Source organism: Pongo abelii, chromosome 16 (genome assembly GCF_028885655.2).
Source record: "Pongo abelii isolate AG06213 chromosome 16, NHGRI_mPonAbe1-v2.0_pri, whole genome shotgun sequence".
NCBI classification, from domain to species: domain Eukaryota; kingdom Metazoa; phylum Chordata; class Mammalia; order Primates; family Hominidae; genus Pongo; species Pongo abelii.
In genome coordinates this window covers 82,769,690-82,913,868 of record NC_072001.2, presented here as the reverse complement: position 1 = coordinate 82,913,868, position 144,179 = coordinate 82,769,690, and the positions used below count along the sequence as shown (strand labels likewise).

The 144,179-nt window shown below is 43.2% G+C and overlaps 1 protein-coding gene and 1 long non-coding RNA gene across 6 annotated transcripts; both read right to left on the bottom strand.

Annotated features, from left to right (window-relative positions):
- Positions 1–17,573: 17,573 nt before the first annotated feature.
- On the bottom strand, positions 17,574–44,763 carry LOC129050172 (uncharacterized). Its single transcript, XR_008513707.1, has 5 exons — positions 44,667–44,763; positions 36,685–36,734; positions 36,442–36,602; positions 21,286–21,359; positions 17,574–17,835 (listed from the first exon to the last, which is right to left on the bottom strand). It is a non-coding gene; the product is annotated as an uncharacterized LOC129050172 (long non-coding RNA).
- A 17,632-nt stretch (positions 44,764–62,395) lies between these two features.
- MINAR1 (membrane integral NOTCH2 associated receptor 1) lies at positions 62,396–124,971 on the bottom strand. 5 transcript variants are annotated; one of them, XR_656767.4, is made up of 5 exons: positions 122,866–124,971; positions 76,320–78,667; positions 71,401–71,655; positions 66,114–66,462; positions 62,396–65,698 (listed from the first exon to the last, which is right to left on the bottom strand). XR_656767.4 is itself a non-coding variant. In XM_054531706.2 (4 exons), exons 2-4 carry the CDS (start codon positions 78,615–78,617, stop codon positions 66,265–66,267), a joined length of 2,751 nt encoding a protein of 916 aa, XP_054387681.1. In that variant the 5' UTR covers positions 78,618–78,667; positions 122,866–124,971; the 3' UTR covers positions 62,396–66,264. The 5 variants fall into 5 exon arrangements, 3 of the variants coding, with proteins under 3 accessions (XP_054387681.1, XP_063572333.1, XP_054387682.1); XR_008513704.2 differs by lacking the exon at positions 62,396–65,698 and adding an exon at positions 70,963–71,028 and having other exon boundaries at positions 66,384–66,462; XM_054531706.2 differs by having other exon boundaries at positions 62,396–66,462.
- Between the last annotated feature and the right edge of the window lie 19,208 nt (positions 124,972–144,179).

Here is a 144,179-nt window from a genome sequence, read left to right as displayed (position 1 = left end):
TTGGCTTTGGGCAGTCTTGCCCCACTTCCTCTATTGTTTCAGGATCTAATCATCCCCATTGCAGTCAGCAAGCCAAGTTCTGTAGCAGCCTCTTCTGCCATCACCTCCAGCCTGCAGATGGACTTAGTGAAGTGGGGCATAATCCTTATGGATTTGGTAAATGCTGTGTTCACTTGGTCTTCCTATGGAATCTAATCCTCTGCTGGGTGTTCCAGTCAAATGGGGGCAGAAGGAGAGATAAAATTGTAATGCAGCCCCCAAAAAATTTTGCCAATCTTATGGGGTGCTCTGGAGCAAGTAGTGGCTATTAGAGTTGCATCCTTTTGGACCAGAAAGGCCAGGCCTTTGTACCCCCACTCACTTAGTCACCAGGTGAGAGCTTCACAGGAAAGCATGTCTTGGGTCAGGGGGTACTCTGCAGCAGAGGCAGACCCTGAAGGAGCTGATCATGCAGGCTGTGTGCTGACCACTCTCCTTGAAGGTGGGTGGATCCTTCCTGGAATGGGGAGCTGAGCAGTGCATCTCTGTGTCTCCTAGTCTTTGTCCTCGATGATGTTTCGCAAGCCCCCTGGGATATGCTAATAATGCCTATGTTAGCCATTCCCCTAGAATTGTCATTGTGCTAGAAATGTACAGAATGCCCAGGGCCTCAAAGGTTTCAGAGTCATGGTTGGGGAAATTACAGACATTTCAGGACTTTGTGTTCTTGGAGATAAACCTGGAAAACTCTCCCTTTCGCTGGTCTGGCATGAAAACTTGAGCCTTGGGATTGGAGCAGAAACCAAAGAGTAAGGACATAGTAAGGGTCAGGAGTTTGGGCAGTGATCTGTGGGCACGATGGAGCCACTGAAGGGTTTGGAAATCTGGAGTGACATGTCTGGAAGTGTGTTATGAGAAGGGTTTTTCAGCAGCTCGTGTGGAAGATGGAATAGAGGAGGTAGGTATCAGGGGACCAATTAGGACACCATTGCCATGGTTCATGTGAGAGATGAGCACCTGGACTAAGACAGTGATGGGGTGGGTGGAGAAGAGGGAATGATTTGAAAAACATCCAGGTGGTAGAATGCCAGGACATGCCTACATGGAATGTCACATGACAGGGAGGGATGAGTCATGAATTCTCCAGTTTCTGCATCTGGGCACATTATTTTAACAGGCTCATTTCCCAAAGCATAACAGTGCAGTCAAATTAGAGAAAGGATTTGAAATGTTTCTATTTCAAAGTAATAGGAATCAAAGCAAGGAGGATTGGCAAACTGTTGGAATTTTCCTAGGCTGTTTTCATGTTAACTGTGACTAACAATTCTTCATCCCATCTGCTCTTCTCATCCTGGGATTTCCTGTCCACCAGGCCCCTGCTGTCTTATGTGCCCTTTCTCTGAAGCTTGGGTTTCTCCTACATTCTGGGGTCCACACAGCTGACAGAGGGGGCAGGGGTCAAATACACACTCCAGGTCTTCTGATGGTCATGTTCAGTCCTAACTCCAGTTGTCTTATTCTTACCCATCCCACACCACCCTACTCTAGCAATATGACATGACGTAGACTCATGGTTCTTACCTGCTTAGATGTTTCTCCAGGATTTAGGATTCTGACCAAAAGCCCCTTGGTTTGGGCCCCAAGCTTTAGAGGACCCCACTCTGGCTCTCATCTGGCTATACCTCTTTGCAAAGGGCAATGAAACTGAGTCCCCTTCCTAGATCATGGTCTAAATATTCAGGGCCTCGGAGTCTGTATCTAGGGACTGTGCAGTTCTTCCCTGGTTCTGTCCTCCTGATCTGTGCACCCCTAAGTTTTTGGGGGGCATGAACAGGTTACATGTGCAGACAGGGTGTGCACACATGTGTGTGCAAGGCTTATTTCAGTGTGGAAAGAAGCCAAGGGTAGAGGTAGAGGAGGGTGAGCATGAGCCCAGGACCTCCATTAGTGTGCTTGTTCTGGACCTTGCAAATGTTAAGGATAGGCATGCCCTAGAGCAGGGCTTCTCCTCTTTGGCAATATTGACATTTGGGGCTGAATAATCCCTTATTGTAAGAGGCTCTCCTGTGCATTGTAGAATGATTAGCATCATCCCTGGCGTCTACCCACCAGATGCCAGTAACGCTGCCCACCCCAATCACAACAATTTAAAATGTTTCCAGACATTTTCAAATGTCCTCTGGACTGGGGAGTCAGAGGAGGCAAAATAACTACCAGTTGAGAACCACTGCCCTAGAGTGATTAGTTGGGTATAGCTGGTTCGACCTAAAATTTCTAATTCAAAAGACCTTTAGGACTTGAAAAAAAAAGTGGATTACAAAAAAAAAAAAAATTTAAATGTGTACACAACTTATTAATTTCCTTTGGAATATGTAAGCAAGATATAGTAGTGGCAATCATGTGCATTGGTTAGGAATTGCTGTCAGTGCTGTGGGTACCAGGAGAGGTGGCCAATTATTCCGTCCTGGCCTTGGTTCAGGACATCGTCTGTCTGATTGAACTCCTGTGAACCACTGTGTTGCGTTGTCCCTGGTTGCACCTTCTCAGGTTCCACTCTCATCCTGTTGTACCCGCCACAACATATGGGACCCTTTAGTCTCCTGCTGCATTTCTATCCTAACTTGACTTGGACCCCAATGATTTTTCTCTTCTCAATCATAGACCAGAGTGACTTTGCTTCTCTTTCTCTAAGAATTGCACAAAACCATGGGGTGCCAAAGCCCCTCCCAGATCAGATTGCTGAGCCAAGGATTGCCTGAACTGAGCTATTTACCAGACTTTTTTTTTTTTTATCTTAGGAGCTTTTGGGCTCCTGGTGAAAGGCCTAACAGAAAAGCTCTTTCCCTGCACCACAAACCTTTTTATTTAAGATGTTTTATGGTCTTTCCTGTGAGCATTCTTATAGCAATGATGGAGCTGGATCAAAGGGTTTATACTTCCCCAGACGGGGACTGCCCCTTTATTGCTTTTTTATCCTTAGGAAATACTTGTAAGTGGTGCTTTTCTGGGAGGACCAGAAAGTGGTCCTTCTTCCTTCTGGTCCTCCCAGAAATAAGCCACTTACAAGAATCTCCTCGTCATGGCTTGTTGCCCCCACCCTGGGATTACTATTGTCCTGACTGGAATCATGAACATCTCCCTGGTGGAGCTTCCTCTTGCTAATGACCCCTTGGGCCTGCTCTTCTGAGCTTTGGGTGGCATCACCTCAGGGAGACAATGTCTGTCTTCCTCAGTGGTAACAGTCTCTGCCCCCACCCGCCCCCAGCCACCCAGGACCTATCTATGCTACTTGAAAAGTGGACACCTACTCATTCTTTATAAGCTCCAGGAAAGCAGAGACTGTGTATGTCCTGCTGTAGACACGACTTTGGTGCCTGGCACACAGCAGGCTCATGGTAGACTCTGATGAGTAAATTTACTAATATGGTGAATCCTTGGAAGTCTTATCTAGAATAATGCCTTAACAAATAATACTGGATAGAATCACTTTGGGTTTTAGGCCCTGCTTCTAGGCTCTTATAATAGACTCTGCAAGATTCAAACCAATTTGGCTGAATTTTAAGACAGTAATGATGTAGTAGGGAAAATATCATTTATTGAACACTTAACTGTATATAGGCTGTATTCTAGGTGCTTTACATACTCTGCTGGGTTCAATCCTCATAGCAATCCTACAAGCAAGTATTCTCATCTGCATCTTAGAGATGAGACAAAGAAGACTCAACAAAAGTTAGAAACACAGTCATTGTCACAGTATAAGAGGAAGAGTTGAGATTTGAACCCAGGACCATCTGAGCAGCCTGTGTGCTTTTCCATCTATACTGCTGTTTCCATGACTAAGCAGAGGGAGCCACTGGGGGCAGACATGGGGCCCATGATCGGAATGTTCCCCTGTCATATTCAGTGAGGAAGAGGTGTCTGCTGCCTATGGTCCACCGTATCCAAGTAAACTGTAGCTGTTCCCTCTATGTAGATAATGAAGAAAAAGAGAATGCTATAAAATAAACAAAACTGAAATTGAAGCCACACTGGTGGGCAAGGCCTACGCCAGGAAGATGCGGAGGAAGGTGAACCCTATGAGTGAGTTGGAGGAAAGCAGGTACAACCAAGCTGCATAGATCCACTCTCCTCGGCTACTTGTAATAAAAGATAGAAAGCTGGAATTCGTCGTCATTTAAAGTGGCTTAGATGGTCCTTGGTTTAAATATACATAAAAACAATGCCAGGAAAAGAATGCAAGTAAACAAGTGTACGGCTCCAACCTAGATCAGCTTGTCATCCCGTGATCATCTTGTGCATTTAAAAACCTTACTTCCAGCCAGATGCGGTGGCTCACACCTGTAATGACAGCACTTTGGGAGGCCGAGGCAGGTGGATCATGAGGTCAGGAGTTCAAGACCAGCCTGGCCAAGACGGTGAAACCCTGTCTCTACTAAAAGTACAAAAATTACAGCGTGCCTGTAATCCCAGCTACTTGGGAGGCTGAGGCAGGAGAATCGCTTGAACCTGGGGGGCGGAGGTTGCAGTGAGCCGAGATCGTGCCACTGCACTCCAGCCTGGGTGACAGAGTGAGACTCCATCTCAAAAAAAAAAAAAAAAAAAAAAAAAAAAAAAAAAAAATTCTTACTTCCAAGTCTTTTTAATCTCATGTTATTAAAGGAGATATCTTGTAATTAGCAGCCCCTCAAAAGCACATCAGCTTTCTCATCCTTGAAGAAAGGTTATTTAATTAATTTGAACATACTGAGAATCAAGTTGTTAGAAGTACAAGAAAGCAATGCCACAAATGGGAGATCTACATGGTAGGAACTCCTTCAGTGTAACAGCAAACTTACTCTTTGATAAAACTTACTCTTTGATATTCTAAATGAGGAGCCCCAATTTGTGAAGACCGTTTCTGGATGGCCCACTGAGTGCTAGCTCTTTCCACATCCTTTAAATTAGCTGTCTCATTTCATCCTCACGACAGCCCTTGCGTGGAGGCATTATTTTCCCCATTTCACACAAGAGAAAACTGTGACTCAGGAATTTGCTTAAAGCTGTGGAATTGGTATATAAAGAAAAAATCTAGGATACTACTACAGTCTATCTAGTTCCAAAGCCTAGATGATCCCAATCCTTGCTGTATTCAACAGCTTGCCTCAAATTCGAAGTCTAGAGACCTTAAGTGGATATGTGATTTGCATAAATTGCTTAACTCCTTGGGGCCAGCTTCCCCAAAATGTAAATTGGAATCCTGGTCTCTCCCTTCCATGGAAGTTCTGAAAATTAAAAAGTGGGAGATAGATATAGATGCATTTTGAAAAATTATAAGCCTACATTATAAGCATAAAGAGGTACTTTCATTTAACAATCGAAGGGAATTACATTTCTCTCCATTCCATCTAAATTTTTAAGTATTACCAAGGCTTTTCAATGTATCTATATTCTTCCTATTTCATTGACCTGGAAAAATTTCCCCCAAATCTACCTTTCTATCTGGCAAATCTCAGTTTTTAAAGTCTCCATTCTCAGGCACTGCCTCCTTCAGGAAGCCTTCTCTGACTTCCCCACCCCTGGCCACAGTCATAGCGCTTGCTACACTGTTGTGTCTGCCTTTTCACACATTAACTAGACCTAGAGATCTCCCAGGGCAGGGTGCATGGCCTAGTCTCTTCTGTCCTGACAAAGAATAAGACATATATTGCAATGCTTCAAGGACATCTATGGAACTGAACTACATTGTATGAAACCTTCAAGTCTGAGTTCCTGAGGCAAACTTTAAACCTAAACCCAAGAAACAATTATGCTGCATCAGGGAAAACCACGTTGAACTGAAATAAGGCCAGTGAAAGCAGCAGCTCAGCTCTGCTCCATTCAGCGAGGTGCTCCCACTTAGATCACTTCAGGTGGGGTGGTCCCCCATCCCGGGGGCATTCCTGTGAAGCAGGACTTTCCATTTAAAAACTTGTCCGTTTCAAGCTTACCATCCCTGAACATTCAGTACCAAAACTTTCAGTGTCACCTGGGACAAGTTGTGCACCCAAACCCCGGGTCCAAAGACAACTCGGCTGGGAGTCCAACTGCTCTGGCAGTCAGTTTGTCTGTCTGCCAAACCAGGACACAGGAAGCCTCAGTCTCACTACTACAGGATGACATGGGTATCAGAAACAGGGGCTGCAGCTGTCAGAGCTGGGGACAGAGAGCCTGCAGCCTGGAATTCCATTGCTCATACTTGGAGTGCAGCTCAAGGCAGCTCTCTGGAACATCAGCTTTATGGGGACGATCAGCTCCAGAGCTGTTGGTTCAAGGCTGGGAAGGTTTCTGAGATGCCACTTTGCTCTGGGATTTGGCAACAAGGAAAGACCTGTTCTGGGGTTGATGAGCTCACAGCAGAGGCTTGGAAAGCTCAAAGAGTGGGGAAATTCTGGGTGCAAAAGGAAGAAAGGTGGGCAGAAGTTGGAAAAAGAATTTTGAAATTTAACTTGGATTTGGGGAAGGGATGTTGAGAGGTAAATTCTGAGAACAGAGCAATCAAAGGAACTGGGGAGTGGAGAAGAGAATTCTGACAGTAACAGGGTTGAAGAGTGGAAAGAGGTATTGTCTAGAGCTTAATTAGCAAGACTGGTAGTCTGCGAAGAGCAGAGTCAGGGTTGAAAAAGCGAAGTCAGAATTCCAGGGGAGGCTGTCTGAGGGTCTAGCTCATTCTATTGCCAGCAGAAATGTCTCTTTAGACCAGGATCGCTCAACCTCAGCACTATTGGCATTCGGGGTCAGATAATTCTCTGTTTGGGGGAGCTGTCCTGTGCATTAGCAGCGTCCATGGCCTCTACCCACTAGATGCCAGTGGAACACCCTCATACCAGTTGTGATGATCGAAAACTTCTCCAGACATGGCAACTATCTCCCTGGGAGCAAAATCACCCCCAGCTGAGGATCAGTCTTAGATTGATCGTAGCCACCTTTACCTTCTCAAACTCTGTGTGAGCTTTGAGTATATCACTTTCCAGCTCTGAGGAGTAGGGCAGGACATGGGCAGCCTCTTGGAAAATGTCTTTAATAAAAGCTAATCATTGGGGCTTTCTGGCTCCTGTGCTGCACTGAGGTAATTAGGGAATGGCCTGGTGAGCAAAGCTGCAGCGTTTCCCTGTTGGGAAGATGGTGCCATGCAGATCTGCTTAGATGCTTGCTATTCTGAGAAGGGCTTGGTTCAGCCAAGGCTCTATTTACATCTTCAGGTCCCTGGTGAGGCTTTGCTAGAGAGCAGATGGGGGCTGTTCTCCTGGAGGTAGCGAGTGTCTCAGAATAAGAGTGGAGACCACATGGGTGGAATAGAGCAGCTGGCTGGCTCGCAGTTGCATTCTACCACAGGGCTAATGAATGCAAGCCTCTTATTCCTTATGGCTCAGGATGGAGAACACTTTGACCATTGTGGGCCTTTGTCCTGATTGTTTTGTCGCATCTTCTTCAGACCATCTTGGTGGGCAAATGCTAGATAATGCAGAACAGAGGACAGGAGGCAGAAACAAGGGGAGCAAAAGACCCCCGTAGTGAGGATTTCTTACCCCGCATCAAAATCTGTGCTAAAGTCAGCAAGATACACTAGAGCATAAAGGATCAAGCATGTGCCCTGTTGGGAAGATAGGGAATGAGATGGGAACAGCGGCTGTCAGAGCCCCACCCGTGTCTCCTCAGCTTTTGCCACTGTGGTTCACTGCAGCTGGCTTCCCACTGGCAACATCTGCATTGCTCTGCCTGAGGGTGGCAGGGCCCATGGCAAGGCACAAGTCCTGGGGAATTAGCATCTGCCTCCAGGAGCCCTTACCTACTGACTCAAGTCAGTTGGGGTATAAATACCTCAGCTCTCTTGCCCCTTTGGTGGCATAACTCTAACAGTAGTCTATACTGGCTTCTGTGGTTCTTCATTAGCATTATGCTCCAATTATCCACAGTAGTGTTTTGCTTGAGAACACACTCTTTATTGGCTGCCTTTTCTTCCCCTTGTTTCAGTTCCCACTCTCTTAGTGGCATTTCCTGGAATCACTTCTTAAATTAACTGTCTGTAGTCAAACCCTCAATTTAAGGTCTGATTTTGAGGAAACCCAAACAAACACATGGAGAGAATGCTAGCTATTACATGACACCCTGGTGCTTACTTGTTCCGTGGATGTGTCATGCACATAGACGGGTGCACAATACAATGTCAAGTACATCACTGGCACACAACACATGTTGAACTATCACAGTCATTGCATGGCCATCTTACCAGTCTCATGGAAAATTTAATTTCCTTGAGTTTGATTTTGAGATTGGTTGGCCTGATTTCTCATAGCTAATGTAAATATAGGCTCTAGATTATAAGGAATTTCTGTAGATCTGTGCATCCTCATTTGGATTGGCCTTATATTTTAAAACAAATTTTAAATGTGTTCATTTCAATTTATACTGGCATAAAATTCTTGCTGCTGCAGTGAAGATTGACATAATGGAGCTAATACAATCTCTTGTTTTAGGGTTGACACAAACAGAAGGGCTGACTTTGGGCTAAATCTTTATCTAGATCCCTGCTTTTTTGAGAAGTGCTTGGATTTATCAGCAGCAGAACCCTAATATTTGTATCTTAGAAAATTGAGATTATTAAAGCTTTGAGTAACATTTATTAACTCTATTTCTCTTTATTAGCCAAAAAACCCGTATAATGCCTCCTCTGCAATACACAAGGGTTAAGGTTTTTTAATGATTCAACTTTTTAAAAAAATTTTATTTTATTTGTTATATATATTTAAGCTGTATAACATGTTTTAATATACATAATGAAATAATTACTGTAGTCAATAAAATTAACATATTCATGCCTTTACCTAGTTACTTTGTGTATGTGTGTGGTTAAAAACACCTGAAATCTACTCTTTTGGCAATTTTCCAGTACACAGTACCATGTTATTAGCTCTAGTCACCACACTGTACACTAGTACTCTAGTTATTCATAGTACATAACTGTAGCTTTGTACCTTTTGACCAACATCTCCCCAATTCCTTACTTCTCCTCACCCCTGGTAACCACCTTTCTGTTCTTTGTTTCCATGTATTTGACTTTTTTAGATTCCACATATAAGTGAGATATGATATACAGTATTTTTCTTTCTGTATCTGGCTTATTTCACTTAGCATAACATCCTTCACCTTCATCCATGTTGTCATAAATGGCAGAATCACCTTTTTTAAGGCTCTACAATATTCCATTATGTATTCCACAATTCCTTTATTCATTTAACCCTCGATGGACACAGATTATTTGCTTTTCTTGGCTATTGTGAATAATCCTGCAATGGATATAGAAGTGCAGAGATCTCCATGTGGTATTTCTAATTTCCTTTCCTTTGGGTATATACCAAGATAGAGAGATTGCTGAATCATATGATTGTTCTATTTTTAATTTTTTGAGGAACCTCCATACTGCTTTCCATAATGGCTGTACCAATTTACATTGGCACCAGCAGTGTACAATGGTTTTTCTCCACACCTTTCCCAACACGTTATCTCTTGTCTCTGATAATAGTCATCCTAACAAGTGTGAGATGATAATATCTCATTTGATTTTTTTTTTTTTTTTGAGATGGAGTCTCACTCTGTCACCCAGGCTGGAGTGCAATGGCATGATCTTGGCTCACTGTGACCTCCGACTCCAGGGTTCAAGCGATTCTCCTCCCTCAGCCTCCTGAGTAGCTGGGGTTACAGGCACGTGCCACTACACCTGGCTAATTTTTGTATTTTTAGTAGAGACGGGGTTTCACCATGTTGATAAGGCCGGTCTCAGACTCGTGACCTTGTGATCCATCCACCTTGGCCTCCCAAAGTGCTGGGATTACAGGCATGAGCCACCGTGCCTGGCCGATAGATATCTCATTTGATTTTAATTTGCATTTCCCTGACATTTAATGATGTTGACCACCTTTTCATATACCTATTATCCATTTTCATGTCTCCTTTGGAGAAATATTTTCAGTTCCTTTGCCCATTTTTAATCGGGTTATTTGTTTTCTCATTATTGAATTGTGTGCATTCCTTATATAATATATTTAAATATTAATCCCTATCAGGTATATGATCCACAAATATTTTCTCCCAATCTATTGGTTGCCTTTTCATTTTGTTGCCTGTTTCTTTTGTTGTGCAGAAGCTTTTTAGTTTGATACAGTCCCACTTGTTTATTTTTGCTTTTGTTACCTGATTTTGGTGTGATATCCAAAAAATCTTTAATGATTCCCTTGCGTAACTTCAGGCCAAACCCAAGAAGAAATCATCAGAATACTCTACCTCTACTTATCGACCTTACTTCAGCTACCTCATTATTGGCAGATATGGCTGGAATTTTTTAAGCAACCATAATATTTGCTAATTAGTTTCCAATTTTAAAAAATGCATGCTTGTTGTAGATGTAACCTAGATCTTAGTTGAGAATGCTGAGATTTAGGGAAAATTAGCTCAACCCTCTTATCCTGTATTTGTGGGAATTCCAATGAGCTTCTTCAGATTTCTGAACATTCCCAGGGACATAAATTCTCATCACTTCTGGCTGTATATTAGTAATGTACTTTAGCTGAACTTTTGTTCTCATGAGCTTCTTAACCTCCCATGGCTGGCATCTTCCCTGCTCTGCATAGATCCGGATAGGAAATCTATCTCCTGTCCCTTATTTCCAACAAAAACTCACACAAGGCCATTTTTGTGTGTGGTGGACTTTATCAGATGTTTGGGAAACAGAAGGGGTTCATGTTACAGCAAAGTAAACAAGTTTAAAATGAGGATAAGTCACTAGAGTGTTTGCAGGAGAAAAAAAAAATGAGGATGCCTTTTCTTCTGGTGACTCCACACTGGGGAGTTTTCATTGGCCGCTTTTCTCCCACAATCCTAGTTTCCCATCTCCTGCCATGATGCTCTGCTCCTTCTTAGTTCACTAGATGTTTGTCTCCTTACTCTTGGAATAGGTTAGATTATTGTTTGTCAAATAATCTGTTTCCCTTTCTGTAGGGAGGTGCCTCTTCCTACAGGAGGTTGGAATATCCCCATTCTGATGAACTCAGGAGTAGCTATGTGACATGTTTTGGCCCATGACACATGGCTGCAGGTGATGTGGGTAACATCTGGGCAAAAGCTTGCAGAGCCAGGGCACGGGTCATCGGCTCTTCCTCCTCACCCTGGTGACTGTCAGGGTTCCAGAGAGAAGCAGCTCTGGGAATCTAGGTCCGGAGTGTAGATAGCGGGGAGCTTATGTGCTACGTTCACTGATTAATTCTAGTAAGATATCTGGTGTTCTTTTGGATTTTCTTATGTGATCATGTCATCTGTGACTAAAGACAAGTTTTTTCATTCCATTCTAATTCCTTTATCTTCTTGCTTTAGTGACTATTTAGAAGTGATTTAGAAGCTCCAGGGCAGTGTCGAATAACAATACTGGTAGCAGGCAACTCTAATGCATTCCCAATCTCAGGGGAGAGAACCATTAAGCCTTCTGTAAGCTTTTTGTAGATTCCTTTTATCAGATTAAGAAAGTTCTCTTCTATTCTTAGTTTTCTAAATACTTTTAAACATAAATATAATAAATTTCATCAAATGGCTTTTCTGCATATATTGAAATATTATCTTTATTCTTTATTAAATTGGTAAATTATAATAATTGATTTTTGAATGTAAAATTAACCATGCATTGCTGAAAAAAAGTATTATTCTTATACATCACTGGATTCTTATACATCCACTGGATTTGGACTACCATATTTTACTAAGATTTTTGCATTTATATTCATAAAGATATTGGCTGATATTTGGTCTATCTTGCAATGCCCTTCTTGGTTTCTTATCACATTTTTCTTGGCCTTATAAAAGAAGTTGGAATTCTTTACACCTGGTCTTGGAATTTTCTTTCTGCAAGTCTTTTATTTTCTTTGGGTCAGGTTTAGTCAATTGTGTTTTTCTAGAAATTTGTCCATTCCTAATTTTTAAATCTATTGCCATAAATTCTTCAACTAACTTTTATAATTTTGTTAACGTTTGTGGGATCTTCCGTGATGGCTCCCTTTTAATTCCTGATTCTGGTCTTGTGCCTTCTCTCTTTTTTCCTTAATCAGCTTTTCTTTGGGGGTGGAGAGTATATTAGTAATCTCTTGCAGCATAAAAATTACCCTAAAACTCAGTGGCTTAAAACAATAATCTTGCAAAGCTTCCATGTGAGGGAATAGATTCTAGAAATGGATTAGCTAGGTGGTTCTGGCTCAAGGTCTCTCATGAGGTTGCAGTCAAGATGTCATCTGAGGCTACGTTCAAGTGAAGTCTTAACTCAGGCTGAAGGATCTACTTCCAAAGTAGCTCACTCACATACCTGGCAAGTTACTGAAATTTGCTGGCATATTGCTAGAGGCCTCTTTACCGTGTGAAACTCTCTATAGGATTGCTTGAGTATCTTCACAACAGGGCAGCTGGCTTCCCCCTACAAGGGATACTGGGAGGTTGGGCAAATAGCCGTTTGTTTTTCTGGTAGATTCTTACGAACTGGGTTCTTTATGAGGGTTCAAATCTCTGCATTAATACGCATTTCCTCTCCCTCTGCTTATCTGGTCCCAATTCTAGGGCTGCCACATCCACAGTTGCCTCTGAAAGGCAAATGCCCACAGGGATGTGCAAGGACAGCCCCTCCAGAGGGTTTGAAGCCAGATGTGAATGTCATTGGCCAGAAGAAGTGGTCCCTGGCAATGCTGGTCTCAGAATACCACCTGCTGTGTGGCTTCTCAGAGAGGGAGAACTGGTTTTTCCAAGTCAGGCTCTGACTAAGAGAGGCCTCAGTGACAAAGGCCACCACTTATTATGTACCAACACTGTACCAGACACAGGCTCACCTCCTGCATTCTCACCACAACATGTGAAAAGAAGTGAGCATCCTAGCCCCCATTTATAGATGAGAAAAGTAAGGCTGGAAGAGGTCAAGGAGCATGTCTAAAGTCGCATGGCTGGTAAATGACAAAGTCTAGACTTCAATGCAGGTCTGGGTGAGGCACCACCTGTTACAGGTACAGATGAAGAAGATGGACAGAGATCAGCACATGCTCTGCCTCACCCTGGTGCCTGAGCCCTAGCAGAGCAAGACAGCATCCATGGCCTTAAACTTCCCCCATATGATCCAGGGCGAGGGTCTTAGGAGAGAAAAGGGCACTGCCTTCCCAAGCCCACTGTCTACTACCCCACAGCAGGTCCCTGGGGGCCTAGGAGAAAGCCAGGTCTATGGCAGGGAACCATTAGGCCAATGAATGACTCTTGCCCATTGGCAGACCCTTGTTTAGGGACATAATTGTTCTTCGAGGGAACACCAGTCATCCCAGGTGTTACAGACTGAATTGTGTCCCTCTCGCAAAAGATATTGAGACCCTAAACTCCACTACCTGTGAAGGTCACCTTATTTGGAAGTAGTGTCTTTGCAAATGATCAAGTTAAGATGAGGTCATTAGAGTGGGCCCTAATCCAATATGGCTGTGTCCTTTTATAAAAAGGAGAAATTTAGACACAGGGGTAGATACAAATAGGGAGACACCCACACACAGGGAGAGCGCCACGGGAAGATGGAGGCTGAGATCATGCTGATGCAGCCATAAGCCAAGGAACGCTGAAGATTGCCGGCAAGCTACTAGAAGTTAGGAGCAAGGGCTGGAACAGAGCCTTGCTCTCAGTCTCAGAAGGAACTAACCTGTCAACAACTTGGTTTCAGATTTCCAGCTTCTCGAATGGTAAGGCAATAAATATCTGTGGTTTAGACCACCCAGATTGGGGCACTTTGTTATGGTAGCCCCAGGAAACTAACAGAGTCCTGGGATGTGTGTCTTCCTCTCAGCCCTTCAGCTGGATCTGACTGAGAGACCCCAGTAGCCCTGGTGCCACTGCCTGACTTGAAGGGACCCAGCATTGCTGTGTGGTGCCAAGGGAGGCCAGAAAGACATGACCCTGCCCCAGGACAGGGTCCTTGCTGTGTTAAGAAGGCATAGTGACTCATCTTCCAAACAGAGGGGTCCTGTCCTGAAGTGCCCCCACTGGTGACAAAGAGCCAGATGAAAATCCAATTGCGTTCTCAAGTCTGCTGCAGGAGAGAATGGTGTTTGTGTCCTGTGCTGCTCCAGTGGCAATTAGCATCAGAAGATTAGGTTTATAATGGCCCATTCATTTTCTCCACTCATCACTGGTATCTGGTGGAGAATTGGAATTTTTAATCCCCCATGCTCTAAGTGAATGCATATTGAACTGTTTTGACAGCTTGGAAATTTTGTTGCAGATTCTTGATGACTTCCCATGTCAGGATCAATTTGCAGCCTTGTTTGTTCAGTTGATTAGGTCCCATCCAATTTTCTTGAGCTAAAATTTCAAAGGATCTGACATCATACATCTGTACCATGGAGGAGTGGAAGATAGGAATGGTCCCTGAAGACTAGGGTTGAGGTCTGACATCCAGAACCACTGAACCTACTGTGAGTCCTCTTATTTTTGCTCAAGGAACAAACAATAAGCTCTCTACTAAAAAAAAAAAAAAAAAAAAAATGCCAATATTAACCATAATAAGAAATCTCTAAAAATGCAGCCTTTGCCCAGAGATTGCTTGAAAAGTCAGTGAGAACATATATAGAGCTTCTAGCTTGGGCTGCATGTAGGTAAAGGATAAAGGATAAAGGAACTTAGGATGGTCTCACTGGTTCCATATAGTTCCCAGCCCTACAGTTCCCTATCTATAAGATCTTGGGCCAGTTACTTATACTTCCTAAGTTTCCACATCACTAACATGGAAATAATAGTAATAGAAACCTGATAGAGCTGCTGTGAAGATGAAATAAAATATTACATAGAAAAGTTATTTGATCGGCTGGGTGCGGTGGCTTACGCCTGTAATCCCAGCACTTTGGGAGGCCAAGGCAGACAGATCACGAGGTCAGGAGTTTGAGGCCAGCCTGACCAACATGGCAAAACCCCATCTCTACTAAAAATACAAAAATTACCTGGGTGTGGTGGTGGGCACCTGCAATCCCAGCTACTCAGGAGGCTGAGGCAGGAGAATCGCTTAAACCCAGGAGGCAGAGGTTGCAGTGAGCCAAGATCATGCCATTGTACTCCAGCCTGGGTGACAGAGTGAGACTCCATCTCAAAAAAAAAAAAAAAAAAAAAAAAAAAGGAAAGTTATTTGATCAGCGTCTGGAGCATAGTAAGCATGAAATGAATGTGAGCTTCGTGGCAAAGTTCCTCATGCAAAAAAAAAAAAATCCTTTTCCTCTTTCACCTTCTTTCTTCATCTCCTTCCTTCATCTTCTATGTTCTCTGTCCTCTGTCAGAGAAAGTCTATGGTTACTGTCTAATATAAATATAATATGAGTCACATATGGAATTTTAATTTTGTACCAGCTATATTTTAAAAAGTGAAAAGAAGCAGGTAAAGTTAATTTTGGTAATGTGCTTTATGTAAAGCAATATATAGAACCATATGATTGTTTCAACATGTCACTGACATAAACGTTAATGGAATAGTTACCTTCTATTTTTCCTACTCACTCTTCCAACTCTGGTGTGTATGTTACACTTACAGCACATCTCATTTCAGCCTGGCCACATCTCAAGTGCCCAATTAGCCACATGAGGCCGGTGGCTAGGATGCTGGTTAGCATCACTCTAGATCTCCTGGAGCTTGTAATTTCCCTAGAAATTTCCTACTTGCCGCACCTTGTTCCCTAGCCTCCTACCCAGTCCCTCATATCTGTAGCCCAGGAGGTCCCCACCTGCAGGCTCAGGAACATCCAAGCTGGCCTGAGGTCAGAAGGACATTAGCAATCTCACTAGGGGAAGGGAGGAGAGAGTGGGCACTTGGAATGAAGCCAAACTCTCTAGATCCAGAATCGACTGACAAGGCAGGCTGTGACCACTGGGCTCCGGCAATGCCTGCCACCTTCCCCACTGCACCATCTTCCAAATTCCTAAGTGGCTAACCAAGCCCAGGCCTGGTGGCCTCCCTGTGAGTACAGTTCTCAGATGGCCCCTGAGTCTATGATTCACCTTTCGCCCCACAGACAGACTTGATCAGAGCACCTATGTGCCCCAGAAATCTTGCTCAGAGGCCCCTCCACCATCCCTCTGGGGAGAAACTTGCCTTGCCTTCCTGCCTTGACCCAGACCCAGAAGGAGATATCTGGGGGAACGCAAGGTCAAAGGCCCCTGAAGTTATTTTGCATAGCTTTGAAGGTTGCTCACAGACAGACTGTGTTGACTTCCATGGATTATGCTCTGTGTCCCACAGAGGCTCTTGGCCTTTCCGCGTGCGCATTGGAGATTATGCTGGCCTGCCCATGCCACGGCCCGGCTTCTGCTCAGGTTCCAAACTTAGTTAGGGCTTCTAGAAGGCAGGCCATTTGCATCTCTCTTTGAGATGATCAGGCAGGTCAGTAGGTTAATTCATGGCTACCATTTAGTGGCTATCATCAGTGGCTGGCCTTCTGCCCCACAGGAGAACCCCTTCAAGTGCCAGCCACTTTTCTTCTTGACCAGGACCACCCTCGGATCTGAGAGCCAGGAGTGGGAAGGGAGGAGTGATGGGTGGGCCCACTCTCCTTGTCATATCCATGTTTCTGGGCAGAACTCCGAGAAATCCAGCAACTCCAAATCTGAGCCTGGCTTCCAGGTATATTGGAAGGTGTACTTGTCAAGGTGGAGGCTAAAACATGCTCTGCTTAGCACTTTGTCATCTGAGTTTATAACTTTTAAACATTTAGGCATACAGAGTATGGCCTCCATTTGTGTTCTTGCTCTGGGATTCATCCAAGTTAGGGGGCTGGGCTGCTCCTGGCTCTTGAGGACAAACTGCCTCGTGTCATGACCCCTGCTCCTCATACACCCACATCCATATGATGGGAACCCGCTGTCGTCTGCCATGATCGGGCAGAGCCACGGTGCTCCATGACAGTGCTTGGCCTGGCCAAGTGGACACTGGAGTTTGTGCCGGCCTGCCCACTCCATGGCCCAGCTTCTGCTCAGGTTCCAAACTTAGTTAGGGCTCCTAGAAGGCAGGGCATTTGTATCCCTCTTTGAGATGATCGGGCAGGTCAGTAGGTTAATTCGTGGCTATCACTTAGCTAAACAGCACCAACATGCTCCCTCTCACCACATCTCAATCTCCTGGACTTCTTGTGCAGAGGTGACAAGGAAACATCATGACTCCCTGGTGTGAATAGAGCAGGGGAATCAGGATCTTCACTATGAAGCAGTTGCCAAGGCAGGAAGTGTCGTTGCTGCAGCAGGCTCTGCCTCCCACATCTGCTTTTATGTGCTTGGTTAGGCAGCTCACTCTGCAATCAGATATGGGGATCGAGATGAGTAAGACACCATCCTGGCTCTTAATGAATTCATAGTCTAGTGGGTGGCATATATGTAAAATAATTACCGTCCACTGTAATAAGTGCTGTGATAAAGGTTTGTTCAAAATGCAGAGAAAACTTGGGGAAGGGGTGACATACTCAGGATAAAGTTTAAAAATGTAAGTTTTACATGTAATAATAAATATTATTTACTAATCTCTTGGTTGCTAGAAATAGAAACCTTGAGCCAGCTTAAGGCAAAGGGTGACCTTATTACACTAAGAATTGAGTGGAATCATGCAAATTGAGGGAATCATACATCTCAGGCGAGGATGCAGTCAGCCTTAATGGGCAGACCGGAGTGGCAGGAAGATCCTGGCTGCTCTTTCTTACGCCTCCTTCTCAGCAGAGCTGCTTCATGCTTTTCTCTTGCTGTAATCCAGCTTTCTTTGTCTTCCAATTCACATGAAGGGAACTGACCACTGGTGATAGTTCCAGAAAGCATCACCTAGACACAGAGAGCAGCCAAGCTAATATTTAAATGTCTTAATTCAAACTTGAAATTCATTAGAAAGGACTTTGACTCAGTGTGAATCAGATACAGCCTGAGATATGTAGCCGTATTGCATAATCATGGGTCCTATTGTATACACATGACTCCTCTTTTGGAAACATTAAAGATGGAGGGCTAGGTGCAGTGGCTCACTCCTGTAGAACCAGTGCTTTGGGAAGCTGAGGCAGGAGGATGGCTTGAAATCAGGAATTTGAGACTAGCCTGGGCAACAAAGTGAGAGCTGTCTCTCCAAAACATTTTTTTTTTAACTAGCTGGGTGTGGTGATATGAACCTGTAGTCCTAGCTGCTCTGGAGGCTAAGTCAGGAGGATCGCTTGAGCCCAGGAGTTCAAGGTTGCAGTGAGCTGTGATCATGCCCCTGTACTCTAGCCCTCTAGCCTGGGTGACAGCGAGACCCTGTCTCTAAAAACAACTAAAAAGTTAAAAAATTAAAAGATGGAGGAGAATAAAATCATGCCATCCTCAATTGGAGGCCTGCTTCTGGAAAAACAATAGAAGGTGGGTGAATCAAGTAATAGATGTTCACTACCTTCCACCCCTTGACCGACCAATGCATATGCATACACATGCATGTTCACATGTGTGCAAATACACACAGATCCTTTCCTCCCACACACCCAAAGAGGCCTCTGCTCAATTCTATTCACCAAGATCCTTTTCCCCAGTGGGAGAAAACCTAAGGTCACATCTGGCAATGAATTCCAATGTGACATAAAGGAGTCTCTCTTTTCTAAGTTCACAGTCTTTGGAGATTACCCATTCCTCCACTCTCTTCCTTTTAAAGGTGCTTTGGAAGAATAAAGAGATCAGGGGGAGATCCCCAGAGTTCTCAGACTTCTTTGACTTGTGATCACCAGAAACTTCCAGTTTTCTGATCAGGACATGACATTTAGCTTTAACTTTCACTTCAGCTTTATAAAGAGGATTCAGTGGCAAATTTGACTCTTGCAGCTTGGCAAGGAATACAATTATTTAAGCCTCAGCTGACTCAGATTTCTGTTGACATCCATAAAAGGCCTTGTTCAACATAACTACATGCATCCTAGGCCTTGCTCAACACAACTACATGCACGCTATGCTATTCTCTCTCAATTTTTATGATAGCTGTCTTGGACTGGAGCTTCTCTCTCTCATCATGTACCATAAGGGCTGTAAGAAGTAACTGAAACATGCTGAAATCATGGATTATTACTAGTGAGTCAAATCCCAAGAGAAGATAAGCAACAGTTTTACTAATTATGTCACTGTGGCATGGCAAGGATTGCCAACTCTTTAGACAAGGACGGAAAGATGAGCAAATCCTTAGTTCTCTCCTCTCCTCATCACAACTCATTTTCTCTGACATTCTTGAAATTGAAAATCTCCACTCCTAGCAGCAACTTCTTTATTTGGTAAGTTTCATTTGGTCAGCAATAACAGAAATGGGCCATGGATAACTTAAAAATGACATTTACTAATATAAGCAATTGGATAATGACAGGGAGTCCAAGGAAGAACTCAGCAGCCATGCCCTGAGAAAGGCAGGGACCTGGAAGACCCAGGGCTCTTGGCTGAAGGCATTCATGAGTTTTCACCCTGATGGGCTCTAATATGGCTCAGGCAATGGCATTCTGGTATCGTGTCTATCAATTCAGGATTCAAATGCTTGGCAGAGATGATCCAGTGAAACAAGCATTAGGCTTCCCTTCCGGAAACTTACATAAGTACCAAAAAGACACTATCAAAAACTAAAACTCCAAAAATAAAACAGCTTTCCAAAATACTGCATGCCAAGGAGTCTAGTCTGAAGACTTCGCCTTTCCCAGTGGCCGTGTGTATAAATGTATGCATGCATGTCAGAAGAAAGAGAATGGGTGGAAAATTAGCATGGAGGGGTAGCTAGGAGGTGTCAGGAGGGTTTATTGAGGAAAAATGGAAATGAAAGCTGACTTTGGAAATTAGAAAGTATCTCTTGGCAATGCTGAAAGGCTTTGTTGAGTTTGGAGGCCACACATCTGTAATGGTACTAATCTGCATGGTTATGCAATTTTCTCTAGCATTGCTCAGAAGCCAAGGTATTGGATTGGAGGAGGCAGGAAGTTGGGTGGATACAAGTTTGTGTTTTTCTCAGCAGGTATGACAGGGAGGAAAGAGGATGAAAATTGAATGCATTGTCAGGGAAACAGATCTCATGGCACACCATAGTGTCTAGAAGTCAGGGTGGGAAATGGGAAGAGGAGGCTGAAAGTTGAGACAGTCAAGGGTCAAATGCCAGAGGTCCTGGTTAGACTAAAGGTGAGGTTTAGTGGGAGTAAGGGAATCTTGCGTAAGGGGTAAAATATTTCAATAGCCCTAGACATGGACAAAAATAAGTAGACTTGTATTTATTTCTAAAACAGCCCTGATTTCTGTCTCTAACCCTCTAGCCACCCTCTGGCAGACATCTTCAGGCAGACATTCTCAGAATATTCAGCCCACTCTTGAGATTGATCAGTGGGTTCAGGATAATTAACTCACTGGAGTCCAGTTCAAAATTCCATCTCAGGCTCTCCTCTCCTTTCCTCTGGTAGATCCCAGCACCTGGGAGGCTTGTTTGGTCAGAGCTGGTTGCGGTGGTGGAAGCTGTGATGACTGCCTTCTGTATCAGTTTGGGCTGACATCTGTGACCTTCGCAGCTATGGTGACCTCGCCCTTTGTGGTTTTCAGCTCCAGCCCAGCTCCTGGTTGGAGTGGACTGGTAGGAGATAGCACAGCATCTTCCCTTGGCCTTGCCAGCTGTATGCATCTCCTTCAACACCTCCCAAATAGTGAGACTGTATCCTGATTCTTTTATTCTAAAGGTGGGGGGGACAATTTTAAGACACCAAAGACAGAGTTTTCAAGTGCCGTTTCTATCCCTTTACGCCCCACTCAAGGCAATGGCAAAGCAGCATTCAGCAGCCACTGGCTCCATTTTCAGCCCTCTATTAAAGGTGGGATCTTTCCATGCATCTGAGCAGTCCTGGACCCCAGGACTTAGCATCAGTCTCATGTACAGAGGGATAGAAACAATTGTGTAGATCCCCAGTTTGCAGCCCGATACTGCATTGTGACACAGCTGAAGGACTGCTTAAAGCTGCAGCACAGGGCTGTGTTCTGGCCTCTTGTACTGTTCCCCTGGGGCAGAAACAGTAGATCTTGCTGGTATTCAATCTCAATTTATTTATGTCACTAGAGGCAGGTTTAAGGATTAGGTACAATCCCAACTTTATTATGTCACTCAAAACATGAAGGATAGATTAATCTCCATCATTAACAAAAACATTAACAGCAAGAAAGCATAATGTGAAGACAAAGAGAGACTTCTCATATTATTTTGACAAACATTTTATATACTCATCTCTTCTTGCAATATCTATAATTTACCTTTTGAGAAGGCACATGGAGCCCTTGGTGTAGCTCATACCGTAGTCTCAGCTCATTTATTCCATCCATTTCCCCTGGAGAGAAAATAAATGCATGCAAAAGACTTAAGTTATCTTCATTTTCAGCAAGTTCCAAAGCAAGCAAGCATGTACTGTCAGGGTGATGAGGTACAGTTGTCTTTATGAACATCAGTGAGAATTTAGCCCACAAAGGAGATCACGACCTCTCAAAGTAGCACTGCAGCCCTTTCCTGGGGAGCTCCGGTTACTTAGCCAAGAGGCTCCAGGGCAGCACATGCATTCTTTTTCATTTTCTACCTCCATGGCTCTTCACTCAGGACCCTGGGAACTTTGGCATCATTTTGCAATGTCTTCAACATCATGGGGAAATGAGAGGGGGTGATGCTGGGTCACCCTTTCTACTTAGGCACACTGTACTCTTGTTTCTTAATGCCCTAACCATGTGGGACACTCCTGCAATCTTCTGTCTTCAGAAGAAATGAGAGAAGGGATACAAGTATGCTGTCTTCCTAAAGACCCACAGACTTTGAAGGAAATTCTCTCGGGTGCCCCCCACCCTTCCTCTAGGAAACACCTGGAAAAGTAGCATGTTTCCCCTGGCGCTCCCTATGCCAATCTTCAACCTTCCTTTCTCCCACCCCAACTTGATTGGGTGGGGAGTGAGAAAGGGAGGAAAAAAGTTCTGTCCTCTCATTTGTGTGTGTGAATCTTTCAATTCCATACCCTTTAAAGTTAGTATTCCAGTGGACAACCTCAGTGCACAATCTACCCCTTTGCAAATACCCTGCAACAATTGTTCAGGGGATTGTTCTCAGGCTGTGGAACTGCTCCCTGCTTCTGAGCATCCTCAACCCTAAGACTCTAGCTGATGTGTAATGGGTATGGGAGTTTGGAAGCTCAGCTCTCTTACTTTAGTTAGGAACAAACTCTGAGCCACAATTTACTCTCCAGAATTTACCTTTGGGATCAGGTTGAGGCTACCCTTCTGATACATGCAATTGCGATTCTGCTTGGCTAGGAAGCACATTCCCTGTTCTGCTTTCTCTATCCCCTTATCAGTTTCTTCTGGGAGTAGGGCAACCAACTCATCCCAGTTTGAGTATGATGGTCCCAGTTTCAAAACTGAAAGTTCTAAATCACTGTAACTACTTTCCTCTATCCTCTGTCCCAGGTATACTGGAATTGTTAGTTAACCTGCCTGGGAGCACGTTCTTAATAAACTACTTGTGCACAAATCTTTGTCTCAGTGTATGCTTCTAAAGGAGCCAACCTATGGTAGTAATGTAGAGTCGGAGTCTTTGCTCCCAATGGCAAGTGTGTTCTCAGCAATCAAAGTACTTTCAGTCCAGCTCTCAGATAGGAGAAGGGCCACCATGAGGCCTGAAGAGAGAGAGAGAAACAACCCACTCAGTGCTTTCTCTGAAGAAACTCATACATGAAAATACCTCGACACATGAATACTCAGAGATCGAGTGCCCCCAGGGATGGCAGAATCAAGGGCATTTCCATTGGAGTGGGTAGGTAAAGTGAAGGTGAAAGTCACTGGAGTTGAAGACAGTAAGGATGATAAGAACTGAGACCCCCCCCCAAAAAAAAAATTCCCATCAGGATGCCAAATTTTGCCACTTTTTTCAATAAAGGTGGACATTTCAATAGAAGACTGGTAGTTGACAAGAAGAGGGTCTAAGGTAACATCCAACCCAGAGAAAGCATTCAATCAATATTCGTTGAATGAATGAATGGCATTGTAAAGGGAGATTGTGAGGTCAAGAAAGTCCTAATGAATAAAAAGCTGCATGGAAAGATAGCAGATTTGTCCATTACTTGAATCTACATATTGTCGTGACATATTGCCTTATTTACCTGTCATCCTGAGAATAGGTGTAGTTGAGGAGTGATCTATTGTTTAAATAAATAAATTTGTTAGCAATTTCTTAGATACAATAAAAGTGTTTGCAACTTTATCTTCTTGGATAAGAAATTTCTGAAATGATAAAGTCATGTTAATGTAAATAATGTCAGTTCTGGGTCCTATTAATTTTGTGGTTGCAGTCAGGTTGTTCTCAAACTTTGCTCCCACTCCCATTCAATATACGGGCACTTGTAAGACCAGATGCTTTGGCTAGCCATGCAGCCTCACTGCATTGATGGCCTTGAAACATTCTACCTGAGTTAGATAGTTCTGTCAAATGAACTTGTCCCCAAGAGAACAACAGGTGGAGGGAATAAGCAAGAACTGTATTTACTTATCTAAATAGAAATTTTGGAATTTGAAGGCTTGACCTGGGCAACCAGACCATTAGAAATAGGCCAGATTCTTCAGTGAACTGATGAGTGAATCTTGATCATAAAGAGCTCACTAAGGGAATATGAAGACCTCAGGGGACTAGAAACAGAGATTACAAACTCTCATAATAAAGATTTTCTATCTCTCCAATCTGGATGTGGATGGTCATTGCATTACATGGGCAAGAAATAGGATAGATTTGAGGGAACCAGAAGGTGAGGTCTGGCGTGGGATGTCACCTGCTCCAATGGCTTGAAGGATTCTGTGTGGCAATAAAATGTCTGAAGATTTTGCTGGATGGTGGGCTCTCTCTTAAGTTACCTCACTCCAGGACCTTATTACAGGGAGGAGTGGATTCTGATTAGTACAGCCTAACCTTCCCTTTCTGCCCTGTAGGGTGGGGAACAAGGAAGTGGGGGAGGTACCATGTACTTGAGAAGATTCCCCTTGGAAAGAGTCAGGTTTCTCAGATAGGAGAAGGGGGCTCACCCTGGAATCATTTAAAAAGGGCATAGAATTCTAAAGGGCACAAGGAAAGCAGTGGGAAACCAGATGAGGGAGAGGCAGCCCAGAGCAGTAAGAGGATGGATGAGACTATGGGGGGACAGACCAGTGGGGAAAATACATTAAGGAAGTGATTAAAGATGAGAGACATAGTGAGGAGGCTGGAAAGATAAACTGGGCTACAGAATTTCCAAAGAGTCAGTCTCAGTAATTCCCTGGTGTGTGGGATGGAGGAGGAGTGGCCACAAACGTGGTAGAAGGTGGGGCACTCACAGCTCTTCAGGAGATGGAAACCATGGCTGAAATTAAGCCTGTTTCTAGAGAAATCAAATGCCTAAAATAGCTGCAGCTCCAGGTGGGCATGGCCCCAGGCCTCGCTGGAAGGAGTCAGCTGCAGCCACGACTGCCTTGCTTACTACAGCCCTGTTGATGGTGCAGCCATGATCACTCCCCTGGATTCTGGCATATGGTTGGTTATTATCCATAATGTCCCTGCTGTTGTGAATTTTCTCTTTTTCATCTTTTTTTATGAGTATTTTAATGGGAAGTTGTTGGGGGGTACATCAGGCTGAATTTGAATATGTGTAATTTTAAGGAATATTCCCTTGAGGTGGGAGTTGTGTTGGAAAAAGCAAGAGCTTTCAATATCTCACAGCAGCCCAGTGAATCAGGAGGCATTGCTCCTGGTTTATAGAATTGGAAACTGAGTCGGAGGGAGGAAAACACTGACAGTGGGAATCAAAAGTCTGACCAGATGGTGGCACAGAAAGGGCAAATGATTTATTTTTTCAAGGTTGCACCACTAGCAAGAGAGAGAATTGATACTAGAACTGAAGTTTACTATTAATAATTTACTCACATCCTGTGTCTATATAACCAGGCCAGCTTCACGGGCATTGACCTGTGCAGCAACACAGTTTCCTGTGCCCAAAAGGGCCCCACATTTGGTTTAATGATCATCTGCTGCCGTCTTGAAATTCATAATAACTTTTTGGCCAGGGGTCCCAAATTTTCATTTTGCCTGAGGCCCTGCAAATTACATAGCCAGTCCTATATATACTAGCTGTGTACAAGAAAATGTTTAACTTTAATATTTTATTGATCACTTCTACATGTCTGTATGTACACTCTTATGTAGACACATTCACAATAGTGTAGATGTGATTACTTTGGGAGATTTTGTTTCTAAGGTCTCCCAAGACCCAGAATGAGCAGAGAAATTCCTTCTGGCAGCTCACAAAGGCTCTGTTGCCATCCAGATGAGTCCTATGGGTTAGTCCAACAAAATATTTATATTGAACAAGCAAATAGACTAATTTAAAACGTGTTTTTGCATAAATATTGAGGAACTGTACAATAAAGAATTCACCTCAATTAATCATTGCTTGCTTTCTTCTGTTTGCTTTCCACTCCATGTCCAGATACATAAGCAAATTTTTCATACTTTTAATCAGAACATAGGAACAATGTTATATACTCTTCTAGATTTATTTAGTTTTTTCTTCCCCTGGATCCCTCAGACAGGCCTTCTCCCACACTGCAATATTGCTTTCTTAGTTTTTAATTTTAATAACACCATCGTCTCCCACTGAGATGATCTTACATAATTAATTTTAAAATTATCCTCCTGTGAACATATATTTTCATTTATTACTTTCACAAACTGTAGAGCACTGACTCTATGCCATGCCTTATGGAGACTGTGTTAGGGACACAAAGATAAAATGTGACCCTGACTCTCACAATTCTTTAGGAGAAATTAGAGCTCAGTGAGCATCTTGATTTCTATGTTCAGTTTAACTCCTAAGGAGAAATTCCTTGAAGAGAGATTGCTGGATAAAGAAAAAAAAAAAAAAAAAAGAAGAAGAAGGAGAAGAAAAAAGAAAAGAAAAGAAAAAAGCCAAGCACTTTTAAGGCATACTGTCAAATTGCTTTCCAATTCATAGTCCCTCTAGCAATGCACAAATGTACCTGCTTCACTGAAACCTTGCCAACATTTATCATTTTAAAACCTCCCACTAATTTAATAGGCATAAAATGATACAGAATTGTTTTAATTAGCATGCAGTTCTTTTGAAGCCTCACCCCCAAATCTCAATAATTGCTTATTTTACCCCGGACACTTCACTTTATCTACATAGAGCTCTGACAACCCCAACCCCCTTTTTTTTCTTCCCATAATGGAATCAGGAGACATATATTTGTTTTATTTCACAGAAAATATAGTGTGGCCTAGTAAACTTCTTACAACACGTAAAACTATTATCTTAAAGGGGAATTCTTTTGCTTCCCTAAAAATTCTATCTGTCTAAGGCATTAGTTTCTTCTTATCCTATCCTGAAGTAAGCAGGATCATTTTGAACAGAATCTGCTTTAACAAGCATCTTCAAACATTTAAGTTACTGCAATGCGCACTTTGTGACAGGTCCCCACTGCATATTTATAATTGAAGTCAAATGCAAGCAACACTCTGTTCAATTTCTTTCTGTTGAATCACAAATTCCCCCAACGGACACACGGTGCTACTCCACTTTCCGTAGAACGGAGCCCCGCCCACTACTCAGGCACGTGACACAGCTGAACTAATCATATCCTCACTCCTTGAACAGATGGGCCAATGGGTGGCATGGGGTTCAAGGTGGACCAACTGCAGTCTTTCCCTGAGATTGTTCACACTTTACCCGGCAGAATAGAAGCTGCTTTTCTTCTATAGCCCGTTAAGATGTGAATATGGAACTTCCAGCTGGCAGGCTCTTGCCCCTTTCCCTGCTCCCCAGCCCACCAGTGGGCAGGAGAGAACGCCAGGCTTGGAGTGGTGCACAAAGGGTGGGGCGAATGGGTCCCAGCAGCGCTCCACTGCCAGGTGCAGTGATTTCCATGGGCGGCTCCCACACACCCTTCCCACACCCTTCCTACATTACAACCACATGAATTTTTTTAAAAATAAAAGAATTCTGTGTTTGTTTCCTTTGCTTATTCTAGTTAGTTTTCTTCACCTGCAAGTAAGAGTTGATATTTATTCCGAGTCGCGCAGACTTCCCCTACATCGTGTGGTGTTAGTTGCTCTCAGACAGTGTGAATAAATTTCCATAATTATAAAAATTCAAATTGAACGGTTTGGTATGTAAAGTTATTCATTCAACACATATTATGTGCCTGCTATAAACAATTCTAAGCACAAGTGCTGGAGATGGAAACCCCCATCCAGGCCATCGACCAGCCAAATGATTTTTTAGATTCATAAAATGTCGAAGTGGACGTGAATAATTTCATTTCATCCCCTTAGCCTTTCATTTTACCAATAAAGTGAATCAAGCATAATCAGTTAGCGAGGATCTGGGACTAGAATAGCGAGCCCCTTCTCTAGCATTACGCTGAAATCAGGCCCTGGAAAATGGAGATGCTGTTAGATGTAAACACCTGGGCCAGCAGCCTGGGAGAAAGATAGACGGGAAATAACTTTATTATCTGTGTAGTTCTTGTATCAGGAACAAGCATTTGGTGCTGGGGATATATTTTTAGCAGAGGCATTGGGTTTCACATAAATAGTACATGTCTTTGTCAAAGGCCTCGTTTTCCTATTCTCTGGAGTCATCTGCTACTGTTTCTACACTCCCGCCTTCACACATTATTCAGAAGTGTAAATAACAGCTGCCAGGTTGGAATAGCTTCTTTCTTCCTCCAAGGCAGTGTGAGGTGGGGGCTTTGCCCACTCACTCTCCAGCCCCCCTTCAGAGTTACAGCCAGAGCATGGGGCTGCATCCCCCTGGACAAGCTGGTCCTTTTTATGCTGGAGAGGCAGCATGTATGAGGTGTATGAGCCACCGCACCAGGGCTAAGGTTTGCATATAGCAAAGGAGGAAGGCAGGAAAAGTATTCTTGGAAAGCAAAGCCCCTTAAACCCAGTAATCATTCCCTTCTCTAGGACTGGGCTCTTTCTCTGTTTTGTGAGAAGTCAGGCTCTTCCAGAAGGGCCTTGGGACACTGGGGCAGAGGGTGGCTGACAAGGGGATGCTCAGACATTATGCCAATTGGATCATTTGTCTCAGTCCTGATTTATTTCCAGGCCTATTCACTGGAGGAAGGTGTTGGCATCAGAATAAAAGAGAGAGTGTGTGGGCTTCAGGCTCAGGAACCCAGATAATTCAGGCCAACTGAGAGGACTTTGTGAAAATGCTAGGACCTTTGTTTTTCTCCACAAGGTGCTCTTTGACTGTGCCTTGTTGTTCCTCAATGAAATGTTTGAAATGAGCGGGGCCTAGGGACTGTTTTGGAGGATGGCGGAGAAGAAAGTTTCAGGGAGACCACAACCAACCCAAGGGAGGATCCAACAATAGGGGAATGGTTAAGTAACCAACACCTTATCAACCTATAGCAATAAGGAAAATGCTGGACAGTGCTAAGAAGAAAGGCATGCTGTAATTTGATTGGGATATTATAGAAAGGAATGATAATAAATGGTTAACTTTGAGTAAGGAGATTCTGGTTTATTCATTTCTGTTTGTTTTGTTCTATTTTCCGAACCATCCCTCTTTCTGTTTGCCAGCCTCGACGAGGGGCTTTGCGCTAGTTCTTGCTTTCCCAAATGTTCTGTCCCCAGTGGTGGCTGGCTTCTCTCATCGTCAAAAGATACCTTCTCAGAGAGCCTTCCGTGAGCACCAATTGACAATATGTCCCCTGCAGTAACTACAGACACTTCCAGTTTAAAACCAAACAAATAAAAAACAAAAAAAGTCAAAAAAATTGGACTAAAATTAATTTTAAAATAGATGTTTAGGAGGAGATATCCTCACTTTCAGCTGGGATAGCCAGCATATACAAGCATACATCAGCATAAGAATGCAGCTTAAGTAGCAGCATGTCTACTCTTGTTTTTTTTTTTTTACAAGCAGTGGTAATTGTTAGACCAGGGTGATACAGAGAGAGTGGATGTTATTCTTAGGGATGATTGAAATAAAGTATTGTGATTCTATAACTTAATGTGATGTATTGTTACCCAGATGATTTATTTGTTCTCATAATTTCACAACCTGCCACTGGTCTGGACTAATTTATTTACCTATACAGTAATGTGAAATAGGAAACGGATCTTGCCTTCCAGATGGATAAAGCCAAGGTGGTTAGAAATGATGAGTTGTTAATGGTCTGAGGTCCATTCACTCAGTAAATAATTATTGAATGTTTATTCTTGAGTAAACACTATTGACCAGAATGAGAAAATGTTGTACTGGAGAAAAGGAAAGAATCAAGGTTAGTCAATAGAACTGACATTGGTTAAGGTATTAGCGTAACGAAATAATGTAGAAATGTATGGGATCCTGGAGAGGACACCAACAGAACTGAAGGAAGGTTTCACTCTCTGGACAATAAAAGTAGGAGTCAACACTGGATGTTTGATCAAGTCAAGTTTAGACTTTGGTAAAGGCTGAAATAGGCATATGTTACTCCTAGTAATTACCTGGCAATGGCGTTCTCTCCTCATGCTTATAGGAAGAACACATGGAAATTAAGTAAAGTGTAATAAATGGTGAGATAGTAGGTGGCCTATTTAATTTCACCTCAGGGGGGATATACAGATCGGGAATTTAGGTTACCTGAATAAATCAAGAGCTTCACCTCCACATTGCCTTTCCTGTTCTAGTTGTTGCCATCACTGTGTGGAGAGAAAGTTGAATGGAGGGACGGTGGAGTCATTCTAGTGGATAAACATAGTAACCTGCTGTTTGGATTGCTTTCTCCTTCACTTGCCATTCCCCAGAAGGTTTGATTCTTCCCAGAGAACGAGAAAGGGAGTTCAACAGGAAGTAAACAATTACCATAGTTCCTAGGGACAGCGATGGGTGCTGGGGAGTTGTTGGTGAATGCAGTCCCTACCTCCAGGGAGCTTACGGTCAAGCAGGAGAGACAGATGAGAAAACAGTCCATTTCAGCAGTGTGAGAAGTGGTTCACGAGAGTGGAAGGGGGGTAATGAGGGATCTCACATGAGTGGCCCATATTGAGCTTTCAGGTGGTGAGGAGAGCTTCTTAATTTTAGCTAGGGGTCATTTTAGCTAGGTCCGGAAGGACAGGTGTGATCTGGTGGGTAGAGGAAAAGAGGATAGTCCAGGGAAAATGATCCACATATGCCAAGGTCCCAAGTGAAGAGAAGAGATGTGTGTTTAGGGAACTGGATAGGGGTCAAGTGGTTGGAGCATGATGGGCAAGGAGAGGGGTGAGATGACCCAGGATAAGTAGGCAAGGGCCAGACATTGAAGGGATCCCAACTACATAATTGATGGCAAGGAGTCCGTAGAGAGGGAGAGGCTAGGGTTATGAAAGACAGTGGTATTCAGGAGGGACAGATCCAGAGGATAGGACCTGGAGCAGATGTGCAGGGTTGGACCCACTCAGGGGAGAGAAAGTTCTTCATTGTGACAAGGATGGGCATGGAGGCAGTTAACCTGGAAAGTGGTAGTGCCACGAAGGCTGATGGCACACCTGGCTAATGACTCCTTCCTCTCTGAAGTCGGGGGTGATGCGTCCTGCTGAAAGTGAAGTTGGAGGAAGACAGGAGGGTCTGAGAGAAACTCAGCGGTGGGTATGGAATTGGAATCAGAGCTCTTAAGGGAGATAAATGAGGATTCCTGGGCAATTTTGAGTCTCAGTTGTGGCTTATGACTACATACTTGCAGGGGCACAAGTCCATGTGATTATGCAATGTTCTCAAGGAGTAAAGGACAGCAGGGATCCGGGGAACAGATTCAGGGTTGGTGTTTTGATGGGCACACGTGACAGAAAGCCAGGGAACGAAGACATCTTAAACACACACATTTACTGTTGCTCATTTGTGTGTGTGTGTCAGGGTGGGGGGAGTTTAAAAGGACTTTTTAAAAAGCCCAAACCCACAAGCACAAAAGTCATCAGTGACAAAATCCTAAGAGCTGAAAAGCCAATGTAAAGGGGCTAACTGACTTAGCCTTTGATTGCTCCAGCAGAAGACTGGAGGTTCATTTTTTGAAGAGAGTAAAAGGAAGACATTTGGACTGTGGTGAGACTAGCAGAGCTGAGAGTGAGAGGACCAGACTGGAAGTAGCAAGATCAAGTAAGGCAGAAACTCTCAGACTTCAATTCCTGGGCTCACAAATGCTAGCAGCCTGGCCTTTAGCCTCTAGCCGGGAGTTAGAAGATCAGCTAGGAGGAATGGCATAAAGGTGCTGGCAATGAGGCTGTCCAGTGGAGTAAACCAGCTGGACTGTTATAAGGTGAAACTCATCCCAGCAAAGTGCTTAGAGAGTCGGTCAGCTTATTGCCCCCACTTTTAAATATGAACAGGCAACCATGAGATACCAGATATCCGAGGAAACATGCCAGCATAAAATATAGGGACTAAAAGAAACACAGCAGAGGAAGAATGCAAGGAAACTGAAGGAGACAAGATCTGCAAGAGAAAAAAAAATCTAACATTATCTAGCATTAAGATCTTCAGAGAAGAAGGGAAGATATTGCAGCCGTGAAGTGAGAATAGGAAAGAGGAGAATGCCAAGAGGTAGGAAGGCCTGGTATTCAGGGGCTTGTACTATGGGAGAGAAATGAAGGGATTCCTAGGATGCTGGTGAGGTGTGATCCCAGGGCAATAGCTATGCCCCAGGTGAGGAGGACAATCAGCCCAGAGTCCAGATTATCACAGAGATTTTTTTTTTTTCCAACGAGTTTCAATGGATAGACCTGAAGTACCTAAATGTATTGAAATTTTGAAACATTTAGAATTACTTTAGTGAGGAATACAGAAAAACAAAGTTAGGGAGAAAAGTTAAGGATGAATTTCAAGCATATTTTGCAGGAAAGACTCAGTCTGAATAGCACTTACATTCTCATAATTATGTAAACACTAAATGTTGAACTAAGCTAAATTACCATAAAACTAAATTAGAGAGTGGAGAGCCAGAAGGAACACTTGCATGGGGCGGGAGATTAGGAGAGAGAATGAAAATGAAAGAGAGTTAAATTCTCATTTTCCATAGTGGGATGTCCATAGACAAGCCTAAGATGAAAAAATTGAGAGCAAATAAGTGTATTCTATAAAGACACAGGGATAAGTACCAAAAGAATGAGCTAACAGAATTAAAACTGGTTTCTTATCTAAGGAGTGGGGGATTTTGTGGTAAGTGGACAGAAGACTGCTATTTTCATTACTAGTCAAATAACAATCTCGTTCTTTCAATCTATGTGCATCTTACTAAAGGGAAAAACACAAAAAGACAAGGAAGTGTGGGTATCGGGAAGAGGGATGTCAGAGTGACAGATCATGGAGCCTAGGCAGAATAAGAAAATGAAGAAAGAAGACTGAGGGTAAGGAGAAGGGAAGTAGTTCAGAATGAAGAAAAACGGGATTAGGAGGGAGGGCTTGTGAGTGGTTGTCAGACGCAGCTTGGAGAAAAGTCTCAAAGACTTCCTATTTTGCCTAAGTCTATGTTCTTTTTATATTACCATTCTAGATGATTCCATTACTTTAGGAAGTTTTCCAAACAGTGAAATTTAGGGTTACGATGTTAGTAACCAACCTTAGTAGACCAATCACATGAAGGCTGTCAGAGAGTTGGTCTTCTTGATGGGAAAGTCCAAAAAGACCTCTTCTGATGATGTAAAGACTCTTGGAAGTTTGGTCCTCTATGGTGACTTTGTAAGCTATCAACTTGGCGAGGCTATACTACATTTCCTAGAATTGGCTTTCTTACATATTACTAGCTATGGCGGTCACAAGGGAGATTCTTGAGAGACTTGGGCACAAAAGAAGCAGCAAGCACTTTGTCGTCTGCACTCTTGTTGATGAGCTGCAGATTCATGCACAGGTGTGATACGGCAGCTAGGTGTGCAATTGCTCTGCCTTCCCTTGGACCCTTTTTCAGCTTCTCCAGCTCCTGGGCCAGGTGTGGGCCCCAGCTTCTGCAGGAACCCATACCCTCAAGGTAAGAGACCATTCTGGTTTGTCCTGGTGGGTTCCAGCTAATGTTCGTGGACTCCGGCCTCCTCATACCTTCCCTTTCTGACTACTTACCCTGTGAGCTTCTCACTTGGGCATCAGATGTGGAAAAAACAACCTTAGAGACACTACTTAACTAGCTCCCTGTTATGGACTTCACATATTGAAGCCCTAACCCCCAATGTGGCTATATTTGGAGAAAAGGCCTTTAAGAAAGTAAGTAAGGTTAAAAAAAGTTGTAAGTGTGGAGCCCTAGTCTGATAGATTTCCAGTACTTATAAGAAGAGACACCAGAGATTGATTTTCTCTCTCTCTGTCTTTCTCTCTCTCTCTCTCCCTTTCTCTCTCTCTCTCTCCATACACACACACAGGAAAGGCCATGTGAGGACACAGCAATAAGGCAGCCATTTACAAGCCACACGAAGGCCCTCACCAAAACCCAAATTTGCCAGCACCTTGATCGAGGATTTCCAGCCTCCAGAACTGTGAGAAATAAATGTCTGTTATTTAAGCCATTCAGTCTGTGGTATTTTGTGATGGCAGCCCAAGCTAATTAATACACTCCCCAATCATGTAAGTCAATACCCTTTAGCAAATCTATCTATCTATCTATCTATCTATTTATCTATCTATCTATCTATCCTATCTATCTATTATATACTTTTTTTTTTTTTTTTTGAGATGGAGTCTCACTCAGTTGCCAGGCTGGAATGCAGTGGTGTGATCTCCATTCACTGCAATCTCTGCCTCCCTAATTCAAGTGATTCTCCTGCCTCAGCCTTCAGAGTAGCTGGGACTACAGGTGTGCGCCACCATGCCCAGCTAATTTTTGTATTTTTAGTAGAGATGGGGTTTCACCATGTTGGCCAGGATGGTCTCAGTCTCTTGACTTCGTGATCCACCCACCTTAGCCTCCCAATGTGCTGGGATTACAGGCTTGAGCCACTGTGCCAGGCCTGAATGATATACTTATATCCTAGTGATTCTGTTACTCTGGTGGAACTCTTACTGATACCACCTTCCTGGTGGAAGAATGTCCTCCAGAGATATCCAGTTCCTAATCTCTGAGCCTGTGAATGTTAAGGGATTCATAAGATGTGATTAAATTAAGGATTGTGAGCTGTGGAGATTATCCTGGATTAGCTGGTGGGCCCTAAATGTAATCACAGGTGTTCTTACAAGAATGAGGCCGAGGGAGATTTGGTGACCTAGAAGAAGGTGATGTGACCGCTGAAGCCAGAGCCTGTGCTGCTGGCTTTGCAGATGCAGGAAGTGGACAGTAGCGAAGGCATACAAGGAATGCGGCCCTAGAACCTGGAAGAGAGAAGGGAGCTGGTTCTCCCCTAGAGCCTCCAGAAGGAGGGCATCTTGATTTCAGCTTAGTGTAACTGGTTTTGGACTTCTAATCTCCAGAACTGTAAGAGAATAAATGTGTTTTGTTTTAAGCCATCAAATTTGTGATAATTTGTTACAGCAAACTAATAGACAGTAATATATTACAACTCATAATAAGTTATAAAAAAATCAGAAATCCATGAGTTCATTCCAATAGTAGATAAGTAGATAGACAGATGATAGATGCATAATAACGGAATGAAAGAATACATGAATGTCAGGTAGGGGAGAGGGAGGGCTCTTCCTTACAGTAAAAGTTGACTAATTAATGTGGAAGGAATGGTGGAAAATCACCATTTTGTAACCAATCCTTAGGCAAGAATCATCAATGAATGCTAAATTTAGGGGGAAATTGTGAGGATCAAGAGAAATCGTAACTGTGCTGTTCAGTTACATCTTTATCAAGTGGTCAAAATTAGTATCACCAACAAGAGCAGATGGACACTGTGGACCTCCAGATGTGATATCCTGAGTAAAACAAATGGTCACTTTTGTAGTCCCATCTGGGGGTACAAGACCTGTATGTAATTATGAGAAAACATCAGACAAAACCAGCTAAAGGAATATATTACAAAATAACTGACTTCAGCTTTTCAAAAATGTCAATGGCATGGAAGACAACAGAAGGTTATGGAACTGAGATTACAGGAGACTAAAGATAAATGATAAGTAAATGCAATATATAATTCTGTCCTGGATCCTGCACTGGAGAAGAAGAGTGCTATTATTAGGGATATAAAATATTAAGAATATTATTGGGACAAAGAAATAATTGGAATATGGATGATAGATTAGGTGAAATTATAACATCAATGTTAAATATCCTGAATTGAATATCAGTGTTGTGGTTACATAAAAGAATAACCTTATTCTTAGGAAATTCTAAAATTGTAAGGGGAAAGGAGGTATGCCTTCAACCTGTGAGAAAACATTTTCAACAAATACTGGGGGAAAGGTTACTATTCTCAAAAATCAATTAAAAAAAACAACCTTATAGAAAAATGATTATGTAATATGTATGACAAATAACAGAAAAATATACGTGATATATACTCAACTCTCTTGTAAGTAAAGAAATACAAATAGAAACAATGAGATGCCATCTGTTACCCAGAGGGTGGCAAAACTGAAAGAGCTTGGAAATATAAAGTGTTAGCACTGAAATGGAAAATGGTGGGACTGCAAGATCATGTAGCTACTTTTAGAGAACAACTCACTGTGGCCCACATGCACAAAGAGGCAAGTACAGAAATGTTCATTGCAGTCATGTTTACAGTTAGAAACTAGAAGCAACATGAACATATGTAGGAATATGGCTAGAAACTCAAGTCTTTCCATTCATTTAAAAAAAAAACTTGTAAAATGATATTACATATGCAATTAAAAAGCTAATAACAGGCCAGGTGCAGTGGCTCATGCCTGTAATCCCAGCACTTTGGGAGGCCAAGGCAGGTGGATCAGGAGGTCAGGAGTTCAAGACCAGCCTGGCCAACATAGTGAAACCCCGCCTCTACTAAAAATACAAAAATTAGCCAAGCGTGGTGGTGGGCACCTGTAGTCCCAGCTACTTGAGAGGCTGAGGGAGGAGAATCGCTTGAACCTGGGAGGTGGAGGTTGCAGTGAGCCGAGATCGTGCCACTGCACTCCAGCTTGGGCAACAAAGTGAGACTTAGTCTCAAAAAAAAAAAAAAAACAGTCAATAACAATAAATATACTACCAAACAACACAGTATGATTTTATGGCTCTATATATCTATATCTAATATTATACAAGAGCAAGGAAGATGATCTTAAACGATATGCATCAAATAAGAACTCAGGGTGGGGATTGCTCAGAGGTGACTTCAGCTTTATCTCTAGTGTTTTTTTTTTTTTTTTGGTAAAGGGAAATTTATTCGTATATTGCTTGTATAATTAAGGATTACATGTGTAATTAAGGATTTCATATATAATTAAACATTAATTTAAAAATGTGGGCAGGGGTCTTTACCTTCCCAAGACCATTTATAAATCAATTTTCTTTTCTGTCTTCTAATAAATCAGCTACTGTAAGCATCGTGAATGAGGGCCACACACTGCATAATGGTTCCCTCTGCCACTCTGGCTTCTATTTTTACTCTTCCTTGGAACTTCTGGGCATTTGATTTCAATCTGTAATGTCAAGATTTGGAAATTAAATTTAGGTGAGTTCAAAAGAAGAGTGTCCCTAAATGTAAGCAGCTTGGGTATTTACCTTTTCCCTGTTCAAACGCGTGCACAAGAACCTCTCTTCTGTCTTCAGGTCTGTGAGAAAATTAGTGAGAAACAACATCAGGGAATCACTGGTGGAGTATGCATAATTATATATGTTGGCAGCTCTGTTCTTGGGGGATATTGTGAAATTAGGATATTTCTCTTCCCAAGCCTGATGACTGGAAAATTTGAATCTCACATACAACTACCAAGTCTCCTTAAGAATGTATGTGATGCCCTGTATAATTCTTAATGGACTTAGAATATCCCTAAAAATTCTATTATAGCACTATGGAGTATGAAAATTTAAAGAGAACATACTCATTCTCAAGTTCAGTCATTTTGAAGAGTTTGTTGTTGATGTTGTTTTTAATGGAGAAACTGAGGCCCAGAGAATGGAAGTGAATTCTCAACATCACAGAACCACTGGGCATGGTTGTGGGCAGATTCCAAGCCTTGATCACCCCCAACAACACAAGCATTGTATTCATGTGATATTACATTTGTGCAAATGTAAATTAGATGCTGGAGTGAATGGAGAAAAGGAAACTTCCCATCTTCTGTTACAACTGCCTGCACAAGTCCTAACACAATGATACAGCCCAGTACAATGTGCATTTCTCCCATGGATATTGCCTGCTTAGGAGCATATGGTCTAGGAGAGAGTTGAGGTAACCAATATTGGTGATCTGTATGAGGATGAAGTGATGGTGAGAGACCCTAAAGAGAATGGGCCACATAAGGCATTACCTTCATTGTCAAGAATAAAAATAAAAGTGTTTTTCTGGTCCTCAATGATAGATACAATTTTGCTCAGTCATCAAGAAATTTGTTCCTTCCCCTCACCAAGGGGCAGAGGAAACACAGAGGGATGGAACTAACACTTCTCGGCTCTCACATGCTAGTGTTTTGCTGCTGTCCTCCTAATTCTGAATGGCAAGTGTGTTAATGCCAAAATTGTAGAAGCTGGTCCAGGTCTGATGTGTTCAATCTCATGATTAAAAAAAAAACAAAACTGAAGTCCTACTGCCAGATTTGAAAACATTGCTGAACAGGTGTAGGTGAGGAGAATGCAGCTGAGAGGTAGTGCTGTTCACACATTTAACGAGTGGACATTGTGACTGGGCTTCTGAAGACATTCATGTGGTGGAACATGCAGTGTAGTGTGTGTGTGGTTTACGAACAGATAGCCCAGTGTTCTGATATTTACTGATGCAGTCTGACATTTACCCACTGTTCACCCTTGATTCTGTGTTCTATAGGATGGTGATAATATAAGGGTCATTGCCAATCCTTGATGGGTTGAAGGAATGTGACTGGAATAGGAACAGAACCAAAACCTATCTTGCAAGATTCCTTTAGGAATCAAGTAGGATGACTTATTTAAAGTACCTAGTATTTTAAAGTGCTCATTATGCAGTTAGCACAAATTACAGTATAAAACCCAGTAGAAGAGCACAGCCTTAAAATCATGACAATTAGATTTCCACTTATGTCATTTCCTAGTTGTGTCACCTGGAGCAAATTCCTGCCCCTCTCTGAGTTTCCACATTGGAAAATGAGGATTAAAGACAAATCCTGAAGTGTTGTTTGAGGTCTTACTGTGGCTGCATTTAATAAGACATAGTTCAAAACAAGAAAGGAGGTCATCTACCATCCCTGAAAGGATCAGAGAACTTGGAGAAACATCTTCCATTTTTGATACCACACTCTACAAGGGTCACTGCCAAATCTGGGAGGGTTGAAGGAAAATGGCCAGGAGGGAAGGAAAAGAACTGTATTGGCCAGGGTTCTCCAGAGAAACAGAATGAATAGGAGAGCTATATATATATTATAAAGAATTCATTGATGTAGTTATGGAGGCTGAGAAGTCCCAAGATCTGTAGTGTAGTAAGTAAGATGGCGACTCAAGAGCTTCGATGGTGCAGTTCCAGTCTGAGTCCAAGGCCTGAGAACCAGGACATCTGGTGGTGCAAGTTCTGGTTCAAAAGGTGACAGGCGGCCGGGTGTGGTGGTTCATGCCTGTAATCCCAGCACTTTGGGAGGCTGAGGCAGGAGGATCATTTGACCCTGGGAATTTGAGACCAGCTGGGACAACATGGCAAAACCCCATCTCTACAAAAATACAAAAAAATTAGCTGAGTGTGGTCTCAGCTACTCAGGATGCTAAGATGGGAGGATCACTCAAGCCCAGGGGGTCAAGGTTGCAGTGAGCTGCGATTATGCCACTGCACTTCAGCTTGGAAGACCGAGGGAGACCCTGTCTCAAAAAAAAAAAAAAAAAAAAAAAAAAAAAAAAAAAAGTGGCAGACTCCAAACCCGAGATGAGAATGTGTTTCAGTCTGAGTCTGAAGGCAGGAGAAGGCCAATGTCTCAGTTCGAGGCAGCTGGGCAGGAGGATTCCCTCCTCCTCATGGGAGGATCAGCCTTTTTGTTCCATTCAGGCCCTCAACTGATTGGATGAGGGCCACCCACATTAGAGGGAGGCATCTGCTTTGCTCAGTCTGCAGATTCCAATGTTAATCTCATCCAGAAACACCCTCACAGACACACCCAGAATAATGTGTGACCAAATGTCAGGGCACCCCATGATCCTGTCAAGCTGACACATAAAATTAACCATCGCAAGACTCCACATCCATTTCCCTGAGGGATAGCTATCTGTCTCATTTGTCAGCTAGGGGACTTGTTCTGGAGAAAATTATGTCCATATTATGGAACACAGATTCTGATTCAATATAAGAAAGAACTTTCTAGCATTCAGGGTGGTTGAGAATGAAATGAGCTTCTTGGGGAATGCATTCTCTCTTATTGGTAATGCACAAACAGAAGCTAAACAAACCCTTGCATAGGAGTCTGTCAAGGAGAATAAAGCATCAGCTGCAGGCCTTAAACAGCATACTGGACCAGAGGTTTCTTCCAAGCACATGAGTCTATGGTTCTGTGATTTTGTGGAAGTGCTCCATAAATGTAGGTGGTGTTATAATTTGACATCACACAGGACCAGGCACTTAATATATTTTCTCCAGGCAATAGCATCCTAGTCATTCTCTCCCACTACAGTGCTCATGCGATGACACTCTCACTCAACAATCTTCAAGTGCTCCCCATCACCTAGTGCTGACACTCCAACTCATTGGCCTGACATACAAGCCCTTCTTCTAATAACCCCAAACCTGTCTTCACAGCCTGATTCTCTACTACTTTCCCATACAGACACCATGCTGCCACCAAGCACATGCCTTGGATTTTCAAGGCCCCTATGTTCTGTCCCTCAGGAAAGGACATCACTCTGAATCCCTCAATACTGGGTGTATTATTCCATTCTCACCCTGCTATAAAGAAATACCTGAAACTGGATAATTTATAAAGAAAAGAGGTTTAATCAGCTCATGGTCCTGCAGGCTGTACAGGCATCTGTTTCTGGGGAGGCCTCAGGAAACTTACAGTCATGATGGAAAGGGAAGCAGGCACATATATTCACATGGCCAGAGAAGGAGAGAGAGAGAAAGGGCAGGTGCTACACACTTTTGAACAACCGGATCTCATGAAAACTCTATCATAAGAACAAGGGTTAAGTCCGTCCCCATGATTCAATCACCTCCCACCAGTCCCCTCCTCCAACACTGGGAATTATAATTCGACATGAGATTTGGGTGGGAACACAGAGCCAAACCATTATCACTGGGCTAAGTAACCCTCCTGTGAGTTTCCTAGGCGTAATGCTCTGACTCACATGCCAGCATATGCTATGCTGCTTTGCAATTGTCTGGTCACTTGTGTCTATCACTCAAGTGAACCAAAAGCCCCTCAAGAGGAGAAGCTATGGCACGCTTGCTGTTGTGTCTAAATACCTCAGTGCCTGGCATGTAGTAACTGTCTCACATAACACTTACTGACTTGAAGTGTGTCTTCCATGAACTCCTTTCCATTTGTAATCTTTTCCTCTAAATTCCTGCAGTATTCTAATCATATCTCCACAATGTCATTTGTCCAATAATGTATTCATCCAATTGACATTGTTTAAATGTATTTTAGGTGCCAAGCTCTATGTTGAGTTTTGGGGATATACTGGGGACTAAAATATAATCTTTTCTTTCAGGAGGCTTATATTCTAGCAGGCAATACAGAGAGGAAAATAGGCAATAATAAGACATTCTTCTGCAGGTATCACAATAATCTCTTAAACTGGATAGAGAGCTCCAGGAGGCATGGATCAGCCAAGTTATTTCATCTCTGTTTCTTCAGTGCCTAACCCAGTAAATAGTATGTAATTGCTGAACGGATAAATCATTATAGGTAATCCTGTACTTATGTCAGTAACTTGGTCATGTCTTCCTATCCAGGCAAACCATTGAGATCTTAGGCCATTCCAGAATTTTAGAGCTGCAAGGAATCTCAAAGATTGAGGAGTCCAGTTCTTTCTCTATGATTTTAATTTCTTCTACAATATGCTGACAATCAATTTTATGGAAACAAGCATGAGCTCCTAGGCATGGATGTGTCATACAAAAATAAGATGATGTTGTTTTTGCTGATTTTTAGACGTAGTAGAGATGGAAATTTTAAAAACACAGGTTCCAAGTTAGCCCATGTTCTGTCTATAGCTGGCACCTAATGGTGTTGCTCTGGTTCTTCATAAGTACAGATAATGTGACACCCAGGTCCCATCCTGTAACAGCAAGCACTGTGATAACCAGAACTTTTGCCTGATAAACAATTGCTAAGCTCCAGCCCACATCCAACTAATTCCACACACCAGTCATCCTAGCACAATCAAATAAAAGAATTTGGACAGTTTGTTGAAATTCACTGTGATCCTATTTGTCTTGGAATTAAAACAACATTAATTGGGTATGTGCAACAATTCATTTTGGTTCCTTTGGATTGGATTGCTGTGCAAATGAGTAGTGAATACAAGGGAAATATTTAACCTAATTGAACATGAATATGCTCAATTCCTGAGTCCTCTTCAAATCACTTTGGCAACTGTGTTATTGAGGATGAGTAATGAAAGTGCTGAACATAAATTTTCATCAATTTTTTTAAAGCACTTGCTAGTTTCTGTAGCACTGATCAATATCATAAGCCAATAGCAGCAGCATCTTGATAAATTAATTTATGTGATATGGTTGAATTTTTTAAAGTATTTAACATTTTCTTGCCACCTCCTGTTCAGGAGAATGTGTGAGGCTTTGCAGCATGAGGACTCAGGTGAGCTTGAGGACCTCTGTGAGCTTATGAAGTCTGTGTTTTAAATGACTTGCAAGATAAGATGAGTTGTTATGCTCCCATCCTAAGGACAAAGCCAAATGATAGGAATTAATGTTAGGGGATTTAGAGAACATCAAAGCATTTTTATGCCCTTGAGAACGAGCTTGTAAACATCTGGTAAGGACATGAATTGAATTGATAGGAACCAGGTTTATCATATTAACTAAGATGCAGATGATTCATGTTGAAGCTTTGGAAATATAAACTTAGGTTCACATTGCAGCTCTGCTTCTGACAAGCTGTGTCACCTCAGCCTACAAACCTCACTTTCTGCAGCCCTGTAAGATCACCCATGAAGGATGATTGGGAGAAGATGAGATAATGCATCAAAAGGAATCAGCATAGTGCCCAAAACATACACTTAGAAATATAATTTCTCTTCCCCTTATGGAGCACTTGAGTCCACATATATGCGTGTGCACAGTCTGTGGAAACAGCAAATTCAAGGATCCAGTTTGGGGGCCCATTAAAAAGGAAGCCTCCACAGAAAAGTTAAGGGAGTGATTGATTAACCACTGCAATTCATTATGAAGGCCAGGAGGGAAGATATTACTGTGACAAATTGCTTGGTTTTCTTTTCTGTTTTCACATTAATGCATTTGTCAGCACAAGAGGAGGGGAGAAAAATTAAACAAAAGAAGTTCTAGTGTCAGAGAACCTCTTATTGATTGGGTTCTGCATGACATTCTCATTAAGAATGAGAAGAGATGGTTTCTGTCTAAGCGTGAGGGCAGCCCCACCCCGGGACAGGAGAATGGCCAGGGTGGCCTCAGGTCATTGCCCCTCCAGCCCTCAGATTCTGTACTCTTAGTATTCCCCTCCCACCTTTTCTAAAGCAGGGATGGTAGGAAGAAAAAAGAGAGGAGAGAAGGGTAAATGAAAGCAACATTTTATTATTTGACAATGGCTTGACTATGTGATAGTGAAGAGCCTCAAGTCTCAGTTTCTATTTCTATAAAATGGGTATAAAACCACCTACTTTTTAAAGACAGAGTATGTATTAAATGAGACAAATGTCACTTATCACTATCTGATACTATGTTATATATTCATTGTCTCCTTTTTGTATCATGGGCCTCCCCACTAAATTAGGGTAAAAATGTTGTGTGCTTTGTTCACTACCGTATTCTCAGCATCTAGAACCCTGCCTAGCACATAGTCGGTGCTTTATAAAAATCAGTTGAATTAATGAATGAATAATGTATATAAGAGGTTTAACACAGTGTCATTACATACTAAGATCTCAAGATTTGTGGCTTTTGGATGAGATTGGGTGTGTTCAGGGTGGTGTGGCCGTAGACTCAATATTGGTGGCTTTCAAAACCTTAGTGAATAGGTGATGAAAAGCGCATCTTGGGATCTGTGAAAGCAAGTTGGACTTAGCTTTGAATCCAGCCACAGAGTGGGTGGATCAGTGCAAGGGGGTGGCATAACACAATTGGAATCCTCAAATCCCAGGGGCATGAATGAGTCAAAGGTCACTGCCTGTGGGCTGGAGTTACAAGAGGTGAGACTGGGGTCCTGGGTTGGTGTTGGTCTGTTGCCTCCTCCTGAGATGGAGGCTCATTGCAGCTCTGCTCCTGGGAGGTAAGGGGGCAGGGGCATCAGGGCTTTTTCCCTGTGGGCATGGCCTCCCAAAAGCAGGGTGTCTTACACGGGCAGGGTCACCTTGAAGAGCACAAAGGTGGTTCTCACTTCCCAAAAGTGCTTCTTCTTTGAAAGCCCTTGTCACCTACATCACTGCTCCCCCACCAAACCCCAGGGCTAAGTTAGAGCCTTTTGTTATGAGGTCCAAGCGCACCTCTCCTCTCCTACACACGAATGTGGGTAATAACCTGCTCAGTGTGTGCCTTTCCTGAGCCTCATATCATGAAGCAGGGATGGCTTCTGAATGTTCCCTGCTTTATTCCCAGCATCTAGCATAGTCCCTGGCCCATTATATGGGTTCGATAAAGTCTGTAGAGTGAATGAATGAATAGATGGATGAGTAAAGTACATCCATTATATAGGTAAACAAGAAAACTCTTGTTTACACCCCCTGCCTCTCTCTCTCTCTAATTCAACCCCTGTCAGTTGTACTTCATTAACCAAAAAAAAAAAAAAAAAAAAAAATGAGGTTATAACTCTTTGAGCATCAGGATTTCCTACGCAGACTCAAACATGCAGAAAACAGGCACACTTTGGGCCAGGAGACCCCACTGAAGAGTCCCAACTGTGATTGGCAGGCATCTATGTATTCTATGAGAGTTAGCTCCCGCCTAAAGGCGCCCCTTCAGTCCTGCACAGGGATGTCTTTGTGCCCAGTAGGCTGGGGCCATGCTAAGGGGTGACCCTGAGCACCAGGCCATGGGGAGCAGAGCCTGAGAGCCTCTGGAAGCCTGTCAAATAGCTCAAGGCCAGCCTGACACTGCGGCCCATGGTGCAAACCATTGATTTATTTCAGAGGGATGCATTTGCATTCCATCTGCTGGCCCAGGGAAGCTTCTCTTTTCCCATTTGCCAAGTGCATGCACTCACACACCCCCTTACATATACTCACACTGTCACACCCACACACACACAACCACCCAGGCACACTCACAGACACATCACATGTACACTCTCACACATATTCACACACATCTTACTTGTGGAAGTAAAAGCCTATTTCCCCAGAGAAAGCCAAGTAATATCTGATTCATAAGCAAAGAACAATTTCCTAGAACTTACCTTTTGTTATCTGTGGAAAATTGCACTAAACCTTGAAATCTTACTAGAGTATGAAATACGGAGCTGCCTTTTGGTTTGAAGAGTTCTTGTAACAGGCCTAAAAGTAATGCAGTCAAAAAGTCGACTTTTCGCCTCAAGTTTTGGTGTTAAAAGGCAACTCTACATAGACTTGCACTCTGAGATTGGACTCCATCAGCCCTTCTAGCAAGGGCACCTTCTAGCAAGTGTAAGTCACACATACACTCACACAGATACACACAAAATCACACACACTTACATGTACTCCCAATCACACACACATACACACCAATTACATATACTCACACACAACACATAATACATACTTTCTCTCTCACACATAAAGTAACGCACACTCATATATACACTCACACATATTCACACTTTACATATACTCACACAGTCACACACTTAAACTCACAAACACACACACAAACACCCTGGCCAAAATAGGAGAAGGGACAAGCGAGACTCTGTAATTCCTAATGGAGGCAATGTCCCGGCTCCTCCCCTGTACCTCTGAGTCTGAGTCCCCCAGTTCCTGGCTGGGGCTCTGAGCCGTTTTGTTAGGCAGAAACTGGGCGCCACAAGCCCCCTGGTCAGCTGTGCCTTGGGCACCCCTCTCCAGGCCTGCCCCACCCTGCTCCCTGCTGAGTTCCCCACCCCAGCTATTGAGGACCCTCTCTTCCCACCTTCCCTGCCTCTCTCAGCAAATGATAAAATTCCTAGCTTCCCTGTCCCTTCCACCTCCCACATCCTTGGGTCATTCCCCCTCCCTCTGCTTCCCACTTCCCCAGCAGTAAATGGCAGCACGTCATGGAAGAAATCACACAGGCTTTGGAGTCAACAGGCATGGGTCTGCCTCCTGCCTGGTCACTTTCTGGCTGTGTGGATTTGGGAGGCCAGGCACCTTTTCTGGTTCCAAATTTCCTTATCTGTCAAATGAGATCATTCATATTTCAGATAAATAAATGAGATAAGGAATGGAGGAGTGCCAAGACTGGTACTGGGGGCACCAGTCTGCACTCAGTATGCGTTCACTTCTCTCTCTTTCTCCTGCCAAGGTTAATTCCTCCATCTGGGCAGCCCCTCATCCGGGCTGAAGTCCCTCGCCCTTTACCGTATCAGTCAACTTCTCCTTCAAACACTGACCTTCTCTCCATGTGGCTTTGCCCCTTGACCTGCACCCTGACACAATCTTCACTTCCTAAAGAAAGCCTTGCTTGACAACGCAGTAAATTATTGCAGAATTTACCATATCGATTTTCATTTCCTTCTCCTACTTCCTCCACCCCTGCCTACTGCAATCAGGCTTCTATTCACCCCACCCCCGGTCCCTTTAAATTATACTCCTTGCCTCCTTGCTTCCTTGTGTTCCTCAGCGCCCAATTCAGTCACATCCCCTCAACACCTCCACAGTGCAGATGACATCACTCAATCCCTTCAGCAAGCGGTAGGAGGGTGAGTTGGCCAGAAGCACACAGCCTTACTTCAAATCCTGGCTCAGCCACTCCCCAGCTGTGCAAACTCAGGCCAGCCACATGCTCTCTGTAAGCCTCAGTTTCATCACCTATAAAATGGGACTACAAGAAGCACCAGCCTTATTGGTTGTTGTGAGGACTACATGAGATAATGCATGTTGTTGAGTGTTGCCCATGTGACAAGTGCTCAATATCATTATTGCTGATTATAACCCTTAGAATCTTCTCCTCAGAAACCTGAGCCTCCAACATCCTCTTGACATCCTTCCCAGCCTTCACACATGGGAGCTCTCCAGGGCTCTGTCTTCAGGCTTCAGGGTCTATCCTATAAAATATTATGCTCTTCCACCACTGCCCCTGTCTTCTTCCATGGCTCTACCTCCATGCCTCTGGTCTCAATGTCTCTCCTGTGTCCCACATCTGGACTGTCATGGGACTTTTGCACATCTCTTTCTGGAAGAGACTCTCTCTGCCTGGGTTTAGACTGCCATCCTTGGTCTCACAGCAGGGGAGCAGAATGATCAGGTTATTCTTTAGTGAGAGTACTCCAGCAGAAGAAATAGGGCCTGAAAATAGCAACCCTGATGAGGAGGTAGCTGCCAGCAGGGCAAAGGAAAAGGACACTAACTTTGAGCGCTTGTCTCATTAGATCTCATGTCAGTCCTGCAAGGTAAGCATCAATGATCCCATTTCAAAGATGAAGGGATGGAAGTGAATCTAATTCCAAACGCCATGCTCCACTCACTCTGTCACACTATATCTGAAACAGTATCTATTTTAAACACACTCTTCCCTAGACACTGTGCCAGTTACTATACCATTTTAATGCTTCCAGTGACCCTAGAAAGGAGTTATTCCCATTTTACAAATGAGTAAACTGAAGTTCAGTGGCTTTCTCAAGCTGAGGCCAATTTTGAGGTTAGTTCAACTAGTGATAAAACTTACTCTATTTGATACCTAATCTCTGTCCTTGACTCTCTACCTGCCACATTTAATATGTATGCACATACATAACTAAGTTCTGAAGAGAGAATCTTCCAGAGGTGCGTGCCCTTGCTAGAAAGGCTGATGGAGTCCAATCTCAGAGTGTAAGTCTATGTAGAGTTGCCTTTTAACACCAAAACTTGAGGCGAAAAGTCGACTTTTTGACTGCATTACTTTTAGGCCTGTTACAAGAACTCTTCAAACCAAAAGGCAGCTCCGTATTTCATACTCTAGTAAGATTTCAAGGTTTAGTGCAATTTTCCACAGATAACAAAAGGTAAGTTCTAGGAAATTGTTCTTTGCTTATGAATCAGATATTACTTGGCTTTCTCTGGGGAAATAGGCTTTTACTTCCATAAAAACAAGTATAAAGAATGCAATAGCTGATTGAATGAGCCTAAGTTTAGTTATGAGACATGTGAGTGGCTTTCACTATATGATGCTACACTCAGAAATTTCAGATTTGGGTAAATTCGAAGGAAATGTCTGGGTTTTTTTTAAACAACAACAACAACAACAACAACAAAACACTGTCCCAGAATTGAGAAGCCCAAGGTTAAAGTCTCATCTCTTGAATAGTTAATATATTCACATAGCACAAACATCAAAAAGTGTAAAAAGATATATACTGAGAACTTTGCTACCCACTCTATTTCCCATCCTCCAATTTCTGTCCCTCTGCAAAAGTAATCACTGTTATAATTAGGCTGGTGCAAAAGTAATTGCTCTCCACACACAGCTGTGTGGAGTCTCAACAGAGCAGCTGCTCAGGCACACACAGAGACCCAGGAGCTTTACAAAATCTTTGGATTGATTATTTAATTGCTTCAAAACAATAGTTTAAAGTCACAAAGATATTATCTCTCACTGTTTCTGAGGAAAGGAAACTTAAGAGTATCTTTGCTGGAAGATTCTGGCTTAGGGTCTGTGATGATGTTGAATTCAACTTGTTGGCCATGGCTGCAGTTATCTGAAGAACTGATAGATGCTAGAGGATCTGCATCAAAACTCTCATATGGCTATTCACAGGAGGCCTCAGTTCCTCTGAAGATGCTCACAACATGGCAACCAGCTTTACCCAGATCAAGGGATCCAAGAGAGAAAGAAAGGAACCAAGATGGATGCTACTATGTTTTTCATAACCTAATCATAGAAGTGACATACCACGACTTATGCCAAATTGTAGTAGTCATCCATACCAAAACTGGTACAGTGTAGAGGGAACTACACAAAGCATGAACATCAAAAGGTGGGGATCACTGGGGATCATCTTAGGTGTTCGTTACCACAACATTGTTAAGGGTCATCATAGGAAAACTGCTGAAACCCAAAGACAAATAGACTATCTCAAAAGCAGCCAGAGAAGAAGGAATAATACATTTGAAAGTGCAACAATAGGACAGAATCAATGGAAGCCAGAAGGCAATGGAATGATATCAAAATGCTTACAAATTAAAAATGATTAAATTAAAATGATGACAACCTAGAATTCTTAACCTGATAAAAATGTCTTTCATAATGAAATTGAAACAAAGAAATTTTAGACAGGCAAAATTTAAGAGAATTCATTAGCAACAGATTTATCTTAAAATAAATACTAAAAGGCATTCTTGAGGCAGAAGGAAATTAATCCCAAATGGAAGTCTGGAGGTACAAGAAAGAATGAAGAGCTATGAGAATGATAAATCTGTAGGCAAACTAAATTACTTACTCTATAAAACAATAATATAATATTTTTCAGTTAAAAATATAAAACAACAATAGTGTAAAAAGGTAGATTAATGGAGTTCAAGCGTTTTAAGATCTTTGCATTGTCAGAGAAGTGGTAAATGTGATAATCTATGTTAGACAGTAAGAAAATAGTGCATGTTTCAGGCCAATTACACATAAATGTTATCACTAAAATAATTTTTTTTTTAAAGAGATAACTATCAACCTAACTGGGATGTTCACATAGCACAATAAAAAAAAAAACTTATTCCAAAAAAAGAAAAGAATAGAAAAAGGATAGCATTTAAGTAGAAAAAAATAGATAGCAATGATAGATATAAACCAAAATCTATAAGTAATCATATTAAAAGTAAATAGAATATACCAAATAAAATAGAATTTCATACTGGATTAAAAATAGTCCTTTGGGAGGCCAAGGTGGGCGGATCACTTGAGGTCAGGAGTTAGAGACCAGCCTGGCCAACATAGTGAAACCCCATCTCTACTTAAAATACAAAAATTAGCCGGGCATGGTGGTGTGCTCCTGTAATCCTAGCTACTCGGGAGGCTGAGGCAGCAGAAACCCTTGAACCCAGGAGGCGGAGGTTGCAGTGAGCCGAGATGGTGCCACTGCACCCTGGGCGACAGAACGAGATTCCATCTCAAAACAAAAGAAAAAAAAAAGAAAAGGTGAAAAGGGTGGGAAAAAATATATATTATGCAAACATTAAATAAAAGAAAACGGATGTAAGTAGACCAAAATTAGATCAAGTGGATTTTAAGGAAAGAAGAATGAGTAGAAATTAAGGCAAATATTTCTTAATGAAAAAGGGTCAAACCACCAAAAAGTTATAACAAATATAAATGTTTATGCACTTAATGACATAGGTGCAGAGAATATTAAAAAAATGGACAGAAATAAAATTTTAGAAAAGAAATGAAAAAACACAAACACATAATCATAGTAGATTTTAGCATATCTTTTTTTATTAATTATTAAAATAAACATACAAGGACAAAATTCAGTAAGGAAGCAAAAGATTTGAATAGCCTAATTGTTTTAGTTCTGTCAGTTTTTGCTCCAAGAGTTTTCAAGATCTATAGTTAGATGGACACACATTTAGGATTCCTATGAATTTTTGAAGCATTTACTCTTTTATTATTATGAACTACCCTTTGTATTTCTAGTAATATTCTTTGCTCAGAAGTCTTTGATATTAACATAGACATTTCAGCTCCCTTATGACTAGCATTTACAGGGATATCTTTTTCATCTTTTTGCTTGTTATTAACCTGTATCTTTAGATTTAAAATGTGTTTCTTGTAGACATGACAGAGATGAGTCTTACTCTTAGTCTTACTTTTTCATTCATTAGACAATCTCTACCTTTTTTTTTCTCTCTTTTTTTCTGAAATGGAGTTTCACTCTTGTTGCCCAGGCTGGAGTGCGATGGTGCAATCTCAGCTCACTGCAACCTCCGCCTTCCGGGTTCAAGTGATTCTCCTGCCTCAGCCTCCTGAGTAGCTGGGACTATAGGCATGCGCCACCATGCCCGGCTAATTTTGTATTTTTAGTAGAGACGGGGTTTCTCGGTATTGGTCAGGCTGGTCTCGAACTCCCGACCTCAGGTGATCCACCTGCCTCGACCTCCCAAAGTGCTGGGATTACAGGCATCAGCCACTGCGCCCTGCCATCTCTATCTTTTAATTGGAGTGTTTACACTATTTACTATGTCATTATTAATATGTTGGGCTTAAGTCTATCCTTTTTGTTATTTTTTCTTTGTTCCATCTTTTTTGTGTTTTTTCCCCACTTTTCTTACCTTCTTTGGATTAATTGAGCATTTTCATATTCCATATTATCTCCTTTACTAGATTATTAGCTATACTTCTTTGTTTTACTTTATATTGATTTTTCTATTACAGTAAACACATTATCATACATATTCCAATAGTCTAATCCCACTTCATATATAATGTAAAAACTTTGCAGATATATACTTATATTTCTCTCCACCAGAACTTTGTGCTACTTTTGTCAAACAATTTACTTGTACATTTTATAAATCCCAAATATATTGTTGTTAATTTTTTGCTTAAAAAGTGAATAGTATAAGGACTCCTGCTTCTGACCAAAATGGAGTAATAACAAACAGATTGTCCTCCCACATGAAACAACTCAAAAACAAGCAGACAGAATAGATAAAACTGTAGTTTTCAACACACAGGAATCAGGCAAAAAAGGACAGTAATCCTTGAGAGACAGGAAACAAACAAGGAGAGTCATGTGATTGCACCAGTGGAGTAATGAAGAGAAGAGAGTTGCACAGAGAAAGAACTCAGATGTATTCAGAATCTCCCTTGAGCAGCAACACTAGGAAAGAACCATCCAAAATAATTAGAGGGAGCAGTAGTCAGTTCTCAACAGGGCCGGGAATAGTGCTAGTTCCCTAAAAGAATGTTGGAATTTATTTGGAAACAAAAGCCTCTTCTAAATAACTTGTGGGTCAAAAAAAAAAAAAAAATCAAAAGGTAAATTTAAAAGTACTAGGAACTGAACAAAAGTGAAAACAGTGTATCAAAATTTGCAGGGTGCTACGAAAGCAGTACCTAGAGGGAAATTCATAGCACTAAACACCTATATTAGAAAAAAAGAAGACAAATCTCAAATAAATGACCTTAGCTTCCACCTTAAGAAGCAAGAAAAATGAAGAGTAAATAAACTTAAAGTAAGTAGAAGAAAGAAAACAATGAAAATCAGAATGGAAAAAAAATAAAAAGCTGAAAAACAATAGAGAAAATTTTTTTAAAAAACACAAAAACAAAAAGCCAGTTTGTTAAAGAAGATAAATAAAATAGGAAAATCTCTAGCCAGACTGATCAGGAAAAAGAGAGAACACATTACTAATATTAGCAATGAGAGTGGCAATGTCACTACAGAATACAGATATTAAAAGCATAATGAAAAAATATTATGAACAACTTTAAATCCTCTTTAAATCATTGAGCATATTTATAATACCTGATTAAAAGTATTTGCACCTGCTGTTTCCATAATCTCAGTCATTTCAGGTTTATATATATTGGATTTTTAAAATTACGGGTTCAATTTTCTTGCTCACATTTTCCTGCTTCTTTACACATCTATCAAGTTTTTATATATGTTTGACATTGTAAATGTTATATTATTCAGTATCTAGACTGTGTTGATGTACTTTAAAGAGTGCTGGCTGGGCGTCCTGGTGGCTCATGACTGTAATCCCAGCATGTTGGGAGGCTGAGGCAGGTGAGTCACCTGAGGTCAGGAGTTTGAGGTCAACCTGGCAAAAGTGGTGAAACCTCATCTTTACTAATACTACAGAAAATTAGCTGGGCATGATGGCAGGCACCTGTAATCCCAGGTACTCGGGAGGCTGAGAGAGAAGAATCACTTGAACCCGGTTGGAGGTTGCAGTGAGCTGAGATTATGCCACTGCACTCCAGCCTGGGCAACAGAGCAAGACTCCATCTCAAAAAAAAAAAAAAAAAAAAATGTGCTGAAGTCTGCCTTGTCAGGGTAGCTAAGGTACTGTGGAGCAGCTTGGCTTTCTGGAGACTTGTTTAGGACAATTCTAGAGCAGTTTCTCTCTAGGTTTACCTTAGCCCTGTTGCTAAAGCATGACCTTTACGTTGTATCTTCTGAATGTACTGGGAGTTCAGTTATTTCATCCAGTTATGGCTGCTCAGAATTCAAATGTCTCCCATGTCACTGTGAGCTCTGAGAATTGTTCAGTTTACAGTTACCCAGTAGTAGTTCTCTGTCCAGCCTCGTAGAGTATCACTGAAGCATGAGCTATTTAGTATTCGACTGAAGACTCAAGAGGGTGCATATGTAGATTTATGGAGCTTCTTTTATTGAATAGCTCCCTCCCCTCCAGTACCTGGGTCTGATGTCCAGCTGTATAGGTCTCCACAAACTACGATCTCTGTTTCTCAACTCGGCAAGATCACTGTGCTCTGCTGGTCCCCTCCCTGCATCATGGTCCAGAAAGTGCCCTAAACAGATAGCCAGGGGACCTGAGTGATGGCCTTGTTTGTTATTCAGATATCACAGTCCTGTGCTGCCTATTGTATAATGCCTGAAAACAATTATTTCATTTATTTTATATATTTTGTTCAGTTTTCTAAATTTTTACTGTGGGAGAACAAGTCCAGTCATGGCCAGAAGCAGAAGTTGACTCATTTATGTATGCAGGTGTATTTGTCAAAGCTTTCTGTACAATTTCCTTGGTGTCATGCATAGAAAAAGCCTTTATATTCACTTATATTTTCTGCCAGTACCTTAATGGCTTTATATTTATTAATATTAAATTCTTTAGGCCATGTAGAATTTATTTTGGTAAGAGATGTAAGGCATTAGTCTAGCTTTTCACATATGGTTAGCCAATTGTGCTAACCCAATTTTCTAAATAATCTATCCTTTCCTTAGAGGTATAAAATGCCTCCTTTATATACTAAATTTACCTGTAATTGCATCTATAGCTTGACTCTTTATTTTTTTTTTCAGATAAATTTTCCATTGCTGAAGCAGTATAGGAAAATTACTCTGAGCTCCGAAATACTGACTTACAGACTAATTGTTAAAGCACACTCCACAGAAAGAAAATGTGCTGAAATGGAAATAATATGGGATGTAGAGGCAAAGAATATTGACTCAACTCTCTGTTCTACTACATATTCTCTGTGTAACGTTGGTCAAGTCACTCAACCCATGAGCATCAGTTTCTTCAGTAGTAAGATGGGAACAATGACATTCCATTATTTCCACTTCACTTTCAAAGCTCTGTATTCCAGCAGGACAGAACTTCTCTGTATTCCTAAGATACCTTCCTTTTATACTTCTCCATGTCCTGGCCCATATTGTTATCTCTATTTGAAATAGCTTTCTTATTTTCTTTTCTTGGTGGTGAACTCTTATTCACCTTGCAATAAATAGATATGCCATCTCTTCTCTGGTGCTAGATTCTCCAGCTACTTAACCCTCTTACTCCCAACAGCCTGCACCCACATCTCATTGTGCTATAATTATTTATTTACACATCTGTCTCTTGTGGCTGACTTCAAACTCCCTGGCAATAGAAGCTGTGTTTTTCTTAACATTCTCTGATCATCAGAATTAACAAGAGGTGCTCAGTGGGCAATGGTTGAATGAACTGGTGAATGAATGGATACACAGCTGCAGGGCCGAGTGAGTGGTTCAGCAGATTGGCTGTTCCATTCTGCCCTTGGTAAGCACACTCCGGACAAAGTGTTTGCCTTTGTGGCTCAGTTCTCTACAGTCTTTTCTGCTTCCAGATGACAGAACCTGATGTCAGAGCCCTTCTCCCTCTTGTGGGACTCCTGAACCCTTGTGCCAAATCCCTGGAAGCCTGTTTAGAGTTCCTCCAGCCAATGTTCACCTCTTTCCCAGCAGTCCCTTTGCTCCCTGCTTTCTCTGGGGGCTCTGGGCTCCTAATTCAGGGTTTTTGTAACCTCAGGACATTCACATTAAACCCTCAGGTGAGCCACTGAGCAGTCCCAACTGGCCTGCCAGCCTTTGGAACTGCGGCTACCTGGTGGTTCTGACCACTGGCTTCCAACCTGGCCCTTACTTCCTCTCTGTCCTCCTGGGCTGACCAACTGCCTGTCACAGCCCCTTGAATTAGAGGAAGGCAACTAACATTTGCTGAGTGATTATTAAGAGCTGGGTGCTTTGTATATGGATTTACATTTAATCCTCTCAAAAACGTGTGAGTTTAAGGTTATTGTTTCCATTTACAGAAACCCAGAGAGGCTGAAGCTTGCTCAAGCTTAGAAAGTGGCTGATTCAGTAATGAAGCCCGTGTCTGTCTGATTCTAAAGAAAGCGTCCCTTCCACATCTTCCTGTGAACTGTCTGATTTCAGTTTCCTGGGTATTCGTTGTCACATGGCCATCTCTGAGCTGGGATGTGCTGGATTGGGCCAATTTATTTAGACTTCTGGTGTAAACCCATGGGAGTGGTTCTGTCTAGGCTCATGGTGCAGTAGGTCCTCCTCCAGTGCAAACTCCAAGCCAAACACCACTTGGGATTTTGAGGTATAGCACCTGGCCTCACTCAAATCTGAGTCCAAGTCCCAGCTGTGTTGCTTACAGGTTAGAAGATCTGGTGCAAGACTCATGTCTTTGGTTTCTTTGGCCTGAAATAATAATCCCCACTTACTAGGCTAAAGTGGGGAGCTAATGAATAACCCACAGGGAAATGTCTAACAGAAACAAGCACAGATGAATGTGGTCCACGCATCGCACCCCCTCCCAGACACCCGCATACCCACCCCCAGGGCAAAAATGGTTGCAAAGGGCAGATCAACTCTGGAATCGATTGCCTGGCTTTGTATTAACCATGTCTTTTATTTTCTGTATTCTGATGCTTTGATATCTGGGGCCTTCTGACCCTGGATGGACTGCCTCTTCCAGAGTTAGCTAGTTCCTAGTGATAGTGAACAACTCACCTGTGAGTGCACTTTTTAAATGCAAACCAACCAATCCAGAGGCCACACTCCAATCACCCTTTGTATCAGGCTCTTACACTCTAGGCCACTGTTGGCCTGGCCACAACTAGTGACAGCCCATATGAAATTGTTTGAACTGGTCAGTCTTAAGTCTGCTTACCCTACCTTGCCCCTTTCACCCTCAAAAACCACAACAACGGCTCCTGCCACAACTCCCTGTCTCTCTCTGCCTCCTGATCCACTCCAGTACTTCCTATGTGGCCCCCGTGGCATGGTCTGCCCCCTTCTCTTGGAAACTGTATTTTTAATGGCAATCACCTTCCTAGCTATTGGCCTTATATCTTACATTTTCTATTAATATACTATACTTTAAAACAGGCTTTGAATCCAAGATTCAAGACACCAGCTGTGTAATCTCAGGAATACCTCTCTGAGCCTCCATTTTCTCAACTCTAAAATAGGGACAGTCACTGTTTCTCCTCCTCCTCCTTTTTTTTTTTTCTTTTTCTTTTTTTTTTTTTTTTTTTTTGAGACAGAGTCTCACTCCATCGCCCATGCTGGAGTGCAGTGGCACGATCTCAGCTCACTGCAGCCTCCGCCTCCCGGGTTCAAGTGATTCTCCTGCCTCAGCCTCCCAAGTAGCTGGGATACAGGCATGCACCACCAGGCCCGGCCAATTTTGGTAATTTTTTTTTCAGTAGAGATAGGGTTTCACCATGTTGGCCAAGCTGGTCTCAAACTCCTGACCTCAGGTGACCTGCCCACCTTGGCCTTCCAAAGTGCTGGGATTACAGGAGTGAGGCACCGCACCTGGCCCACCATTTCTATTTCTTAAGATGGTTGTGAGGATTAACTAATGGATCACCTGACACACGCTAAGTGCTCAACCAGGGTTAATGACATTAGTGTGATGATCACTGTTGTGCATTCTGTACTCACCAAGCACCCACCATGGTGCAATGCACAGTCTGGGGTGGACACAGTGCAGCCCTGATTTGGATGAGGACAAGCAGTTAAGACCCCTTCTCTGTGTATTTCCTGACCATCCAAATACAGATTGGGGCCCCTAGTATTCTGAAGAATTATACATCTGTTCAGGAGAGGCTGGGAGTGGGACCTGGCCAGTCTTAGGACCTGAAGGAACAGTTATTCTGACTGGTGAGCAGCAGACCTGCATTGGCCACAGAGTGTTGCTTGCCACGTGGATGGCAGGAGGCTGGATGGACAAGCAGATGGCACTGCTAACTTGGTGTCAGAGCAGAGGTCAAGTGAGAACACGGTGAGCCAGGTTGATGGCTAGGAGTCAGGAGAAGGTGATTGGTCAAAGCTAAATTATAGGAGCATCAACCTGTATGCAGAGACCATGTTACCAGGACCATTCTTTTTTTTATTTTTTTATTTTTTTTGAGATGGAGTCTCGCTCTCTTGCCCAGGCTGGAGTGCAGTGGCATGATCTCAGCTCACTGCAAGCTCTGCCTCCCAGGTTCATGCCATTCTCCCGCCTCAGCCTCCCGAGTAGCTGGGACTACAGGCGCCCGCCACCAAGCCTGGCTAAATTTTTTTGTTTGTTTCTGTATTTTTAGTAGAGATGGGGTTTCACAAGACCATTCTTTACCTGGGTGTGCTGCAGCAACTGGACCAGTCTAGCAGGTGGAGCAATGGCTGGGGCGAGGATATATAGACAGAATGATGACTTCTAGGAACCCAGATACCACTTGATCCTCCCCAAAAGAGAGGTCCCAAGCACATATGGACTGCACCCCTAGAGCTGAGCTAGGTTGGCAAATGTAACCTGCAAGGCTCTACATAATTGTTCCTGTGCGTCAAACTATAGCATAATGTGGTAACAACAGTGATAGGATGTGAATGTGTTAGGGAAATGCTGTTGACCTAGTTGGTGGAGGAAGAGGGTCACAGCCGGTATGTGAGATCAGTGATTCTCAAATTTGAGAATGCCTTAGAATCACCTACAGGGCTGTATAAATCACAAATTACTGGGCCTCCAGCCCCAATCTCCTGCAAGTTTCTGATTCAGGTCTAGGGTGGGGCCTGAGAATTTGCATGCCTAACATGCTCCTACACTAGCCAGCACTATGCTAGTTAATATTTTTCAAAAATAACTGCTTCCCTTCCATACCAGGCACCACGTTCTTAGGACCTTCCTTGAGCAAGGAGTCTATTTCCGTATCTGAAGACATCAGGCTTGGTTTTATGACATGGCTTGGCAATGAAATGCGAACGTAGGGATTGTGTGCCAAGAACTATTGTGGACTTCTGCCATGTCTATTTTCAGCTCTGTCAGGATACCCGCATGTCCCAGATGTAGGGCTGCTCATTCAGCCTGGGTCTTGTAATGAAGAAGACATGAAATCCAGCTGTACCTGACCCATGATGAACATGTGACATGGGAAATAAACCATTTGTCATAAGTAACTGAGATTTGGGGAACTGCTTGTTAGGGAAGCATACCATGGCTTAAAGTGACTGATATAGAAGACTTCCTAGAGAAAATGATGCCAAACAGAGTCTTAAAGGTGAATTATCTAGACAGAGAAGAGGCAAGGCTATGTCAAACTTCATCCTGTAGGGACCTGATAAAAGAAACCTCAAATGTGACATGTCTAAAACAAAGCCTTAGATGCCATTTCCCATCCCCAAATTGTTCCTTCCAAAGTCTTCTCCAAGACATTAAATAGCGCCATCACCTACCCTGTTTCTAAAGGCAAAAAATCAGGAAGCCCTCCTTAATCAACTTGTCTAATTCCCCCACTGCCCTCATCAGCAAGTCCAGCTGGCTGCACCTACAAATACAAGGGCAACTCCAGGGTCTCATCCTAGTTTAAGCCGCCACCATCTCTCCCCTGTGTTATTTGCAACTACCCGCTTACTGGTCTCCCTGTTTCAACCCTTGCTTCTTTACTCCATTCTCCACACTGCAGCCAGAGCAATATGAATAACATATAAATCAGATTATGGATTAGGTAATTTCACTGCTTGCACTCTCCAAAGGCTTCCAATTATATTTAAAATAAAACCTCACCTCCTTATTGTGGCCTGCAAAGCCCTACATAATCTAGTCCCTGTCTACTTCACTAATCTCTCCTCACACCATGTTCTCTAGTCCAGTTCAGTAAGTTCAAGACACATTGGGCTTCTTCCCAATCTTCATTCCCACCTCAGGACCTTTGCACTGCAAGTTGCCTCTTCCTCAGTTGCTCACATGCCACCTCCTCCTGAAAGCCTGCCTTGGCTACCCTAACTCAAGAAGTTCCTCTGTTGCTCTCCAAGTTGATCTCTCCCAATGTTTCCTTTCCTTTCCTTCATTGCCCTCATTGCTGATTACAGTTATTTATTTGCCTATTTGATTGTTATCTGCACACTCATTAGAATGGAAGTTCCAAGATAGAAGATCAAAGATTTTCATTCATTCATGCATTCACTCCTTCATTCAACAAATATTTATTAAGCATCTAGTATGTACAAGACATTGTCAGTTCTGGGGACATAGCAGGCAATGCTATTTCAGCAATAAACCACTGCCTCACACATTACAGTTGCTCAATAAATATTAGTTGACTAAATAAATAAATGAGTAAACCAAAAGGTAGGAAAAAGGTTGAATCAGAAAGGATATTGATCACATATACATTGCTAACAGTAAAACTCAACTTTAATAACAAAGCAACAAAATTGCTAAATTAGACTGGCTGGGACATCCAGATCAAACAACATTGGTCCAGAGAAAATTAGCTAGGAAAGGCTGCCTCATTAGGATTTCTGAAATTATGCAAGAATCATTAAAATGTAGAACATGACTATGAGTAACCAGCATGAAAATACCAAGTGCATTTCTTCTATTCACAGAATGACTACCCAGTAACTTATTAGGTATAATTTATTGAGGGCTTTCCTTGACAAATGAAAGGAAACCGTATTTGCAAACTTGTACTGCCAATTTCTATCAATAATTTTGTGTCCAGGATTTACTGAATCTTTCAGGAATTTTTATAAACTGCTACAAGTCAAAGTCAAGAGACAGTGTTTGCAAGAAGCAGTGTTTCAAAGGTTTAAATGCTATACCTGGTTCTGGCCAGAAACTCTGAAGTTCTCTTCTTCTTTTCAGATATTGGAATATTCTTCATGTAATGCAGTATCACTTCCGTGTGAAGTCATGTGTAACTTGTCCCGCTCCTTTCCATCACGAGAACTACTGAAGATATAAACCAAATCCAGGTACAGAAAAATCTCAATAATTCAGGCTATGGAGAAAGCCAGTGGGAGCCATTGCAAGGCCTGAATTCTAGAGCACTAGGGTATGGTGTATGTGTTTTTTTAAAAAAGTACATTCAATAATATAAAGTAAGTCAACCAAGTATTGACTCTTGCTAGTAGTTGGTGGGGAAGAAGCTAAATTAATGATATATTAAAATGCCTTATAATCACATATTGCATATTGATTTGTCCTCATAAGGAAGATAAACATTTTTTCTATAAGATTACTTATACATTATTTTCTTAATTCACTTTTTCAGAGCACTTTCAATTGAATTTCAGGCAAAATGCAATCTAGGCCTAGTCCAGCTAAATGCAAACTTTGGATATCTGGGTCTAAATTTTTTTATTGTAAAACTTAAAAGCATTCTTATATCCACCATTGTAGAGTTACTCTAACATTCTTCAAAATGTTATCAGAGACTTCTTGCTGTTTTTAGGTGTCAAGATATTAATTGCTTTTTACAATGTGCTGTGACTCATGCTTAAAGTAATCAATCACTTTTCTTTAATGACTCAAGCAGGGAAACCAGTGACATCTGTGAATAGTAGATGGGATAAAAGGAGCTGGACACACTCTTTCTTCAACATCTGCCATGATATGATTTCACAAGCAAGAAATGTGCCAAGGCTTCTGCCCAAGTAAGCTATTATTCATTGATTTCATTGTTGAGGAATGCCTTAATATGACTAGGATAGAAAAATTATGTTGATATGCTTATACAAGAAAAAAAAAGAACAGACCAAAGGAGAAGAATAAAAAGCCCAGGAAACCACAAAGACTTTCAAGCAGCTTTATGCCAAAGGGGAAAAAAATGATCTTTGTAATGAATGGTGCTGATCAGTGGATATCCAAACAGGCAAATAAACATACCTTCACCCCTTACTTCACACAAGCTACAACTATCAATTCTAGAAGTACAGGTTTAACTATGAAAAATAATAAAGTTTCTAGAAGAAACACAAAGCATCTTCATGACCTTGTAGTAAAGATTTCTTAAATAGATCCCAAACTCCCAATCATATTGGGAAAAATAATAATAAATTTCTATATTAAATTAAGAACTTGTATTTATTAGCCAGATGCAGTGGCTCACAGTAGCCTCCCAACGTGCTGTAATCCCAGCACGTTGAGAGGCCAAGGTGGGTGGATCCCTTGAGCTCAGGAATTCAAGACCAGCCTGGGCAACATAGTGAGACCTTGTCTCTACAAAAAATACAAAACAAACAAACAAACAAACAAATTAGCTGCACAAGGTAGCACACACCTGTAGTCCCAGCTACTTAGGAGGCTGAGGTGGGAGTATGGCTTGAGCCTGGGAGGCAGAAGTTGCAGTGGGCCAAGATCACACCACTGCACTCCAGCCTGAGTGACAAAGTGAGACCCTGTCTCAAAAAAACAAACTAACTAACTAACTAACTTTCATTTATCAAAAAGACACCAACATCAAGAAAGCAAAAACTACAGTTCACAGAATGGAAAGTAATATTTCCAATGTTTATCTAACAGAGAACATATTTCCATAATAAATAAATAAAGAATGTCCACAAATCAGTAAGAAAAAGACACAAATCCAATAGGAAACTGGGAAAAAAACATAAACAAGTACTTCACAAAATAGAATATCCAAATGGCCAATAAACATACTAAAAGATAGCAAATCTCATTAGTCATCCGGGAAATACAAATCAAAAACACAATGAGATAATACCATACAGAGTGAGTGGAATGGCTATAATGAAAGACAGATGATGCCAATTGTTGAGTAGGATGTAAAGAAGCTGGAACCCCCATAAATGCTGCTGTTGAGCATGTATATTGATAGCACCATATTTAAAAAGTTGCTGGCAGTATCTACTAAAGCAGTGTGTAGGCATATCTCATGACCTGGCAGTTTTACTCCTAGGGATATGCATTACAGAAATGCATGCATATGTTCACTAAAAGATATATACAAGAGGCCGGGTGTGGTGGCTCCTGCCTGTAATCCCAGCACTTTGGGAGGCGGAGGCAGGCCGATCACGAGGTCAAGAGATCGAGACCATCTTGGCTAACATGGTGAAACCCTGTCTCTACCAAAAATACAAAAATTACCTGGGCGTAGTGGCATGCACCTGTAGTCCCAGCTGCTCAGGAGGCTGAGGCAGGAGAATCACTTGAACCCAGGAGGTGGAGGTTGCAGTGAGCCAAGATCACGCCACTGCACTCCAGCCGGGGGACAGAGCGAGACTCCTCTGTCTCAAAGGAAAAAAAAAAGATATATACAAGAATATTCATAGCCCAAAGTGGAAGCTACCTGTCCATTCAATGGTAGAATGGAAAAATAAACTGTGGTACCTTCACAATGAGTTAGTGAAATAAGAATGAGAAAACTGCAACCACACATAACAACATGAACATCTCTCACAAACATCCCGCTGAAAGAGTGCAGACAGACACAAAAGAAAGAGTAGATACTGCACAATTACTCTTACATAAAGCTCAAAAACAGGCACAACTAATCTGGGGCCTCAGAAGTCATGATGGTGGTTTGTCATTTCAGCATTTTAACTGGAAGGGGCATGAGGGAGGCTTCTGGGATGTTTAAAGTTCTGAGACATTTTGCTCTAACTGCTGATTACATGTTCAATTTGTGAAATTGTTCAATTTGTGAGAAGTCATCAAGCTGGACACATGATCCTTGCATAAAACTGAACACTTATAATTTATGCATAAAATAAAATCTCACTGCAAGACGTTTTATATTTTTTTCGGTTTATTTTTGATTATATTTGGAGAGGCCAATTTTACATGATAGCTTCAAACCAACCATTGTACATTAACCAAATTTTACACAAGCCATTTGAAAAAAGATCTAAAAATGTGCTCAGTTGTTGGTATTATATAACATTTATCAAGCACCAAGAGTGTGCTGAGAGCTGTACAGAACAAACATAGAAAAGACACAGTCCCTGCCTTCAAGAATACCCATTCCTTCAGGATCTTGCACATAAACTTTCACCTTACATTCCACACTCTTTTATTCATAAGGCATAAATAAGGAAGTTTGTTGCATTTCTCATTGTTACTTAATAAATATTGAATACCCTTTTCCCCAATTATACCAACAATTACTCGTATCTTTGCCTTTAAATACAAATTTTCATAGTACAATATACAGTATATACTGATGTGGTATTCACACAATTGACCACAATATTCTTGCAGGTTGGTTATAATATGAAGCATGTTGAATTTCAACATTCACAAATTTTTATACCTCTTAACAAAATCTTTTACTGTTGGCAGAGCTTCTTCTGTTTTTTCTATTTCCAAAAAAAAGAAAACAACAAATGTGATGCCACTGCTCTTATCTTGATAACTTGTAAACAAAAACAGTACTGCCTTGATTCCAATAAGGGTATCAGAACTATGGCACAGATATTCAGAACAGTGATATTTAGCACATCTATTAAACTAGCCTTGCAGATATCAATCACATAGTTGCATGCCTTAAAATACTAACAATTTATGATCAGCTAGTAATGGATGATGTAAGTATGATTTACTTTACTGTATTTGCAGTTTAATGAAGGGGATACTGATATAAAATGTCTGAAAAATATGAGCGGGGAAATATTTTTTGCTTTTCTGCAAGGCTGTGTTCAAAACAAATTCAGATTAGAAGATGAAATGATTATGAATTTAATAATTGGCTAAGGATATTTACTTTCAAAATAATCTCTTAAATAATAACATTACTTTTAAAATGCAGGAAAAACGAAGTGAATTTTGATAATGTTGTAATTTTAGACTCAGGTACAAGAAATTATCCTTTATATAAAAATGCCAGAGTATGGTGGGAGATGGCACCCAGTACAGTAGAGAGGCCAGTCCATATGTTACCTGTGGGAACTCATTGCAACAGGAGGTGATGGGCAAAGATTAGAGAGATGGATAGATGTTTCCCTCCTAGCCAGACTCTGTCTTGCTCATTCTGCAAACTGAGGGAATAGAGGAGATAGGGTGAGTCTCAGGGTCAGGGAAGGAAGGCTGGGGTGAGCTTGGGGTCAATGGCAAGAAAGGCTCCAACTGTGAACCTCACCTTATATCTATCCCAAGACCCCAAGCATCCAATAGCTCCAAGCCATGGTAATGATTCATAACCTCAACATCAGACTTAGTATTATCAGGCTGAGGATGACCCCTTTCCAGAGAAACCCACCTTACTTTTGGCCTCCATTTTGCAATTTCCTGGATTATTACTAGGTCTAGATGTTTCCATCACGTGACAACAATGTTGAGTTGAATTTTAAAGCTACTTAAAGCTACTCTGGACTCAGAGCAAGACTGAATTTCTCTGACTACCTCTCCAGCTATGGAAAGTATAGAAGAATATTCTATAGAATCCTTTCATTTCCAAGCCTGAGGTGTGACTTACTTATAGTCATGCCCTCCCAAGGTAGCTAGGCACATGCCCAAATGGGGTCCACTAGGAATAGATTCACCAAGGGCAGTGAAAAAAGTGGTTTGGTCCAGCCTCGATGGTCCTACCTCTTAAATGGAAGATTTGGGGTGGATTTGACTAGATTTTTCTTATCCTGGGTAAGTACATCTCCACTCTTCTGCAAATCCAGAGCAAGAGGTTGGGAGCTACCTATCTCTGATGCCCTGGCACTTCATCTGTGATAAAGAGGAGAATTGTGGGGCTAGAATGTGGTGTAGTGTCTGCTGGTTGAGTGGTTAGGTGGAAAGGCAATGCCCAGAGTGGTAACCTAGTAGTCTCTTTGGGGTGAAAGAAACAACCTTATGTAATATGCCCCATTGAAAACAGAGCACCAAAGACTATAATTCTGATGACAGAGAGTAACATATATATTTTTTTCATTTTCAATTATAAATCCTCAGTTTTTCATACTAAGGCTTAATTTTTCGGTTACTGAAATTGAAAATCCATACATAAACATGATAATACAAATAGATAACATGAAGACTTCTAAAAATAAAGGTTCACCACAGATGAAAACATTCATCCCTCACTTGTTAACATAATAAAATTAACTGTCTACCCCTTAATGGTGAACAACAGAATTAGACACAGCAAGCTAAGCATTATTTGGGATTTTTCAGAATGGATGCTAGACTTCTATTGCTTTAAAAATTGAGATGCTCTCAAATCTCTCTTTTAGAAATTTATTATATCATACAGAGTGATTATACTTGCTACCAAAATCTATTTATATCCCACATTATCAAAAAATATATATAAGGTAGCTAGTTTCTGTCAATCCTTTTTTCTTTAACCTGTAACAAGACATTGGAATCAGATGCTGATAAGGATTCTTTCTGTTCCATTATTGTCAGAGCACCATTCGGCAGGTGGAAACAGATCAAATTTGGATGAAATTACAACAGCTTCTTTTACACTAAAGAAACCTTGCTCTCAAGTTATTTAACAGAGAAGACAATAAATGAAAATCAAGTATTTAGATAGACATATAGATAAGTGGTTAAATAGATAATATTTTTTGCACTGCTGACAAGTATTCAAAACTCTGAAGTAGGTGTTGGGGTAACTGAGAAGACCTCAGTGCCTTTATTATTATTATATTATTGAACAAGCTTTCAAAATCTTTTTAAAGCCATTGAAAATGGCAGATATTAGTGGTGCATGAAAACCATGGTTTACAGATAGAATGTCAACGTTTAGCCATTGTCTCTACTCTTCAAGGCACAAGGACAAGTTCCAAACTCTTCAACTCATGTATGAGAGGCAGAGCATCTGGTACCACCAGGAGATAGAAAATCAAGGAATAGACCCACACACCAAAGCAAGAACAGGAGATCCTTTGGAGTGGCCATGATTTTCAAATACTGACCTTACATCGTTAGCAAGCAGCTCCCCTACACTTTGGATTGAGGACGGGAAGGTCTCCTGGCCTGAATACCTTGGCCCATCATGCAGTCTGAGCATACTTCATTCCGCGCCTGACTTGGTAGTCCAGCTCCTTCTTACTCCAAGTGCAAGGAAGAAGGTCCAGAATGTTTCCATGAAGATCTGCAGTGATGCAGATACTCTCTGTCATGTTGATGACAAAAGGGCAAGAATGAAACGTCAGTAGCCCTTGATAAAAGTCGACAGAGAAGTAATACCCTTTAGGGACACACACACTGTTACTTCACCAGCAATGGTCTAAGAACATTATGGAAAAGAGAACCCACCTCTTTTCTTCTTATGTTGCTATTTCCCTTAGTTTCTTCTAAAGAGGCGTGTATTAAATATCTTCTGTATAACTTATTCCCCACCATGAAACATCATCAAAATGGAAAGAACCCAATTAATCTTCCTTTTTTGGCTTGGAATATTCAATTTGTATTTATTGATAGTCCATGATGTTCTTTTGGTAGGAAAAGATATTGCACTTCTAAAAATGCATCAGAGTGTAATTGAGTCAAAGCTAATAGGTAGGTAGATTTCTCACTAGAATGTATACCTTCTGAAAACCACCTTCATTCAGCATTTGTAGAAATGCCTCCATGATTTCATCTCTATTTCAACAAATTGTTGCCTCACTGCTGCAAGATTCTAAAATACAGACGATGACATCGGTAGTCATAAGTTCTACGTAAGGTTGCATTCTTAGCTCATGATTTCATTGTGCAGATGGGCACAACAATAACGAGGATGACGGTGCATGCCGCAGCAGCGATCAGAGCAGCTATCTTGCAGACCTTGGCTCGTCTGAATTCGGCTTCTTTACGTTTTAGTAATGAATCGTATCCTGGAGTATAAATGTCTTCCATCCAGTACTCTAAATTGTTTGGGTTTAAAGATTCTTGCGTCTAAAAGTGAAGAGAAGATGTTAGAAATACGGTGAATACTTGAAATCAGGTCAAAGACGTCCTGACAGTCATCACTCCTGAAGCACTTAAGTTGTCTGCAGCTGGGAGTTAGAGACTGTGTTGCATAACACTGCCCCACCAGCCCCATGCCTGAGGCAGGCTACTACAGGCTCATCCCACATATCACAGATTGCATGGACCCCTCCCTCACTAAAAATATCATGTTGGTTTTGACACAGAGAAACCTACAGGCTCAACCCACATATCACAGATTGCATGGACCCCTCCCTCACTAAAAATATCATGTTGGTTTTGACACAGAGAAACCCAAGGGTCTTTTATCTGTAAGCAAGCAAAATGGGGCTGAGACGAGCAAGACTCTAAACTTCAAGGGCATGCAACCAAGAGGCTGGCCCCACTGCAAGGGAAACAAGGAAAGTCACTGAAAAATGCTTTCTTCCAACAGGCTCTAAGAACCGATCTGCTTGAAACAAGGCACTCTTGAGTCTTGAAACATAGCACTCTGAGTCAATTCTTCTTTCTCAGAAAAGCTACTGAAAAATCAAAGGAACCTCCAAGATGAGCAGTTTAAACAAAACATAGACTATTTCAGCTTCAACCATTTATCTGCGCAGGTCATGCCACTGCTCAAAGTCAAGGTCTACCAACCCCATGGCAGACTGTTCCCATGCTAGACCTGCCTTGGCAATGGTTCCAGAGTCGGTGCAGCTTCCCCAAAGAGAGAGCCCCCACTGACATTTGTCTGCTGATCTCCCCAAGATTAATCAACTGTCATCAGGAGAAATACCATATTTAACCTGTATTTTCCATGAATCCTATTCCACGTTGACAGTTATAATCTATTTCCATGAAGAAAGGCAGTGTTCTCATTTTATGGCAAGCACTTAATAATATGAGTGTCACATAAAAGCAACAACACATTGCAATTCGAAGTGAGGTCATTTAAGTCTTTGAAATGCAAACAAAATATCCATTTTTAAGATTTTCTTAGATTGTTTAATGCTCATAAACATGGGGCATATTAAAAATTATTCATACACATATACAAACACAGGCTCAAAAAACAAACCTTTCAAAGTTTTAAAAAACTCAGTTGTACCATTTATTGATGGAACAGTGATGATTCTAATGCATGCTAGTAATTCTCTGCCTGACCTTCTAGATTCATTCTCTGTTTGTTTTTTTTTCATCTTGCTCTGTGCCCCTAGGAATATAACCTACATGGACACATCACGGGGGCTCCCCTGCCCTCAAGCTCCCATGGGGGTTCAGCCAATGAAGATAAGAAGAAAGAGAGATTGAAGTATTTATTCCCCCAGCTCCCTCCTGGCTGGGCTGCAGTTTGGCAGTTGCCCAGCTCCTATTGGACACCTGCTCTCAAAGCTGTGGGTCTCAGTGGGTTTCAGAAACAGCCCCTTTCCCTTGGCCCTTCAGATCCAAGGGTGGCAACAGCTTCCTACTGGTGCTGGTCTCTGTGTGCTTCACCAGCTATTGTAAAGAGTCCCCTCCTTAGCTACCCCTTTGAGCATGCCACCTGTCTGCTGCCAGGACACTGACAACCCGCAGGCCCTGCACCCCTCAGGCTTAACTATCTACCTGTTGCTCATAGTCGTCTAGCACAGGGGTAGACACACTATGGCCTGCAGACCGTATCTGACCTGCCACCTGTCTTTGTACAACCCTTGAACTAAGAGTGATTTTTTTCCATTTTTAAATAGTTGAAAAAAAATCAAAAGAATATTTTATGACATGAAAATTCTATGAAATGCAAATCTCAGTGTCCAAAAATAAAGATTTATGGGAACACAGCCACTCCTATTTGTTTCCAAATTGTCTATACCTGCTTTCATGCTACAATGGCAGAGTTGAGCAGTTGTGGGAGATTATAAGGCCCACAATGCCTAAAGGATTTACTATCTGGTCGTTTACAGAGAAAGTTTGCCAGCCCCTGTTCTAGAACATGCTATGCGACACTGTACAATGGAAAGAGAAGGGGATCTAGGCATCACAGAAAATCTTCCCGGTCCCTTCCCTTGCCGAGGCATAATGTTTAGAGACTGCTGTTGAATTTCTCAAGTTACATGGAAGGGTGGGAGGTGGTCCTGGATACTCAGGGCACCCAAAATAGAAACCAAGACACTCTCAATGTGGGAAAAGTCCTTATTGTGCAGGGTGCTCTGTCCAACCCTTCAGCCTTTGCAAGAAACTCCTGCATCCTCTGCTAGAGCCCCAGGAGCCTCTTCCCTTAGCTTCCCAGAGCAGTTCCACTGCTGCCGAACCCTGACTGTTGGACCGCCTCTTCCTCCTGCTTGAGCCACCAAAGCTCTGCTTGCCGCAGGCCCTTGGAGCCAGTCTGCTCTCCTTGGCATGAAAACATGAACACCCTTCAGCAGTTTAATAGGCACTAAAGAAAGGACAGATGGACCCAAGATGGGCATATTTTGCTGGAAGACTGGTCTGCAGAAGTGGCTGATGTGCCCCTAAAGGCTGGGTGCTGGTGGGGGGTCAGACCAGCAGCCCTCCCTACCATGGCACCTGGAAGTCAGGCTCAGCACACTATGGATAAAACAACCTGCTCTTCTCAGTCATCCTAGGGCTGGCCCAGAAGCCAAACAGTGTCTAAATGACACATCAGATTTTGTACTTTATTCCCTCCAGCTCAGACAGAAGGAAATTGGCTTTCTTTCATAGCTATATACACTATTATGGGCTGGGATTCAGTGTGTGAAATAAACTATTTTTAATTAGTTTTTTCAATAACTGTAAGCTGTAATCACACCAAGTAGAAGAGAGGTAATACTGAGGTTTCAAGGGACACAGGTGAGTGTATGCAGTTATTAATTAGCCCTGGCAAACACTGGAAAAAAGAACAGGGTCTGCACCTTTGCCTACGCCCTCAAGTGGGCACCACTGATGGTGAATGTATATCTCAACACAAAGGAACTCCGGGAAGATTGTCCAGACACCAACACTGCCCTAAGACTCTACTCGAGTCTCTGCAAAGAGATGAAAAGAAAAAAGGTTGTGCTTACTGCCTTCACCAAGCTCTCAAGGTTGGCTCTTTTTTGCTGTAAACACCCTCATATGGCTGTTGAACTCTCTACTTCCTCATATTTTAAGCAACTGGATACCTTCTCCTTTGGATTTTTAAGTAATGTCACCTAAAGCTCTGTAACCCCAATATCTATTTTTAATTTTATCTTTATGCTTATAAACATTGGTGCAGTTAAAGCTCACATATCTTTAGGGGGAAAATCTTCCAGCTCCCTCCCTGCAAACTTTGCAAAGATGTTTCTCAGTCTATGGCTCACTTAATTAATCTAACTCTTTCAAGGTCATCCAGTGATACTGGTGAAATATTCCACCGGGGGGAGAATCAAATCCCTGTCTAGCCTCCTTGCCTGCAGGAAGTTGACAGAAGAGGGATTGACCTGAAGGATCAAGGGGTATGCAGTACAAGTGGGAATGTAACATGCATGAGGTAAGTGGGTGAGGAAGGGCTCAGGGTTGCTCCTGATGCCCCACAACCCTCACTGTCAGGGTCTGGCCAGAGCTGCCCCTTCCCATACTTGCTGTCATTTAAAGCCCAAGATAAACAAATGTCATTGCAATCATTTTCTTTTGTAACATAAAACTCCACTAAACCCTTAACAATAGAAAAATGAAATGGCAAGGAAATTGCAGAAGAGAAAGAACATGAGACTTATTGCCAGATGGTCCAGTATGAATTTAGACTTGTCTGACCTGGGGCAAATTATTGAGCTTCCTGGGGCCTCAATTTCCTCATTTGTAAACTGAAGATGGTCATAGCCATTCCTGCCTCACAGGCCACTGTGCCTGGAACTGAGAGACTGTAAAAAGCACCATGCAAAGTTGATTGATTTCAGCATCACTGACCAGCCCCCAAGGGCCTTCTTTTTCAGTGCCTACTTGATGCCAGGTACTTTAAATATATTAATTCTTACAATGACTCACAAGCTGGATATTATTATGTCCATTTAACAGGTGGAAGGCCTGAACCTCAATCAGATGGAGTGAATGCTTCAGGTCACACAGCGAAGGAGTCCTGGATGAAAACCCAGTGCTACCAGAATGCAGTCTTTTCTCTCCACCACACTGCACCTCCCACAGCCCTCTGTTTTAGAGCAAGGCCATTTCAGGGAAGCCTTGCCATACTGATCACAGGCAGCTCTCACCAACTGTGCTTCAATTGCATGGTCATTCTAGAGCCTGGACGGAACGGGCACTCCTGGGGCTATGGCCTCGCTGCCTACGAAGCTAAGTGCACAGGTAGGGACAGGGTGCTTCCTTTGCTCCTGTGGTGATCTGGAGACACAGATCAACCCAGTGTGAATGGAACCAGGCAGAGCTGCCCACCAAAATAAAAGTATGGCCAAAACCCAGCCCTGCCTGTGTGTGAACAAAAGCATGCCCTCCAGCCACAACTGCATTCACAGAGCTTCCGGGGATGGCTCTTACCTGGGGCTGCTCCGTATGGAAACATAATCCATAGCTTGGCTCCCACAAATATGCTTATCCCACGTGCTACATATGGAAGGAGAAATCAGCTTGTATTTCATTAAACAGTTTGGCTCAGGTCTTGTGAGCAAATATTAGAATCTGCACTTGGTACAGAGTCGTAAATGCATTGTTAGCAAATCAGATGGCCGATAAAAAATACATAAATAAATCAAGCACTCCTACTGCTAAATGTTTACAAATACGCAAAACAACGATCCCCTTGTTAAAAGTCTCTTCTGCTCTATGATTTATTAAAGTTCTGAATTCCATGTTGGGGGCCCAGGGAATTGAAGGGTGTGGAAGTGGGCTGGCCGGTCTAAGCCGTCCGTGATCCATTCCTGCATTTGCCAGGGCACAGCTGGGCTTCCCCCCACCCAGGGACAGTGAGAGGCTCACCTGCAGGTCCAGGGCTGTCAGCTTGCCCTTGTCGCCCGCATTCCGTGCATACTCCTCAATGGTCCAAGAAGGTTGGCCCCGCTTCACCTCGGCCAACTCGGTCAGCCGCATGTCTGTGTACAGGGGGTTGCTCTTCATGTGGGCCTTGAGGGAGGCAGGATAGGGGTGAGGGCTGAACACCTGCTCCACCAGGAAGCCATCTTTGGGCTGCTTGGGCAGTCGGTGCTGTGGGGGAATGTCGTACTGCCTGTCTGCCTGCAGAGGGGCACAAAGAAGTCCAGACAAGTGGCACAGATGCCCTTGGATTTCACAGTGCAATTGAGCAGCCAGCAGCTTTCCTGTAGACATTCAGGTAGCAAAGTGCAGTTACTTCCAGGCAAATCGAAAATATGAAAGCATAGCCATATTGGGGGAAATTCTCTAGGAAAAGCTTATGATCATAATGTTACTAATATAAACTAACATTTCTGTGCCAGAAAAAAGTTATTTAATGTAATCTTTACGCCATCACTACCATTGTGAATCCCCATTGTACAGGTAGGAAAATGGAGCCCAGACTCAGTAACTTGCCGCGAGGCACACAGCTAGTAAGGGGTGGAGCTAGGATTTAAACCTGATCATCTGGCTTTAGAGAGTCGTTGTTTAACTACTGATATTAATGCCCCCTCTTTCTTTTACCATTTTGCACGGGGTACAGATGAGTAAAAGATATGGGTCCTTTCCTCAAGGAACTCACTGAAAACCCTGATGCTACACTGCTTCTTTGGAAGGAAGCAGCGGAGTCAGAAAGCACTTGTTGGGAGCCTCTAGTTATTTTCCCAGGCAGCAGATGGGCCCCTGTCAGAGGGGATACGGCCTTCAGGATAAGAGAGAAGTCTGGGCAGCAGTGTGGAGGTAGGAAGGTGCCTAAAACTGGTGGCAATAATTAACATTCTCAGTCCTTGAAATGCCACCAAGGGTGTCTGCTCTCAGTATACCTGTTATAAGACTGGGTCAGTGCTCATTATGTGACCTCTTAGAACTGTGTTCAGACCCTTCAGCCAGCATTTGTGCCTTTGAACTATAGCCGCCTGTTTGCCTGTCTGGCTCCTCCGCTAAACTATGAGTTCCTTAAAGGCCAGGGATCATTTTGTTTACCTTTTAATCCCCTTCTCCAGCAAAATAATACCACCAAGTAGAAGACACTCCATGAATATTCATCAGAGGGTTAGAGGCCAATTATATGAAGTCATGTGTATGGAACAGAGAGCAAAGAAGTTGTGTTATCTCAGTAATAGCAAGAGAAAAAGGAAAAAAGAAGAATATGAGTCAAGGTTTATGTACAGAAGGAAGAGAAGGAGAATGTTTAGGTGTGATGTGAGTTGATGTGCAAGAACGTGGTTGGGCACATGTGGTGTATGTGTGTGACTGTGTGGCTTATACACTTGCATAGGGACTGGAAGCACACCTGGTGTATGTGTGTGAGTGTGTGGATCATATGCTTGCATAGGGGCTGGAAGCACACTTGTATGTGTGTACGTGTGTGAGTGTGTGGGTCATACACTTGCATAGGGGCTGGAAGCACACGTGGTGTATGTGTGTACGTGTGTGAGTGTGTGGATCCTGCACCTGCATGGGGACTGGAAACACATCTCCACCTACCAGCAAACCCAACCCATTGGCTGTTACCCAAATAGAGCATAACATTTGGCTATTCCAGACCATCAAGACTGCTGACACTGACACAGAGAACACAGGATAAACCCACACAAGAAAATGAGGTTCCCTCTTATTTTCTAACTTATCAAAGCCAAGTATCTTCTAAGACACTTCACCAGTTTTTGCTCATCACTACCACCGAACACTCAGAGAGCTCCTATTGCATGCAGAGTCTGCACCAAGCTGGGAGGAAGGGGAGATGGTGATAATAATAACTACAATGGTAGCCACTGCAGGCATAATTGCAATTAACCAAGGGCTATGTGTCCACCACTCTGCTCAGTGCTAAACAGGCATTGTCTTCATTTCATCTTCTCATTAAAATTCTGAGGTTGTAACTATTATTATCCCTAGTATGGATGTGGAAACTCAGGTCAGAGAGGTTAAGAGACTGACCCAATGTCAGACAGCTGGTAAGTGGCAGAGCCAGGATTTGAAACTGTTTTCACTTCTAAGATGGAAAGTTTCATTGCTGCCCATGCCTGTTCGTATCACTGAGTTTGTGTTCTCACTGGACAGTCAATATATATACATAATACGTATTTTCAATAAAAGTTTGCATCCACTATGTCTGAACAAACAGGATTAAGGGCTGGAGACCAGCAATAAGCCCTAGGAAAGCTTACAGAGACTTATGAAGTAAGGGGCCTTGAGGGGAACATAGGACTTAGATCAGTACAGGGGAGGTGGACCAGAGAGTCTTGGTGGAGGATTCACATAAAGAAGAGTTTGACAGTGAAATAGGGCCTGGCCGTCATAGGTGCTCAATTAGTGTTTACTGAATGGGTGAACAAATGAATGAGCATGGCTATTTTGAGGCAAAACAGGAAGACTCATCAAGGTAGAGCAGGGTCCAGTCAAGGTATGACAGAGCCTTCTAGTTGAGTTGTGAAGGCCTGGCTAAGAAGTTTGCAACTCTTTGCAGAGGCAAAGGAGAGTCAAAGAAGAGTGGGGAATAGGGGGCCTTCGCAACCACAGAGAGTGGCATTTTAGGAAAGCGAATGCAGCAGTGGCCCATGAGATGAGATGGAAGGTGGAGAATGTGCCCAAGCATCCTCGGTAGGGAAAGAGCCTTGACTCAAGGTAGAGGTGTAAATGGAAAAGAAGGCAGAGTTGCAAAAGACATGACAGAAGGCAAATCCATAGGGTCTGGTAGCTACGCTGGACAAAGTGAGCCCAAGAGGAGGGACCAGAGGGGCTTCTTCAGTTTGGAGGATTGCTAGAATGCTGACCCCATCCTCACCCCTCCCAGAATGGAAATAGTGAGAGGGAACACTGGTTTTAAAGGAACAGAAAAGCCTGCTTTGGGAACTGTAGATTTTGACTTGTAGGCAAGACATTTAGGGGAAACTGGCCTTCAGCAGTTTGACATACGCAACCAAAGCTCCAAAGGCGGGCCGGGTCTGGTCACTACCATGGGAATCACCATCCCCAAGGTGGTGAGAGCCACAAGCCAGGAAGGAGAAATGAGGTTGCAGAAGGGGACAAAATAAAGAGAATGCATCCCCAGTGTTAGCAACTTTGTGTTAGGCCTGTCGAGCGGATCTGACTCAAGCTTGCGTCTGCTCATTCCTGCTGGCTTTGTGAAGCTTTGACATTTGATAGGTGGGAGGCATGGCTGGTTCAGTTTAACCTGATATTTCTACAGAAGCACCTAACAATTTGAGTTCTCTAAATGGCCACTGTTCAATGACATCTGAAACCCAAAGCACCAGAAACCTGGCCAGACCCTGGCAGCTAAGAGACAGTGACAATAGAACCCAAGGGGAGGACTGGATCTGGGCATCTTGTGCCCAGCACATATCAAACTCTGGATCCTCTCCAACACCACATGCGGTAAGCCGCTCCAGAAGTGCAGAGCAGTAACCAGCAGACACCAGAGATTTATTTAAAATCAGGAAAAAAAAAAAAAAAAGCCTTCTTCTACTCCCTCCCCTCTTTGGACCCTGAAAATTTCCTTAAAACCCAGTTTTACAAGCTTTTCCTTCTCAGCACCATTTGAGGAGCTTGGCCTCCTCCCCGGCTTTGAATGTCTGTAGCTCACACCACTGTCACTCTCTGACAACGCAGACCTTGGAGACCTCAGGAGCAGGGCCTTGTCTGACCACTGACCTTTTAGAAGCAGGACATGAAATGGAGACAAGCAACAAACTGAAGTTGCATCACCTTGGCCAGAAAGGGGTCACTGTAACCCAGTTAGAATGAACAGGATCGGCCACAGGTCCCATGGAAACAAACCATCCTTACTGCAGGGGGTGAGAGAAAGAAAGGATTCAAGTGTATGTGTGCACAATGATTCTAGGACTGAGGAAGTGAAGTCGGCTATAAACATGCAAAAGCACTGAGCTTACGTGAAAGAGCCTCCAACAAACAACAGTGTAGAGAAAAAAACTAAAAAGGAAAGGAAGACACCAGATTAAGAGTTGCTGTCTTTGCGTGGTGGAACTATGAATGACTTTCTTATCTTTTTTTTTTTTTTTTTTTTGAGACAGAGTCTTGCTCTGTTACCCAGGCTGGAGTGCAGTGCGTGATCTCAGCTCACTGCAACCTCTGCCTCCTGGGTTCAAGCAATTCTCCTGCCTCAGCCTCCCAAGTAGCTGGGACTACAGGCTCGTGTCACCACACCCGGCTAATTTTTTTACATTTTTAGTAGAGATGGGGTTTCAACATATTGGCCAGGCTGGTCTCAAACTCTTGACCTCATGATCCTATTTATCTTCTTTACTTCCTAACCATCAATTTATTTTATAATGAAAAAAACCTCATACTTAAAAAGGAACATCACACATACAATGAAGTCCATGAAAGGGATGTATCAGCTAGCACCCTTTTCAGTATTTTCCCTTGTGTACCTGGCCTGCATCCTGCTATTTCAGAAAGGACAGGAAGATATCCTTGGTGATGCTTGCCTGCTCTGACATGTTCCCCATTCTATGAAAATCTGTTCTCACACCACCTGTCCAATGAATCCCAACCCTATGTTCTGCTGTCGGCAACATCACAGCATGTGCTCCTCCTAGCTGATGGATAACCTGGCGGAACACACGACCTGCCTATGTTGTCCTCTCTATTCCAAAGCGAAAACCCTTCCAAACCTGGAAGGATGACTGGCACACAGAGGCCAGGCCTCTTGCCTGTTTGACGCCATGTTCAAGGCTTTGAAATACACCAGGGCTATGATGAATCTGGTGCCCAATTACGTGAACTTAAATTTAAATTACCTCTTTAGATTTCCGATGCCAGTCTTTATTATCTCCTGGGCCTGTGTCTTTTATCTCCTCCTCATTGAGGCCCACACGGTTGGTGTAAGTGATGGTGCGCCAGTCTCTGGGCGAGTTGGAAATGCTGGCAATTTTGGACTCTGTGGCACTGTTCTCCTCTGTTAGGGACCTAGAGGATGGCCTGGTGAAGAGGCTTTTTTTTAAGGCCTTGACCCGCAGGCTTTCGCTGTTGCTCCCGCTAGCATCGGAGCAGCACCAGTCAGGATTGTTCTCTAGTTTGTGTCCGTGGGAGCCACTGTGTGCATGGAACATCCGGGGAGAGGCACTGTCATCAGACGGAGCCTCGCTCGTCAAGGAGTTCAGATCTATCTGCATGCTCACCTTCTCAGGCTGTTGCATTTTCTGGTCCAATTTATTTAGTTTGCCCAAGACCTGGGAGATTTCCTCACGGACACCCGACAGGGATTCCAGCTTCCGTTCGATTTCACCGATCCTGAGCACCAGTTTGCACACACTGGTCTTCAGCTCTTCTTCCGAATGGTGGGTGTTTTCAGGCCGGTTGCCCTTGTCTCCCTTGCTGTTGGGGACCCCATTGGCAATTTTGGTTAAGTTGTGCTCAGGGGAACTGTCGCAGTCTGACTTATGGAGCTGAGACAAGGACCCTGTGCTGTTGTAGCAAGACGACTGTATCACTCCCGTGGAGCCACTGATGCTCATGTCATCAAGAAATCGGAAAATGTCACTGATGTCATCGCTGACAATTTCTGAGTCATCGTCTGAGTGCTTCATGGTGTGCCTGTCACTGTACTTGCCCTGACCGGAGGTGCACAGGTCTCTGCATTTCTTGGGCTCCAGCACATGCTCAGTCTGGGTGCCCACGCTACTGGTGTCTGAGCTGAGCTGCCCACTGGTGCAGTTAATGCTCTTGTCTTTAAACTTTTTGACTGGTTCGTGCTTCTCCAGGTCAACAGGGGATGAGATCTCTTTAGATTTGAGCCCGTTTGGTTTTGCCACATAAGCAATGGGGAGAATTGGCTGTTGATCCTTTGGTGCAAGGTAAGTCGGGCGCCTGTCTGGGGCTGGGAAATTGGGAGTCTGGCTACCGGCATTTGGATAGCGTAGCTTCTCCTCGGAGGGATTTCTATTGAAAAAGGACCGTTCAAAGTCAGGAACTTCCTCCGTGTTTAGGCTCCAGCTTTTGGCTGGCCAGGGAGTCTGCTTGTTGGGCCTCCCTGGACAGCGCCTAGCTTCTTGGGTTCCCATCACAGGAGTGGGCCCAAAATATGTAGAGGTTTGAAGGTCGTCTAAGCTTTCGTGCTTTGCTCGCCTTTTGTCAGGAACCGGGGAATACACCGGATTCAGGTACTGGCTGTTATAGGGCATTTCAAAGCTGTGGTTGAAGAAGGGTGGCTTGTGGGGTTCCTTTCGACTCTGGAGTTCCCTGTGCTCATTCTCTGCTTTGCTGACGGGGCCAACCAAACTGGGGGACACTGCCATCAAATTGTGAAAATCCTCTTTGAAGATATTCCTTTTCTGGACACAGGACTGGACCACAAATGGCTCCTCATTGGAAATGAAGGTCTCCTTGATGCTCTGGTTGATGGGCAGGGAGTCCTGGTCTGAAATGGACTCGTTTTCGATGTTCATGGGGAAGTAGGTCCTCTGCATCTCACAGGGCTGAGGGCTGGTCACAGAGTACGGAGCCAGGGCCTGCAACCTGTCCAGGGAAGCAGCGCGGTTTTTCACCTCTTTGCTAACTCCCAACAGGAAGTTAGGCTCAGAGGCAGGGACAAACTGCGGGCAGTCCTTGCAGTCCATCTTCCGGCACTTGGACGACTGCCTGGTGGGGTAGCCCCGGCTGAAAGACCTCTCACTCAGCTCACAGTTCAGGGGCTCACACTCAGCTGCATTGCAGATCTCTGTGTCCGACCTGCATGATTCAAAGGATGCCTCCTTCTTGCACACCTTCTGGCGGCTCGTAGGCAGCTTCTCCTTGGCAGCCCCGCCATTCATTTGGATCAGGTTGAATATCGTCACAATATCTGCTGCCACCATGATTTTCTTTGATTGCTGGTTATTCACAGTGCATTTCATCTTGTCTTTGAATAGCGTGGCTGGAAAATTGGGATCAAGACAAGCTGTGTAGAAGAGCACACTTCTCAGTTTGGCAAGCTGCGACAGGTCGAACCGGGCACAGAGAGATTTGCACAGGTCCTGATAAGAAACGGTATTTTGCTTGCTGTCCAGTTCCTCCAAGATCTTCACCAAGAAGAGGGAAGTTTCCTGACTGGTCTCCATGATCTATTACTTGAAGAGCTCTCTGACTACACTGAAACTTCAGGTCAGTTCTGTGGTTGCAATATCGAGAAAGGGAGGAGGAAAAGAGGATTATAAACACCAGTGGAGTTTGAAGTCAAGCTTCTTATAAACCATATAAAGAAATACAAAGAAAAACATTTTAATGATTAAAAATGTAGCAAGGACAGTAAAAATATTCATAACATTCGATTTAGTAATTCCCTTCCCGGGAATCTACCTTAATGATCAATAAAAATTATGCTTAAAGGTGTTCACTATGATGGCACTTATAATAATGAAAAAGCAAAACATCTTAAATATCCAAATAGGAGAATACATAAACATGTTATGATATACCATAAAGTTTTACAAACATTAAAACTACATTAATGTACATTCTTACAATGGAATACTACTCATCAGCAAAAAAGAACAAACCACTAGTACATGCAAGGACGTGGATGAATCTCAAATGTATTGCGTGTGGGTGGAAGAAGCCAGAGTCAGAAGGTACATCCTCCACTGCATGATTCCATCTTAATGACATTCTGGAAGACAGATCAGTGGTTGCCAAGAGCTGGATGTGAGGAGGAGGGCTGACCTCAAAGGGGCACAGAAAAGTTTTCCTAAATGATATAATTGTCCTACATCCTGGTTGTGGTGGTGGTTACATGACTGTGGGCATTTGTCAAAACTCACAGGATTCTAAACTAGAAAGTGTAAGTTTTACTGTACATAAATAATACCTCAATTTAGAAATTACATAATGAAGACTTTTCATAACAAAACTATGATATAATATTGAGCGAAAAAATATGAAAATAAATCTGTATAAGATCATAATGGTATAAAATTATGCATTCTTGAAAACAAAAATGAAAGAAAATAATGTGCACTAAGATGCTAATAGTGGTTAAGTTCGAATTGTAAATATGGATTTTTTTCTGAATTAGTAATCTCTCTTCCCTAATACTTTATTATGTAAGTTTTCAAATATACAGCAAAGTTGAAAGAATTTTATAATGAACACTAATATACCCAAGATCTGGATTCTCCATTAATATTTTACTTTATTTGCTTTATTACGTATCTATCCATATATTCATCATCAAGCTTTCTTATTTTTTTGATTCACTTCAGAGTAAATTGCAGACATCTGTACACTTCTTCCAAATACTTCATCATACATATCATTAACCCAATTCAAAAATTGTTCACAGATTTTAATATAAAATGTATGTACAATGAAGTTCACAAATCTTAAGGGTGCATTGGCTGATGTTTCAACAATTATGTATGCCTGTGTAGAAACCGAAGCCCCTATAAAGAACTAGAATGTTCCCATTGCCCCAGAAAGTTTCCTCGTGCCCTTTTCTGTTCAACCACTGTTATTTTTATAGGTTTTTTTTTTTATCATTTCCCATCTTTTCTAAAATCCTTACAATGAGCATTTGTTATTTTGTAAGCACCAAACAATAATAAACTTTACTTTGAAATTGAACAAAAACACTACATTAACAGATCTTGGATGGTAAAATTAAAAATACCAAACCAAACATTTAACAAAATTTCATTAGAGAAGGTGAAGCCCTTGGTTGATAAACATAGATGCAGGTTCTAAGACTTACAGAGACACATCAGATTACACAATGTGTTCATTTCCCTGGTCGCATACTGCTTAGAAAATTTGTATTTTGATAACTGATTTGTTGATTTTAAAGTTAACACAGTTCACATGTATCCGACCCATTTTCTAAGGGAATAGTATATTTTCTTTGGATTAAATTTTAGCAGCTCGAGGTAATGAGCTTTCTCTCCGTCCTGAAGGCAGCCACTCCCAATAGGCTTCTATAAACATTAGCCTGGTTTCTCCCATGAATGTCTGGAGGGATATGCAGAGACCAGTGGTTTGCATTTTCTTGCAAGGAAAAGGAAACAAACCCTTGACAGGTTCTGTTCCTGCCCAGAACAAGTCACCGGGAAACCCATTTCTTCCCACCCCGCCCCAGCCTTCCAATCCATCTGATGGATCTGTGTCCAAATGTTCTGGCTTGTTAAAGGTGGGGACAACCTGCCACAAGGGGTCTCAAGTAAACGAATGGGTATAGATATCAGAGCACAGGACCAGTGAATGTAATTTTGGGAACAGCAACTACAACTCATGCATATATTTTATAGTTTGGGTGACACGAAGCCCTTTCAGGACTTCCAAGCTAATCTCATGTGTGTCCTACCATGCACCTCCCAGGAAAACCCAACACTTTGCTTCTCTGGGAAGATTTCTCAACTTTCTATCCTACTTTGCATGGCAAAGGAAATCCCAGGTCAAAAACCCTACTTGGAAAACCAAGGCCCAGTGTCTCCTGAAGTGAATAAAAGAAGTACAAACAAATATGGTAAGCCTGAGTTATATTTTATCAAAACTGAAATTACGAGGTCTGTGGATGGAAACAGGTACATGTGATGATCAGTTATCATAGAGAAACCGCACCCAGATTTCCTACAATGCACCAACAAGAACCAGAGAGGAAGAGCAAGAGCAAGAGCAGAGATTGAAAAATCGGTTTCCAGGCTCTGCAGCAGTGGAACAGGATCCAGCCTCCAGCATGAAGCCCTCAGCAGTCTACCTTATTTGACCACACAAACAACTGTGTAGGGCAGGAAGAGTACCCCCATGTCACAGATAAGGAAACTGAGGAACTCAGAGAGGAAGTAACTGTATAATCCAGAGAAGTGACATTAGTTGCTGGGGATGCAGTATGGGGTTAGGGGCCCAAGTGGACTCCAACCCAAGTCTTCTAACGCTATTGAAGGGGCACTAGGCTCAATCGCATGCCAGGAGGACAAGCATCCACCGCCTACTGACAGAAGTGAATGAGGGGTGGAGGAGCCACCCTGGACTGACCACCTACTATGTGCTGAGGCCTTACATGATTTTAAGCAACAGCTCAGAGAGGGGGCACGTTATTCAAGAGAAATGAGGAAAAGGAGGCTAGAGAAACTCCACTGAGAGCATGACGCATCACAGTCTGAAGCCGGATCTGGTCAAAGAGCAAGGCAGAAATAGCCGCCTAGAATCTCTGGGGGCTGAGCAAACTGACCTGGGACATATGTGCATGCACACTCCCACACACACAGCTTCACATTCACACAGACTCACCCATACATTCATACGCAGACACATTCACATAGCTTCACTCAGATTCACCCAGATACACCTACACACACTCACATAGCTTCACACTCACACAGACTCACCCATACACTCACATGCAGACACATTCACAACTTCGCACTCACAGAGCTTCACACTCAGACTCACCTAGACACACACACACACACAGCTTCACACAGACCCACACCCACTCACACTCACCCACAGACACACACACACTCAGTCACCCAGACTCACACCCACAGACACACACACACTCAGTCACCCAGACTCACACCCACACCCACACCCCCCCACACACACACCCCCACACACTTACCCAGACACACACAGACTCACACCCACACTCACCCACACACCCACACATGCACATAGCTTCACACTCAGACTCACACCCACACAGAGCTTCACACCCACAAACTCACACCCACACACACACACAAGACTCACCCACAAACTCAAACAGCTTCACACTTGCATAGCTTCAGTCATGCAGACTCAGAGACATATGCACACCCAGACACACTCACACAGCTTCGGTCATACACTCATCCAGACACACACTTACATCCAGACACTTGCACAGCTTCCCACTCACACAGACCTAAACACACACAGACTCACGCTCACACACACAACCACACATTCATACACACTCTCAAGCACACACAGACACACACATTCACCTACACATATTCACACAGACCTACACTCATACACACCCACACACACTCTGTCACACTTCCATACACCCATGTGTACACATAATTCACACAAGTACTCAAGCTCCCACACATCCACAAACACATTCACACCTCTGCACACACACACATTCACAAACACGTATACACCACATACACAGGCTCACTCACAATCTCCACACTCTTCCTCTCCTAGGTGTCTCTTAGCTCTGTTCTCTCCTAAGTGTCTCTTAGCTCTGTCCTCAGAGTTTAAACTTTCTTAACATCTCAGCACATCTCCATGCATATTTTGGGGGCTAAGCAGCCAACAAATCCACCCTCTCTGGCGTTTGGGAAGCTGACCCCATGATGCCGCACATTGCCTGCCAACAAGACCTGCAAACACAGCCACTGCAGCACCCTGTCACCCCCATCCCCATGTGGAAAAGCTCCGCGAAGACTCTGAGAGGCCAATCACAGGACTTCCATCCCACCTGGCTTCAGAGCTCCTTGCTGAGGAACAGCCATGCCCAGCGCGGCAGGAAAGCTGGCAGGAGGAGCCGGTGAGCAGCAGAGATCCGAAAATCATGAGGCCAGACTGGGGATTGCCTGCAGCACATCAGGCCCCCATCTGGACCAACTGACTGCCCAAGCCAACACCGCAGCCCAGGACTCCCCTCCTCTGTGTCTGCCGCAGACCTGTCTGCTTGGAGGCCTGCTGCCTCGGCTGCCCACATCCTCCCGCAGTCTTGCTCACCCACGCCGGCTACTGGAACAGCCCTTCTGCCCCAGCCCCTCGCCAGGTCCCAGAGTCTCCTCTAACTGTTCCCTCCGTGGTGCTCGACAGCCCTCCGCCTGTGTCTTGGCTAAAGCGCTTATCACGCAGGAGTTTTCAACCAGGTAAGATTCACCTGGGATGGTTTTAAAACATTGAGACCTGGCCTCCCCTACCCTAGACCAATTAAATCAGAATTCCTGGGAGGGGTCCAGGTCTTTAGGAGTTTTAAAAGTCACTCCAAATTTCTGAACCATGGGCCTCCAGATTTTGGGACCAAGGAGCTCTATTTAGTAAGTTGTAGGGATGAGGTTTGTGAAAGGCATTGAAGCCTAATGTTGAGAGGAGCGACAGGGGCCCATAGACCTGGGCTCAGACTCCAGTCCTGCCCACTATGTGACATTGGATAGGTTACTTACAGCTCCCACACCCTGCCTCAGTTTTTTCATCTGTAACAATGGGTTTAATTAACAAGCATATGTAAAGCACTTAATAATAAAGAGCGTCCCATGTGACAGCCATTCAACAAATAACAGCTGTCACTCATGGAACAGCTGTAGCAATGGGAATACTAGCAGTCTCAGTGGCTTTATGCCTCACAGCACCCTCTGCAGGTTATAAAAAAGGAGTATTTTTGAAAAATGACTCCATTCTGTACAAAGAGCAAGAGACGCCTGCCTAAAGCGGGATTCTGGCCTCTCAAGTTTTACATTTTCAACTTAAAGACTTTTAGTTTCTCATTATAAAAAGCTTCATCCTCAACCACACGCTCCCGCGGACCTTCAGTAGACCGACGATTTACTGCCTCTGTCTAGGCTGCACATGACCTCAGAGGGGAATAACAAATTGGCTGTGGGGTTCATTATTCAGCTTTTTTTTTTTTTTTTAATGGGAAGACAGTTCATAAACTGATTCCATGAAAAGTTCTGAAAGCCAGAGGTTGAAATTGCTCACTCAGAATAAATGGGGGTGCTCTCGTCACCCGCCAATCCAAACTATGGCACACCCTCCTCACTATGTGGCTCTTTGTGCATCTGCCTCATGTGTCCTTGAAGATTCTGTAGGTGTCCAGACCCCGCTAAAACTTGTTTCTGAGCACCCAGAATGTGCATGAGACTGGGCTAGGCAAAGCCGAGAAAGGTAAAGGGAAGAAAACACTCTTTAGAGAGGGCTGGATGGGACCACAGTGAACTCCAGCCTAACCTTTCATTTTATGGTCAAGAAAACTGGGGTCCAGAGTGACATGACTTTTCAAAGGCACATGTACAGCTAGTGGCAGAACTGTCCCCAGCACCCAGGGTTCCTGATACCTAGGCTGTTTCATAAATGTCTGCAAGAATGCCAGTTCTGACTGTCAAGTGCCAGAGGAGCATAAACATGGAGCTGGGAACCCGATTAAGGGGGAGATGGATTCCAGCCATGGGGAAAAGGTAAAGCTGGCTTCACAGGGAAGGTGCCATCTGCAATGGCCGCAAAGGCTAAAGAGGAGGAGAGTGTTTGATGGTCTGGAGGAAAGGGACAGAGTAGGTACTCTAGGCAGAGGGCAGAAGGCATGATGGTACACGGCAGCAGGGAAGAGTCTGTATGTCTGGTAGGGATGGAGAGAAGGAGGTGGAGCTGGACAAACAAAATTTAAATAGGGAGTGCTATGGTTCGATTGTGTCCCTTCAAGATTCAGGTGTTGCCAATGTGATAGGTTTAAGAAGTGGGACCTTTAAGACCCCTTCCCAGGAATTCTGATATAACTGGTCTAGGGTAGGGGAGGCCAGGTCTCAATAGGTTTTAAAAACCATCCCAGGTGATTGTGATTAGGCCATAAGAACTCCTCCCTAATGAATGGGTTTCATGCCCTTATAAAATGAGGCTTTGTGCAGCATTCTGCTAGCTTGCCCTTTCGCCCTTTTGCTATGTGAAGATGCAGCAAAAATGCCCTCACCAGATACATCAGAAACTGGCACCTTGATCTTGGACTTCCCAGCCTCCAGAACTATGAGAAGTAAATTTCTGTTCCTTATAAATTACCTAGTCTCATGTATTCTGTTATAGCAGCACAAACATACTAAGATAGGGCGGTACACTAAACTCTGGGCTGGGAGTCTGAACTCAATTCTGTAGTAAATGAGAACTGGGAACTGACAAAGTGGGTGTTACAGCGGAGCAAGCCTGCGGTTAAGATGAGCACTGCAACCTACAGGATACACTGATGGGGATCCATATTGTCTTAGCCCCTTTCAAAACCTCCTACCCGTACACAGCGAAGGGAAGAACTCCAGGCTCCTCTAATTCCTAACCCATAGGTATTTCCACTAGGTAATAGTCTGTAGCTTTGGGAAAGGCCAGAACAAGATGCCTGATTTTTCTTCCCATTACCCTGTGGTACCTTGTTCATTTCTCATGCCACATTCTGGGCATGATAAATGTTGCTGTCCAGTCTACAGAGCTAAAATGAATACCCACCCTTCCACAACCTTATGCATATTCAACTGCTCACACTCTTGGCATCTAATGTTAATCAAAGCAGAGCAAAAAGAGAGAGAGATGATTTAGGGATATAGTTTGTAGTATTGCTGCTTGAATCTTTGGACAAAAGACAAGCTCTCTGAATTTCATTTCCGCCAACTCCATTAGAAATCTAATCTTCCCTTCTGCTACCAACAGCCCCAAAATGAATGACATATACCTTGAACTGGATTAGCAAAACTCAGTTATAAAGTATTCTTATCAAACCTTTCCAATACGCCAAAATATATTGATCTTTCAAAAACTGAAATAAAGTGCAGAGATGTAACAGCCACAATGTTCTCATTTCATGCTCATGAAAGCACACTGCAAGAGAATTCATCTGCAGTATTCATGTAATTCCTGCACTGGTGTTGGCCTGCTTGTTTTGAATTCCGTCTTGCTTTTGTTTTAGGATGGTGGTTGCTACTGTGATTTGGTGAAACTATAAAAGGAAGCTATCAATTTAGGAATATAAAATTTGTAATTAAGAATTTCTACATTGTTTGTGTCACCTCTAATAAAATTTCAAACTTAAGAGGGAACACTTTCTCTCCCAGAGATAGCCATCTTCCACAAAAAAATTGCTAAAGAGGGCAGCAAGGAGTTGGGAAGGGGTTACACTTCTGTCTCTCAAGACATATACCTGCAGAGCTCAACCCTAGTGAAAAGCCCTTGGTTAAGAAGTCAAGTGATTATGAAGCAATTTCCGGATCTGGCAAGAAAGTAAGCTTAGAGAATGTGAAAAACTCTGATTATGAACACCTCAAAATGCTGGATAAAATGCAAATTTTTTTCTTAATGGGCATAACTAAACTTGCGAGAGCAAGCTAAATGCCCAGATTCCAGAAATAGAGAAGAGACTGAAAATCACAGAGGTAGACAGAAGACCTGGCACTGTGGCTGCCCTAAGAGTAAAGGGGATGGTCCTTCTAAGGTAGAGTAGGATAGGCCTTCCATGAGATGGAGGGTAGAAACACAGATGTCTGCATAAAGCTGGGACCCTTGAAGGACTATTCTCTAGCTTTATGTGAAAGGATGAAAAAAATCTGGTGTACAGTAAACAAGGACACTTGTCAGCTTCTGCCTGGGCTCTGGGTTAAATAAAGTAAAAAATTACCCCTTAGAAATGGAAAACAAGGCCAATGTCTTAAATATTTTGGGGCCCAAATTTATGTTGTCACAGTGTGCAAGAACTCTTGAGCTAAGAAATTAATGTAAAAAATCAGTTCCATACTGATAATGTCCATGGGTGCAAGCAGAAACAAGAGCAAAAGTACTCAAGACAATCAAAGGTGCATAGGAGCACCACAGAGAAAAGAATCCACCCTAAGGTTGAATTATATTTTTAAAAATTACAACACACAAGAGAAAATACTACTCAATGAGTAAGAATCAGCAGACACAAAATCACCAGCAGGATTAGAACTTCAAGAACTTAAAAAAATGAATACACAATCTTAAAGAAGATATAAATATACTTAAAATAAGTAAAGGCATAAAATTAATAGAAAATCCAAATAAAAGACACTATGAAAAAAAGCACATACAGATCTGGAAAAGAACTAAGTATACTAATAGAAAAAGAATCATTAAAATACAAAGCACAGTGGCATTAAATAGCATATTAGATCTAAATAAAGAGAAAGTCTATGAACTGGAAGATAGGTCTAAGGGAATTTAGCTGAATGCAGCACAAAGAGATACAAAGATAAAAGACACGAAACTGGCCGGGGGCAGTGGCTCACACCTGTAATCCCAGAGCTTTGGGAGGCAGTGGCTCACACCTGTAATCCCAGAGCTTTGGTGGGTGGATCGTTAGAGGTCAGGAGTTCAAGACCAGCCTGGCCAACATGGTGAAACCCTGTCTCTACTAAAAACACAAAAAGTTAGCTGGGCATGGTGGCAGGCACCTGTAATCCCAGCTACTCAGGAGGCTGAGGCATGAGAAGCTCTTGAACCCAGGAGGCAAAGGTTGTAGTGAGCTGAGACTGCATCACAGCACTCTAGCCTGAGTGACAGAGTGAGACTCTGTCTCAAAAAACAAAACAGCAACAATGACAACAACAACAAAAACCATTAAATCAAGCTTAAGAGACATGAGCATAGAAGGATAAGTTTCAGCAGACATCTATTTGGAATTCTAGGAGAGAGAAAAGAGAATGGCAGAAAGATGATAAAAGTGATAATATATAAGAATGTTTCAGAATTGAAAGCATGAATCTTTTAACTCAAGGAGTGATATAAATACTAAATAAGACATATAAATAATGAACTCACCCTTAGATACCTAAACACATCATATTGAAACTAAAGAATACCAGAAATGAAAATAAAAACTTGCCTAAAAAATTGAATTACCTAAAATAGAATAAACTTAAAAGCAGATTTTAAAGACTACAATTGTAGACTAAAAAATAGAAATAAAATCATTAAAATACTGAAAAAAAAATATACAGATAATTTTATTACCATGTAAACTATTATTCAGAAGTAAAGATAAAGAAATAGTTTCAGAGTTTATAACTTATATTCCTTATTGTAAAAACTATAAAGAAGCTCCTTCAGAAGGAAAGAAAGTGAATCCAGAGGAAATAAGGTGATAAACATATAGTTCATTCTAATCATGTATCAACTCGATAAAACTATTAATGAATAATTTAATAGGAGAGGGAGTGATCAGAATTAAAACTTTTAAAGTATTATATTATCTGGAAGAAGAAAGAGATGTTAAATAAATTTAAATTTTAAGTCAAATATGCATATTAGAAAAAAGTTATGAGTAATTATTAAAAGAGCAGGAAGAATTTGTACAACTTAATGCAGGACTTCTAAACCAGTGTAGAAAAAACAAGGGAACAAATAAAACCCAGTCAATTAAGAGAATGTAGGAAATAAGAGAAATAAAGAAGTATAACTAATGAATATCACAAATAAAATGACAGAAATATTTCAAAATACATCATATTACAATAAATGTAAATAGCTTAAACTTACCAGTTAAAAGACTATGACTCTCAAGCTGGATTTTTAAAAATTAAAATAAAATGCAAAGACTACCTATAGGAGATATACCTAAAAATACTGTCACAGGCTGGGCACAGTGGCTCACGCCTGTAATCCCAGCACTTTGGGAGGCCAAGGCGGGTGGATCACCTGAGGTTGGGAGTTCAAGACCAGCCTGACCAACATGGAGAAACCCTGTCTCTACTAAAAATACAAAATTAGCCAGGGGTGGTGGTACATGCCTGTAATCCCAGCTACTTGGGAGGCTGAGGCAGGAGAACCACTTGAACCTGGGAGGTGGAGGTTGCGGTGAGCTGAGATCATGCCACTGCACACTCCAGCCTGGGCAACAAGAGCAAAACTCCGTCTCAAAACAAAAACAAAAGCAAAAACAAAAAACTGTCACAGAAAGATTGAAAGTATAAGGATGAAATAAGATTTATCAATCAAAACTAAATCAGAGTATTGTTAGTGTTTGTTACAGGCAAAATGGCATCACAGTTAAAGATTCTAAACTCTGGAGCCAAATTGCCCAAATTTAAATACAAGCTGTTCTACTTATAAGCTATGTGATTTATTAGTTATTAGTTGGAGCACTTATTAGTTATTACCCTGGGGCACATTATAGGTCTCTCTGTACTTTAGTTTCCTTATCTGCAAAATGGGGATGATAATAGTATCTACTTTATATGATTTGTTTTATGTAATAGTCCCTTGCATACAATAAGCACTCTAATAAGTGTGAGCTATAACATTATTATTATATTAACATAAATAAGAAAGATATTAAGGTTAAAAATCATTAGGGATACAAATAATTATTGCAAAATGATAAATAAAAACAACTCACCAGGAAAATAATCCTGAACACATGGACACTCAATAATATAGCCTTAAAAATACATGAAGCAAAAATTAACAAAATTTCTAGGAAACATATGAAATTCACAATAATGCATAGAGATTTTAACATATCTTTCTCAAGAAACTGAGTGATCAAAGAAAATAATACATTTGATATAAAAATACTAAAACAACACAATTAACAAACTTGATCTATACATGTAGAGAACCTGGACCCAAGAATACACATTCTTTTCAAGTAATGCTGGCCACGTATTATGATACAAACTTTTTAAAAAATGAATTTATATCCTGCAGTGATTTTTTTTACAATAAAGTAATAAAATTAACAAATATATACCCAAAGATATCACCTAAACACATGGAAATTTAAACATATAGGTCTCAATAAGCCATAGGTCAAAAAATTAATCATAGTAAAAATTAGAATATGATTGTAATTAAATGTAATGAAAATACTACATATCAAAGCTGTAAACTATAGCTAAAGCTATCATTAGAGGAAAGTTTACAGTAATAAATACAAATAGTGGAATAAAAGCTTGAAAATCAATGAGCTAAGCATCCTACTCTAGAAGTGGGAAAAAAATCAGTATAGTAAATACAAAGGAAAATGGAAGAAGCAACTAATGTTATGAGAAAAATTAGTGAAGTAGAAAACAAATAAACATTACCATCAACGAAACCTAAATGATTCTTTGAAATAACAAATAAAATTGGAAATCTCTGGCAAGAATGATAAAGAAGAAAAGAAAAGAGACATGAATAAATAATGGAACAACATTAACATAAGTAACATTTATGGAGAACTTTACTATGTGCCAGAAAGGTTCTAAACACTTTATAATGATTAACTTATTTAATCCTCAAAATCACCTTACAAAACAAGAACTAATATGATCCTAATTTTATGGCTGAATTTTCTCCAGCACACAGCAGGTCAGTAACTTGTCAAAGGCCACACAGCCTAAGGCATGTGTGAACCTAGGCCTTAACTATACACTGTAAGTCTAGAGCTCACGTTACACATCACATTATACAGCACTTCACAAAATTAGGGATGAAAACAGGGATAGAGCCACAAATTCAATAGACAATTTTTTGAAAGTTTTATTTAATATAACACCAAGGATTGCTGAATATGCAGGCAAACAGTTTTTATATGCTACTGGGGGGGATGAATATTGGGAGAATCACTTTAGAGGGCAATTTGGTAATATAGTTGAAGCTCAAGATAATCAAAACCTATTGCCCCCCAGATCTACCTTGAGGTACCCTAGATAAGCATGCACATAGGTTCACAAGGAGACAAAACTGTTATCAAACACTTTTGAATAGTAAAATAATGTGGGGGAATAAATGAGTTTATCCACATAGTTTATATTATACAACAGCTAATATGAATGAATTTACTTACAATAAATTTGAAGATAAACCTCAAAAACTTAAGAATGCATGGAAAAAGTTGCGAATGGATCTATCATATCATTGATGTAATTGGAAAAAAAAACCTCAAATAGATTATTTAGGGATGTATACATAAAAAGGAGAATGCAAAAATCTATATGGAAATGAAATATACCAGGTTTGGGATAGCGGTTTCTGGGAGGGGCAGGAAAGATGTGGTGTAGGGCCTACATTTAAGGCCCAATATGATGTGCTGCCCTGACACCTGGTGAAACCAGGAGGACTTTGAATGGCCAAACTGCAAGTTTCTCTACTCCTGCAAATAAGGTACCCTAGCCAAACCACTCTTCTTATCAAGGGACCAGGCACAGATTCTACTTACCCCGAGTGGCAGCTTCTGGTTCCCTGCCAGCCCTCAGAAATATTCAAACAAGCCAATCACATCTTCTTGTGGGAATCAGGGGTCACCTCACCATTTTGTTATAGCAAAGGCTGCCTCCCACAGCCAGTTTGTTCCCTCTGTTTCTAAGTGCAGCCCCCGTGTGGCCCTGTGTGGCCTGTGGTGTCCTCCCCCTGCCCTCCTGTGAGTACAGGCAATTAATAAATCACTGTCCATCTCATTTGCTCAGTGTTGGTGTCAAGTGTTCAGTCATCTCGGTAACCTTAGAGTGGAAATCCTCTCTCACCAATGCGGGGAGTAGCAGGTGATTAAAACAAAAGAAGTGGTAGGTGGGACTTGAACTATATCATATTCTTTTCTTTAAAAACAAACAAAAAACAAACACTGAAGCAAAAATGACAAAACATTAACATCCGTTTAATTTCATTGGTATATGGATGTCTACTGGGTTATTTTATGTACTTTTCTTAATTTTTTAAAATAAGTACTAATTTTAAAATAAGGTAAAAACACTAGATAAACAAGTCCCAACTTATCTGCTTTTACCGAGACCTGCCAAAAAGAGAGCTAAAAGGAAATTTATATAAGTAAGGCTCTAAATGGGCAGTAACCACAAAGAAAATTCACAAGGCAGTTTTTTTTGCTATTGTTTATGTTTTGTTGGAAGTTTTTTTTTTATTATTATTATACTTTAAGTTTTAGGGTACATGTGCACAATGTGCAGGTTAGTTACATATGTATACATGTGCCATGCTGGTGTGCTGCACCCATTAACTCGCCATTTAGCATTAGGTATATCTCCTAATGCTATCCCTCCCCCCTCCCCCCACCCCACAACAGTCCCCAGAGTGTAATGTTCCCCTTCCTGTGTCCAAGTGTTCTCATTGTTCAATTCCCATCTATGAGTGAGAACATGCGGTATTTGGTTTTTTGTCCTTGCGATAGTTTACTGAGAATGATGGTTTCCAGTTTCATCCATGTCCCTACAAAGGACATGAACTCATCATTTTTTATGGCTGCATATTATGGGGCAAGGCCATGCATGTTAAAGGTAACACTAAGTAATTATTCGCTTTAATTATCTAAGAATTCTGGTCAAAATAAAAATCTATTTGGATAGCCAAATATGAAAACTTACTACAAAGCTCCTATTATTATACTTTGACAGATAAATCAATGGAACAGAATAGAAAGACAAGTAGCAGACCCAAATATAGATAAACAGTCAATATATTTTAAAGGTGGCCTTTCAACTCAATGAGAAAATAATGGTTTATTCAATAAACATAAATGTGTTACTTTGTTATTTAAATACTACTGGAATGATTGGTAAATCAACTGGTAAAAGGGTAGCCCCACTTCTTGCCATTTACAAAAGTAAATTACAGATGAAATATAAAGCAGAAAATTTGAGTCAAGATTTAGATAATTTGAGGTTGTGAAAGGGTTTTCCACACAAGATCCCAAAAGCTGAAATAATTAAGACGAAGACTGATAGGTTTGGATAGATAAAAATTGCTTACCATGTCAGTAAACATAAAAAAAAAAAACAGTAAAAAAAAAAAAACAAGTGAAAAAACAATGCAGAAAATTCTTGCATCTCACTGAAAGCTCTTAAAAATGAATAAGAAATAATGAACAATTCAAAGAAGCAAATGGTTAATTTACAAAGGAAGGCAAAGAAAAATGTGCAACATCATAATAAATAAAGCAAAGTAAAACAGCAATTTGACTACTTAATTATTTATAAATCTAAAGAAAATAAAAATGTTTTCTTTCTAAGTGGAAAAGTACTAAAGACTAAGGGTTTTGACTATTATTAAGGGTTTTTGATATTATTTATAATCAGTGTATAGTATATTTGTTATGGTATCTATAATCAATATACTCATACCACTGTGGGGAGAATGAGGGAAAATAGGCACTCACATGTATTGCTGGAGAAGTATGTGACTTATAGGAAGTAATCAACAATAAAACTTGAAAAATACACATACCCTTGAAATGAAGCAAATCCACACTTCTAAGTATTTATCTAAAGAAAATAATCAGATATGATTATATTTATGAATATATTCTCTTTAATGTTGCTTAAAATAAGAAAAAATTAGCAATAATCTTTGTAGTCAACAATGGGTTCTATAAATTGCAGTGCATCCGTATGATAGAATACCATGTAGCCATTAATAAGTCATGGTGCAGAAATATATTTATTGGCATGTTTAATTTTTAATGATGTATTCTTAAGTGAAAAAGTATACCACTAAATGGTTGGTTGTATTATGACATAAAATTTTATAGACACTCGCCCTTTGTATATATTAATACTAAAATGTTAATAATTGTCTCTGGGTGGTTTTCTCTTCCTTTCATTTCAGGCCTGTTTTATTTAAATGTTCTAGATATGTGATTTTATAATAAAAAATAAAGAAGAAAGGATTTGCAAACAAATCCTGGCAAGGGGAATTTGAGGAAGTAAATTATCATCTCTAATCTTTGATTTTCTTATCTATAAAATCAAGATATCAGTTCCTCCTCCTGGGGTTACTAACACGGTCAAATGAGACATCCATATTATTCATTCAAAAATGTTTCTTTTGTAACTGGCACGTGTCAGGCACTGTCTTAGCTGGTGGCAATACAGCAGGGTGTAAGGCAGACAATGAACAAAACAAAAACCCTGCCCTCATGAGCTTATAATCTAGTGGGGGAGACAGATAATAAGCAAAATAGAAAAAGTAAAATTTAGAGTGTATTAGACAGTAGAAAGTGCTATGGAGAAAAGCAGAAAAGGGGGTTAGAAAGAACAAGGGGAGGTATTACAACTGCAAACAAGATGGTCAGAGGAGGCATAGGGGAAAGATACCTTTGAATGTAGTCCTGAAGGAGGCAATGGAGCAAACCACGTGCCTGCCTGGGTGGTGGGGAGGAGCGGGGAAAGGGGGATGCAAAGCCCAGGCAGAGGGAACCGGAAAGGAGATTTTATGAAGTACTTCTATGACCAACCAAACATGCCAGTCCTGCTTCCAGCCCAGGGCCTTTGCTCTTGCCTGCCTGGGCATGATGGCTCCTAAGACAGGGAACACTCACAATTTCCCAAGGCAGCCTCTTCCACGGTTGCACCCACTGGTCCTCATCCTGCCCCAGGGACATGCAGAAGCCAAATCCGCTTTCGAAGGGCAGTTCTTCGAGTATTTAAGGATGGGTCTTACATCCCATTTCTCCCATTTGCTTCAGGACCTGGCTGCAGCTCCCTGCATCTTTTGGGTTGATGGAGAGAAGGCTACCAGGTGCAGTCTCTGACTCAAAAACTCAAGTCAAACCCCAGATCTTCTCCTTATGCGGGAAACTCACAACAGCCTTGTAAAATACGGGGGATAAATCAAGTCTCTGGCCTCACCCCAGAGATTCTGACTCAGCAGATGAGGCCTGGAAATATGCATTTATAAGTTCCCCTAGAGGTTCTGGTATAGTGGATGCAGTGATGGCTAACTGGGAAATTCTGGACTAGATACACCTTGGGGCTAATGATCCATAGTTCTTTAAATAATTTCCAGTTGGCTCATGCACTTCTCACATTGTGTCTCCTTCCCTTGAAGTGCAGAAAAGAACAGGAGTCCCATTCCTCATTCTAGACACCATAATTTCAGCTAAGGATCTTTTTGGTGGCCATACTATACTGTTGACTCAGGCTGAGGTTATGGAAAACTAAATAATCTAATGCTTTTTCCTTCCTGCTGTGACTACAGAGTCAGGCCTCTCCCATCCCTGCTGAGCGTCTTCAGAATCACCTTGTTCTTTCCATCTTTCACCCAATAGCTCTAGGGAACACCCAACCTGAGCCAGACACTGTGCTCCTCACCAGGACAAAAATATAAATGAGACCCTGGCCATGCCTGCAGGGGCAACAGGCTAGACGAAGGGGAGCACCAGTAAACCATCTGTCATAGCGCTCCGATGGCATTGGCACAGTGAGAGCCCACAGCCAACCACCCAGCCCACAGACTACCTACCTTAACCCACATCCGACACTACCCACGTCTCAGTCTCACACAACACAGAGAACATTCCCTGACTCACTGCCATCATATCCCACATACTCATGGCCTACTCCACCCACATCTCATCACTACCCACTCACACCCACACACACACTGCCTACCTCAACCACATCTCATCACTACCCACCCATACCCACACACACACTGCCTACCCCAACCACATCTCATCACTACCCACTCACACCCACACACACACTGCCTACCCCACCCACATCTCATCACTACCCACCCATACCCACACACACACACACTGCCTACCCCACCCACATCTCATCACTACCCACACACACCCACACACACACTGCCTACCTCAACCACATCTCATCACTACCCACCCATACCCACACACACACTGCCTACCCCACCCACATCTCATCACTACCCACTCACACCCACACACACACTGCCTACCTCAACCACATCTCATCACTACCCACCCATACCCACACACACACTGCCTACCCCACCCACATCTCATCACTACCCACTCACACCCACACACACACTGCCTACCCCAACCACATCTCATCACTACCCGCCCATACCCACACACACACTGCCTACCCCACCCACATCTCATCACTACCCACTCACACCCACACACACACTGCCTACCCCACCCACATCTCATCACTCCCCGCCCATACCCACACAGCCTACCCCACCCACATCTCATCACTACCCACACACACCCACACACTGCCTACCCCACCCACATCTCATCACTACCCACCCATACCCACACACACACTGCCTACCCCAACCACATCTCATCACTACCCACCCATACCCACACAGCCTACCCCACCCACATCTCATCACTACCCGCCCATACCCACACACACACTGCCTACCCCACCCACATCTCATCACTACCCACCCATACCCACACAGCCTACCCCACCCACATCTCATCACTACCCACACACACCCACACACTGCCTACCCCACCCACATCTCATCACTACCCACCCATACCCACACTGCCTACCCCACCCACATCTCATCACTACCCGCCCATATCCACAGACACACTGCTTACCCCACCCACATCTCATCACTACCCACACACACCCACACATACTGCCTACCCCAACCACATCTCATCACTACCCACACACACCCACACACACACTGCTTACCCCACCCACATCTCATCACTACCCACCCACACCCACACACACACTGCCTACCCCACCCACATCTCATCACTACCCACACACACACTGCTTACCCTACCCATATCTCATCACTACCCACCTACACTCACACACACTACCTACCCCAACCACATCTCACTACCCACACACATCCACACCAACACTGCTTACCCCACCCACATCTCACTACCCACACACACCCACACACACTGCCTACTCCAATCACATCTCCTCACTACCCACACACACCCACACACACTGCCTACCCCAACCACATCTCATCACTACCCACACACACCCCCAAACACACTGCCTACCCCAACTACACCCCACACACTCACTACCCACACACACTGCCTACCCCAACCACACCCCACACACTACCTACCCCACCCACACCCACACTCACTACCCACCCCACCCATATCCCACACACTACCTACACACACCCACACCAACACACTCACTACCCACCCCACCCACACCCCACACGCTCACTATCCACCTCACCCACACCCCACACACTCACTATCCACCCCACACCCCACACACTCACTACCCACCCCACACCCCACACACTCACTACCCACCCCACCCACACCCCACACACTATCTACACACACCCACACCCCACACACTCACTACCCCTTCCACACCCACACACTCACTACCCACCCCACCCACACACCACACACTCACCACCTACACACACCCCACTCACTACCCACCCCACCCACACCCCACACACTCACTATCCACCCCACCCACACCCCACACAGTCACTACCCACCCCACCCACACCCCACACACTATCTACACACACCCACACCCCACACACTCGCTACACACCCCATACCCCAGACACTCACTCTCTACACACACCCACAACCCACACACTCACTACCCCACACCCACACACTACCCACCCCACCCACACCCCACACACTACCTACACTACCCACACACTCACTACCCCACACCCACACACTACCTACACACCCACACCCCACACACTCACTACCCACCCACACCCCACACACTCACTACCCACCCACACACCCACAACCCACACACTCTACCCACCCCACACCAACACTCCACACACTGGCTACCCACCCACACCACACACACTCGCTACCCACCTCACCCACACCCCACACACTCACTACCCACCCCACCCACACCCCACTCACTACCCACCCACACCCCACACACTCATTACCCACCCCACCCACACCCCACACACTACCTACACACAACCACACCCCACACACTCGCTACCCACCTCACCCACACCCCACACACTCACTACCTACACACACCCACACCCCACACAGTCACTACCCACCCCACCCACACCCCACACACTCACTACCCAACCACACCCACACCCACACACTCACTACCCACCCACACCCACACCCCACACACTCACTACCCACCCACACCCCACACACTCACTACCCACCCACACCCCACACACTACCCACACACACCCACCCCACACACACTACCTACACACCCACACCCCACACTCACTACCCACCCCACACCCCACACACACACTCCCTACCCACACCCACACCCCACACACTCACTACCCACACCATCCACACCCCACACACTCACTACCTACACACAACCACACCCCACACACTACCCACACACACCCCACACACTACCTACACACCCACACCCCACACACTCACTACCCACCCCACACCCCACACACTCACTACCCACCCCACACCCCACACTCACACTCCCTACCCACACCCACACCCCACACACTCACTACCCACCCCACACCCCACACTCACTACCCACCCCACACTCACACACCCACACCCACACACCCACACACTCACTACACACTCACTACCCACCCCACACCCCACACTACCTACACCATCCACACCCCACACACTCACTACCTACACACACCCACACCCCACACACTCACTACCCACACCATCCACACCCCACACACTCACTACCCACACCATCCACACCCCACACACTCATTACCTACCCCACCCACATTTCATCACCACCCATACACACCCCACACACTCACTACCCACCCCACACCCCACACACTCACTACCTACCCCACCCAAAATCCACACTACCAACTCACACCTACACTCACTCATTACCTCTCCACATTCACATGCACTCACTACCCATCCACACCCACACCAACTCACTACCCACCCCACCCACATTCACTCATTACCTATCCACACCTCTACCCACTCACAATCTATCCCACTCATACCTACTCACTACCCACCCACACCCACTCAGCAACCACTTATACTCATACTCACTCACTACCCACCCAAGTTCACACCCAGTCACTATCCACCCACACCCACACCCAATCACTGCCCACATCCACTCACTACCTATCCCACTCACACTCAATCAATCACTACTCACTCACATCCAATCACTACCCACCCATACCCACACCTACTCACTCCTCCCCATTCTGCACTCATGTAGCCAAAAGACTTTCATCTTCTTCAATTTCCATGCCTGAGACAGGCCTCCTTTTGTTGTTTCCCAAGTTTTGCCTCCTTACCACTGTTCAGTCTTTTAGGCTGCCAGGATATGCTAAAGCTTTCAGTTCCTAGTGACTGGTTGATCTTTGTTTGTTTGTTTTCTTAGTTACTTGAAGCCTCCTCTAGTAACCCTAAAACTTGCATGTTTAGCTTCCCGAATAAAACTTTTTCTCCTCAAGATCCCAGTGTTATTGAAGAGGGATCAATGGGGTAATCACATGAGCCACTGAAGGTCAAAATTGTTCACTAGGACACAAAGTAAATGGCAGGAAGAAAGGGTGCAGGGAATTGGACACACATTGAGTAAGACACTGAAGTTGGGGACAGTGGAGGGCTCACTGGCTGAGAGTTTTTGCAGTGTGAAGTTCTCACAGGCCACGTCAGTAGAAAACTCTGTCATGTGAGCTCCCATTGGCTAAGGGCATGGAACAATGATCAGAGCATCAGAAAAATCATACAGTTGTGTTCGATAAATCATGCTTTAAGGACAATATTAAATGACATGCACGCATTTGCATGGAGTCTATAGAGCAGGTAGTTCTCTAACTTGGACAATGAAGGATATATTGGCATGTCACAGTCCTACGACACAGTCATTCAATTCATTCCACTAACTCCCCTGGCTTTCATTCTTGGCTCACAAAGCACCTTCTGTTTATTATCTGGCTTTTAATGGACAATTCTGTCCAATCACTGAACACATTTATCAGATTCACTTGCTTCTCGCTAAACTATGACATCAGCATATTATAGCTAGTGCATCAGGCTTTCGGTTTTCATGTTCCTTCTCTAAAAGACTAACCTGAGTATATTACCAAATAAGCTCTCCAGCCAGGCAAAATGGCAGTCACATGCCACGATGTGGTGCTCATACACAGGTCCTGATCCCCACGAAGCCCTGTCTCAGCAAGGACTGGCCTTCCTGGATAACACTGCTATCCTGATCAGCAGCCAGTATGATCCTAGGTTCTTTACATGTTGCATCAGTCACATATGCTAGGTTACACTGCAGCAACAAATAATCCCCAGATTTCAATTTGTTTATTATCAATGCTACATGTCCATTATGCGTCAGCAAGAAGCTCTGCTCCACGTCATCCTCAATCCCAGACCCAGGCTGAGGGAGGAGCAGCCACTTTCTGGAGACTTAACTACCACTGAAACAGAGGATAAGGGAGAACATGGTGAGGCACCTGCTGACTCTTAAAGGTTCATGTACTTTCTGGCCAAACAAGTCACATGGCCATACCTAATTTCAAATTAACAGGAAAATGCAATCTTACCATGTGTCCAGAAGCAGAGACAGCCAAAATCTTTAAGAACAAAATTAATAGCCACCATATGTATGCTTCTATCCCCTCTTGGGGCAATCCATTCCCAGTATTAACTTTAATTATTTTAAAGGACTTCCTACAATAAGTCAAAATCTGCCCATGCCAGGCACTTGAGATATAGCAACAAATAAATCAAAGTCCCTGCTCTCCTAAGATTTCCACCATAGTATATCATCCACCAGTCTTTGGTCTGCCAGAATAACTTTACTCCCTCTTCATTTCTTAATCCATTCAATAAGCATTTACTAAGCACCTACTTACATGCCAGGCACTGTGTTAGACTCAGAAGGTCCAGGGCTGAAAAAGTTATGGTCCTCCCAGAGCTGACATTGTAGGGGTTTAGCTAGCCATCCAGGAGGATCAGTTACAGGTACATGACAATTTATTTGTAACACTGAACTAGGTGACCACAACATTTCATTGGAAACACTCAGAGAGGGAATATGCCATATTGCAGAGAGAAACTTCCAGTGATTCTCAAACTGAATTCTGAAGAGCCTGTAGGGGTTCCAAAGGGTGCTTCAGGCACCACACTGAGAGTGAACTGGCTGCTATGCCCCTCCCTTGCTCTTAAATCTGTTTTGCATACTTAACTTTTTTTTTTTTTTTTGAGACGGATTTTTGTTCTTGTTGCCCAGGCTGGAGTGCAATGGTATGATCTCGGCTCACCGCAACCTCTGCCTCCCAGGTTCAAGAGATTCTCCTACCTCAGCCTCCCGAGTAGCTGGGATTACAGGCATGCACCGCCACACCTGGCTAATTTTTTGTATTTTTAGTAAAGACGGGGTTTCTCCATGTTGGTCAGGCTGGTCTTGAACTCTCGACCTCAGGTGATCCACCCGCTTCGGCCTCTCAAAGTGCTGGGATTACAAGCGAGGGCCACTGCTCCCAGCTACTTAACTTTTATAAAAGATTTAATTTAAAGGGTTCTACTCTTAGAGAAGGGGAAAAAGAGGGAAACAAATCCATGATCTAGTCTGATACTCTCTCATTTTATACATGTGAAAACAAGCATGCATTAAAGTTAAATAATTTACCAAGGTCATATAGTGAGTTTGAAGCATGCCTAGGTAGGAAGCCAACTGTCTCTGCCTGTCTTAAGCTTCATAGCCTTCTTTTCCTTTTTTTGAAATTTACACCAAGTCTGCAGAGGAAGCTCCAAAAACAAAGATTTGAATGTCTGTCAGTGGGAAAAGCTAATCAGTGGGATTCAGCAACATATTCACAGAGGAATCTAGAACCTTTTCCTAGCTAGTTTGAGAATGCATATTACCACCTGGCTGGAGCAGAGAGCAGGGCCTTCCCCTGCCTTCTCCTGGCCATTGAATCCCTGCCCAGCAGGCACAGAGCCATCACTGCAACAATGGCTTCTGCTGCACGTTTGTCAAGATTTGAGAAAGGGCTCATTTTGGGAATCCTGAGTGAGAAAATTCCCAGATCAGTTCTGTGCGTCTGCTGTGAATAGAGGCAGGAGAGATATTTCAACCTCACAGGACCGCGTCTGTTTCAGACAGAGTATCAGAGAGTTCATAAATATGATGGGTTTTAGAAACTGGAAAGACATCAATTTTGCCTGGAACATTGGCCAGAAAAAAAAATGGCATTATGTATCTAAAATTCAAAAGGAACATAACACCAACAACAAAACCTTTTGTCTGCCTTCCAAATGTTAAGTGCTATACACTTCCTCACCAAACTCATCAGAAATGCAAATAAACTGTTTGATCTATTCCTTCTCTGGCAACTGACATTTATTTTCACATACTCCCTGATCTATGCAAGTCTCTCAGACACGCACGCAATAAAAAATCAGACTTTATTTACCAGACATTTAAGGTTTTCCCTCCAGGCTCCAGTAGCCTGAGAAAATCTCTAAGTTTGCTCTCTCTGCAGACTCACCACCGTCTCCTACTCTACCCTCCTCTGATACACAAGAGGAAAACCCATTAAGGGGTGTTGTACAACTCCAGGCATCCTACTCTCTGTAATCCACTTCTCTTATTTCAACAATACCCAAAATATTGCCGCCAGGCTCTCAATGAGGGTCACTTCAAAAGACATCCTGTGGCCACAGCAGTGGGCTAGCTTCCACCTGCAGGGCGGGCCCAGTGATGCTGGTGTCTGAGAAATGACAAGGAAGGGCCATTTACCGTCCCTCTCCATCAGAGAGAGAAGTAGCAGTGGCAGCTCGTTTGCTGGAATAAAGGGTGCATAACTGGCCACATAAGCTGCTGCCACACTCCTCCTAGCAACTCTTCATGCCACGCATAATATCACAGAGCATAAAATTGCAGAGCCCAGCAATGAGGCCTCCAACCACAGCCGCAGGGGTGGCGGCATGGCTCCATCCACAACAGAAATGGGTGAGAAGCCTTTAAGACAGATATATATTGTTTATAGCAGAAACTCTGGATTTTTCCTCTCCTTAGGTCTTCACCAAGCATAACTTAATTCCCACTGAATTAAGAGCACCTGAACACAATCTTACCTTCCCTGCTGCTTAACACAGGCTACCAGCCGCTTAACACAGTAACAGTAACAATCTTCCAGCAAAACAATGCTGGAGTGCGCGCTGTGAGAGTTAGGCTACTCAAATGTTACGCTCCCCGCACCGCCGGCGAGGGGACAAATGATTACTCTGATGGATTCGGTAGCCCAGGGAAATTATCGCTTTCGGAGGGATGGCGGCAGAGCAGGTCGGGCATGCTGCATTTGCTTGAGTTGGACGGCGTGTGAGCGAGCTTACGCTCCCCGCGGGCCAGGCCCGGCTCCTGTGTTTTCTGACAGGTGAAGTTGAGCATCCTTATCAAACCCTCGGGAAGAACAACGATCCCATTCCACGTTAACGCGACTGGAAATCTCAATTTAAGAATTGGATGCACCGGTCGGTCCGTCTGGGGCTTGTCCAGCTTTCCATCTTACTTCGCGCCTGATGTGTCAGGCTTTTTGCACAGATAGCTCACATATTTAACCCTCAAAACACCGTTTCCTGAAGCGATTTTCAACCAGGAAAACTTGCCCCAAACTGCATGATCTTCTTCCGTGGCTTCTCTTCCCGAATCCCTGCTCTGTCCACCAGGTGCGGCCCAGCCCCGCATCCGCACACACCTTTTCCGCCGCTGCCCTGAGCGCAGCGACAAGGGCCCCCACACCTCCGTGGCCCGCAATGCTCCGGAGCCAAGCAGAGGTAGGGAGGCGCTCCCGCAGCTCCTGACTTTACAACCCGCGCGCGTGTGCACCGAGCCGCGGGCACACCGCGAACACACACACACACACACACACTCGTGCGCTCCCGCCCTCCGCCGGGCCCGGGCTCTCCCAACTTACCTCCGAGGCGCCCCGGACGCAGGGCCCGCGCTTCTCTGCGGGTCTCCAGCGGCTGTTCGGCAGTGGTCCGCACGGCCTCCGATGCCGCGCCTCCGGTAGGCTCCAGAGTCAGCTGGTCACTGTCACCTGGCAGCCCGGATTCCGCGCCCAGGGTTGCACCCCGGGGATGGAGCGACTTTCGCCTCCGCCGCCCGGGTCCAGGTCTGCGCTCACACGCGCGGCGCCCACCTGGCTGCAGCCCCGGCCAGGGCCAGCGCGCCGCGGCTGAGGCGGGCGCTCGGACTCCTCTGGGGCGGTGCGCAGCCGGGACAGGCTCGCATGACGCCCGCGCTCCAGCGGCCCCGGGACGCGGCCTCACCCTCAACCCCTGGCGGTCTCAGCCTCGGTCTTTGTGTCTCGGTCGACGTCGCCACGTCATGGGCTTGCAGGCTGGGAGCAGCGCGGGCCGGGAACGCGGCTGGGGAGAGCTGGGCTGGGCTTCTCCACCGCCGCCCGCCCGGGGCGCTCAAGCTGGCTGGGCGCACGGGCAGCAACTGCGCGCACCCTGGGGGACCGAGGGGGCGGTCCCGGGGAGGGGCGCGGCGTCGCGCCAAGGGGGTGCCCTGCCAGAGGCTGCGGCGGAGGAAAGTGGGAGTCGGAGCGCCGCCGGAGCCCCGGGAAGGCGGTGTCCGTTAGGTCCCAGGTCGCGGCTGCAGCGCCGAGGAGAAAGAGAGCCGAAGCTGCGCGCTGGAGGGAGCCCAGAACCCGGAGCCACCTGCGGGGTTCGCGTCTCCCCACTCCCCTATGCTGAAGGTGACTGCGGCCCCCAGTGGCAAGCAGGGGCGAAGAGTGTCCTCGGCTCTCCTCTTCCCAGGGAGCACTCGGCTCACCCTGCTAGGGCTTCGGACTCTGCAGTGCTTTGCAAGGCCAGGGCCAAGTGGTCACTTCACTCGTTGATTTCTTCTTTTGGCTGGTGTCGGCTTAATTGGGATCCAGATTGGAAAGACTGTCACGTGACCACCCCTCCCTGTTGCGCCCCCAACACACACACACACTCATTCACACACCCCCAAACCCCACAAAACTGGGATGGGTTTCCAAAAGTCTTACTGGATACATGGATCAGAAATGGAGGCCTTCCGTGTCACCGTGTGTGCTGCAGTGGAGCCGAAACACAGCAGCTGCCTCTGGTGGCCCCATCTAGACAGATCCTGTCCCTGTGGCTGGGGAAGCTCACGTTGACAGCACTTTGCATCCCCAAGGCAAGAACAACACAAACAAAAAGGGTGAGGGAGGGAATCATAGTTTCGGGGCCATGGAATCTCATTTCAAAAGGAAAGCAACACCCCCACCCCCACCACCCCATCTCCTTCCCTGCCACCGAGTTACCGAACAGAGCTGCTAAGGAGCATACCTCCCCAGGGACAGAGCCCTTTCCGGCGGCTGTGGCGGCTTTTCCCTGGCCAGCTCCTCCCTGACATTTGCTATCTGTGATCGGAGCACAGGCCCTGGAGGGACACAGATCTCCGTCTCAGCCTCCCTCAGCTGTCTGGATGTGGGTGGCAACAACGCTTTAAAAGTGAACTTGCAGCTAGTCCCAAGATTCATCATCTGATTCTATTTTTTGGTGCATGTTCAAATTTTACCTAATAAAAAGTTTTTAAAAAACAAAACAAAACAAAAGTGAACTTGCTAATAAATGGATACTTTAAATAACGCCCTATCAGGGTGATACGTGTTGACAACTAGATTTTCCCAGAGCTCCTCTCTGCCCAAGTTTTTAAAATCCATTTGCCTTTATTACCTTATTGTGAGGCAAGTTCAAACCTATTCTAGTAAGGGCAAACGGATTTGAAAATGTAAAGTAGGAGTGAAGTTTGTTTGATTCACTGTACCTTGCCTAGTGATTTTAAATTTGTAAGTAGTGCTGGCTCTGTCTTTGGGTCCCAATATTGTTTGTGGCAAAAGAATAAGCTTAAGGAGTAAAGGGGGCCCCAGGGTAAGAAGCCTGTTTGGTAATAGCTAAAGACTGTTTGGGGGCCTCATTGCCATTTGAGTTCAGAGGCAGATTATTTGAGACCTGAACAAGTATATATTTCTCCCAAAACCAAGAACAGTTGAATCCACACGGAACAATTAGGACAGGAAGCTGTGCGGGATCTGCCTTTTCTTTTGCTTTGAGTTCTTCTTTCTTGTTTTTTCTCTTATTTCTTCATGAAATACCACCACAGAGACCACATTCTGGAAGGAAAAACCATCGCTTCCTGAAACTCACATTCAGTAAAAATCTGCTTTTCCCTCCCTTAGTTCAGCTGAGGTGGGCTAGAGGGTTATTTAATTTCTTTCTGAAATAACCCTTTTGGAAAACGACTTTTAAAATTTGAAACAGCATAAAAGGAAAATGCAGATTAGAGCTTTCTGATCCTACAGTTACTCAGTTCCAGCCGGAGTTGGCTAGTGGTGTTTACAGACACAAAGGATTCAAGTGGTCGCCCTTTTCCCGTCCCGGCTGCTGATTTCTGTAAGCCTGCCCCAGAAGCCCTCATTCAAGCCTTGGGAGGTATTCCTCTCACTTGTGGCCGCTCACCCCTCCCCAAGTGGACACAGATACAGTAACACCTCAGCCAGGTGCTCTTTCCTGTGCCCCGCTCTCTGGGAAGAGGCTGGAACTGGGACTCCCTCTCCCGTTGCGCACACACAGTGGACATCTTTATGCACACCCCATCTTCCCCACCTGGGGAAAAGTGAAGGTTATTTGTCTGCACTACTCACTGCACCAGAGTGATACTAAATTATATTCACCATTTATCTATGGACCCAAGGCATTGAGTTTGCAGGGGCTGGGGGATGATGCGAATTCATGGCACCAGACTCCCAGGATAAGTAGTTTAAAAAAATGTTTTGGTCTGGGCAATAGAAAGAGACTGACGATGAGATGGGAGACCGTGCACCAGATAGACAAGAAGACAAGAATCGAATCAGCATCCAGAAACTATCCAGCCTCCACGTTTTCCTCTGTTTCTAGTGGTGTCCCACTCAGATCCGAAATTTCACTTCATAATATCATTGGCAATGGTGTGAAAACCCAATGTGGTGTAAAAGAAACAGCTTTGAATTTGGAATGTGAAGACATGGTTTTAGACATTTGAAAAGTGATATAAACCACCTGTGTGAACTTGGACAAATCACTTGACCTGGTTTTGGTCCTCTAGCACTTTAAATGGAGGGTGCTACTTAAATTTAATATTTGAACCCAGAAACATGGACGGTTTCCATCTTACAGGATCGGAGGTTGATTATGAAACCTAATAAATTGATGAGGTCCATGTGATCCAGTCTCAATAAGTGTCCTATTCAATGAAACATAGTCCAGCAGCCAAGAGAAATGTATCATTGATCAAATCCTTCATTTGAACTTCTTAGAGACTAACATCCTCCTCTCTCTCTAAGCCCGTCTTATCTCAGCTGCTTTAAAGCTCCTCTTTCTCCAGTGCCCCCCAAATTCTCTCTAAATACATAACACACATCTTTCTTCATCTCTCCTTTCTTACCTCCTCTCTACTTTTCTGTATTGTGTAGAGCTATGCATTTTCTCTCTCCTGTCTTTAGGGGAGGGAAGGGGAAAGGAAAACTGTGGGCAAAATCAGAATTCTCTTTAGTGATAGAGGTAGGGGAGAAGACTGTGACCACTGACACATTAATACTTTTTAATCCATCATAATTAGATCTCCTGTGGTACATTTTAGATGTATTGAACTATTAGAAAAGGGCACTGGATATAGCATCATTATATAAAGATTTTGTCTCCAGCTCACCTACTATCTAGGTAAGCTTGAGATAGTTTCTTAACCTCTCTTGAGCTTCAGTTTTATCATCTATAAAAGTGTAATAAGAGATTTCGTAGAGTTTTTGGGAAGATGAGATAAATGCAAAGTGGAAGCCTCATAACAGGTATTCAGCAAAAGTTTGTGACTGAAAATGGCAGGCTGAGAGAAAAAACAAAAGGAAGGAAGAAAAGGGGGGAGGGAGGGAGGGAAGGAGGAAGGAGGGAGGGAGGGGGAAGAAAGGAAGGAAAGAGGGAGGGAAGGTGGGAGGGAGGAAAGGGGAAGAAAGGAAGGAAAGAAGGAAGGAAGGAGGGAGGGAGGGAGAGAGGGAGAGGAGGGAGGGAAGGGGAAGAAAGAAGAAAAGAAGGAGGCTAGGAGGGATGGGGGAGGGAGATGAGGGAGGGAGGAAGGAAGGGAGAGAAGGAAGGAAGAAAGGAAGGAAGGAGGGAGGGAGGGAGAGAGGGAGAAGAAAGGAAGGAAAGAAGAAAGGAAGGAGGGAAGAAGGGAAGGAGAGGAGGGAGGGAGAGGGAATAAAGGAAGGAAAGAAGGGAAGAAGGGAAGGAGGGGAGGGAGGGAGGAAGGAAGGAGGGAGAGAAGGAAGGAAGGAAGGAAGAACTTTTGGCATCTAGGCATAAGCTTGAATGTACCAGTGAACAAGGAATTGGGCAAGGGAAAACTGTTTCCTCCTCTGGGCTGAAAGGCTGAGCTGTAATCTCCTTTTGGATCCTGAGAGAAGACGTTGCTTTGCTGGCTGACAAAACGGCAAGCAGTACACATTTTTACAATCATGTCATTGGCATGGGTACCCCGTGATTCGTGCTTAGCAGCTCACTCTGATTCTCCTCTGAGCTGCCCAAGAATCCTGTATCTTTATTTCTCCTGGGTACTCCAGGGTTGTCACCTGCCAGGACAGCACTTAATGACTTCACCCTGAACCCAGAGTTTTTTAGATCTCCTTCTATTAAGCCTCACTTGTCCTGCATCTTATACAAGCACTTAAAAGGATGTATGTCATACACAAATAAATCTCAGAGATCATTTAAGATATCAATTTTCAGGCAGTAGAACAGTAGCTTCTAACCTCTACTTCACTTCCTAGGGAAAAACTTTTTGATATAATATCTGTTCCCAGAGGAATTCCACTAGTGGCAGGACTTTAGCTACAACAATAGGTTTATGAGACACAAATTTGTAGTGAAGTGGAATATAGAGCCACTCCCCAACTCTAACACTTTGGTGTGAGTTAAATGGGTAGAAATTGATAGTAGCAGATTGCCAATCATAAAAATGACATCCAGAAGGAATGGTAAACTTCTTATTTTTTAACTTTTATTTTAGGTTCAGGGGTACATATGCAGGATTGTTATATAGGTAAACTCGTGTCATGAGGGTTTGTTGTACAGGTTATTTTGTCATCCAGGTATTAGGCCTAGTACCCATTATTTTTCCTGATCCTCTCCCTCCCCCCATCCTCCACCCTCCAGTAGGCCCCAGCCACCATTTTTCCCTTCTTCGTGTCCATGAGTTCTCATCGTTTAGCTCCCATTTATAAGTGAGAAAATGCATTATTTGGTTTTCTGTTCCCGCATTAGTTTGCTAAGGATAATGGCCTTCAGCTCCATCCATGTCCCTGCAAAGGACATGATCTTGTTTTTTCATGGCTGCATAGTATTCCATGATGCATATGTACCACATTTTTTTATCCAGTCTACTATTGATGGGCATTTAGGTTGATTTCGTGTCTTTGCTATTGTGAATATTGCTGCAATGAACATACGTGTGCATGTGTCTTTATGGTAGAACTATTTATTTGCCTTTGGGTCTATACCCAATAATGGATTGCTGGGACAAATGGTAGGAATTATAAACTTCTAAGTGATGCTGTGAATTATAAATGAATCTGAAACTAGAACTGAGTTCTTCTGAACGCAGCCTAGTGCTCACAAAGGGTTACTTCCTAAATTTCCTAAAATATGGCCTGGAATTCAGAGCATCTCTATGCTGTCTAGGAGCTTCCCTGAGTTGGGCTGGAGACTAGGGGCCTCTCTAGACCAAGAAGAGTATAGCAGTACCCATGGTCCCCTTCAGAAGGCTGGTCCCAGGGAGCCAGGCTGAGCATACTACAGCTTGAGTTAATCCACACTCCACTGAATTCTACTCTCCTGCTTTGCAAATGGGCTTTCCAAGCAGAGGCTGCTCTGGTGGCCTGTTTGGCAGATGCAGAGGATATTCGTTTTTTGTTTTTTGGCTGCCCAGATTCCAAATTCTCTCCCTATTTCAGTGGAAGCTGCCATAGTGAAATTTCAAGAGCCTCTCTCTTCTCCTGAGCTTGACAGCACGGGCACGGGCCAGTGGCCTGAGCTTGGCCAACCCAATGCTTTTGCCTGAGGCTGTGAATCTGAAGCCAGGGACGATGTGAAAGAATCTGGTGACAGTCTGAAAACTGTCCCACTCCTAGTGGTAGTGGCATCCAGGGTACAATGGTCTGAGTCCAGTAGTGGGAGCAACAGAGCCTAAACAGCCTCTTCCTGTGGCACGACCTTGGCAGTGATTCCAGCCCCCCAGCTCCCCAGTTTCCTTCAGTTCCTGCATGCATATTTTCTGATACTGATTCTCTGGCCCCACCACTGATTCTGTCAGCTACTGATATCCTTTCAATAGATTCCTTCACTCCCCAAGCACGCCAGAGTCAGTGTCTGATGTTGGCAACCCAGAGTCCTGACTGGTGCATGAGAGACTGGCTTTCGACTCTTGGAAATGATCATGCCCTGGAAGTCCCAGACAGGACAGCTGCGTTGAGATCCAGCTCTGAGCGTCCAGCCATGATGAAACAGAACTCAACAGGCCTCAAGAGCTTCCTGATGCTTCCCTCTCCTCTGCAGGATACAGGGCCATGTTGTACAACACAGGGGCTAAAGTGTGGTGTACTGACCAAGGAGGCAGGAGGCTTGGGTTCCAGGCCTGGCTCTCTCATGTCTGGCTCTGATACCTTGGCCAAGGCACTGCGGTCCCTGGACTTCCATTTCCTCAGCTGTCGAATGAAGAGGCTACACCATGTGTTTCCTAGAGACCTTTGCCACTCTGATGCTCAAGGATTCCTGGATGTCTGGAGAAGAGTCCCCAGTCGTCCTGGCTGCCAATTTTTACCTCCAAATGAGTGAGGCTTGTTGGTTGAGCTGCCATGAATGAGAGATAAAGGAGGAAACAGTGGAGAGGGGAAAGGAGCTTTGTCCATGGTTCGAGATCCTAATTTCATCATGTGAGGTGAGGGAGGAATGAGACATGCTGCCCTGGTACAGGGGTAAGTGGGGAAATCAATATATTTTGGGCATTACCATTTAACTTACAGTCACCTATTAACTTACAATATTCAAATGGGATGACAGTTATATACTTTGTTAAAGAAGAACCATGGGCCTGGCATGGTGGCTCACACCTGTAATCCCAGCACCTTGACAGGTGGGCAGATCACCTGAAGTCAGGAGTTCAAGACCAGCCTGGCCAACATGGTGAAACCCCCGTCTCTAATAAAAATACAAAAATTAGCTGGGCGTGGTGGCGCATGATTATAGTCCCAGCTACTTGGGGGATGGAGGCAGCGGAATAGCTTGAACCTGAGAGGCAGAGACTGCAGTGAGCCAAGATGGTGCCCCTGCACTCTAACCTGGACAATAGAATGAGACTCTGTCTCAAAAAAAAAAAAAAAGAACCATGACTCCTCCTTTTTGAGACAATAATTGCACACTAATGCTTATATAACTTATAGATGTCATTGCTTTTGTTGAAACATGAGTGTTGAAACTTGCATCCTGGAACGAAGTACCTAGCCCTTCCTTCTATTTCTTCTCCACAGCACCCAAGCATCCAATAACATCCAAGTGACTTGGAAAGCAAAAGAATGAATTTTTGTGGATTTGGGTCACTGATATATCCCAAGCACTAAAACAGTGCCTGAAATACAGTAGGGGCTCAGTAAATATTTGCCAAGTGAGTTCGATGTTCTTGTAAAAATTACCCAGCATGAATCTCCTTCATTTTCAAGTCCCCACAACTAAACACAAGACCCAGCACATAATAGGTGCTCAGCACATGTTTATAGAATCATCTCTGTACTTTCATGCAATTTTATCTGGGCACTTCCCAGCCCAAGCTTAACATTAACCTTGTAATATCCTCATGCTGCAGCAGGGATTTGGTTTATTTGTTATTTTATCATGACTTGACAGATGGGAGAAGAAAGCCACAGTGCTGTGAATGAAATGACTTCACCAGGTCGTTCAGAGAGTGGGAGTTCTCTAATGCTATTCTAACATTTTCTCCACTAGACTGAACTTCAAAAAGAATTGGATCTCAATTCAGCATACCTAAATAATATTGCCTGAAAAGGAAAGTTCAACAAAAGGAAACTCGATCGAAAAGGGTACTTAAGAAAAATCCATTAATGCTGTGCTTGGATTGCTGGTGCTTCAGGTGCTATTTTGTGATCAGATAAAGCCTGGTCTCTCTATCTGAATGTCTGATAACTAAGCCTCATTCTGAGAGTCCCATTATTTCCATGGAGTTATCTGGATCACTGAGATAAACAAAAATATTTTTAGGGTCGGCATTGATGGGCATGCCTCCAGGTTTCCACTGAAATAACCACCTCCTTCGTGATGTCAGAGATGTCAGGTTGGTGGACAGCTTGAATCATCCAAAATTATCTACCAGCTAAGCAGAAGAAAGATAGCTCTGTTAGCACCAGATCACAGGGTGGCATGCATTTTATTCATTCTGTAAAAACACCAGTGCTACCAATATGTCAGGCCCTCTGTTCGCTGCATCTGAATGCAGAGATGTCAACAGAAGCTAACAATTATCTAGAATTTGTTACATGCCAGGTATGTGTTCTGAGACTTATCTTACTTAATCCTTACAAAAATCCTATAAGGCAGGTCACGCCATTATTCCCACTTTACGGATGAAAAATTGAGGCAATGAAAGGTTTAGTTATTTCCCTAAGGTTACAAAGATAAGAAGAGCTGGAGCAGGGATTTCAGCCCAGGCAGCCTGATTCTAGAACCTATGTGTTGAATGTTTATACCATTCTGAGATGAGTGACACATGGTCCCTGCCCTCAAAAGTCTCACTGTCCACTGGGAAAGGCAGATGCCAAGAAAGTCTTTATAACTCAGGGTGACCAGGGAGTGCAGAATGGTGTGGGGACACTGAAGAGGGTGGGCTATAGAGGAGCCATAGGAGTGTCGGTTACTGTTAAATAAATTGTTTAATTTATTGTTTTGAATAGGTAATAATACAATGGTATAAAATGTTACAACATTCAAAAGAAACCAGCCCAGCTAGTTTCCTTGCCCAGAGACAACTGCTTTACCAGTTTCTTGTATGTCCCTCCAGAGATAGACTAAGGAAATAAAAGCAGGTCAGCATAGTCTGTTTTTTTTTATACAATGCTAACATTCTATACACATTATCTTACATGTTAATTTTTCTCACCATCAACATAATATTTTAGAGATTACTCTAACAGTATTTATAAGGCTGCCTTATTCTTTTTTAATTAAGCTTTTTATTTTGAGATACATGTAGAGTCACATGCAGTTATCTTATGTTTTATGGTTGCATAATACTCCATTGTAGAGATAACCATAATTTATTTAATGAGTCTCTATGAGGGAATATATAGGTCATTTCAAAAGTTTTGCTGTTATAAATGTCAATACAATTAACAGACTTGAACATATTATTTCACACATTTGCAAGGAAATGCCTGTAGGATAAATCCTTAAAAGTGGAACTGCTGAATCAAAGGGCATATGAAATTTTAATTTGTCAATATTGAAATTTTACCTTCCCTTGAGGTTACACCAATATACACTCTCCTCCAATTGATACTTCAGTTCTGCAATGGTTTTATTTCCTCTTGTTCTACCTGCCCATGTTTTACCTTCTTCTGCGGTCTGGCCAAACTTCCCTCACTTTCTCTCTTATCTGCCCTTTAAGCTTCAGTTATATACAAGTGGCAGCTTCATTACACTTTTTGAAACTGTGGCACATACTTGGCACAATTTTGTGGCAACATTTTTCCAGTGAATGTTCTTCATTTGCCATTTTTTTTCTTTTCCATTCCTCTTTCTGATCTTGTCATTCATTTCTGAGTGATATTGTCTCTGCATATCTGAAACCCTTTTTTTTTTTTTTTGAGACAGAGTTTCACTCTTGTTGCCCAGGCTAGAGTGCAGTGGCTTAATCATGACTCACTGCAACCTCCACCTCCCGGGTTCAAGTGATTCTCCTGCCTCAACCTCCCTAGTAGCTGGGATTACAGGTGCCCGCCACCACACCTAATTTTTTGTATTTTTAGTAGGGACGGGGTTTCACCACGTTGGCCAGGCTGGTCTCGAACTCCTGACTCAGGTGATCCACCTGCCTCGGCCTCCCAAAGTGCTGGGATTACAGGCGTGAGCCACCGCGCCCGGCCTGCATATCTGAAGCCTTTAACTCGGAAGGGATGTTTTACAGTGGTGCCTCCTGACTGTGAACAAATAAGAACTTACTCCTTGAGAAAAGTTATTCACTGAAGGTTTGGGGATGGGGGCTGGGGCCTCACTGGAGGTTGGCAGACCCCCTCTCTGTTCACAAGGTCATATGAGGTGAGATGTTGGGGATGGGGGCTGTTTCAGCATTCACTTAGTTCCTTTCCTTTGCAGAGGCCAGCTCTTGCTGGCTGCTCATAGTGCAGTCTCTCTCCTTACCCCGCCTTGACAACAGGCTGCTGACTGCATATACAATGTGTCTCCATCCACTCAAACTCCCATTATTTCTTTCCACATCAAACTAGCTTCAGGCAAGTTCCCACCACCAGGCGACCCACCCTTTTCCCTTTCCTCTAAACAAGACATTTCCGGGTTTTGGCCTGAGGATATGTTGCCTTCCCTGGAGAAGTGCTCGCTTTGCCTGGGATTTGTATAGGCAGGTGGGCAGGTGTCCCCTCTTGTGTCTTCCTTTACCCCTCGCATTCATACAGCTTTCACTGCCTTTGGAAGCCCCTCCCTCATTCACTTACTCCATGTTTCATCAAAGATGGATTCTGAACTGCTTTTGCCCCTTTGGAGACCATTTCTAAGAGTAAGGGGAGGTGGCATGACCTCTTCATCCCTTTACCCTAGAACTTCAAATCCAAGAAGGGTTCATTTGGAGCTTGACTGCTGTGTCTGGAGAGATCTGCCACCCACCTCAGGGACCATCTTCCTGCTGTGGCTGAAGGGAGAGAGACAGGTTTCAGGTAGATGCAGTGGCAAAGATGCAGGAGGAGCAAAAACCTCCTGGACCTGGAGGGAGAAGACCTGAGATCAAGTCCTTCCTTTGCTGCTCACTCTGGGTAGCTCTTCAGGCAGGTCACTGTGCCCTCCATAAGGAGGTCACTGTCATCATCCTAGGCTGGTGCTGACCCACAAACTGCTACCTGCCCACAACAGCAGAAATTCACAAATCAGGGTAAGTATTCAGAAACTTTCATAGCATTTTGAGAGTAATTTTATGTAGGTTGAATTTAATAATAATGCTGGCTTATATTTTTGTGTGTCTATTTTGTTACTGTAATTTTTTTACTGCATTACTTTTTTCCAATATTTTATTCAAGTTTTATTTTAACTGATGTTATTTACAGCATTTGAAGAGGAGGATTTAATTCCACACAAAATGGAAGACCCTAAAGTGTACCTATTAAACTGCTAAAAGATAAACTGAGTGATGAGAATACAACAGAAGTCCAATTTAGATTCTGAGTATCGTCACCATGTGATTACAATCATACAGACTCTTTCAAGCTTAGAGCTGGAGCTCTTGGAAGCCATTTCATACTCTAGTGCAAGAGCAAAAAACCGCAACATGAAAGGAATTAAGTCCTGAATTATTGGCTTCATTACATCCACCATTTCCACCCCAAAATGACCCAAAAGAGACAGTGACCACACCCTGTAGGCCTTTTGGTGTAAAAGGGGTGATGAACTGGGGTAAGAACAGGTCATGAAGATTTGTCTATAAAAGTCCTTTTCAGGTGAGTTTGTACACCGCCATCGAGTAATTAGCCTCTTATCAATTAGGGTTAGGAAACCAAGTTTCAATTCTCAGGAAGTCACAATTTCATTCATTTACTCAGTATGAATTTACAAAGTGCCCACATATTACCAGCTTCCACTTGCAGTCATTTCTAGATAAAAAAGAAACCTGATATCTCTAGAGGGACCAACAAGTTCACCCCAAGTCTACAGCTGAATTACTTTTGCAATAATTTGTAATTACTGTAATTATTTTTCCAAAAATTTATTTTTATTTTACTGTATAAAAGTATTGATTTGAGTAAATTGGACTTTTTAAAAATACTGGTATTTCACATCAGATAGTTTGAGAATCACTGCTCGATAAAATACCCACATTGCCTAATGATGTAGGCAAATTACTTGAGTCCTTATTAAAAGTTTATATGTTAAGTTCTCCTTGTAGAATGATAATCTAATGGATATAACATTCAAGCATCAAACGTTTTCTTTTTCCCTCCCTCAGCATCTTAAAGATTTTTCCTCATTGTCTTCTTCCACCTAGTGTTATTGAGATAAATTTGATTTTCATTCATACATAATAGTCTATCTTTATTCTCTGGAATTTTAAAGAATTTTCTTTATCTTTGATGTTTTAAAGTTTCACTATAATTTGTTCAGGTGTTGTTTGTTGGTTTGTTTGGTTTTTAATTTGTTTGTTTGTTACCCTAGTTGGTAAACAGTAGGTCTGTTCAATCTTTTCTATGGTTGTAGACAATTAAACTTTTTTTCTCAGATCTTGTATTCTTCTCACCGCCATTCTTTCTATTCTTTTCTTCTAAAACTGTTATTAAGTAGATTTGGGGGCCTTTGGATTCATCCTGCATGTCTCTGAACATTCCCTTTATGCTATGTATTTTTTTTCTCTTTAACCATGATTTGAGAGAATGCTTCAGTTCAGTTATATACTTTATTAATTCACTCTTCGATTCTAGTCATTATATTCAGCTCATTTATTGAACATTTTATTTTAGCATTCATGTTTTCATTTCCAAGATCTTCTTAGTTATAAAATATCTTTCTTCTGTCCTAATTATGTGCTCTTTGGGGGAGGGAGAGAGGACATGAAGCTGTTGCACATAGGCAGCAAAGTCCTCTCTTCATAAAGGGTTACATGTTACCAGCTTCCACTTGCAGTCATTTCTAGATAGAAAAAGAAACCTGATATCTCTAGAGGGCATGCTGGGGTCACCCACGCAGCTGGCCAGCGGATACTCACAGGCTGCAACTGCAAAGTCCAAGCCCATTCAGGTCCCACTTGAAGTCTGGCACCATTTGACACTGGTGGTGGTCCACTTCAGTTTAAATATCAGTGGAGACTATCTTGAGTCATGAGGCTTCTGAGAGTTCCAGGACACCAGAAACTATTCCAGGGCTCCCCTGATTAGTTAGTTCCCACCTTATCAGCTCAGTCTGAGAATAATCCCGGGGCAGGAAATACTTTGCCTTCCAGCTTCCCTGCTATCCCTTTTCCTGCGAGGTCTTGCCCTCTCACCATGCCACCGCTCCCCATCCCCACAATAGCTAAGAAGGGTAGCCTATGGCCCAGGCATGAACCAACACCCATCACATTATATCTGAAGTCCCAGTAGGGTTGATGTGTTCCTTTAGAATTAAATTCTTCCTTTGTTTAGATGAATTGACTCATTTACATGGGGTTTGCTCTCTGCAAATGTTTGCTGGCTTTAATTGCAGGCTCGTTTTCTTAGCCAAGACTCAGTTAGTGGATCTCCTGCTGGGCTGGGAGAAGATGAAGGAATCACCCCTGCAGAACGCACTGTGCTCATGGAGTGAGGCCAGCTGGCTGGGCTCCCAGGGCAGCTGTCCATCTGGGCATTAGTGTCCCCTTTTCTCCCAGGGCCCTGCCTGTCCTTTCCAGTCCAAGTATCTATACCCACTCTTCCGGCTCGAGGAAAACAGCATTCCTGCTGCTATTCTCGGGCTCCCTCCTGCCTCCAGCTTTTGCCACCTTTTGACAAAGAGCATCCTCAGTGTTATCCCCATTTCTCTGTCCCAAGTTGTTCACCTGTGGTGTCCCCAGCTGTCCTTCCCTCTGCTATCTTAGGGCTTTCCTTGGTGGCTTTCTGCCGTCATCTTTCAAGGACCCATCACAGATTCAACACTGAGAGTACCCAATGTGGTTTCCAAGGGTGAATAGTTTATAAAACATTATTTTATATCATTTCTATGGAGTTTGTGGATAGGCGGAATGGGTGCAGGAGACTGCGAAACCATGCTAATGCTACTAAATCAATCTTCACAGCGGTGTTTTTAAAAGACAGTTTACACCTAAACATCTCACTTAAATAACTTCTATTTTTAACTCTTAATAGCTTTGCTCTGTGACTTTGAACAAGCATTTCACCTCTCTGATTTCATTTTTTTTTTACCTATAAATGGAAGATCTGGTCAAGATGATCTTTAAATTTCTCTCTAGTCTGCAATTCCACATTTCTGCCTTAAATGCAGCTGTGAGTGATCAAAGCAGCGGGGTTTTCTACTCTGATTCTCATAAACAACTGACAGCCTTACCATCCTTTATCTCCAAGGAGAATCACATGATTAATTCTACCTCTTCCCAGTCCTTGCATTTGCACTCCGCATTACAGTAAAACCTCGTTAACTTGGATGACACTCATTTAGAATGTATGATAATTCTGTAACTGGACCAAAGTTTATCTTCGCTTAGTAAAAACGTGGCTTCATGGAAAGTGCAGATAAACAGTGTCAACAGCATGGCCAAGCCCGTGTTCAAAATCCTTAAGAAGCAGCTATTTTTCAAGTCTCTGCAAGCATTTCCAACATGTGCTTTTGTATCCACCAGGAACCAGCTTTTAATCCAGAGCATTAAACCAAATAGCCTGATGGTCAGGCCTCTTGACAGCTCTAAGCCCGGCTGGTTTCCCTTTGGCCCTGCTGTGTGTGTTTGCTCCATACTTTTAAAGATGGAAGAGCGAAGAGCCCACACTGCAGAGGGGATCAAACAGTAAAACAGAGAAACTCTGGTCCTGCAGCAGCAAACAGATGATTTCTAACCACAGGTGCTGCAGCCTCATAAAAAGGATGCAGAGAAGCTGATGGAAGACACAGGAGATGGCCAGGGAGGAGATCTCCAATTAATGAAGGAAGAAGCCCTTTCAGGTGGCATTTACCACACAAAGTCAGACACTAACAAGCCATTTCAGCAGGAAGACCTGCAGCTTTGGAGGAGAAGCCCGTCTTCAGGATCCACATATTTTACACGTGCTATAGATGATTTCTAAGCCCACCACTAGTGGAGAAATACTGTGCCGATTAGAAAGGATTATTAACCTTGGTTAATAAGACTCATCCTTCAGTGATGCCTGGAACTATCTGCAATTTAATAGACAGATGCTTATGTTAACAGCTTCCTAAATTGTGTATTGTACATTCTTGTGATTGTTAAGGAGATGTAATTGAACTATGTGAACCTGGCAATATTTGCGACTGAAATCCCTATGTCTGAGTGGGCAGAAAAGATGAAAGCAGGCTCCTGCCAAGAAGTGAACTTGGACAGAGTACCTGCTTGTGTTGGAGCCTGCTGGCCCTCTCTGTGGGCAGACAAAGCCAGGTGAGCTCACGGTACCTGTGTTGCACATGTGACGCCCGGCAGCTGTCTGCCTAAAGGAAAACTTTACAAATACCTGGGAAGGTAGAGATTTTCCAGAGCCCCTAAGGAAAGGGCTCATTGTCAGCTGGTGTCAAGGCCTCCCCTGTGTCCAAATGGATGTAGTAAGGATGCTGAGAGGAGGGGCAGGGGTCACATTGGACACTAATGGCCTCTTTTACCATATGATGATTGGGAGTCAATGGTCCTAGAGACTGGGTATTCTTGCAAGCTAAGGAGGTAGAACCACAATGTTCCTCAGCCAACCACCATGATCTGGGCCTACCTTGCTGACTGCTGTGAATTTGTGGCACTCAGACTCAGGGGTCAATTGTTAGATTTAGTCTCACTTTTCCCGTTTGCTATTCTAACGCCCTTCAATATCTCAGATTATTTGCATAATGAGTTTCCCCCTCAGCCCTATATTTTCCCTGAAGAGATCAAACTCCACAAGATGTTTGAAGATCTCTACGCTACCATGAAGCTGAAGAAAATGGCCCCATCAGACTAGATTGCCATTATTCATGAAGTGGTTTTGTCCTGGTAAGATGAGACTTATGACCCCTGGAAAGAGGTCACAGAGCTGGCAAGCTAGGAATTTCTCATAATGGGCAGTGGATCCTGGCTGGCCAATATTTTTGGCCGAGAAATCTGTTCGATCACAAACAAGCCCCTCCTTTCCAGATGTGCCAGGCAAGAAATTTCCATACCAGCTGCCAATTCAGGGCTGAACTGATCATTTTAAGACTGATTTATAAAAAGGCAGAATAGGAAGCCAAGAGAGACATTTTCTGAAAGCTGTCCATAGTGGTGTCTCTGGCAGCTTTGGCTATGATAGAAACAACTTTCCAGTGTTAAGAATTTTGAAAAGTATGCTATATTCACTAAGATGATGTGTTCCTTGACCACTAAAATGAAATTAATATCTGAAAGAGAAACAAATTTAAGATATGCTATGTGAACAAAAACTGCAAAGGAATCATATACTGTGTATTACCATTGCAACAAAGAAAATATCTACCTTGGCATATGAACAAGAATTGGAAGGTATGGAGCAGAAGGGAAAGTAATAGTTGATGATTTTTTCTATAATTTTTTAAAAGTATTGCCTTAGTACACACACACAAATAAGTTTTCCTGCCACACCATGGGAATTTTGTTTGTTAAACCCCTGAGCTCTCTCCAGGTCTCTATGTTCTCAGCATACAGGCCTGTAATTAAAATTTGTTTCATGCTTCTTGACCTTTTCTGGGAACGCTGCTTTTGTTATGGCTTTGACAGACTCAGACATGAGCCCCTAGTGTGATGTGGAGGGAAAGATCCAGCCAGCCCCAAGGAACCTGGCCTGAATGCACCTTCTATAAGTTGCCTCTGTTCACAATCCAATCAAGTAGAGCCCTCATCCAAATTCATCACATAATTTCCCAAAACTAGGTCCACAGTGCAAAGGTTTTACCACAACTACTACCAATTTTGGTCTGCAACTTCAAAAGAATTCAGCCACCCTTGGCAGAAAAATAATAATATCCTCCTCATATCAGATTAACAAATATGATCAAGAAATTGCAAATAAGATTAAAAGGCCCAAATTGGGTAATCTGTAGCTCCTTCCTGCTTTGGAGGATATTGAGAGGCACATTTATTGACTTATTAGAAATGACATATGGTCTCATCCAGCCACTGACCTGTGGCTCCCTATGGCCGACATTGTTAATGCAGGACCCCTCAGCCCTGGAGTCACGACCTTCCCAGTAGGTGCCTATCAATCTCTGGTGTGCCTGTCCCTATTCCAGACTAACAGCAACTCTTGGTTCCCCGTGAGCACCCTGTGCTTTCCCACTCTGTCCTACTTGGCAGGGCCCCTCACCCTGGAGGCCTGTAGGGCTTTCCCCCATGTGAAGCTTATCCTGACACCTCATTGGGTTTCCCACATCTGCATGAGGAACCCAACACAGCATCACTGTTTATTCCTTATCTTGACATGGGCAACCTCAAAGATTCAACCTATGGTCGCTGAACGCAGGCCCATTGTTAAAACTTGTGACTGTCTTTTCTTAACCTTGCTGGAAAGCTCTGCATTTTATCACAGATTGGACATGCTCAAGATCCAAACCCCTTGAGGACCCCAGGGTGCTGGTTTGTACCTGTCTTGGAGTGCTCACTGCATTATGCCTTGAGCTATAATTATCTGCATGCTCCAGGTTAATTCCCCCATCCCACCCCAATTTGATTGGGTCTTACTCATCTCTGAACCCAAGTGCCCCTCTAGGCACATTACAGGCACACAATACGTTCTCAATAATTACTTATGAAATTCAGGTGACTGGTCCAAGGAGGTCACCTACATCTCCAACCACGCGAAAACTGCCTTCTCTTTAGCTATACCATCCTCATTCTTATCTCCATACCTCAACCTCCCTGTCCATCCATTCAAACCATATTTAGCCATCAAAACTCAGCTCCAGCTACACTTCCACCTTAGCGTCTCCCCCAGTTTGCCTCTTACCTACAGCTTTCTGTCCTCTTCATAGTTTCAACCATGACTACATCACATATCTTGACACATCATTACTTTTCTGTACTTGTGGTTTACTCATTCATTTGTTCCACAAAAATCATTGAGCATTTTTTGTGTGCCACGTTTGTGGGAATAGAAAGATTGAAAACATGCATGTAAGTAGAAGGTTGCTTGGTAGGAGGAATTCAGTACACAGGGATCTTAACCTATATATTAGGGCTCTTTGCGTGCACTCACAGAATCTGAAACTGGCTAGCTTGAATTGAAAGAGAAGTTATAGGAAGGATGTAGTGTTGCTTCCAGGAGAGAAAGGAAGGCAGGAAACCCCAGCATAGCACATAACAAATATCTGACAGGAGCAAATGCAGGGATCCCCACATTTTCAGTCCCTTTGCTTCTTCCCGCATTATTAACATTCAGGGAATGGGTGTATCAATAGCCTAGTGTGCCCTATTTCACAATTAGACAAAGGCAAGATCTAATTAAATACATACCCCACCTCCCCCTAGACAGTATCCCACAGAAGAGAAGTAAAAGCTGGCTGCCATTTTCAGTAAAAGGTGGAATAGGTACTAGACTGTCATAAACAATTAATATCCATCACAGTACACAGTGATATGCTCAAATATGTAATAGCATAAAGTTAAAACAGTCTGATGTATCCAGTTCTACAACCAAATCAGACCTGCCACTTAGCACAGTCATGACGAGGTTAGTATGAGCGCATCCTTACCCCTAGATAGTGCTGGGATACACACTGTCCAACCAGGACTCACAGATAATTCTTTATCCTAACTAGATTGTAAAGTTCCTGCTTGAACAAGAGCTATGTAAAGTTTATTCCCATGCTCATTCGTATACCCTCCCAGTACCTAGCACGTGATCTATGTTCAAATGAACACACCTTCAGCACTACTAAATTGGGACAAGGCCAAGGTTTCTTACCTGGATGGCAATTTCCCCTCTTCAAACCTCACCATGTGTTTACTTTAAGAAGGTGATTATTTCAATCAAGAAGTTCGCTGAAGGAGTCAATACAGGCTCTTTGATCAAAGCTTCTTGTTGTTTCCATGGAGGAGGAACCCCTCTGTTGGGTTCTGCAGAGCATCTAGCATGTGTCACACTCCTTGATGAGCCAATAATTGGGTGGATCACAGAGGTCTACATACAGCTGTCTGTGTTGCAAACGGTTGACCTGCCAGTGCTTTGAAGGGAGCTTGGGTCCACAGCTACAGTCCTTCTCTGAATCTCTGTTTTAAAAAATCTTTTAAGTTTAGGGGTACATGTGTGGGTTCAGAACCCTAGCTGGAGAGCTAGTGTGGTCATTTGGAGAAAGAAGGTACTCTAGTTTTTTGTGTTTTCAGAGTTCTTGCTCTGGGTTTTTCTCATGTTTGTAGACTGATGTTCCTTCAGTCTTTGAAGTTGCTGTCCTTGGGATGGGTTTTCTTTCTCTTGTATCCTATTTGATGACCTTGAGGGTTTGCTTGTGTTATAAGATGAGTTCAAATGACTGGCTTCATTTCTGGAAAATTTCAGGGAGCCAAGGCTAGGCTTCCAACCCCTAGACTGCATACTCTAACCCTAGGGGATTGGTATCAGGCCCAACTTTGTTCTCTGGCTCCTCAAGGTTAGGAACCCACTGTGCTGGGTGCAGCCAAGGTGCTCCCTGACTGCTGGTCACAACACTCCAAAGGGTGGTGCCAGCCAAAGCATTTTGTAGGGCAGTGGCAGTGGAATCTGTCCTCATTCGCATGTGCCAGTGGTAGTGGCAGTGGCAGCACAACAGGGTGCATGCTCATTGGCTATGGCAGGGTGCTAGGGGGTGCCCAGGTGTCAGCCTCCATGTAGGCATTGGCAGCAGCAGTGGAGGCAGCATGGCATGAGAAGGTGGGCCCCCCACCCTCAATGGCAACTTCGCATGCTGTCCCACTGGTAGTGGTGTTAGCATGGGAGCGGGAGACTGGCAGGTGCTGGTCTGTGTGCGCCCTCTGTCTGAGTTCCTGCAGTCAGGGGTGGCTGCTCAGGGTGTGGTAAGGTCCACTGTTCTCCCTGCCTAGTTTCACTCCAGCAGCAGTGTTAGTGCAGGGGCAAGGCACTGGTGAAGGTGAGGCTGGTGGACTCTGTGCCTGCCAAGGCTTTGACTGCAATGATGGCATGGTGTGGGGAGGAGGCTGAGTTCACTTATGCCAGCAGCAGTGGCAGGGCAGGGCACATGCACACATGCACACTGGCAGGGCAGAGAAGGCAAGATCTGCCTCCTCACATGTGCACCAGCAGTGATTGGGGGGGATGGCCGTGGGCCCAGCGGAAACTGCAGTAGAGGAAAGAAGTGGCTGGGCTGGTGCATGTCCATAGGGGCTGCTGTGCTGGAGCTTTCTGCTGCAAACATTGCCAGCGCAGGAGCTGTGATGTGGGCCCCCAGGGCTACCCAAGGCTGCACTGCAAGTAGGCACGGCCAGTCTGGGACTCCAGGAGAGACCAGAAAACCAAGGGGTGCTCAGGTTGTTGAACTGGCCTCATCTGACAGGCAAGACCACCCTGAAGAATTTAGTTTCAACAGTCCCCCTAGGGTTAAAGTCTGCTATGGGAGCAAGTCGAGCCTAGAGGCATGGCTGTCCCTGGCTATGCTTCATTACAAATGCTTCCACACCAAACCCTCTGGGCTCCACCCAGGCTGAAGTGCTGCCCCGACCACTTCTCCAAGCAACTCTCCCTGCCAGCTCAAGTGTCTGTGGTGGTCAAGGGGTCTCCTCTTGCCGGGATTCCAGAGGCCTGTGGTGAGAGCAGGTTGTTTCTTGCCAGTTTAACTCACCTGTTCCCCTGGAGTCACTGGGGGCCAGGAGTTAGTCCCAGTGCATGGTAGCCCCGTGCAGCGGCTTCCTCCCACTTCAGCGGAGCTTCTGTGTCTTCCCTCCATCCACTCTCAGTGCCTCCCCGCTGAAGATCTGTTAGGAGGGTGCCAGTAGTCCCAGTCCCTCGGTGGCAGGTGTTCCGCCTGGCTGCGTATAGCCGACCATCTTGTCCAGCTCCTTCCAATAAGCTCCTCTGAATCTCATCATTGTTCAAAAAGCTAAAAAGATTTAAAGGATGAAATTTGGAACCATGAACTGCCCAGGATAAAGCCCTCCATTTGCATTCTCTAGTTCTGTTGATTGCCTAGCCCCTTTATTGCTGGCCCTAATTATCCTCCCCTAGCCAGAAAGTTTACACATTCACCTGCCAGAAATGGGGAGCTCTTGGGAACCACAAGATAAATTGAACAGGCTCTAGTTCCTGCTTTTCCCCTGGATGCCTGTGTGACCCCGGGTAAGTTAACTAATATCTCTGCAACTATTTCTTCCCGCATACCTTAAGTGATTAAATAAAATGATCAGTTCTGGAATTCTGAAAATTTCTTTGCTATTGCTAATTATGAGCAACCAACATGTTTCTTGTTCTCAGGTTACAAATCAGTAAGACAAATATAAAGAGAATGCTTTGACATCAGGGGTCAAAAGACACATAAAACACTATCATATAGATGTGACATTCCTGTCAATATATTTTCATTAAAAAGGCAGGACATGTTTCTGGAAATTTATTGTGATAGACTTGGGAAATTATAATTTAGATTGAAGCACTTGCAAATCATTGCTTCTGAGAGGTTGCTGCCAACTTTCATAATTTTATTTTTCCTTTATCCTGGGCTGTTATTCATATATATGCATCTACGAGAATGTATATATATAGACACACACACATACACATACATATATTTCACACGTATCTTATATTTTTTCCACAATTTAAAGCTTAAACACCTATGGGAAATCTTCGAGGAATATTTTGTAGGTCCCAAATAGCAGTCATTTCCTGTTAAATTAAGCTAGTGATGGAATTTATTGTATTACCTAAACCAATTTTCATCCAGTTGCAGTGAACATCCTGTCTGGCATGCTGGCTGTCTTTGTGATAGTTGTGCTGTTTTGCTGGCCACATCACAGTTGCCCCTCCAAGTGCTCTCCCCAATTAGGAAGATGCAATTAGATGACAGTGTCACCCTCTCCTATACTGTCAGTAATAAGGAACGGATGCTTCATTCCGATGGGAAAAATTGGGTCTTTCCACAATTATTAATATCCTGAATTAGAATGGGTTGCTTTGTCATTTTACCTAGTTTTCTATGAATCTATAATATTTAATGTTTTGTTTATTTAACCATGAGGCTGATAAAGAAAGGGAACACTATAAACCATTCTAAGCATATAGAATTATGGGCTATGTTTCTGGAAGGAAATATATAAACCTCCCAGGCCTATGAACTTATTTTTCATTTCAAACAATTATTTACTTAATGAATAGGTGGTATATGTGTGCAGTGTAAAATTCATTGGGTACGAAAGGAGCATAGGGTGTAGTGAAAAGTACCAATCCAATCGAGTATACCTCTTATCTAAACTCAGCACAAAATTTCCTAAAATGGATCTTCAGGTAATTAGTTTACCCCTCTACAGGGGCAACTAAGGTTACCAATTTCTTATGTATCCTCTAGCTTATTTTACAGTTCAGGAAAATTGGGCTCAGAACAGCAAAATGATTAATCTACAGTCACATGGCAAGTTGCTTGCTGCAGCCAAACTAGAACCTTGGCCTCTTCACTATTAACAAAATTTCACCCATAATACATAGCTGTCAGCCGGCTCCAGGCAAACCAAAGACATTCTTTTCTTACAATGCGAACCAAAACTTTCTAATAAAAGCAGAAGGCTGAGGAAAACATTCAGACAAAGTGCTTTTATTTGGTTGAATGCTCAATAAAGAACACAGAATATTCTTTTTAAAAGAGATGTAAGAAATCATTCCAACGACCTTATTTTACACATGAAGAAATTAAGGCTTACACTGGGAAACAATTGTCCAGCAAATTAATGTTAGTGGGCCCATTTGCATGAACTCTGAGCAGTGTTTGTGACTTTGCAAATGGAATACGGGTCCTCTCCTGCCCCATCTCCAATCGTTACCTCTTGGTTCCCCTGCCTATATCTGGGGCATTGTGGCTGTGTTATAATGGAAAATGCAGGAGTGCATTGATTTCCTATAATGGTTTTATCTATAGAAATTTGTGAGGACATCCTTTGGTTGGAAGATTGGCACTGAATATCTGAAAGTGCCAAATTGAACTGAGAAGGAGTGTTCCAAAGTAGTGTCTCAAATGAACCTTTGCTCATCAAGAAAAGTCTCTCTCTGCGCTTGCAGACTGTAACTCCTTGACCTGTCTTTATAGGATGCATTGTGCAGTTGGAAATGTGTCGCCAGGCATTAAAGACTTCTTGTTGCCTTCTTAGTAATGCAGGTTATAGGCTTCAGGAAAAAGCAATCATGGAATCAAGCTTTTGAGAGAAGCTCTGTACTTGAATTAACAAAGAAATCTATATTGAGTCAAGTTTTCTTGTATCTTTCTAATTTAAGTTGTATTAGGACAATGTAATTACAGAGACCAAAAGAGAGATTGACAGTGAGATAAAAATGTGAATACAGAGAAGCCGTGGGCCCTTATTCCCTGCCCTGGGAAAGATGCTATGCCTTTAAAATACTTCATGGGGTACTTCTATGCCCTTCCTCTTTTGAATCTCACAAGCCTGGGAGGCAGGAATTCTCACCACTTACATATTAAAGGTGAGAAAAATGAAACCCTAGAGAGGTCAAGCGATTTATGCAAAGCCACACAGCACAGAACTGACCATCCCAGATCTGGACCCTGGGTTTCTAGCTTCCAGGGCCCATTCTCTCTGAGTTCTCCCCATACTTCTCTTCCCACTCCTTCTCTGTCTCTGTGTCTCAATTCTTTCCTCCTCTCACTCACATTTAGGCATCCCTGAAGTTTCTCTCTGGGGCTGACTTCTCTTTTCTCCTTCAAATGATGTCATTAAAATCCCTCTTACAGCTTTAAATATCACTTCTTTGCAGATGCCCTATGGCTCCAACCACCTCGGGAGTCAGTGTCTTAAGCTCAAAACTGCTCCTCAGCCCTCAGGTCATAGATGCTATAGGTCTCTGAAAAGCCCATAGGTGACTCATGCGTCCAATGGGAGGAACTGGGACTGGCAGAAGCAGAAGGTGCAACCCAGCCTGGCAAAGGGAAATGGGTGTTCTAGCCCTCTAAGCAGGGCCTGCAAACCAAACCTGCATAAGGAAGATCTCTGTAGAGTGATGTGAGCAGAGCGGGATTTCACTCACAAACATTCTTACATCGTTACAGATGAAGAACTTTTTCCCTAGCTGTGGGTTGGAAGGTCAGGATATTGAGGAGCAAACAATTATACCTCCCATTTTTATAGCACATTACAGTTCGCTAGGTGGTTTTATGTCCATTGTCTTATTTGATCTTTCCAATGACTTTGTAAAGCAGGAAGGGTAGGAACTAGTACTCTGAATGACTTGCCCAAAATCTCACAGTTAGTAAATGGCAGTGCTGGAAGGCTGAACAAAAACCAATCTGGTTCTCTACCAGAGCATGCCCCACTTCCTTGACCACCTAATTCCTCTTTTCTTTGTAAGTTTTCTTAGACAGATAGCATAAATCGTTAATGGACTACTACCCATTGGCTCTTGGACAAAGCAGGAGTGAGCAAATGTTTCCTGTCAGGGGACAGGTAACAAATGTTTTAGACTCTGCAGACCATACAGCCTCTATCACAACTTTTCAGCTTCGTTGTTTTAGTCTGAAAGCAGCTCTAGGCAATACATAAACAAATGAGCATGGAAGTGTTCCAATAAAACTTTATTTAGAAAAACAGGTGGTGGGCCAGATTTGGTCCTTGGGCTGTAGTTGGCCAACCCTTGACATAAAACTTTTCAGGATGATTCTTGTCCTCTCCAAGATCTGCCCCCATCTTCCCTCATTGCCTCCAGATCAATAACCAGGGTCCAGCTTCAGTTTGAACAGAACACGGATATAGAGTCCTTACTTTGGGAAGAAATAGTCCACATAACTCAAAGAATTTCAAGAACTGGCTAATATGTACTAATAGAAACTAGGGAGCAAACGCCCCAGTATCTCAAAGGTTTGGGAAAGGGAAAGGTGACAAGGAGAATATAAGGCTGCGTTGGGAGAGTTTAATTGATGTAGAGGCACTCTCCCCTGACTCGGGGTTTAATATCCTGCTAAACTCAGGTAGAGCCAGTTGTACTTACTGCTGGAATGGCTCCTCCAAGCTTTCACTCAACAATAGCCTTCAGCAAATGAAGTTGAGACACTGGGTCTGCCTTGGCAGCATATAGAGGAAGAGTCAGGAGAGCCAGGGAGGTGGAAATGTAAGAAGGACTCACTGAGACCAGAGAGCCCACCATGTCTGGGACAGCATCCCTGGAAATGCGTGAAAGAGGCTTCTTTACTAAGCCAATAAAAATCCACTGATGACAGAGGCATTAGCACTTTTAAGAAGCTCAGTGGCCACTGTCTTCCATTGGCCTGGATTGACACTAGAAAATGCTGCATAGAACTAGGCTCTCTAGTAAATTGATGTGACAGGATTCCCACAAAGCAAGAATCACTTTGGTCAGAGACGAGAAAGATGTGTTAACATAACAGGCACACATGGCCTCAGAGATTGATGGTAATGCCCATTAGGCCATAGTATTCCTGGGGAGGTAAGATAAATGGGTAGCTGGCTAGGGTGTAATCTGACCTCAAAACAGAAAAAGTGGAGTTCTGATGAGCAGAGGTCAATGTCAACTGCTGCAACAGAAAATCACTGTTCCTTCTACAGTTTCCAGAGTTAAGTCAGTTCACAGACCCAGGACCTATTGCTTCCCTGAGAGAAATCAATATTCTTCCAGTCCTTTCCCAAAGGGATCTGTGGCTACTTCCCAGAATAACTGTATGTGTGCACTCTTAGATATGAGTTCTAGGCTAAAACTGATGATAAGGGACCCAGCATACCACTGTGGCCCCCACCCTCCCAGTTAGAGTGGGGATGGGGAAGGTCATGTGATGCCCTGGCCCAAATTCTCTCACAGTGGGTCCATTGTATCCACAGACCTACCCTCTAGTTATTCTGTCAGTTGTCAAGTATATAATTATTTCTAGCAGCTGACAGGACGTCTCATTCATTTCCTGGTCTGTGGAGAAAGAGCTATTCAAGCACAAAGGGTGAGTGGAAGTCCGTGAAACAGCCCCTCACCCTGGTGAAGACAGCAAATTAGAATCCATTCTGCCTCCTGGGTGGAATGGCAAATATTAGTGGCTTCCTCAAAGATGGAAAGAGTGCAAGTGCGATGGTCCTCATCACATCTCTGTATTCAATTCATCTACATGGCTTCTGCAAAAACGAGATAGATAGAGTAGATGATGGTGAACTACCTTAAACTAAGCCAAATGATAGTTTGCAACCGCTATGCCAGATATAGTATCTTTACTGAAAGAAATAAACACAGCCTCGCTCTAGGACTGTGGCTATTGAGCTGGCAAATAAGTTCTTTTCAAACCCCATCAGTAAGAATAAAAAGCAGCTCACCTTTCTGTGGGAAGGACAGGAGTACACATCGACTGCCTTGATCTAGGGCAATGTTAATGCTTTTCCTCTCTGTCTTAGTAGAGTATGCAGGGATCTGATTGTCTTGACATTTACAAGGCATCATGATGGCCCACTATATGAATGACATCATGCTAACTGGATTGATGAGCCAGAAGTGGAAAGTATTCAGATACCCAAGGAAAACACATACTGCCAGAATATTGAAGAAAAAAGCCATGAAAATTCAGGGGCTGGTCACACTGGTGATGCTTCCAGGCATTTAGTGGTCTGAGACTTGCCAGGTTATTCCCTGTAAGATTGGTTGCTGCACCCTGCAGTCTCTACCACTAAGGTTTGGTAGGGTTCTCGGGATTTTGAAAGCAGCGTGTATAGTCCTTAGGAATATTACTCCAATTCATTTATCAGACATGCTGGAAGGCTTCCAGTTTTGAGCAGGACACGAGTGAGAGAGGATTCTCTAACAGGTCCAAGCTGGCATTCACACCAATTTATATTGAGCTCCCACCGCTCAGGCCATGTGACTGGGAGATCTGATACAGCTAGAAGAATCTGAAGGGAGTGAGGATGCTCTGTGGATTCTCTGGCAATCACCACAGGGGAGTTTCAGCTCATACCCCCAGAGTTCTAGATCAAAGCTATACCATCTGCAGCAGGGAATAGCTTGCCATTTGAGAGTATCATCTGTCATGCTGCTGGGCGTGCCTGAGTTCCTGACCACAGAATCGCAAGTGAGTATGAGATTGGAGCTGAGTATTATGAACTGATATTTTTCAGACGCACTGTCATGTTGAACATTGTATATTCAGAATTGGGTCCAAGAAGGTTCAGAGGTGGCCTCAGTGGGAAGTCCAAACCTGCAAGACTGCTACCTTTGACACACCAGTGCCACCTCCTCAACTTATACCCATGGCCTATGGCAGAATACAGAGGGGTCCCTATGATTAACAGATAGAGGAGGAAAAACTGAGGCTTACTTCATAGATGGATGCGCTCACTTACGTTGATGCTAAACAAAGCAGGAATGCTGCTGCCCACATCCCCACTCAGGGGTGGTCATGAGGGACATGTGGGAAGGTAAATCCTCCCAGTGAGCAGAGCTCACCACCCTAGATGGTCAAGTTTGAGTGGAAGGAGAAGTGGGATGAAGTAAAACCATACATAAACTTCTGGGTAGCGGCAAATGTTTTGGCTGAAGAGGCTGAAAGGAGCAAGATTGGGAGATCAGAGGTCAGAAGGACAAAGGAAAGGCCTGAGGAAGGACTGATGGGAGGAGGAAAAAGTGTGCAGAACTTTGTATTTCACATGAATGCCCACCAAAGAATATGCATGGCGAAGGAAACATTCACCTGCCATGTTTTAGTTTGAGGCAGCCAGCTTCTCTCTAGACATTCCGGTGCTTGGGCAATGGGCCCATGAATGGAGAGGCTACAGAAACAAGGGAAGATGCTACAAATGGGCCCCATGGCATGGGGTCCCTTTCATCAGTGTGAATCTGACTACTGATGCAGCTAAATGTTTGTCCTGTCACCAGCAGAGGCTGATGCTGAGTCTTTGATATGGTACCAGCCCTTAAGAAGACCAGCCAGCCATGTGGTGGCAGGATGATTACAATAGAACCCTCCACCTAGAAGGGAATTGTCACCTAATTCATATAGGGGTTTGACTAACCTGCCCATTGTGCTTCCTCCAGCTCTCCATGCAAAGTCTTAAAGAACACCAGGTTTAATGGCATAGAATCTTGAACAATATTGATTCAGACCAAGGAATACATTTTATGACAAAGAAGGGGTGTGAATATGTAACTACCATATACCACATCATCTGGAAGATACCAACATACAGAACAATGAAATTATTTTTAAAGACTTAGAGTAAGTGCCAGATTGGGGACAACACCTGCAGAACTGGGGCTGTTTCCTCCAGAATGCAATATATACAATGAACCAAGGGTCATGCCGGGTGTAGTGTCCCCAATATCTAGAATGTACATATTCAGGAACCAAGAGACAGAAGTAGCAGTGGTCTCGCTCACCATTATTCTCCATGACTTTCTTGCAATATGTGTGCTTCCTGCCTCTATTACTCTAAATTCTGTTGGATCGTAGGTTGTGATTCCCAACAAGGGAGAGGTTCTAGCAAGATTACAGTAAGTTTCCACTGAACTGGAGCTATGACTACCACCTGGTCATTTTGAGTTTCTCATGCCAGCAGGACTAGTAGGCAAGGAAAAATGTTAACAGATTGGCAGACATAATTGTCCCTATCATAGAAACTGCGATTGCTGCTATATAATGAGGTCTGAAAGGAGTATATACAAAATGCAGGGGACACTCCGGGTGGCTCTTAGTGCTTTTTCACCAAGAGATAATGGTAAAAGGGAAAAAGTAGCAACTACCACCATACAATGGTAAGAAAAGTTAGAGTTCAGACCCCTAAGGAGGGGTCCGTAAGGTCTGGGTTACCCCACCAGCCAAGCAACCTAGACTAGATAAATCACTGGTAGGGGATTCTGGAAGGGGAGATAAAAGAGAACATCAATTTCTGCCTCAGTCCCAGTTATAGCAGCAAGGACTGTAGCTTGTTCTGCTAACCCTCCTGTATCAAATCAAGTCTTTTTTTTTTTTTTTTTTGAGACAGAGTCCCACTGTCACCCAGGCTATAGTGCAGTGATATGATCTCAGCTCACTGCAATCTCTGTTTCCTGGGCTCAAATGATTCTTGTGCCTCAGCCTTCCCAAGTAGCTGGGATTACAGGCATGCACCACTACACCTGACTGATTTTTTTTTTTCTTTTGAATAGAGACAGGGTTTCTCTGTGTTGGCCGGGCTGGTCTCCAACTCCTAGCCTCAAGTGATCCACATGCCTCGGCCTCCCAAAGTGCTAGGATTACACGCATGAGCCACTGCACCTGGCCCTGTAACAAGTCTTGATGAGGCTCCTTCACAAGGCTCTCTGGCCCAAGCAGTGTGAGGACTGGGCTGTGTCAGACATCTCTTATGCCTTACCTCCTATTCCTTGGCCCACCTTTTTATTTTTTTATTTTTATTTGAGAAAGAGACTTGCCCTGTTGCCCAGGCTGGAGTGCAATGGCACGATCTTGGCTCACTGCAACTTCCACCTCCTGAGTTCAAGCAATTCCCTGCCTCAGCCTCTCAAGTAGCTGGGATAACAGGCACCTGCCACCATGCCCGGCTAATTTTTTTTTTTTTTTGTAGTTTTAGTAAAGACGGGGTTTCACCATCTTGCCCAGGCTGGTCTTGAACCCCTGACCTCGTGATCCACCCGCCTCAGCCTCCCAAAATGCTGGGGTTACAGGTGTGAGCCACTGTGGCCATCCTCCTTGGCCCACCTTTTACCCCACCAAGTGCTAGGGCAATCAGCTTTGTGCAGGTATAACTTGGCAGTGCCAAGCCTTGGCTTTATTATGAATCTCCCACTTTCTGCTTCTGGGCTTCTCTAAAGCCTTAGCATGAGCCACATGTGGGAACCCACCCAGCATTCACTCACACGTGTATAACCTGGGGACTGGACAAAGTTAATGACCATAAGATAACTGGGCCCATGGGGCACAGGAGTCTGCAGATAAATGCTCCACTCTTTGGTATCTGGGTGGACATCTATGAGGCACATTCTCTTCTGCTCCTGAGGTCTCAGTAGAATTGAGCCTTAGCCATCCACAGCAGTGACCAACTCAAGAACGCATTCTTGATCAGCTTTTCCTTCTTCCCCCTGCACACTCCCTTTCCCCTCCTCCTGATCCCTGAGGTCTCAAAATAAACCATCTTCCCCAAAGCCTTTGTCACAGGTTTTTCTTTCTGAGGGACTCAGGCCAAGACAATGACCTCCTTTCCCTCCCCTCGCCTCCATCACTGCTCCTTTGCCAACCAAGAGAGGCTACTGAGGATACTCTTCATGAAGAATGCCTCCTCCAAAGTGACTTTCTAACTGCCTAAAAACCTATTGATGGGATTTCAGTCGCTAACCACATCTATTTGAAAATGGTATTAAACATCCCCACCCAACATACCCCATTGCAAAAGTGATTTGACAGGAAAATCTTTTTTTCTGATTCTTCCACCCTTGTTTCTCTTTTCCATTTGTCCTTTTTGCAGTTACTGGCACTCAGAGGCAGAAAGGTGAAGTAACTCTTTCACACTGCCCCATGTCACTGTTCTTCATTTTTCCTCAGCAGGCGAGGACAGGTTTTCTCAATCTTCGCACTATTGACATTTGGGAACAGACAATTCTTAGTTGGGGGAGCTGTTTTGTTCATTGCAGGATGTTTAGCAACATCCCTGCCCTCTACCCACCAGATGCTAGTAGCAACTCCAATGTGACAACCAAGAATGTCTCCAGACATTGCCAAATGTCCCCTGGGGGCAAAGCCACTCCTGGTTGAGAATCACTGGTCTAGGAAATCTTTCTGGTCCTCCTATGCACCCTCTGTCATCTATCTCATACTCCTGTAAAGAAAATACTTATCTTTCCTTCTTTTCTAAATAAAAATACAAATTATTAAATATTCGTCAAGCAGCTGCTACATGCCAGAGTATGTCCTAGGCATTATGCCATTAAGAAATGACACATTAATACTAGTACTTAAGTGTTTGATTTCATTCACTCAATCATGCATGCATTCCTTCAACTAGTATTTATTGAGTGCCTAGTCTGTGTCAGGAAATATTTTAGGCACTGAAAATCTATTATTGAAGAAAGGAAATAAAAATCCTAAGGCACATAATAGTCACTCCCCATGGTATGGTAAAATATATGGGGTCTGGGGATAGTACAGACCTGAGTTTAAGTCCTATTTTTGTTATCTTCAGGCTGTTTGGTCCCAGGATGGTACTTAGTTTCTCTGAGACCCAGTTCCTGGTCTAGAAAATGGGGTGCTGTAATGCCTACCTTAGCAGGCCAGCTTAAAGAGTGAAGGCAATGTATGCCGCATGCTCATAATAGTAGCTGTCACCACAGGACAATTATTATTCATTCTGACAGTTTGTTACATTGTTGTGGAAGATCAGACGTGGAAAGGTCCTTCGACATTAAGTGATCCGACCCCCTCATTTTACAGAAGAAAATACCAGTACTTACAATGATGACAAAGTTAGGAAAACAACATGGGTCTCCTTTTCATTTCTCATTAAATGAAATAATTGCTATATACATAAAATTGTACTAAAATGATGGCACTGTAATTATCACTTACTCTCCTATTTTCCTGTCTCTTAGGTAGGTGTAATAGTGAACATTCTAACAGTAATGATAACGAGAAGGCTCTCATCAACTCTAGACCCTAGGTATCATTTTCGCATTGTTCATTTAATCAGCAAATGTTTACCAAAATGTCTATTGTTTGCCAAGCCGTCAATGTTCTAGGCATTGGGGAAGTGAAGGTGAACAAGACAGCCGATATCCCTGCCTCTATGGTGCCTATACTTTAGTAAGGGAGACGGACAAGAGATAATTAAATACATTAGTAGATTAAGTGATTACAGATCACCAAAGAAGCCAGGAAGAAAATAAACGGGTGTTATGACAAAGAATAACAGAAGTGACTGATTTGGATAAGGGGTAAGGGAGGGCTTGTTAGTGGAAGTGACATTGAAGCTGAGAACTAAAACATTAGGAGGGGCCAGTGCTGTGAGGAGTGACAGCAGAATGGTGCAGGCAAAGGAAAGAGCAGATGCAAAGGCCCTGAGGTTGGGAGGAGCATGACAAGTTCGACGGGTCTTTTAGCTAGACCTCAGTGAGAAAGGCTGGAGAGAAAGGCAGAAGGTATGCAGTGTTTAGACTTTATCCCCAGTACAATAGAAAGCCATTGATGTTGAGGAAAGGGGTTGTGGACAGCAATTTCCTGACCTGGTATACCTTGTAAATTACCCTACTTCCAAAGTAGAGAGGGTCATTGGCTGTCAGTGGACCTCACGGAGAGGAAGAGGCCCTACCTCCGTGGAGACTGAAGCATGTACCAGTCTAGCTGGCTTAGATCCACGCCCCCTGATTTCAGCTGTCACTGCAGATAAGAGCAGGATTACACTTGACAATTCTCACAGATGCAATTTTTATTTAGCCTTTCCAGAGCCCATTTAGGTTGGCATTTGAGTAATGAATCAGAGGAATGTTCTGCCCAGTATGGGAAGGCAGGTCAGAAACCTTTCTAAAATGCAAATCTGATTGTGTCTCTCCCTTGCTTAAAACCTTTCATTACAGGCCGGATAAAGGACACACTTCCTGGCATGGAATTCAAGTCCCTTCCACACATGGCTCCTGATCACCATTCCAGCTCACATCTGTTGCTACACACCATCCTACTTCTCCAGACCCAAAACTCCCAATTCTCCTGGACACATTATGTGTCTCCATGCCTCAATTTCTCCTTTCTTTCCTCTTTTTTGCATTTTTGACTCACACAAACAATGATCAACTCGTCTCAGGATGTCCCCAGCTTTAGCACTAGAAGTTGCAGTTTGGGAAACCTTTCAGTCCTGGGCACACCAAGACAGTTGAGTTGATGGTTAATTATACGTGTCCACTTGAGTGGGACTTGGGGAGCCCAGATATTTGGGCAAATGTTATTTTTGGTGTTTCCGTGAGGCTGCTTTTGAATGAGATTAAGATTTTGCTGGGTGTGGTGGCTCATGCCTGTAATTCAGCACTTTGGGAGGCCGAGGCAGGTGGATCAGTTGAGGCCAGGAGTTTGAGACCAGCCTGGCCAACATGGTGAAACCCCATCTCTACCAAAACTACAAAAATTAGTTGGGCGTGGTGGCACGCACCTGTAATTCCAGATACTTGGGAGGCTGAGGCATGAGAATCGCTTGAACCCTGGAGGCAGAGGTTGCAGTGAGCTGAGATCATGCTACTGCACTCTGGCCTGGGCAACAGAGCAAGACTCTGTCTCAAAAAATAAACAAACAAGCAAACAAAAAACATTTAAATTGTAGACTGAGCAAAACAGATGGCCCTAGCCCTCCCTATTGTGGGTGGGCCTAATTCCATCCCTTGTGATGGGTAATTTTATGTGGAAACTTGCCTGGGCCGTGGGATGCTCAGACATCTGGATAAACACAATTTCTGGATGCGTCTGTGAGGGCATTTCTGGAAGAGACTGGCATTTGAATTGGTGGACTGGGTAAAGCAGATGGCCCTCCCCAGTGTGGGTGGGCCTCATCCAATCCCTTGAGGTCCTGAACAGAAAAAAACGGTGGAGTAAGGGGACTAACTCTGCATGACTGATCAAGCTGGGACATCGATATTCTTCTGTCCTCGCAGCTTCTGGTTCTCAGGCCTTTAGCCTTGAACTGAAATCTACACCATGGTCTCTCTGGCTCTAAGGCCATCAGACTACACCACTGGCTTTCCTGAGTCTCCAACTTGCAGGCAGCAGATTGTAGGACTTCTCCAAGGGAGGCTGGGGCAGGCAGATCACTTGAGTCCAGGAGTTCAAGGCTGCAGTGAGCTATGATTATGCCACTGCCTGGGCAATAAAGCAAGATCCTGTCTCTAAAATAAATACAATAAAATAAATGACATGAAGGAATCTTGAATGCATATTACTAAGTGAAAAAGCCAAGCTGAAAAGGCTACATACTGTATAATTCCAACTACATGGCATTCTGGAAAAAGAAAGCAATGGAGACAGTAAAGAAATCAGTGGTTGCCAGGGATTGGATGGAGGAGGAGGGATGAATAGGTAGAGCGCAGAGGTTTTTAGGGCAGTGAAACTACTCTGTATGATACTATAATGACGGATACATGTCATTATGCATTTGTCCAAACCCAAAGGACGTACAACACCAAGAGTGAACTCTAACGTAAACTACGGACTTTAGGTGATAATGATGTATTAATGTACGTTCATCAGTTATAACAAATATACCACTCTGGTGCAGGACGTTGATAGTGAGAGAGGTTGGGTATGGGGCTAGTGGGGAGGGAGCATATGGAAACTGTATTTTTCATTCAATTTTGCCATGAACCTAAAACTGCTCTAAAAAATGGTTCTATTAAAAACTATACCCTGAATTCTGGTACAAAATGTCATCTGGATAGAACTCTTAATGCTGCCTCTCCTGACGTCTTATTCAAATACAGGCAAATGCAAAAATGCATATGTATATTGACTGATTAATAATCTGATGCAAGAGTCAGGGAGAAGAGAAGCTGAAGCAAATTGCAAAGCAGATTAACTAAATAGGGAAAAATGTATCCAGCTTCAGCTCCTGGTGTACCTTGTTTACCTACCCTTCATGAAACAGACAACAATGATCAAAGATTGGCTTGCACTTTGAATCTGTCTGTTTTCATCTGTTCCAGCCTTGAGTCCTAGGGCTCACCAGAAAATGGGCAGCCAGTTCTTTATTCTGTGCTGCTGCTCCACGAGGAGGGAAAGAGTCTGTTCTGATTTGTTTGTCGTCTTCCCATGTCCAGGCAGAGAGCTCAAAACTCAAAACAACTAAGCAGATGAAAGAAAGGTGAGCAGACTGCTATGTGCACAATACTTTCTGAAACGCATGGTTCTCAGAAGAAAACTCTCTCTTCCTTCTCAAAAAATTACTGAAGAGATAGCCTCTGTGAACCAGGAACGAAGTTCTAGGGAGAGAGCAGATTTAGATGAAAAGATAAAAGGATGAAGCAAACAGACAAGAAAAGGAGATAGGAAGATGAATGTAAAAAAGAAATGAGTGAGTTGAGAGGTGCTAAGCAGCAAATGAGAAAGAGTGTTGTGGTTTTAAAACCTGACCACAAATTCTTTGACACTCCTGCTTTCAAGAGGTGCAGTCTGCATTCCCGCCGCTTACATCTGAATGGGTGCTTTGCCCGGCACTGTCCAACACAAACATAATACAAGCCACGTGTGTCATTTTAAATTTTCTAGTGGCTGCATAGAAAGAGTAAAAAGAAAACAAGTGAAATTAGTGTTAATATATTTTATTTAACCAAACATATCCAAAATATTATTTCAACATGTAATAAATTTAAAAGTTAATAATAAAATATTTTACATTCCTGCTTGAATATTAAGTCCTTGAAACTCAGAATGTGTCTTGCACTTACACTTGCCTGAAGTCTCACTTCAGGCTAACTACATTTCCAGTGACCACAGCCACATGTGACCAGTCCCAACCATTCTGTGCAGTGCACGTTTTGACCAACAGAGTATGACGGAAGAGGTGCTATGTGACTTCCAAAGCTAGATCATAAATCGCCGTGCAGCGTCCGCCTTGCATTAGGAACACTTACACTGGAGCCCAGAGGGAAGATGGAAGAAGTCCAACTACCCTGAGATTACCATGCATTGAGGAAACTCAAGCCACATGGATGGGCTACAAATAGGTGTTCTGATTGACGTTTCAACTTAGGATGGCCACTGAGCCATCCTTGCCAGGTACTGGACAGGTGAATGAAGATTCTAGCCCCCAGCCATTTAAACCAGCCTTAGCCATTCAAGATGAGGCCCCAGACATAGCGGAGTTATGACAAGTTACTCTCTGTGTGCCCTTTATAAATTCCTGACTCACAGAATCTGCAAGCATAATTAAATGGTCATTGTTTTATACCACCAAATGTTGGCATGATTTGTTAGACAGTTATAACATAAAAATAAAAGTTACCGCCTCACTAGAAGGAGTTAAAGAGTAGAACTGATGTAACCAGAAAGAAGATAATTGTTATGGAGGGCAAACTTTAGCATTTGTTCTGGAATTCAGAGGCAAAGAAAAATGAGATGAAGCAATAAAAAAGATGTTAGACATGGAAGTCAGAAGATGGAGGGACAATTTACTTTTGTCTCCTTGAAGAGTTGCCTGAATTGAAGCATTATCAAAGGAACACTAGAAAAAATATTTCCCAAACAGATTGTCATTTAGACTGTCCATGACTTATCAGCAACAACTGATCCAAATGAAAACTGAGTGATATATTCAAAGTATCCATCCAAAATGTTATCATTTGCCATAGTATCAATTAGGAGAAAGAACAAAATAAGAACATTTACAATGTTCAAACACTGAGTCTATTACACACAGACTTTTATTAAAAGGCCTATAAAAGGATGTATTTAAACATAAACGGGAGATATGAAATAGAAGAAGCAATAAGGAAACACACAGGAATTCATAAAATATGTTGGTAAATTTAACATCTCCCTTTAAAATCTGATATTTTCGTGTTAAAGGGCAAACTAAAATTCTAAATAATAATAACAAAAAAATAGCATAAGTATCTCGATGCATAAAGGCCTTATCCATGGTTGGGGGAAGAATAAAAATATCTTTTTTTTAAAAGTGTAGCTAAATATTTTTAAATTAAGTATGGGCACTTAAAAACCAGAAACATTGGCCAGGTGCGGTGGCTCAAGCATGTGATCCCAGCACTTTGGGAGGCCCATGTGGGTGGATCACCTGAGGTCAGGAGTTTGAGACCAGTCTGGCCAACATGATGAAACCCCGTCTCTACTAAAAATACAAAAAATTAGCCAGGTGTGGTGGTGAGCACCTGTAATCCCAGCTACTCGGGAGGCTGAGGTACGAGAATTGCTTGAACCCAGGAGGCGGAGGTTGCAGCGGGCCGAGATCGTGCCACTGCACTCCAGCCTGGGCAACAAGAGTGGAATTCCATCTCAAACAAACAAACAAAATAAAAAAACCAGGAACACCATCTACAGTTTCCAAATCAGGAGAGTTGAGTAAAAAAATGAAAACAGGAAATATTATCAGGCCAACAGAAGGCAGAGAAGAAGAAAAGAGAGAAGAAAAGAATGAAAAGAGAGAGAGAAATAAGTCCAACTGCATCAGTAACATTTTTCCACTTATATAGCTTGATAGCCTATAACACAGTGCTTTATAATATTTATGGATACATAAATAACATGTATCAAAAGTATAAAACAACATGCTTGGAAATGATGCTCTAATTCATGACAGTACTTACCTTTGGGGAAGAAGAGAGGGTACTAGTGTTAGGTACTATTACACAGGGGTCTCAATTTCTCTGGAATATTTAATTTCTTTAAACAAAGTTCAATAAAATAGGATACTGTGTTAAAACTGGATAAAACTGGAGTAGTCAGTACATAGGTATGATATTATTCTCTATTCTTAGCTGTGTGTTTGAAATAGTCTCTCAAAAATAAATGTAGCAGGAGAAAGAATGCAAGAACCTCTTCTCCATTTGTAGCTGCTTCTTTGAGCCCAGAGAAGGCTGAATCTATGGGATCTATAAATAGTGGGGAAAACCCATTTTGTGGGCACTTCACAGCAAGAATAAAAACTCAGACTGGAATGCCAGCCTATGGATCTAAGAACTGCTGCTCCAGTAACAATTAGACTTCAAAATGCAAAATCTGTTTGCAAACTTCCCTCCCCATGTGTATTTTTTAGGAAACCTTGGGTTGCCAACAGAAGGATGAGTCAGTCTCTCAGCCTTCCTAGCCAGAGACACAACCAGAGCCAAGAGAAACTTGTCGCAGTAAACACATGGGAATGGTGGGCGTTCTGCAAAGTTAACATTCTATAAAGATCGGCAAAGCTGATTTTCTGACAGTCTACGGGGAAAATAAACCCTTTTAAAGTATGCCTTTTCGAATGAGCTTTTCAGAGACTTGAGATAGCCTCATTAATTTATTATGTAAATGTCATTTGGTCCTAAATGTGCACTGGTCCACCCATCCCCCTACTCCCCAACTACACAGACCTTCTTCAGCTCTCAGCATTTTAACAGCACAGTCATATGCACTTTGGTGTGAATTCTCCCTCAGAATGAGGCCTACATCCATGACTTAAAAATTAGAGGCAGAAAGGAGAGTATGAAATGTCTAAATGGGCCGGGCACTGTGTCTCATGCATGTAATCCCAACATTTGGGGAGGTGGAGATGGGAGGATCGCTTGAGCTCAGGAGTTTGAGACCATCCTGGCCAATATGGTGAAACCCCATCTCTACAAAAAATTTAAAAAATTAGTTGGGCATGGAGGCATGAACCTGCAGTCCTAGATACTCAGGAGGCTGAGGTGGGAGTATGGCTTGAGCCCAGGAGGCAGAGATTGCAGTGAGCTGAGATCACACCACTGTACTCCAGCCTGGGCAACATGGTAAGACCCTGTCTTAAAAAACAAAATTTAAAAAAATGCTTAGATGAACCAAATGGGACTCCTCTGTATTTCTTCTAGGCATTTATCATTTGCTGACTATTGCCTTTTCTGTTTCTCCAATCTACAATATACCTATCATAACTACCCTTCAAAAATCTGGTTAAAGAACACTTTCGCTTGAAGTTTTCCCAAGTGTCACCAGGCAGAAGTGAGCTTCCACAGAACTTTGTTCACATATATCTTTTATAATATCTTGCTTTTATAGGCAGCATAGTGCTCATGTGTCTACAATGTCTTTCAAACCCAGTCCCGAGTGCCTTGAGGAGAGGTACTCTGGTTGATTCATTTCTGTATTCTCTCCTGGCATTTAGCAGAGGTACTTACAGATAGTAGCTACTCAGTTTTTATTGTCTTATTAACAAAACTCGACTCTAGTTCCTGCAAGCCTATCACGAGTTATGCTGTTTTATTTCCTGGAATCTAGGCCTAGAAATACTAATAGCTTCCAATTCCAATAATTGCAGACTAGACGTTTTTGACCTTACCCTCCCAAAATTTTGGATAAAACTTCCCAAAAAGTTGTTCAAAATCCAAATAGCTTCTCTTTAAAGGGATCAAAGAATAAAGAAGAAATGGAAAATTACTGAACTAAAACCTTGGGTGAAAATGAAAAGCCAGAGAGGTAAGTCTAGCTCTTTTGCTAGTGATAAGGGGGAAGGGAGAAATTTGCTTCAAAACTGAGTTTCACTTTTGGCGATCCCTGAAGCCAGAAGGATAAAGATTCCAATTTAAGTTGGGATGCCAAAGGTCTGCAACCTGAGAAGGATGAATCAGAAGTGAACCAACTCTTGTACAGCCTTTAGCTTTGTGTCACTGGAAGGCTCAAGCTTTGCAGCCAGATAAGGGTGGTACTGAATGTGTAGTGTCATGTACCTTTTAAAAGAAAAGAAAATGTTACCTGAAGTCCTCAAATTACTTCTCCAAATAATTTTTCAAATATGAAGTCCAGAACAAAAATTAACTAAGCACACTATCAGACAAGACCACATGAGCAAAAAATCAGCTAAAATAATAAACAGTAGAAAGAGCTGCACAATTATTTGAAATATTGGAATTAACACTAGCCTACAGTATTCAAAAAGTAGAAGCCTGGGCACATTGTCATCGGGTTATCTAAAGTTAAGATGAAGGAAAGGATCTTAAGAGCTGTGAGACAAAAGCACCAGGTAACCTATAAGGGAAAACCTGTAACAGAAGATTTCTCAGCAGAAACCCTATAAGCTAGAAAGATTTGGGGCCCTATCCTCAGCCTCCTGAAACAAAACAATTATCTGCCAAGAATTTTGTATCCAGCAAAACTAAGCATCATATATGAAGGAAAGATACAGTCTCTTTCAGATGAACAAATGCTGAGAGAATTCGCCACTACCAGGCCACCACTACAAGAACTGCCAAAAGGAGCTCTAAGTCTTGAAATAAATCCTGGAAACACATCAAAGCAGATCCTCTTTAAAGCATAAATCTCAAGGACCTATAAAACAAAAATACAATTTAAAAAGCAAAAACAAAACAAAAAAAACAAGGTACACAGGGAACTAATAGCACGATGAGTGGAATGGTACCTCACATCTCAATACTAACATTGCATG

Bases quoted from the DNA above. Each gene is read 5' to 3' on its own strand.
- MINAR1 (XM_054531706.2), bottom strand. From the start codon at position 78,617: ATGGAGACCAGTCAGGAAACTTCCCTCTTCTTGGTGAAGATCTTGGAG. The intron at 71,656-76,319 runs GTAATTTAAATT...GCCCCTCTGCAG, and splicing joins GGCATCGGAAATCTAAAGAG to GCAGACAGGCAGTACGACAT. The intron at 66,463-71,400 runs GTGAGCCTCTCA...CTTCACTTTTAG, and splicing joins TGACAGCCCTGGACCTGCAG to ACGCAAGAATCTTTAAACCC.